General features: G+C 38.5%; 1 protein-coding gene across 9 annotated transcripts; it reads right to left on the bottom strand.

Annotated features, from left to right (window-relative positions):
• Window positions 1–15480: 15480 nt before the first annotated feature.
• rp1l1a (rp1 like 1a) lies at window positions 15481–65028 on the bottom strand. 9 transcript variants are annotated; one of them, XM_057829899.1, is made up of 10 exons: window positions 64911–65026; window positions 61190–61231; window positions 52459–52667; window positions 35993–36245; window positions 35048–35440; window positions 34511–34775; window positions 30686–34431; window positions 29719–30585; window positions 26373–27077; window positions 15482–16101 (listed from the first exon to the last, which is right to left on the bottom strand). In XM_057829899.1, exons 4-10 carry the CDS (start codon window positions 36224–36226, stop codon window positions 15889–15891), a joined length of 6423 nt encoding a protein of 2140 aa, XP_057685882.1. In that variant the 5' UTR covers window positions 36227–36245; window positions 52459–52667; window positions 61190–61231; window positions 64911–65026; the 3' UTR covers window positions 15482–15888. The 9 variants fall into 9 exon arrangements, with proteins under 9 accessions (XP_057685891.1, XP_057685890.1, XP_057685886.1 ...); XM_057829901.1 differs by having other exon boundaries at window positions 64915–64932; XM_057829908.1 differs by lacking the exon at window positions 52459–52667 and having other exon boundaries at window positions 15481–16101; window positions 64915–65011.
• Between the last annotated feature and the right edge of the window lie 62801 nt (window positions 65029–127829).

Below are 127829 nucleotides of genomic sequence, written 5' to 3'. Positions count from 1 at the left end.
TCTCTATATAGAAGTAAAACGGCGCCATTGTAGGCTGTTTGCGGCAATGCGTGAATGAGTCGTATTGCGAATGCGTTAATTGCAATATTTTCACATGATTAATTCAAAAAATTAATAACCGCCGGTTAAGGCGATAAATTTGACAGCCCTACATTTGACAAAACAAAATAAATGCATTCATTTGGGATGAAATGCATAACTGATGCTACAACAAACTAACGATATACTGGCAAGCAGGGTAACCAGTGGGCTGGCCACCACCTGGTGGCGCCACTGAACCCCGAATGATGTTGCCTTCAGGTGACGTGGGTACTTTGATGAATTATGACTCCACACTCTCTCCGCTTAGTTTTCTTGATAACTGTAGCTAAAGTAATGCTAAGGGCGGGAGGGAACTTTGTAAGTCATTCTAGACAACTCTTGGTCAGTTTTGATTAATAACAATTGAAGATTTGAAAGTGAAAAAAACATTTAAATGTGAAAAAAACATGTTGAAACTGAAAAAAATCGATCTAAAAGTGAAAAAAATGAAACTGGAAAAAAAGATCTGAAAGTGAAAAAAAAAAAATCGTTGAACCTGAAAATACCACATTTGTAATAAAAAAAAAAAAAAAAAAAAAACATTTTTTCTCGCTTTTGAAATATTCAAGAATGAAACTTAAACATTCAGTTAAAATAAATAAATAAATAAAAAATAATTGTTTCTTTTTTTCAGATTGCAAAACTTTTAGCCTTGATTTAACACCATGGCTCTTCCTCAGCATTATCTTGTCTTAACCAATACAGCCCCCTAGTGGTGGAACGGTATGACTGTAAATCAACATTATGAACACATCCTCCATTCTTTCGATAGAATGTGAACATTGCACATCCAATACAAAATTATTTACCACAAGTAGAAAACTTAGTACAGCCACATATAACTTTCAATACATATGACCATTTTTCAAAAATAAATATCACATTTCAAAGGTTCAGTCTGTCCGGTGGTTTGATTGTACGTGCTGATCTCCTTAGTACAAATGTTGCTGGTTCAACACTTTCAATTTCAGGTGAGTTTGGTTCAGGAACATTGTCCTCAAACTGTCCTTCTTGTGATGTTTTGTCTCTTTTGTGCGCACCCATATGGAAAGGACATACGTATATAAATTTCATAAAGTTCATATATTTTTTATATGTAACTTGTATGTAAAGTATATGACACTCAAACCACATATATGATCCTTAGTAAATTTGTACAATGTGAAACTTGTGTCATTTGGGAAGTAAACCCAAATGGAAAAGACAGATACAGCGCCCTCCATAATAATTGGCACCCCTGGTTAAGATGTGTTTTTTAGCTTCTAATAATCTTTTTTTTCTTAAATCAAATAATATGGGACCTTAATGGAAAAAAGAGAAAAATCCCACCTTCAATACAAGTGCATTTATTCAGTGGGGAAAAAAATCCCACATAAATAAAACATTATTTGACATCAAATAATGTGTGTCACAATTATTAGCACCCCTGGTGTTAATACTTTGTACGACCCCCTTTTGCCAACAAAACAAGGTCTGGGGACTGAGATGGCCATGGGAGGAGCTTGATTTTGTGTCTGGTGAACCATTTCTGTGTAGATTTGGCCATATGTTTAGGGTCATTGTCTTGCTGAAAGACCCAGTGACGACCCATCTTCAGCTTTCGGGCAACAGATTTTGATTTAAAATGTCCTGGTATTTCAAAGCATTCATGATGCCATGCACCCTAACAAGGTTCCCAGGGCCTTTGGAAGCGAAACCCCCCCACAGCATCACTGACCCACCTCCATACTTCACAGTGGGTATGAGGTGCTGTCTACACGCCAACAAGCTGTTTGGGAGGCATGCACGGAGAAAACCTTTCCTCACACACAATCATAAACGCAAACGTCTGGAGTTCGCCAAGTGGTATTGGGGCTTCAACTGGGACCGTGCGCTTTGGTCAGATGAGACCAAGATTGAGCTTTTGGGCAACAAACACTCTAAGTGGGTCTGGCGTGCCACGAAAGATCACCTCATTCCCATTGTGAAGTATGGGGGTGGGTCAGTGATGCTGTGGGGCTGTTTCGCTTCCAAAGGCCCTGGGAACCTTGTTAGGGTGCATGGCATCATGAATGCTTTGAAATACCAGGACATTTTAAATCAAAATCTGTTGCCCTCTGCCCGAAAGCTGAAGATGGGTCGTCACTGGGTCTTTCAGCAAGACAATGACCCTAAACATATGGCCAAATCTACACAGAAATGGTTCACCAGACACAAAATCAAGCTCCTCCCATGGCCATCTCAGTCCCCAGACCTTGTTTTGTTGGCAAAAGGGGGTTGTACAAAGTATTAACACCAGGGGTGCTAATAATTGTGACACACATTATTTGATGTCAAATAATTATTTCTTTATGTGAGATTTTTTCCCCACTGAATAAATGCACTTGTATTGAGGGTTGGATTTTTCTCTTTTTTTCCATTAAGGTCCCATATTATTTGAATTTGGAAAAAAAAAAAACATTAGAAGCTAAAAAACACATCTTAACCAGGGATGCCAATAATTATGGAGGGCACTGTATAAAATTCATAAAATTCATATACAGTGGGGAGAACAAGTATTTGATACACTGCCAATGATTGGCAATGTATGAAATACTTTTTCTCCCCACTGTATGTTTCATCTGGAACTTGTATGTAAAGCATGTGACACACAAACTACAGATCATACGATCCTTAGTAAATATGCACAATATGTAACTGAATATTTTAGGAACTTAAAAGAATATATGACAGGATTTGCACATACAATATTCTGTGTAGATGCTGTATGTGTAGAATAAAACGTATGCTTTAGAAAACTATCAGTTAAACTAAAATCTTGCAAGTATCATAGAAAATATAGGTGCAAAATCACATAAAGTGTATCACAAAAGTGAGTACACCCCCTCGCATTTCTGCAGAAATTTATGTCTTTTCATGGGACAGCACTGACAGTATGACACTTTGACACAATGAAAAGTAGTCTGTGTGCAGCTTATATACAGTGCCTTGCAAAAGTATTCGGCCCCCTTGAACCTTCCAGCCTTTCGCCACATTTCAGGCTTCAAACATAAAGACATGAAATTTTAATTTTTTGTCAAGAATCAACAACAAGTGGGACACAATCGTGAAGTGGAACAAAATTTATTGGATAATTTAAACTTTTTTAACAAATAAAAAACTGAAAAGTGGGGCATGCAATATTATTCGGCCCCCTTGCGTTAATACTTTGTAGCGCCACCTTTTGCTCCAATTACAGCTGCAAGTCGCTTGGGGTATGTTTCTATCAGTTTTGCACATCGAGAGACTGACATTCTTGCCCATTCTTCCTTGCAAAACAGCTCGAGCTCAGTGAGGTTGGATGGAGAGTGTTTGTGAACAGCAGTCTTCAGCTCTTTCCACAGATTCTCGATTGGATTCAGGTCTGGACTTTGACTTGGCCATTCGAACATCTGGATACATTTATTTTTGAACCATTCCATTGTAGATTTGGCTTTATGTTTTGGATCATTGTCCTGTTGGAAGATAAATCTCCGTCCCAGTCTCAGGTCTTGTGCAGATACCAACAGGTTTTCTTCCAGAATGTTCCTGTATTTGGCTGCATCCATCTTCCCGTCAATTTTAACCATCTTCCCTGTCCCTGCTGAAGAAAAGCAGGCCCAAACCATGATGCTGCCACCACCATGTTTGACAGTGGGGATGGTGTGTTCAGGGTGATGAGCTGTGTTGTTTTTACGCCAAACATATCGTTTTGCATTGTGGCCAAAAAGTTCAATTTTGGTTTCATCTGACCAGAGCACCTTCTTCCACATGTTTGGTGTGTCTCCCAGGCGGCTTGTGGCCAACTTTAAACGAGACTTTTTATGGATATCTTTGAGAAATGGCTTTCTTCTTGCCCCTCTTCCATAAAGGCCAGATTTGTGCAGTGTACGACTGATTGTTGTCCTATGGACAGACTCTCCCACCTCAGCTGTAGATCTCTGCAGTTCATCCAGAGAGATCATGGGCCTCTTGGCTGCATCTCTGATCAGTTTTCTCCTTGTTTGAGAAGAAAGTTTGGAAGGACGGCCGGGTCTTGGTAGATTTGCAGTGGTCTGATGCTCCTTCCATTTCAATATGATGGCTTGCACAGTGCTCCTTGAGATGTTTAAAGCTTGGGAAATCTTTTTGTATCCAAATCCGGCTTTAAACTTCTCCACAACAGTATCTCGGACCTGCCTGGTGTGTTCCTTGGTTTTCATAATGCTCTCTGCACTTTAAACAGAACCCTGAGACTATCACAGAGCAGGTGCATTTATACGGAGACTTGATTACACACAGGTGGATTCTATTTATCATCATCGGTCATTCAGGACAACATTGGATCATTCAGAGATCCTCACTGAACTTCTGGAGTGAGTTTGCTGCACTGAAAGTAAAGGGGCCGAATAATATTGCATGCCCCACTTTTCAGTTTTTTATTTGTTAAAAAAGTTTAAATTATCCAATAAATGTTGTTCCACTTCACGATTGTGTCCCACTTGTTGTTGATTCTTGACAAAAAAATTGAATTTCATATCTTTATGTTTGAAGCCTGAAATGTGGCGGAGGGTTGCAAGATTCAAGGGGGCCGAATACTTTTGCAAGGCACTGTAGCATGTGAGAATGCTCCTTTCTACGCATGCGTAGTTTGTGCAAATGCTGAAGCAGAGGGGCCTTAAACGCACCTTAAATTTAAGTATAAAAGGTATAAAAAATCATCTGTCCAAGTGTAGACGTAGCCAAAGTTATTTTCAGGGTAAGAAGTCTGATTCTAGCGATTTCAAACATTTTTGTAATGAATATTACCGTATTGGCCCAAATATAAGACGGTGTTTTTTGCATTGAAATAAGACTGAAAAAGTGGGGTTCGTCTTGTATTCGCGGTCTTGATGTTATACCCATTCACGACGCTAGATGGCGCCAGATATAATTGAAGCAATGTTCTGTCATGACAGATCTCAGCTACTCTCAAGTTTAACCAATTTGCATTATTTTATTGCAATGTTTTTCCTTATTCAGATTTGTTTCAAGACTACAGTTACAGTTAGACTTCACTTTGATGGTTAATGCAGTTATTGCAATTTTGTTGTTTTATCACAATAGATTGTTTTATTTACATTTCAGAAACCAGAAGCCATTCATTTACGAATGTGATTGCACTTTAGTTTACATATTTAAATGTTCAGATATTAAGATTTAAATGAGGCAAAATAACATGCTTTTTCTCTCAAATATATTGCTATAATCATTTGTTCCAGATGTACTGTAATTATTTTCTGTATAAAAATTAATTTGGTGTTCAAAAAGTCTTTTTTTAAACTTGAGTCTCGAAAAAGAGACTGTCGTCTTATAATCAGGGTTGTCTTATATTCGGGCCAATACGGTATTATTTATTTTTGCTACTTAAACCCAATATTGAGCAGTATGTTGTTGTTTTTTTAATGCTCCTTGATCCCTCAGACGTTGATGGTATGTAATGTTTCTCAAAAGTAAAAACATCCTCTTGTGAATTTCTTTTATTTGGATCAACACGATCATCATTGTTTTCATCACACTTTGTGACACAGCACAGCATCGCCCTCTTTTTTTGCAAGCTCAGATGCCACATCTCTGGAGATCCCAGTCACTGAAGCACGGCCCGTGTCCATGGATACGGTAAGGCATCTGTAACATGCACATCACGCTGCTGGTCTGCACGGCTGCTAACGCACATCCCATCTGAATGTACAGCATGTCAAATCCCACAGTTCATTGATCCCATATGTTCACCTGAAAGCTAGAATCATGCCACCGTGACACTAAAGCACTGAAATCTGGTTGAAAAATATTTGACGTACCGCAATATTTACATTAGTCTTAACATTGTATGAGAAAGGGAGTACCCTTCCCGAGCTTTGCAGTTTAGACGATAATATGATCCTGGCCTCAAGGTGATGACACTATTAATACATTATTAAGGCTTCTAAACATTTAGATACACAGCATAGACACACAAGCGTGACTTGACTTGAAAGCGAAAAACTACAGTTTGTTGTTTATGTCACCATTTCTTAACAAATAATCAGTTTACACTCATAAGATGAAGTGCTCCATATTTGTACATTTAAGCAGCTAGTAAGGTTAGTGCCAGCTTTCAAAATCAACAAAAGATATACAGTGTATCACAAAAGTGAGTACACCCCTCGCATTTCTGCAGATATTTAAGTATATCTTTTCATGGGACAACACTGACAAAATGTCACTTTAACACAATGAAACGTAGTCTGTGTGCAGCTTATATGTATAATAGAGTTCATTTATTTCCCCCTCAAAATAACTCAAAATATAGCCATAAATATCTAAACTCCTGGCAACAAAAGTGAGTACACCCCTTAGTGAAAGTTGTCAATATTAACATACAGTACAACATGTCAACTGTCAATATTTTGTGTGGCCACCACTATTATCCAGAACTGCCTTTACTCTCCTGGGCATGGAGTTGACCAGAGCTTCACAGGTTGCCCTGGAATGCTCTTCCAATCCTCCATGATGACGTTGCGGAGCTGCCGGATATTTGAGATTTTGCGCACCTCCACCTTCCGCTTGAGGGTCCCCCAAAGATGTTCTATTGGGTTCAAGTCTGGACACATGCTTGGCCAGTCCATCACCTTTACCCTCAGCCTCTTCAGTAAAGCAGTGGTCATCTTGGAGGTGTGTTTAGGATCATTGTCATGCTGGAACACTGCTCTGCGTCCCAGTTTCTGAAGGGAGGGGATCATGCTCTGCTGCAGTATTTCACAGTACATGTTTCCATCTCCAACACCTGCAGCACTCATGCAGCTCCAGACATTGACATTCCCACCACCATGCTTGACTGTAGGCATGACACACTTATCTTTGTACTCCTCACCTGGTCGCTACCACACATGCTTGAGACCATCGGAACCAAACAAATTAATCTTCGTCTCATTAGACCAAAGGACATGGTTCCAGGAATCCATGTGCTTTGTTGACATGTCTTCACCAAACTGTTTGCGGGCTTTCTTGTGTACCGTCTTCAGAAGAGGCTTCCTCCTGAGGTGACAGCCATGCACACCAATTTGATGTAGAGTGTGGCGTATGGTCTGAGCACTCACAGGCTGACCCCCCACCTCTTCAATCTCTGCAGCAATACTGACAGCACTCCTGCGACGATCTTTCAAAGAAAGAATTTGGATGTGATGCTCAGCACGTGTGCTCAACTTGTTTGGACGACCAACCCGAGGCCTGTTCTGAGTGGACCCTGCTCTTAGCCACTGTGCTGAAGCTCAGTTTTAGGGTGTTGGGAATCTTCTTGTAGCCTTGGCCATCTTCATGTAGCACAACAATACGTCTTTTAAGATCCTCAAAGAGTTCTTTGCCGTGTGGTGACATGTTGGAACTTTCAGTGATCAGTATGAGAGAGTGTGAGAGCTGCACTACAAATTTAAACACACCTGCTACTTATGCACCCCTGGACCTAGTAACACTAACGAGTCAGATGGCATTTTGGAGGGAAAATGACAAGCAGTACTCAATTTGGACATTTAGGGATGACGTTTCTAAGGGGTGTACTCACTTTGTTGCCAGGGGTTTAGATATTAATGGCTATATTTTCAGTTATTTTGAAAGGAAAATAAATTGACTCTATTATATAAGCTGCACACAGACTACTTTTCATTGTGTCACAGTGTCATTTTGTCAGTGTTGTCCCATGAAAAGATATACTTTATTGTCTGCAGAAATGCGAGGGTTGTACTCACTTTTGTGATACATGGTACTTCACATAATATACACAAAAAAATAATGAATAAGGAACTACAATTACATTGAGAGATTCTCAAGTAGTGTTGCTTTGATACTAATTTTTGGCTCCCGATACCAACTCCACAATGTGGTATCGGCCGATACTGTATTGATACAATGTAATTTTACATTTTTCGTATACATGAAATAATTTTTTTTCCTGCATACTCACTTGAATGTAAAGTAGATGCTATCATAGCTTGCTCAACACAACTAAGCTTAAATTGTCTGCCATTGAAGGCGCAAGATGTCCAATCAGGCAGTGAATAAACGTTCGTTCATTCGCTATCAACCCCCCACTTCAAATGGATTGGACGTCTATTACTGATAAACTAAATGGTGGGGGGGTACATCTTTTCCAGAACAGAACAAATTGTATCTATTTAGCTCATTGTCTGCCATTGATGGCGCTAGGTGTCCAATCCATTTAAAGTGAGAGGGTGGCAGCAAATGAACCGTCGTTCTTTTGCTGCCAACTCTCCCACTTCAAATGGCTTGGATATATACTAGTGATATACTCAGTGCAATTCACAACAGAACAATTACTGGTCGCCACACGATTGGATAGCTTTTGTCGTCTTGGGAAGGGCGATGAGCACATTTTTTCACACCGCCGTGTGGAGCTGTATGAATGTACATATTGTGTCAGATTATTTCCCAGCACTTGCCGACACCGATGAATTTTTTAGTGCTGTATCAGTACAACATAGTATGGCTATACATGATTGAATAGAAAAGTTTAAAAAATACAACATTCTTACTCAAGAAACAACCTCAAAATGTACAAATCTATCGCTATAATTGAAAAATGTGGGCTGGATTCAAGGGTGTAGGTTTGGGCTCAACATTGGTAGGGACGATATAACAACATAACATGCATGTACACTTTTTGCTTGGGACGGGACATTAATAAGACCAAACAGATTGGGTGAACGGGGGTCAGGGCTACATTTCTCACGAATATGAACCTAATTAATTGATAGGCTGACTGATCATTGCAAAATAAATTTGTATTGAGTTACACCAGTGCTTCTTAATTATTTTCTGTTACGCCCCTCATAGGAAGACACTATGCGCTGGTCCTCATGGGAAACGCAGTCTTAAAAAAACACTTTTGTCCACCAGCGTTCCTAAAATCGACCAAAACTGAAAAGTTACCAAGTGTTGCTTGAAGACCACATAAACAGAATAAAAATGAAAATTGGGTAGAAGGGGGTAAACCTCGGTTCACTACATTTCTCACAGTTTAAATAACGTTAACAGCAGAAAACACATACAAAAGTGGAGGACACTTCTCTCTAAGCAGCTTCCTACTTGAGTTTTGCAGGTTAGCAAATTCACACAGTGTAATGTTATGCAAACTCTGATGCAGGTTCTAGCAAAATTTCAGTAGCTAAATTAGTGGTGTGTTCCCCACCTCCATAACATTGATGTGTTTTTACAGTACTTATAGTGGCTGCTGCTGGCTGAAAAAAAAAAACGATTTGGATTTTCGTCAGGTCAGTGCATGTGTGTTATCAGCCAATCAAACGTGAGTTTGAGGGGGGAAAATGGACTAGCACACTCAGCAAGTGAAAAAGGGGTAAATATAAGTCTTAACATAATGAAAATAATTCACTTAATAATTGTAGGGTCAATTGTATCCTTACTACATATGGGAAGGCAATCTAAATTACCTATCTAACTGAACTCATTATAAAATGCTAATATGGTTGCTTAAAAATTGGTGGGGACAAGTTAAGCATCCTGAAAAGTTGGAAGTGTTATGTCCCTACTGTCCCGCTGCAAACCTACGCCCTTGGCTGGATTGTTGTTTCAAGTTTTATGTCAGACTCCAACAGCAGAGAAATAAAGTGCATCAGTGTTGTGGCTACCGTATTTTCCGGACTAAAAATCGATGAGAACAAAGAAACACAAAACAAAATGCCTAATTTCGTCACATCAGACTCCAGACCCGGGCGAAAGTCTTGTCGCTTATCCATTTTGTAGAAAACAATGCTAATAACCTGACTTTTAGTTATTCAATTGGTTTCAGAAATGGCTCATATGAAAGCTAAGACCATCCCAAATTATGTTGAATGTACAAAAACATTTTTGTTTCACTGGAAAAAGATTTATCATTTAATAAAGACAAAGGTCAAATTTTGGCAAAACAAAAGTTTTGTCGCCTACAGAAAGTAGTGTGAAAATTGAACAAAAAATGTACTTCAAATACAAATATATTTTACATAACATAAGCGAATTAAGTAGTGGTGCTGTGAGATCCAAATGTAATATTTTGTATGACTTCCATGGGCTTCGGCAAGGATTCATACAATTTATTGATGAAGTCATCAGGAACATCAAAGAAAGCAGTCTTGCATGCCTCCCAGAGTTCATCAACATTCTTGGGTTTCGTCTTCCATGCTTCTTCTTTCATCCTACCCCAGACATGCTCAATGATGTTCATGTCTAGCGACTGGGCTGGCCAATCTTCTTTGCCTTGAGGAACTTTGAGGTAGAGATTGAAGTATGCGATGGAGCACCATCCTGCTGCAGAATGTGTCCCTTTTAATGGTTAGGAATGTAAGAGGCAGCAAAGATTTGTTGATATTTCAGACTATTTATGTTGCCTTTCACCCTGCAGATCTCTCACACACCCCCATACTGGATGTAACCCCAGACCTTGATTTTGCCACCACCAAACTTCACTGTTTTCTGAGTGAATCTCGGATCCATGCAGGCTCCAGTAGGTCTCCTGCAATATTTGTGGCGACTGAAAAATCCACCTTTTGCCACATTTCCAGCGTCCATCCTTTTGACAGGCTGTGGGCCTTGGCAAATGCCACACGGTTTTTAATTGCCTTTTGTTTGATGCTGGTTTCTGGGCACTGATTCGATCATGGAGGCCATTTCTAGACAGAATTCGACAGACTGTTCTGGTTGACACGGGGACTTTAGGAGACCACGTCTCGTGGAGCTCTGCTGCAGTGGAAAAAGATCAAGCTCCTCCAGGACTGGCCAGCCCAGTCACCAGACATGAACATCATTGACTATGTCTGGGGTAGGATGAAAGAGGAAGCATGGAAGACAAAACCCAAGAATGATGATTAACTCTGGGAGGCATACAAGACTGCTTTCTTTGATGTTCCTGATGACGTCATCAATAAATTGTATGAATCCTTGCCGAACCGCATGGATGCAGTCCTTCAAGGCCATGGAAGTCATACAAAATATTAAATTTGGATCTCACAGCACCACTACCTCATTCGCTTATGTTATGTAACATATTTTTGTATTTGAATTACATTTTTTGTTCAATTTTCACACTACTTTCTGTAGGCGACAAAACATTTGTCTTGCCAAAATTTGACCTTTTTGTCTTCATTAAATGATAAATCTTTTTTCAGTGAAACAAATATATTTTTGTACATTCAACATCATTTGGGGGGTTCTTAGCTTTCATATGAGACATTTTTTAAACCAATTGAATCATTAAAAGTCATGTTATTAGTAAAGATGTGGTCCGATCACGTCATTTTCAGAGTATCGGAATCGGCAAAAAAATATCGAACATGCCTTTTTTTAATATATATGTATATTTTTTAACTAAATCTTTTTCTAATTGTATTTAACGTTACAGACAAAATGTCTCATTCATCCAGAGTCTTAAGTTTTGGCTTAAAGTAGGGCTATCAAATTTATCGTGTAAACGGCGGTAATTATTTAAAAAAAAATCAATCACGTTAAAATATTTAATGCAATTAACGCATGCGCTGCACAACCCACTCACACATTGTCATGTTCAATCTATAATGGCGCCGTTTTACCTATATATAGAGCTAACAGGCAGCGTAAAATGAGTAGAGAGAATTTTGGCAGTCTTTGGAGCCCCTTATTATTTGGCTAAAGCCTTAAAATCCCTCTCACCAATTAGAAATATCGTGGGAAGCAATGTGGGGAAAAATGGTAGTGATTGATCTTTTCCTTAACACCCTATGTTACTTCCCAACGCAGAGAAGATATATCAGTTGGTGCCACTACGCACAGTCATGGTTGCACTTCCCATCATGCATTTGGGCAGAACAGTTAAATGGCTACAGTATCATTTACTGAAAGTTCAACAAATACACTAGATGGCAATATTTAGTCACAATATACAAAGTCAAATTTATCCTTTAAGAATTACAAGTCTTTCTATCCGTGGATCCCTCTCACAGAAAGAATGTTAATAATGTAAATGCCATCTTGAGGATTTATTGTCATAATAAACAAGTACAGTACTTTTGTACTGTATGTTGAATGTATATATTCGTCCGAGTTTTATTCATTTTTTTCTTAATGCATTGCTAAAATGTATATGATCGGGAAAAATGATCAGGAATGATTGGAATTGAATCGGGAGCAAAAAAAAAAAGCAATCGGATCGGGAAATATCGGGATCGGCAGATACTCAAACTAAAACGATCGGGATCAGATCGGGAGCAAAAAAACATGATTGGAACAACCCTAGTTATTAGCAATTGTTTCTACAAAACGGATAAGAGACAAGACTTGTCATGGACTATAAGTAACAATTTTTCAGGAAAAAGTACTGCATGTCGTCCACCATTTGTTACCAAATAGCTCACACATGGTCAAAACTATTACTTTAGCAACAAAAGAGCAAACAGGTCAAAAGAACTGAATCGTGCTAACATAGGCTAACGTTTGCCTAGCAAGCTACAATGTTGCAGCACTTCAGGACAACAACGTCCATTTCATCCGCTTTATTCAAATTTCATAGCACGACCCATTAGATTCGCTTAGCTGTAGTTAGTAGCCGTCATTATTATAGATATTTGATGAAGTATACTTTAAATATAAATATCGGCTTTGCCGTGAGAGCGCTCCCATTTCTTGGCTTCTCAATCACCATCCAGCTAAGATTGCGCTCTGGTTGTGGGTCATGATTACTCCAAGATCAGCTGATATAAAATTTCAGAGGTTGGAAAGTTCAATTTTTTATCATTACTGTATATAAGTCGCACTTCAATATTATTGTGATTATTATGAGTCACAAGTAGAGGTGGGTAGAGTAGCCAAAACGTTTACTCAAGTAAGAGCAACATTACTTCAAAATAATATTACTCAAAGTAAAAGTAGTCATCCCAAAAATGTACTCAAGCTCAAGTTAAAGAGTATTTGGTGAAAGGAATACTCAAGTACTGAGTAACATTGTGAGTAACTCCTTTATTTTTTTATTTTTAAGCAATGTTAATTTTTTTCTCATCACAAATTTATATTAACTTATTTTTGTTATACGGTACAATAACCCATTACATAACCACATTAAGACAAATAAATACACCAAAAAACAAACAAACAGAATTTGAGCCAAAGAAAAAAATACAGAACTGCAGCATCATTCGTCCAAAGAGCATGAGTGCCCTCTAGCGGAGAAAATTGTTCCAATTTTAAAGAGTTAAATAGTGAGTAGTTCCTTCAGAGCTCCTATTATGAAATTAAAAGGACCATATCGGCGGTTTTCCATGGTGAACCGGTGCCACTTAAAAACTGGGAGAGAGGTTAAAATCCACACTTGCGAGTCATGTTGATGGCAGTGCTCTTTCAATTACTTAATTTTTTTACGGTGCTTTAAAGATGCCACGTGATTGAACAGGCCGGCGTGATCATATAATGGCGAGTTTGAGTCTGATTGTTATAATGGAATCATGTGATTATTCTTGTGACGTCTCATTCGTGAAACTGGATATGCTACTGTTGGCATCGGTGGCAAAAAAAAATAAAAAAAAGTCTAATATGTAAGATAAACAGGAAAAATGTAACTACTACAACCCCTAGCAAAAAGTACATTTTATCATGTAGAAAAAACTCAGATAAAAAGCTTGAAAAGATAATGAATTAGTTAAAAAGTGCAACTCTTTAGCATTCATAAACACTAAAAGAAATGAATAAAAAAACACTGTGGTGGTCAGTATATTTTTCTTTTATAGAGCAAGTGCAGGGAAATATATATGGAATCATGAGAAACAAACAAAGAAATAACGATCAAAACACATCTGTAGTATTTAGTAGCACCCCCTTTGGCTTTTATGACAGCTTGCACTCTCTGAAGCATGGACTTGATGAGTATTCTTCATCAATTTGGTGCCAACTCTCTTTGATTACAGTTGTCAGATAATCCTTGCAGGTCGGAGACTTGCTGTGGATCATTTTTTCAATTTCCACCACAGGTTTTCAATGGGGTTGAGATCTGGGCTATTTGCAGGCCATGACATTGACTGGATGAGTCTTTCTCCAAGGTATGCTTTAACAGTTTTAGCTCTGTGGCATGATGCATTGTCATTTTGGGAAATTACATTTTTTCAATTGAAGGGATAAGAAAGCGGTCTAAAATTTCAATGTAAACTTGTGCATTTATTGGAGATTTAACCACCACCATCTCCCCTGTGCATTTGCCTGACATGCAGCCCCATATAATCAAGGACTGAGAGAATTTTGATGTTTTCTTTAGGCAGTCATCTTTGTCAAGAGTCGAGAATCTGCATTGGACAAGGTGATGATGCTGGAACTTTTGTTTGGTGCTGTTCCAGTGAGATTTACAAAGATGACTGCCTGAAGAAAACATAGAAATTCTCTAAGTCCTAGATGATTTGGGGCTGCATGGCTGCATGTCATCATCACTTTGTCCAATGCAGATTCTTGACTCTTGACAAGGTGATGATGCTGGAACTTTTGTTTGGTGCGGTTCAAGTGAGATTTACAAAGATGACTGCCTGAAGAAAACATCAAAATTCTCTCAGTCCTTGATGATATGGGGCTGCATGTCATCATCACCTTGTCCAATGCAGATTCTTGAGTCTTGACAAGGTGATGATGCTGGAACTTTTGTTTGGTGCTGTTCCAGTGAGATTTACAAAGATGGATGCCTGAAGAAAACATCAAAATTCTCTCAGTCCTTGATGATATGGAGCTCCATGTCATCATCACCTTGTCCAATGCAGATTCTTGACTCTTGGCAAGGTGATGATGCTGGAACTTTTGTTTGGTGCTGTTCCAGTGAGGTTTACAAAGATGACTGCCTGAAGAAAACATCAACATTCTCTCAGCCCTTGATGATATGGGGCTACATGTCAGGCAAAGGCACTGGGGGGATGGCTATGGTTAAATCTTCAATAAATTCACAAGTTTACATCGAAATTGTAGACAGCTTTCTTATTCATTCAATTGAAAATTTGTTTGTCATTTTCCAAGATGAAAATGCATCATGCCACAGAGCTAAAAATGTTAAAGCATACCTTGGAGAAAGACTCATCCAGTCAATGTCAAATAGATGAGATCTCAACCCTATTGAAACCCTGTGGTGGAAATTGAAAAAAATGATTCACAGCAAGGCCCACCCTACAAGGATGATCTGGCAACTGCAATCAAAGAGAATTGGCAACAAATTAATGAAGAATACTCATCAAGTCCATGCCTCAGAGACTGCAAGTTGTCATAAAAGCCAGAGGTGGTGCAACTAAATACTAGAGATGTGTTTTGATTGTTATTTCTTTGTTAGTTTCTTATGATTCCATTCCATATATATTTCCCTGCACTTGCTCTATATAAGTAACCTTTACTTTTTTTTATTCATTTCTTTCAGTGTTTGAGGAGAGTTGCATTTTTGAACTAATTCATTTTTTCCCCCAAGCATTTTATCTGAGTTTTTTCAACATGATAAAATGTCTGAGTGAGTGCTCGTCCCGAGACTGGTGGATCCATACTTTTTGCTAGGGGTTGTACTTTAGCCCAAAGTAGCGGAGTATGAGTAGCTTTTCGTCATCACAGTTCTACTGAAGTAAAAAAGAATGGCTTTGTAAAACTACTCTTAGAAGTGCTTTTTCTCAAAAAGTCAAGTAAATGTAACGGAGTAAATGTAACATGTTACTACCCACCTCTGGTCAGTCCCAGACAGACTATGATAACAGTGCGACTTTCAGTCCAGAAAATACGGTAATAAATTTGTGAATGAGTAAATGTGCTAAGAGTCACTTTCAAAGTTCAGTCTTCCAAGGAGCCCTGCTGGGACTCCACTGAGCTCTTGGTGAACTGATGTAGCAGCACATTATCTGATACCATGCTCCTGTCCACCTCTGTTGTGTCTTCCTTGTTTCCTGACTCATTTGTGCCGGTGTCGCTTGGATGTTCACTGTCATTTTCAGCATCGGCCTCCTCATAATTCATCATGCAGACATCTCCGGTTGCACTGTGAGCCTGAAAGTTGCAGAACAAAAGTGGTCAGTTGACATGTTCAACCAGCAAGCATTCTAAACATTTATGTAAATGAGTATAGAGTTTGAGCATATTTCTGATGTTGGCTGAAAAACTCTACTTACTGTCTGTGTTAGTGCTGAGGCTAAAGCTAACCAGCATCTAATTAAATTAAAATTATGGTTTTCCCAATCATATGATTTTGAGCATCTGCCGATAAAGAGTTCCGATCCAATACCTCAGCAATGTAATGCTTTGTAGCCCTTAAATATATATAAATGAATTAGGGCTGTCAAATTTATCACGTTAACGGGCGGTAATTAATTTTTTAAATTAATAATAATTAATTTTTTAAATTAATTACGATAAAATTAGGGGTGTCAAACGATTAAAATTTTTAATCGAGTTAATTGCAAGTTAAAAATTAATTTATCGCAATTCAAACCATCTATAAAATATGCCATATTTTTCTGTAAATTATTGTTGGAATGGAAAGATGAGACAAGATGGATATATACATTCAACATAAGGTACATAAGTACTGTATTTGTTTATTATAGCAATAAATCAACAAGATGGCATTACCATTATTAACATTCTGTTAAAGCAATCCATGGATAGAAAGACTTGTAGTTCTTAAAAGATAAATATTAGTACAAGTTATAGAAATTTTATATTAAAACCCCTCTTAATGTTTTCGTTTTAATAAGATTTTTAAAATTATCAATCAAAAAATAAACTAGTAGCCCGCCATTGTTGATGCCAATAATTACTTACACAATGCTCATGGGTGCTGAAGCCTTTAAAATCAGTCGCACCCAAGCGGCAGCAGAAGGCGACAAAACTCCAAAAAACACAACAAGTACACATTTCACTGTGCTGTCATTTTAATGTTTGAGCGGGGCATGTGTGTTAATTGCGTCAAATATTTTAAGGTGATTAATTAAAAAAATTAATTACCGCCCGTTAACGCGATAATTTTGACAGCCCTAGTTAAAATATTTAACGCTTTTAATGCATGCGCGGAACGACCCACTCATGCATTGACGCGAACAGACTACAATGGCGTCGTTTTATGTATATTGAGAGCTAAGAAGCAGAGACAAGCGAGTGGAGTGAACATTCATTGGGGCTGCGGTACTTATTGTCATTAGCTTTGGCATCTTTTTCACAAAAATTATAACTATTGTGGCGAGCGACGTGGGGAAGACTGACTGGAGATTATTTTTTTCTTAACACCCTGTATTGAACACAACGCAAAGATATACCATTTGCAGCCACCACTGACAGTCACGGTTGCCCAACTTCCCATCATACATTTGGGCAGAACAGTTAAGTCGCTACAGTATCATTTACTGAAAGCACAACAAAAATAATATTCCTATCTCTCAAAAAAAAAATGTTCACAAAAAAGAAAAGCGCTCAATGCAAAGAGAACTGGCATTCCCAATCAAAATAGCTATGCAAAATAATACTCAGACTTTGGTCAAACTCTATTCAAACATTTCGTTTAGGTCAACAAATACACTAGATTGCGTATTTTAGTCACAAAAGACAAAGTATCAGAGGTCTCGTACGTTGTGAAGTCAACACTCAAATGTGGATCCCGTTCACAGAAAGAATGGTAATAATTGCTAATGCCATCTTGTGGATTTATTGTTATAATAAACAAATACAGTATGTACTTATGTACAGTATGTTGAATGTATATATCCGTCTTGTCTTAGCTTTCCATTCCAACAATAATTTACAGAAAAATATGGCATACTTTATAGATGGTTTGAATTGCAATTAATTATGATTAATTAATTTTTAAGCTGTGATTAACTCGATTAAAAATTTTAATCGTTTGAAAGCCCTAAAATGAATATTTTTATGAAACACGATTTTTTTTCAACCAATTCTGAATTCTCTGTAAAGGATGTGATCGGGCCCCATTTCCGATCACGTGGTGGAATAGGGGACAACCTTAATGAATACAGTGTATCACAAAAGTGAGTACACCCCTTGCATTTATGCAGATATTTAAGTATATCTTTTCATGGGACAACACTGGGAAAAAAATTAAACTTTGACACATTGAAAAGTAGTCTTTGTGCAGCTTATATAATAGTTAATAGAGTTAATTTATTTCCCCCCCAAAATAACTCAAAATATAGCCATTAATATCTAACAAAAGTGAGTACACCTCTTAGAAACTACATCCCTAAATGTCTAAATTGAGTACTGCTTGTCATTTTGCCTCCCAATTTCATGTGACTCGTTACAGGAGTGCCGTCAGCATTGCTGCAGAGATTGAAGAGGTGGGGGGTCAGCCTGTTAGTGCTCAGACCATACGACACACTCTACAGTCCTTGACAAAAGTCTTGTCGCTTATCCATTTTGTAGGAACAATTGCTAATAATAACCTAACTTTTAATTGTTCAATTGGTTTCAGAAATGGCTCATATGAAAGCTAAGACCCTCCCAAATGATGTTGAATGTACTAAAATATATTTGTTTCACTGAAAAAAGATCATTTAGTGAAGACATAAAGATCAAATTTTGGTAAGACAAAATTTTTGTCGCCTACAGAAAGTAGTGTGAAAATTGAACAAAAAATGTACTTCAAATACAAAAATATGTTACATAACATAAGTGAATTAAGTAGTGGTGCTGTGAGATCCAAATTTAATATTTTGTATGACTTCCATGGGCTTGAAGGACTGCATCCATGCGGTTCGGCAAGGATTCATACAATTTATCAATGAAGTCATCAGAAAATTCAAAGAGAGCAGTCTTGCACGCCTCCCAGAGTTCATCAACATTCTTGGTTTTCATCTTCCATGCTTCCTCTATCATCCTGTTCATTTCTGGTGACTGGGCTGGGCTGGCCAGTCCTGGAGGATCTTGATCTTCTTTGCCTTGAGGAACTTTGAGGTACAGATTGAAGTATGCGACGGAGCACCATCCTGCTGGAGAATTTGTCCCATTATATGGTTAGGAATGTAAGAGGCAGCTAAGATTTGTTGATATTTAAGACAATTTATGTTGCCTTCCACGCTGCAGATCTTTTGCACACCCCCATACTGGATGTAACTCCAGACCATGATTTTGCCACTACCAAACTTGACAGTTTTGTGGCAAAAGGTGGATTTTTCAGATGAATCTTGAATTACACCACAGTCGCCGCAAATATTGCAAGAGACCTACTGGAGCCTGCATGGATCCGAGATTCACTCAGAAAACAGTGAAGTTTGATGGTGGCAAAATCAAGGTCTAGTGTTACATCCAGTTTGGGGTGTGCGAGACATCTGCAGGGAGTAAGGTAACATAAATAGTCTGAAATATCAACAAATCTTAACTGCCTCTTACATTCCTAACCATAAAAAGGTACAAATTCTGCAGCAGGATGGCGCTCCATCGCACACTTGAATATCTACTAAAGATGGATCGATCGGCATCCCGATCGATCGGGTCCGATCACGTCATTTTCAAAGTATCGGAATCGGCAAAAAAATATCGGACATGCCTTTTTTTAATATATAAATATTTTTTGATTAAATCGTTTTCTAATTGTATTTAACATTACAAATTAACGCATGTGCTGCACGACCCACTAACGCATTGTCGCGCTTAATCTATAATGGCGCAGTTTGACCTATATATATAGAGCTAACAGGCAACGTAAAAAATTTTGGCAGTCTCTGGAGCCGCTTTTTAATTGACTAAAGCCTTAAAATCCCTCTCTCAACAATTAGAAATATCGTGGGAGGCAATGTAGGGAAGAACGGTAGTGGTTGATCTTTTCCTTAACACCCTATGTTACTTTCCAACGCTGAGAAGATATATCAATTGGTGCCACTTCGCACAGTCATAGTTGCAATTCCCATCATGTATTTGGGCAAAACAGTTAAATGGCTACAGTATCATTTACTGAAAGCTCAACAAATACACTAGATGGCAATATTTAGTCACAATATACAAAGTCACATTTATCGTTTAAGAATTGCAAGTCTTTCTATCCGTGGATCCCTCTCACAGAAAGAATGTTAATAATGTAAATGCCATCTTGAGGATTTATTTTCATAATAAACAAATACAATACTTATGTACTGTATGTTGAATGTATATATTTGTCCATGTTTTATTCATTTTTTTCTTAACGCATTGCCAAAATATACAGTATATGATGGGGGAAAATTATCGGGAATGATTGGAATTGAATCGGGAGCAAAAAAAAGCAATTGGATCGGGAAATATCGGGATTGGCAGATACTCAAACTAAAATAATCGGGATCGGATCGGGAGTAAAAAAACACGATCGGAACAACCCTAATATGTAACTCAAAGTTCCTCAAGGCAAAGAAGATCTAGATCTTCCAGGCATGAACAGGATGAAAGAGGAAGCATGGAAGACGAATCCCAAGATTGTTGATGAACTCGGGAGGCATGCAAGACTGCATTGTTTGATGTTCCTGATGACTTCATCAATAAATTGTATGAATCCTTGCCGAACCGCATGGAAGTCATACAAAATATTAAATTTGGATCTCACAGCACCACTACTTAATTCGCTTATGTTATGTAACACATTTTTGTATTTGAAGTACATTTTTTATGATCAATTTCCACACTACTTTCTGTAAGCGACAAAACTTTTGTCCTGCCAAAATTTGACCTTTATGTATTCATTAAATGATAAATCTTTTTTCAGTGAAACAAATATATTTTTGTACATTCAACATCGTTTGGGAGGGTCTTAGCTTTCATATGATCCATTTCTGAAACCAATTGAATAATTAAAAGTAGGTTATTAGCAATTGTTTCTACAAAATGGATAAGCAACAAGACTTTTGTCAGGGACTGTATGTTGGGAGCATTGCTTCGCGAAGCATCCCCTCAGTAAAGTTCAGCAATAAATCCAAAAATGAAATGTTAAAACTCCACCAGGCAAAGCGAAAGCAGTTACACGTGGATTTTTGCTATTAGCAGCAGTGCTCTGTCCTTAGAATAGCGGGCGCTCCCTGTAAACCTATTCGATACTGAACCCGCACCAGCATGTCAGGTAAGTTAATTACAGTAAGAGCTTGGTAAGTACAATTACATAATGCGCTGCTCAAACAACTTTGGTCCTCTGCAACTGGTCAGACATGTTTCTGAATGTTTTACAACATCTAAGACAATATGCTGCTTAAATTTCAAATTAGTTACTGTTTTTCCTTTTGACCTGTAATTTTACTTGCATTTACACAGCAAATTGACTTTAGTGTAGTGTTTTAATAGTCTTCTCAGTGTCAACAAGAAATGAGGAATTGCCAGTGGCTGATAAAGGAGCAAAAAAATTACTTACAGTGTATCACAAACGTGAGTACACCCCTCGCATTTCTGCAGATATTTAAGTATATCTTTTCATGGGACAACACTGACAAAATGACACTTCGACACAATGAAAAGTAGTCTGTGTTCATCATATTTAATAGAGTTCATTTATTTTCCCCCCAAAATAACTCAAAATATAGCCATTAATATCTAAACCCCTGGCAACAAAAGTGAGTACATCCCATAGAAACTACATCCCTAATTGTCCAAACTGAGTACTGCTTGTCATTTTCCCTCCAATATATCATGTGACTCGTTAGTGTTACTAGGTCCAGGTGTGCATAGGGAGCAGGTGTGTTCAAATTTGTAGTGCAGCTCTCACACGCTCTAATACTGGTCACTGAAAGTTCCAATATGGCACCACATGGCAAACAACTCTCTGAGGATCTTAAAAGATGTATTGTTGCGCTGCTTGAAGATAACCAACACCCTGAAACTGAGCTGCAGTACAGTGGCTAAGATCATCCATCGTTTTAAAAGAGCAGGGTCCACTCAGAACAGGCCTCGGGTTGGTCGTCCAAAGAAGCTGAGCGCACATGCTGAGCGTCACATCCAAATGTCTTCTTTGAAAGATCATCACAGGAGTGCTGTCAGCATTGCTGCAGAGACTGAAGAGGTAGGGGGTTCAGCCTGTTAATGCTCAGACCATACGTTGCACTCTACATCAAATTGGTGTGCATGGCTGTCACCCCAGTAGGAAGCCTCTTCTGAAGACGGTACACAAGAAAGCCCGCAAACAGTTTGCTGAAGAGATGTCAACAAAGCAGATAGATTTCTGGAACCATGTCCTATGGTCTGATGAGACAAAGATTAATTTGTTTGGTTCCGATGGTCTCAAGCATGTGTGGTGGCGACCAGGTGAGGAGTACAAAGATAAGTGTGTCATGCCTACAGTCAAGCATGGTGGTGGGAATATCATGGTCTGGGGCTGCATGAGTGCTGCAGGTCTTGGAGAGTTACATTCCATTGAGGGAAACATGAACTCCAACATGTACTGTGAAATACTGCAGCAGAGCATGATCCCATCCCTCCAGAAAATGGGTCACAGAGCAGTGTTCCAATATGACAATGACCCCAAACACACCTCCAAGATGACCACTGCTTTACTGAAGAGGCTGAGGGTAAAGGTGATGGACTGGCCAAGCATGTCTCCAGACTTGAACCCAATAGAACATCATTGGGAGATCCTCAAGCAGAAGGTGGAGGTGTGCAAAGTCTCAAATACTGTATCCGGCAGCTCCGCAATGTCGTCATGGAGGATTGGAAGAGCATTCCAGTGGCAACCTGTGAAGCTCTGGTCAACTCCATGTCCAGGAGAGTAAACGCAGTTCTGGATAATAGTGGTGGTCACACAAAATATAGACAACTTTCACTAAGGGGTGTACTCACTTTTGTTGCCAGGAGTTTAGATATTTATGGCTATATTTTGAGTTACTTTGAGGGGAAAATAAATGAACTCTATTATACATATAAGCTGCACACAGACTACGTTTCATTGTGTTAAAGTGACATTTTGTCGGTGTTGTCCCATGAAAAGATATACTTAAATATCTGCAGAAATGCAAGGGGTGTACTCACTTTTGCGATACACTGTACACAAAAATATTTAAATACAGTAACAATGTACATTTACTTCCTTACATTCCACCACTGGAAATTGCAAGAGTCGAGTCGATTTGTTCAGTCTGTCTAATTGGATAGTGAGATTACCTTCCTCTGCTCTCTTAGAATTAAGTGTTCGGACTGCACTTGGTCACATGCCTCTTTAAGGTCAACTTGAACCACCTTTGCTCAGAAACAGGTTTGGTTATGTTCACTTAACTGTCCCAGAGGCATATGTTGACTGAGGCATTTTGAGTCCGTTTGGTCCTAACTAGTTTAGCTTTACTATTCAAACAGCACAGTGTCCATGGCAGACATATGCCCTTTTTTCGGGGATGCTTTGCAAAGATAAACTCCCAAAAATATAATATTCGTATTTTGCTTCCCGTTCACTTTTTCAACTCGCTGCACTGTCCACGCACTTTTACAAATTCTACCATTCCAACTTGAAATGTCTCAAAAATTCAAACAATGCAAAATTGGTGTTATAACAAAACGATCGAGATAATATTTTGTCAACGAACAATTTTTAATGACGATGACAAGACAATAACTAAAATGCACCATAGTTTCCGTCATACGTTCACAATTCTGTGACATTTTTTTTGTACGTGTAGTTAGTCAGCCTGCATCGTAGCAGTGTTTGGGTTATGTCACTCATGCGACATGATTTCCGCTCCCACCCTGACCATCAACCGTGACTGAGAGAAAACTCATTCACTACCAAAGGCATCAAAACATTGATGCTGTTCAAGCCAGGCTGCGCTCCAGGCTTGCTTGTTTTCTAACACACGGTAAGATTTTTTTTCCATTTATCTTGGCTGAGAGAGAATATGCAATATTGCTTTAGCCTTTAACACTAGAACTACCAAAGGTGGATCAGTTGATACAAATTCCTTTTGTAACCAGAGAAGGGTCATCTGACCCTAATCAGCATATCTTTTGTGAGCATTGAGGTCCTCATTAGTCATTCACATTCACACACGCAAAACCACAGGGTTGGATTGCTCCAATTAGCAGCTTGAGTGTTTGCAGGACTGCCTTGGCTTTGACAGTGGACCGCTCAGGCAGGCAATTGGGCGGACAACCTTTTTACGCATTTCAAAAGCTGCAGTTTACCCACAGTACAAGGGACGGTGTAATAAATAACAAATCAAAACATTTTTATGTGGTGACATATGACACTTCGCCCTTTTCCCAGGGCTACGTGTTAGAGGTTGTTGCCGAAGCAATTTATCCTTCTGCGCCTTGTCAAGAAACTACGTACATCCCTAAATGTCCAAATTGAGTACTGCTTGTCATTTTCCCTCCAAAATGTCATGTGACTCGTTACAGGAGTGCTATCAGCATTGCTGCAGAGATTACAGAGGTGGGGTCAGCCTGTTAGTGCTCAGACCATATGCCGCACTCTACATCAAATTGGTGTGCATGGCTGTCACCCCAGGGGGAAGCCTCTTCTGAAGACGGTACACAAGAAATCCCGTCCGTCTCATCAGACCATAGGACATGGTTCCAGTAATCCATGTGCTTTGTTGACATGTCTTCGCAAACTGTTTGCGGGCTTTCTTGTGTACCGTCTTCAGAAGAGGCTTCCTTTAATGAGTCACCCGACATTCTGGAGGGAAAATGACAAGCAGTACTCAATTTGGAAATTTAGGGATGTGCATTTTTTCGTAGGGGTGTACTGACTTTTGTTGCCAGTGGTTTGGATATTAATGGTTATATTTTGAGTTATTATGAGGGAAAATAAATGAACTCTATTACCGTATTGGCCTGTATTGGGAAAAACACCTGTAATATTTTTATGACCTTGTAACCTTTTTTGTGACCCGAATTGTTCCATATATGTATAACTACATAACTGCGTCATAACTGCTTTTTAACTGCGCCATAACTGCCTTTGAGAAAAGTAACTAAATGTGTGCTCTAGGTGCACACATTCTTTTGGACTGATAATGCAACTTCTTATCAGGTTATGCTTGCCTCTCTGACGGGAGTTTTAGCTCATTGCTATGGTAACCAAGATATATGATGCTGCTCGGAAGTGCAACGAGTGAACCAATTATCTTTGGACACGAGACTAATCTCCTTAAGAGGTTGGCCAAAACATGTCAAATTTACCATGTTTGGGCAGGCAATGTGCCTCCTGAGGGCAGGGGTTGGCCCCCTCTGTGCTTACGTGGCATATGCCTATAAGAGCGGACTTTTTCCGGGCCACACCTAGGGTCGGTCAGAGGATTTCACGCGTAGTCGCTCGGCCGGAGTTCCTTGATCGCTCAAACCAGGAACGTTGTGTTGCCTTCCGTTCATTGTCGACAGGTAAGAGCTTGATTTCATTATCATAGAGGAACTCGTTGCGCTTTGGTGCGGGGATATTATTAGCTTCGACAACTAATTATCTAGCACCATTGTTATGTGTGTTGATGTGTTTTTAACTGCTTCGTAAGGGTTTTTGACAATTCAGACCTAGCGTTGTATTTATTCTGAGCTATGTTTGTTATTCTGAGTGATGCTTGATGTTGTTTTTGCTGTTTTTGCTTGCTTTTGTGGGATTGTAATCAATTAAACTCCATTTATTCATTTATTTGCAATTTCTAATTAATAAACATTGTCTATTAAGCAAAAGTGTGCCTGTTGCTTACTCACTGCGAACCTGGAAAATTTTGTAAAACATGGCCCAAATATAAGACTGTGTTTTTTGCATTGAAATAAGACTGAAAAAGTAGGGCTCATTTTATATTCGCGGTCTAGACAATATACCCATTCACGACGCTAGATGGCGCCAGATTATCATTGAAGCGATGTTCTGTCATGATAGATCTCAGCTACTCTCAAGTTTAACCAGTTTGCATTATTTTATTGCAATGTTTTTCCTTGTTCAGATTTGTTTCAAGACTACAGTTACAGTTAGACTTCTTTGATGGTTAATGCAATTATTGCAATTTTGTTGTTTTATCACAATAGATTGGTTTATTTACATTTCAAAAACCAGAAGCCATTCATTTACGAATGTGAGTGCACTTTACTTATTTAAATGTTCAGATATTAAGATTTGAATGAGGCAAAATAACATGCTTTTTTTCTCTCAAATATCTGCAGAATACGAGGGGTGTACACACTTTTGTGATACACTGTACATTACTGCTATTAATTGAGTGAGCGTTGATGATTATTTGTCGTATTTGTTTGTGAGTACGTTTTCAAGGTTTTTTTTCTAAAATAAAAAGAACTTTTACAATATTTGATGTCGTAAAATGCAGTGCGTTTACAGTTGTTTGTTCTTGCTATTTTGGTGTTCAGTGTGTCCTGACCTTTTGTGAGGCTCTGTCTTGCTGTAGCAACTTGTCTTTTTCGTGCGACTCTCGAGTTCCGCCATCCGCCTGCTCCTCATCTTCATCATCAGCGCCTCCTGAAATACTGGTGTGTCTGTTCTCCTCCAAAAGTGTTGTTCCTTCTTGATCTTGATTTGTCGTGTCCTCTGTGGCTTTACATTCTTCCTCACTTCCATCTGCTTCATCATTGCTTCTTTCTGCAGCCTCTCCTCCATTTTCCTTCTCGCGTTCAGCCTTCTCTTCATCATCATCTGCAGCAATGACCTCCTCCCCAGTTTCAGCTTCTTCTTTTGCGTCCTTCTCTTCACCTATAATTGGCTCTTTTAAAACCGTTTTGCTTTCCTCGCTTGATTCCTCCTCCTCTTCTTCTTCGTGCACAACCTCCAAGCTCCTCACTTCCTCTATGGCAACACTGTCATTGCACCTATCTGTAGGCTGTGACACAGCTGCAGTAACTTTTTCTGGAGTTTTCTTGAGTTGAAGTATCTTGAGGAGATCAAACTCCATCATGACTGGAGCTTCAACTGCCGCCGGGTTCATTTTGAGAGGCCGTGCTGCCATTTTCTTGCGTACGCAAGCATCGCAAGGGCAGTAATCGTCATCACTTCGTTGGTCGCTGAACTCGGGTGTCAGCTCACTGTCACTGAAGGACTCGGCAGTTTTGACTGACTGGTTCTTCATGATCTGACAAATGAAACGTGACGTTGTCAATGTATTCTGTAGCAAGTCATTTACTAAGTAGGATTACAAAGCTAATGAAAACAAGAAAACAACCTTTCGCATCAAAATGATATTGAGTTGTGATCAGTGGCGCCACCAGGGGGTGGCCACCCCTATAAATTGGTTGGCCACCCCACTGGCCACCCCGCTTGCCAGTATATCGTTAGATTGTTGTAGCATCAGTTATGCATTTCTTCCCAAATGAATGCATTTATTTTGTTTTGTTAAATGTAGGGCTGTCAAATTTATCACATTAGCGGGCGGTAATCACGTGAAAATATTTATCGCAATTAAAGGGTATTAAAACACTAAGGGGCTGTGAGATATCAATAGAACCGTTATGTGGCAAGATGACAAATATTAATAAAGTTAACCAAAAAATAAATCGCATTCATGAGCAATTATCGAAAATAGATCGAAAATTACGAACATTTCCAAAAGTATTCCGGAAACAGCCGAATGGGGCGGAGACGTCACAACAAGGAAACGAAAGGTCGAGGCAGGTGCCATCGTTGTTTATCGACGAGAGAGTTGCGTTCGTGTTTTATCAAAAAATCGCTAAAATGGTTCAAACCTGTCATGCTATGTGATCTACAAATAGCCATTTGTCGCAATGTAGTACCCATGAGTTTCCGAACGCGAGAAAAAGAGCTGGACTACGCAGACAATGAGTAAAGTTCGTCCGTGCTAAGAGGGCTAATTTCCAGACCCAGCCTCCGGCACGGTTTTGTGTGGTGCGCATTTTACACCTGAAAGCTATTCGAACTATGGACAAATGAAATCAGGTTTTGCTAAGAAATTGCTGATGAAAGCAGATGCGGTGCCCACCATACACGCGCAGCCACCTAAATGTCCCGCGATATCAAGAAAGAGGACAACTGGCTCTGATGAGACCACCCCAGGCTAGCCAAAGGAGCGGAGCAGCCAAGCTCAAAATGGCCAGAGTGAGTACTCTTTTATAATAAAAACATATCACGCATTGGATATAGGACTGGACACATGTATAAATTATCGCTCGTAAAATATGTAGAACAAATCCTCGAATCCCATTCATATTTGTGTATGTTTGCAGAGCGAAAACCTATGATAACACAATAAATGATAATTATTCTATACATTACATTATTTTGCGGTCACGGTGTATAAGGGTCAAAAAAAGAAATGCAAAACAAACCATTCGGTGTTTCCCACACGATGTTGCCGGTGTTTCATCAGTGTGATTGCTCCTCTCAACGTTCCTTTCATTAGGCTGCATTGGCTTTCGTTTGGGCTCAAAATGATAACCCAAAACACCAAAGAAAGGTTCATAACTCTCCTCGTCACCATTAGAAGAATGTTCGTTACGTCGGATTTGTCGCTGCAACTAGAAACAAAATTGTCCGCTATCATCGCCGCCATTCAGTACTAAGCACTGAGCCGGTTGTTTCCTTGTCGTGACGTCACGCACACAATAGCTTGACAATCGATCCAAATTCATATCATTTTCTTGATGTTGCGATGTGTGTAATTACACGAAGTGGCATGATATTAATCCAAAAGGCATGCGTTTATGGATAAATGATGGAATATTAGCATTTCCCCAGGTGTTGTCATACCCTTTAACGCATTCGCGGTACGACTCATTTACCCATTGCCGCAAGCAGCCTACAATGGCGCAGTTTTACTTATATGCGGAGATAAGAGGCAGAGTGGAGTAGATACAAGCATTCATTAGGGCCGTGCTTTAATTGGCAAAAGCTTTGTCATCTCTCCCACAGCAACTATAAATATTGTGGGAAGCGACGTGGGGAAGAATGACAGGAGTCGATCTTTTTCTTAACACCCTATAGTGTACCCAACTCAGAGAAGATATAGCATTTGCAGCCACCATATACAGTCATGGTCGCACCACTTACCATCATGCATTTGGGCAGAACAATTAAGTCGCTACAGTATCATTTACTGAAAGCTCAACAGATACACTAGATGGCAATATTTAGTCACAATATACAAACTCACATTTATCCTTTAAGAATTATAAGTCTTTCTATCCGTGGATCCTTTTACAGAAAGAATGTTAATAAAGTTAATGCCATCTTGTGGATTTACTGTTATAATAAACAAATAGAGTACTTATGTACAGTATGTTGAATGTATATATCCGTCTTGTCTTATCTTTCCATTCCAACAATAATTTACAGAAAAATATGGCATATTTTAGAGATGATTTGAATTGCGATTAATTACGATTAATTAATTTTTAAGCTGTGATTAACTCGATTAATTATTTTAATCATTTGACAGCCCTAGTTAAATGTACACCTTATGTCTAATGTATACATAACACAATAAAACAGAATTGGAACTCAAAATGTTGACTGGACAGTTATGGACTATGCACATTAAATCATAAGTAACATCAAATATTACACAATACACCAAAGTATATCAGTAGCCGTGTCCTTAAGTCTTTCTGATAGTTTTCCCCTGACCTTTTTACTGCAATAATATAATGAAAACCTGAAATTATGGCTTTTAGTTTTGGCCACCCCAAGATTTTAAGTGGCCCCATCTGGCCACCCCTATGAAACATTTCTGGAGGCACCACTGTTTGTGATGGATTTACCTTGAGCATCCGTCTGCGCTTTTCTGTCATGGTGGACTCTCTGGACAGATTAGTCCCCTTTGGAGGTCGTGGGGACCTGCCGTCTCGACCGGATCGACTCTGGATCTTACTCATTTCACGCTTAATGCTGCTCTGGATTCTGCTGTTCACCTCATCTTTCAGTTCTGCAACCATTGTGTCCAAAATGAGGCTGTCTTCAAGGTCCCAACGGACTTTAAACTCTGCCATGGCATCGATGTAGTGATTCATGAATTCCCTCTCCAGCTTCTTTAGAAGGTGCAAGACCCAAACTGGATCAGGATCTTGGGAAGGTTTATTTGACAATGATAATTGCAAAAGTCTTGGTGGTGGGGTTGCGCTGGAGGTGGAGCTTTTGTCAGATGACGAATGATTCACATCTTTTGGACTGTCTAAAAGTGGAGGGGCTTGACTTTGTTCCTCACTGTGCATTGTCTGTTCCTCTAAACCTACCTCAGTCTTAAATCCCAATGTTTGTGGTTTTATGGTCTCCTCTAAAACATTCTCTACAACATCGTCCTCATGTGAAGACTCTTTGGGGATTGCTTCATCTCCTCCTTGATTGTCATGCTCCTTCCCTGAGCCACCAGAGCCACTGCTCATGCCTACTCCTGACGAGGACCTTGGTGGGGTCCCTTGATCTTTGCCGGTGTCCTTGTTCTCAATGTCCAGAGGTTCTGCGAGCCAAAGGGATTGAAGAATGGCTATAATGTCCCCATACTGACGGTTTCTGTCCTCATGTTGTTTGCAGCTTTGACATCCCATGGGCTCAATGAGCTGAAGCTGGGCCAAACAGTCCAGGAGGCCCCTGGCTGATGTGCTTAGTCTGCGGCCATAAACTGGAGATACCTGTGGAGCACAAGTTCTGAGAATTTAGATTATTATCACACAAACAGAACCATTCACAACACACTCAAAACATTATTTAATAATATTTAGCTTACTCTACCTCTGGCAAGCTTCTACATCGTCCCAGAGAGGAACTGAGAAGAACCTTCATCACTGCAGCTGAGGAGCGCCAGTCCTTCGGTAATACCTTTCCACTTGTCAATGAAGAATTGACTTGAGGAGATGCTTCAGCTAAACCAACACCTATAGCAAGATCTGTACTTTTTCCTTCATTTATTGCTGCACATCCCTCTTTCTCGTCATCCTTAGCTTTCTGTATATTGTCTAACCTATCCTCAATGTGCTGCTCCTTTGATGCTGTTGGTTCGTCTACATCGTTAACCAACCCTTCCTCGCCATTCTCAATGAACTCATCAGGAGCGATCATGTTACTTTTAGCAGGAATGCTTCGCAACCAATCACTGACTACTTCATTAGGGGAAGCGTTGGGTAGACAGGCAGGGGTCACTTCTGTCCTTTCAGGCTGATCCTTTTGACTCCTCTTTATTTTGCTTTTCTCCACATGCTGTTTGTTGCTAGCTTTGTTTGCCTTGCTTGACTCCTGACAGGATTGATTTCCAGTCTTAGTGTCCTTGAGAAGGTCAGCAGCAGACATAGTACTTTCACCACATGTCGCTTTACTGCAAGGTTTAGAATGTCCTTGCCTTGAAGACTTCTCTTTGTTTGTAGAGCTGGATGTTTTCACAGATTGAATACTGCCACTATCAGTTGCTTTGGCAGGGCTTTCATTATTTGGCTTCAAACTATTGACTTTTGTATCATCAGCCAAGTAACAAGATGCCTTGATGTTTGCTTCAACATTGCTCGCATCGACATTTTGTTGCGCGAGTTTAGGATTTTTAACATTACCACATGCAGATGACAGTGAAGATGAGATTATGTCGCCATTCACAACTTTATTGTCGGTGCTTGAGGCTGGACCGGCACAAATATCGTCCTCAGGTGGATCCTCCCCATTAGAACTTGGTGCTTCAATAGTAGGGACTGTGGACTTATCAGACAACACTAACTGGACATGTGGAGTTGGTGTTCTCACTCTGTCTTTGTTGTGATTGTCAGTGTAAAATGACATGCAAGATGTGCCACTATCTGTGTCACACATTTCCTGGTCATCAAGCAACCCAAGTGACACGGAGCCAGATGAGTTTTTGCTGAGTTTATCGCTGCTTCTTGAATCGCCCACTTCATTTATTTCCATTTCGTTACCTTGTTCCTTTGCTTTGTTCTCTTCTCCAGTCCCCTTTTTGCTTCCCTCTACTGGTGTAGAAGCTATAACAGAACGTTTAAGGCTTCCAGATTTGGAAGACGTTACCGAATGAACTGAGAGTGCACTCTGGCCTCTTACCTCATCGGAATTGCAGGGTGATCCAACCCTAACTTTCTTCAGATGTGACTGGGATGAGCGTATTCTCTTAGGTGACAACATTTGACTATTAGAATGAGCAGATGTTTTCCTTTGGGTGTTTCTTTCTTCCAACGTTTCACCTACAATGGACACATTGGCCTTTTTCTGGGTTGATTCACTCAAATTATTAACTCCTTCTGGTGTTTTAATAGTGACCATATTTCCTTTCTGGGATGATGATTTTAGATTCTTGGTAGAAACTGACTTCTGAGAGCAAGATTTTGATTCCATAGATATGGTACTAGACACCTGCTCTTTATCTTCATTTAGCTCATTTCCATTCACCGCAATAGAGGAAACACTGCCTTCCTTTGGATCGGGAGAACCTGTGATGCAATTTGAGACAACGTCAGTTGGACAAGAGGTTGTTGATTTTGTAGACAAAACACTGATTGCCCTTTCTTCAGCTGCCTTACAGTTGTCATTGGCATCTTGATTTTGTGAGTTTTCCAGACACGTGCCTGTTTCGTCTTCATTTTCAATTGGTTCCACCCCCATTGGCTCATCTATTGCACTTTGACTGATAGTGGTCTTTGACTTTTCTGATATAATTGACTTTGATGATTTTGTTGAGAGGACACTAATAGGTCTCTGTTTCTTGCTAGACTTCATAGAAACAATAGAGTTTATAGAAAGACAACTTGGAGATCTACTGTTTGTGTCCTTCAGGAATATATTGTCAGCAGAACAGTTCGGTGGAGATGATTTTGCCGCAGTATTGTCACAGATTCCTCGATCTGTGATTTGAGACTTTTCAACTGCGCCACCGAAATCAGACTCAAGAGACTTGTTGGACTCAGCTGATGTTGTAGCACTGGAGCTTTTCTTAATCTTTTTTTCAGTTGTGGCACTAGTAGAGGCAGATTTTTGTGATATGTTGGACTTGGTGACTCTTTCTTGCTCCCCTTCTGTTGGCTCAGGACTGGGCGTTCTGGAAATGGCACTAGACATAGGGTTGGATCTATGTCCTGTGAGGTTGGTTCGGTTGGATTTTGTGGACAAAGCATCATCATTTGCAAAGTAATTGGCATTCTCCTGGTTTTCCAAATGTAAAGTTGGGCTTGAAACAGCTTGTGGAGTGTGGCATGATCTCTGTGAAGATCTACTACCGCAATTAGAGGTGATTATCGATTTGTAGCCTCCACAATTAGGACATACACTTGACATCCTAGATGGGGTGGAGGTGCCAGATGAGGCTTTGACAAAGCTCTTTACAGCTCCATTCGCATTTTTTTGTTTCAAAACATCAGTAGACCGACAGGAGGCCCTACTTACATTGGAGCTGAATGTGATAGTTTGATCTCTTGCAGCTGTTTCGCTTACTGTCTGACTTTCTATATTATCCCGGTCCTCCAGGTTATCGTGCTCAGTGAAGTGGCTGATTGACTGATTGTCGTTTGGTTGAGCATTCGAGGATGGCTTACTTCGATGGGAGCACTGTGAAGCGCTCGCTGGCAGGTCGTCGTCAACATCTTGGTCTTCTTTTAATGACTGCAGCACATGAGAAGAGCTGCTGATTCTGGACAGTGGGTGATTCACCTCCTCTTCCATTGCCTCATCCATGAGTGACCTTTCGCAAGGAGAGCTCACATTGGCATTCATCGTGACCACTTCACTGCGACTGGAGCACCTGCTCATCATGCACACTTCGACGTTACTGTCTTCATTCTGCCCCATATCTACTCTCTGCTCGACCTGTTCCATCACACATGTTTCCTCTTGGACAAGTTGACTCTGCTCTGAATCGGAACCTCTTCCACAGCTGGAGATTTTTGCACGGCACCGCATTACTCTCATGGAATTACATGATGAGGATGAGCAGGAGGAATGTGTGTGTCTTATTGTAGTGTGAGTGTGACTTGCTACATACTGGGGTGAGACAGGTGTCTGCTTTTGGCTGTGTATTGGGTTTTCCCAGAGGTTGTACTGCTGTCCTTGCATCTGGTAGCAGCAGGGGCACTGGCTTACATCCAATGCAGCATGGAGAGATTGATTGGCATCGTCCAAATAATCCCTCTCAAAGGTTGCACAATCGGAGCAGCTTTCAGATTGGCCATTTTGTAAGCAACTAACGTGGGCATGGCTTGGCGGGTAGCAGTCACTTGTCAGAGAGGGTGACTTTCCAATTTGCGTCGACCACTTTAATGTCTCATCATTGCAGAGGCGAAAACGCACTCTCATCTCCACGGAGAGACTGCCGTCCTTGTTGACCAGGACACGTTTTTCAATGTCATCGTTCATAATAGCTGGTCTGTGCTGTGAGTGTGGTCCTATACCATTGCCATAGGACTTCTCTGAGGACAAAGACAATCGAGTGGAGCGGGTCGATGAATCAGACCGTGGGTGGATGATGCTCTTTTTTGTTTCCAGACCAAAGTTAACTGAAAGCAGAGTCAAAAACCAAACAATTAAGAGACAAACTTTGTGTCTGCATGTACAGTAGGATAACTCATAGCCTACCACTTTTTTTGCTCTCCTGGCCCTCACTGCACTCACTGGCTCTGGACTGAGGTCCATGAGGGGATGATCTTGCTTCTTGAAAACTAGGGGATCGAGTCCCATTTCCAGGAGTCCTGGGATAAAGACCCGTGGACTTGTTGCCCAAACCAGGAAGTGTTCCCTCTGTGCCCTTTCTCAGGATCTTCAACAGCATGGGATTCAGGGCCTCTCTGCCGACACACACCAACACTCCAGGGCAGACCATCAGACTTTGAACGCTGTCAATCTAAACATACATTTACAGTGTTTAGTCTTCTCCATTAATGAACCGAGGCAAGTCAAAAGCTGAACTGTTAACACCATTGCTAAGAAGGTTATGTTTACAGTGGTTTACTTTGAGTATGCAAGGTTTTACAAAACACATTCATGTGAAGGTTTAGCATTAACTTCAATTACTTTTTCACTTTATGGTGCATGTTTCATGATAGAAAATCTGGATATCTATGAACCAATCACTGTGTGCTATTCAAGTGCTCTAATTAGAGATAAATTTCTCACCCTGCGTCCCTCTGTGGTATATATTTTTCGGACATGGAACTGCATCACTTCAGAAGCCTCCTCAAGAAAGGCCCTCATGCTTCTAATTGACCTCCTGCTCAGTCCTATATTTCTCCTCATCCCTGGCTCAGTGTTTTTAACCAGAAGAATCCGTCGATGCCTCTGAGCTAGATGGCCAGATGAGGGCGTGGAAAAGGTTTCTGCTTTTGGGGGGATGCGGCTGTGATGGTGCCAAATACTTTGGTGTTTACTGGCAAGTTCCATGTTGACTGGTTTAGGCTGGCGCCTGTCAGAGCACAGGTAACAGCCCCCGTCTTGGAGTTCCTCTAGATGTTTGATGATGCGTGTGCCACGGGGTGTGGTTACTGTCCGCACACCAAATGGAAGTGGCACCTACACAGAGATAAGATTCATGTATAAATTATTGTTGGACGATACAATTTTTTGGCTCCTGATACCGATTCAGAAACCTAGCTGTGGTTGATACATTTTTTTTTTTTTAATATACAATTTGAATTTTCGTTTAATACTAAATTTCTGCATACTCGCCCGAATGTTCAGCAATTGCTTTAATGTCTTGGTCAGACACTAATTGACACATTGGCTGCCATTGACAGTACTAGACATCCAATCCATTTGAAGTGGGGGGGCTAGGAGCAAATGAACACATTTTCATTTGCTGCAACCCTCCAACAATTGGATTGGCGTCTACTTGTGAAAAACGAGTTGGTGGGAGGGTGCATCTTGCCCAGAAGAAGAACAGATTTTGTTTTTTAACTAATTGACTGCCATATAAGGCGCTGGATGTCCATTCCATTTGAAGTGGGAAAGCTGAGCCACCTATTTCAAATGGATTGAAAATCTACTACTGGCAGGCTATAATAAGGACAGCGCAAAGGTAATTTCACAGTCTCTGTCTTGATATCTGACACCCGTTTTACTAACCTTTTGTGAAAGGTCATCCAGCAGGGCATCAAAGCATTTGAAGCTACGCTTATGGATGGCCATCCTGACACCCCTAAACTGATTGTCACCGCTTGTGTAGAAAGTGATTCTCTTGGCTGGCGTCGCAGTCTCCAAGTGGGCGAGGCGCAAATTGGAAGGTGGTCCAGGCCGGGGTGTCCAGGCATGATTAGATGGGCGCTGAGGGTCCCACCTCCCTTCTTGGACAGAATACATGCTGCACTTTCACATGCACCTACAAGTTTCAATAAAGAACAACATATAATCCACAAATACATTTTTAAATATTGTTCAGTCAATTGAAGTACAGTGGTACCTCGACATCCGATCGCTTCGACACACGATCTTTTCGACATCCGACGTAAAATTTGACTCAGCATTTGTTTCTACATCCGATGACATGCACGAAATATGACATTCTATGACAACGGTGCAGTTTCTTTTTTTTTTTTCTCGACAAAACGGACACACGGAAGATTTTCTCGTGAGAGCAATCAACATGTAGCCTGGTACACCAGACTCACCGCTGTTCCAGCTATTGAGTCTGGCCACCATTCCCGCGGATACAATTTCCAGGGCGGAGCAAGCCACAGCAAACAGACAGCGGAGTGGACCAATCAGCGACGGGCAGGGCAGACGTCACGTTATTAAAGCGACGAGGGCAGGACCAGGGACTTGCGCGCGGAAGTAAACGTACGAGGAGAGCGGAGTTTATTCAACATGGCTAGCGCGGGACAGACTTGTCAATGACTCGTGTCGATGTGTTTTTGGTAATTTAAAACTGATTTTACCTTGGATTGGAACATATTCTCGGCTCTCCTGTTCAGCTTTGTTGTGGAGACGACTTCCGACGCGCAAGAGTGACGTTGCTCGTTAAAAACACGTCACGCAAATAAACGAATTTGATTTGTCGATTGATTTTGTACCTGCTCGAAAAGGCTGTTAATGGGATGGTTCCCAGACTATTTCTCTCAGTGTTTGAAAAATACAGGGAGAAAAGTCTGGCAGAGCCAGGCAAATCAACATGGGTTCCATAAGTGGAGTTTAAGGGAGGGGGCCAGGCCCCTCCTGGTGGCCAAAAAGTGTCATTGCATGTAATTGACTTTCCGATATACTATTCTAAAATGAAGAATTTTCCGGTAAAATATTGTCTATATCAGTTGTAAAGCAATAAAACAAAAAATATATTGGGTCAAAATTTTCGAACAGATCATGTGACTATTGTGAAGATGTGAGCAAATCGTATCTGCATGTCCGATTAGTAACGTCTCCTCGTCACAGCACACGGAAGTCAGTGATACGCAGCGAACTCGAGACAGCTGATAAAAAGCCCGCCAGTGGACAGCTAATGTTGATGCCTCACTTCTGTTCTGTAACTAATGATCTGTCAGTAAAAAACGTTAACTCTTTCAGTAAGTTGTCTTATTCAAGAAAACCACAAATACAAAGTAACACAACTAGCACCTTTGACGGTAATTTGCTTTACTTAGCCAAAACCACCTGAGGAACGAAGAGGCAAGATGTTTTGCCAAATTTTGCAGCCTTATATTTTGCTCCCAAAGCTATCGTGGCGGAGAATGAGCCCTCTTTTACATTTAGTTGGACTCTCAATTGTATCCACAAGTGCTAAATAAACAAGTAACATCGTAAACATGCACGTTCAACACAAACATGGCGTAAATTAATGCTCAACTACACGACAAAGACGTAAACAGTGAGAAAGCGGTGTGCAGTTGTTCTGTGCAGCTAACATAGCAGGAATGTCTGAGGAGAACTTTTCTACATGTCCGTCGATGATCAAACATAAGTAAATATTTTTTTATTTAAAGAAATTTTGTAGTGTTTACTATATACCTTTATTTAAAGAAAGTTTGTAGTGTTTACTTTGTAACTGCTGCATTCATGGCCATTTTTAAAACAAAGTTGCAATTTCTGATGGGGTGAAAAATTTGACAGAACACCGGCGTGCGTACCATATTCAGTGGATGAAGATCTTGGCGATGTGGTATAGCTGTCCCAATCAGCCTGATTTAGAATTCCCCTCAAAAATGATGGGAAATAAAAAACGTTTATTTTCAACTTATTATTATAAAAATTCTTGTAAATTCATTTTAATGCTGCCACTGCGTTTCAGGGTCATCAACATGTTGTGCCCTCCTACTCCAAAAGTCAAACTCTGCCTATGGGGTTCCAATAATGTTACTGCAGGTGATGAAAAAAAGGAAAATGTGATGCTTATCATTGAAATAAGTTGGCAATAATAGAAAAATATAAGCGTCGTGTGCTCATCTGTGTACCGGCTCGACAATAATGGCTGTAGAATGTCTACTCTCGACGGTCCTCCTCTGACCTCCAGTCGTTATAAGTTAAGGTGACAATTATTATTGCGGTAACGTCGCCAAAAAAAAAATCGCCAGCTTCGTCAGGTTTCTAGTCATTTATTCCATCAACTTGTGCAACAGAACACGCCTACAGTCCCCCACTGTCATGGCCTCAGCCCCTGCTGCAGCATTGCCTAATTGCCTTCAATTATCCCCACTGGTCTCAATTCACCTGCTTTCAGCCCAGCCAATAGCACTGAATCATCCAGTAATCAACCTGTGCATTTAAAGCCCACTAACTCACTTCCACTCTGTCAGACCGTCTGCGAAGCCTGCATGTTACCTGCCTGCCTAGCTCTCTGAATCTGACTCTTGTTGCCAAATCTGAACCTGCCCGACTGCTGCCTTTTCTCCTGCCCTGGTAACTCGACCTGCCTTTTGCTTTTGGATACCTGACTTCTGCCTAGCCCTTGTCTGTACTGCTGCCATCGTTTCACCTGCCCTGCTGGTCCTGTCAATAAATTGTTGAAAACGTGATGCATTTGTGGTCCTCCTCTGTTAGGTCCGTGACAGTACGGTCTGACCAGCAACGATCCAATGCACAACACTCCCAGCATGGACGACAGCAACCCGACTACCCGACCGCCATGCAACGTCTGGAACACGCAGAAGGCGAGATGAATCGGATGGCGGGGGAAATTTCATCATTAATTCAGCTTGGTCATTAGTGGCAACAACAGATTCACCAGCAACATGAACTGCTACCCCAGGTCATACAGCAGCTCACCAACCTAGCCACGGCTCCTATTACAGCTCCTGATTCTTCCGCCACGCCAGCCCCACCCGTACCTGCGCCATTTCTTCAGAACCCCATAGCCTCCGAACCGCGGATTGGAAACCCAGAACGCTTTGATGGTGATCAAACCCAGGTACGGGCCTTCCTGACCAGCTGCCGGCTCCAATTTTCCCTCCAACCCAGGACCTTCGCCACTGAGGGGGCCAAAGTGGCCTATGCCATCACACACCTGACGGGGCGCGCTCTGCTTTCATACACGAAAGTACACGTCCAGGCCTGTCTGCGGTTCACTAGAGAGCATTTGGACGATCCAGAAGAGGACTGGGAGAATGTGTTTTGGCCTGGACGTGTACTTTCTTCAGCAGGGGGACACGTCTGGCAATGCAGGATTTGAGTCTCTGGCGGCGCATTGTGTTCCTGATAGTAGCCTTTGTTACTGTGGTCCCAGCTCTCTGTAGGTCATTCACTAGGTCCCCCCGTGTGGTTCTGGGATTTCTGCTGACCGTTCATGTTATCATTTTGACACCACGGGGTGAGGAGGGAGTTGAAAGTCCATGTTGCCCAACAACATCCCCAAAACATCACTGCTCTAGAGGATAGCTTCATGGAGGAATGGGCCAAAATACCAGCAACAGTGTGTAAAAAGCTTGTGAATAGTTACAGAAAACGTTTGGCCTCCGTTTTTGCCAACAAAGGGTACATAACCAAGTATTGAGATGAACTTTTGGTATTGACCAAATACTTATTTTCCACCATGATTTGCAAATAAATTCTTTAAAGATCAAACAATGTGATTTTTCTGTTTTTTTCCCCACATTCTGTCCCTCATGGTTGAGGTCTACCCATGTTGACAATTACAGGCCTCTCTAATATTTTCAAGTGGGAGAACTTGCACAATTAGTGGTTGACTTAATACTTATTTGCCCCACTGAATGAGCTTGGGCTAAGCTACTAATGGAGCATGTATTTCGTAAGTTAATTTTATTGCTAACACTGCGTTTTGGGGTCATCAACATGTTTTGCCCCCTTTTGCTAGCTTATGTCTAAGCTAGCAAGCTAATAATTTAGCTAATTCGTATTCTCATTTTGAAAGCATGTTTTATAAACAGGTCAAAATTTGTGACCGCGCTGCCCATTGTTCTGTTGTATTTCCTCATACCAAGTGCGAGTCAACCAGTCAAAAACCTGGTCTGAAAAGCCACTTTGCCCAGATTTAATCAGCATACAAAAATAGGGTTCTGCGTTTCTTTACCTTCGACGAACCCCTTACACTCACTCACTGAACCCCTGGGGTTTGATCAAACCCAGGATAAGAACCACTGTATTAAGATATTACTATTCCAATTTTACTCACAATTAACTTGTTTTGCTGTTTGTAATTGCTATTTGTAATCGTACCTGCAGTATTTATTAATGATTTAGCGAAGGTTTTTGGGCAGTGGGACAAATGAATGGAATTATAATGTATTCTTATGGGAAAATCCTGCTCGACATACGACCATTTTGACTTAAAAACTAGGTCCTGGAAAGAATTAACTTCGGATGTAGAGGTACCACTGTATATATACTGTGACGCTCCTGGGCGAGAAGACGCTTTGCCACCCCCCCCCCCCCCAAAAAAAAAAAAAAAAATCATGCACAAAAAACAAAAGCTTGACACACAAAATACCGTGCATGAAGTATACTTAGCACAACCCAAGATTCTACTTGTGACTAGTTGGCTCAGATGTGTTAGAGAGGACGGGAGATGAAATCAAATACAGTGGTACCACTACATACAAAGTTAATTCGCTCCAGGATCTTGTTTGTAAGTCGAAAATTTTGTATGTCGAGAAGGGTTTTTCCATATGAATATATTATAATTCCATTAATTTGTTCCAAAGACCGAAAACCTACACTAAATCATTGATAAATACTGCTGGTACTATTACAAATGGCAATTCCACATATCAAAACTGTTAGGTATTGTGTTGGTTCCCTAGTAGTGTGTCTCTGTAATTGCCCATTGATTTCACCTGTTGTATCTTCTCCTAGTGTATCCTCCAACCTGCATCCTTCAGTGTCAACCACCTGTTCCTTGTTGTCTCGTTACCCCTTGTCTGTGTGTGTATATAAGCTCCCAGTTTTTTTTCACTCCGTGTTGCCATTGTCGATGTCAAGTCCTGTCCAAGCCCTCGTGTATCAGTCCCTCCGATTAAGTTTTGTTTGAACATTGCCTTTTTGATCCCAAGTCCTTTTGGTTGTACTTTGTGTTTTTGTTAGTTATCATAAAACGCTTTTTGAGTGTACCGCCACCTGCCTTGCTGCATTTTTGTTTCCCTGCATTTGGGTCCACACCACCTGCCTGCCCGCGTTCTGTGACAAAAACAAATACATTATAAATAAAAATAAAAAATAATAATAATTGATGTAATGATGTAACGAATTGGGTTCTAATATGCCGGATGTTTTTTGCGTGCTGTACTTAAATGCACCACGTGGCTGATGTGACATAAGCCCCTTTCACAAACATATCCCGGTAAATTCCCGTGTAAGAAAACACAGGATTTACTCACGTCATTGCTTTCAAGCGTGTAGAGATCCTGGGAATGACGCCGGTTGGACACTTTCAGAGACTTGTCCCGCATTGCCCACTGGCGCTCTCTGTGCGGGGAGGGCTGCTGACGCGATTTTATAACCCGGACATGAAGTAATTTTTGGTCGGCATCGGCTGTCACAATGTTGCTCAAATCGTGTTTTTTTACAGAGCAGTTTGTGGGAGCACTCCCGACATCGTAACTGGCTATCCAAGAGAAGGGTGCCGAGATATTAACTTGCTGGGCGCCATTCTACACCTTTGCCGCCCTTGTTTTGAAATCCCCTACGTCCGGGTTCCTCAATTAGCGGACCGCGGTCCACGACCGGACCACGGACGAATGAAAAAACGGAAAAAAAATGATATATCATTTGTATGATTCGCCAATCTATCACTATGCACTACTATTCTATCGCTAAATTCTGATTCATTTTTAGTCAAATATCTTACATGTTCTCACTTCTGTTGTCATCTCTATTACAACGATGTGCTGAGAGAGCCTGCGTGGATGCGCTGATTGGCTGAGAGAGCCTGCATGCTACTAGCTAGCGTGGACAAATCGCAGCAGTGTCAGCAAACTCAAACACGAGTCGCACCCGACACTTTGCAATCTGTTTGTACACGCTGTCGTGTACTTTTTCATTCAAGAACGTGAGTCATACTGTGACCAAACGTGATTTATTTATATATTTCCCCGTGTTATACCTCGGCACTCTCGCTGCATGTGGGCAACGTTCAAGATCACAACATTAAGCACCAGTAGAAGACCGAATTTAACAAAAGAGAAGAAAAGTAGACAACGAAAATCGCCATTTCAATTAGGAATGGAATGACAAATATGCGTGCATTTTACCAACTGCAAGTACCAAACCTATGTGCTTAACACGCATAAAGACAGTTGCTCTGATAAAAAGTGAAAATGTGAAACGCCATTATGTTAAAGAGCACAGCTCTTTTGAAGATAAGTTTCCTCCTAAATCAGAATTGAGAAGGCAAAAAAATTAACAGGTTGAAGCAGTCATATCAAGACTAAAGCAAGGTTATTGTTAAATCTATGACACAACAAAAAATTGCAACGGAGTGCTCACTCAGAGTATCGTGGGTGTTGGTCAAACATAAGAAGCCATTCTCTGATGGAAAAATAATAAAAGAGTGTATGACTGAAGTGATGACAGCAATGTTCAAAGAGAAAGAAAACGAGGAAATGACAACAAAAATCAAATCTCACTCTCAGATTTATCAACTACAAGACGCACTGAAATACCGGCTGATGATGTGAGTAAACAGCTTTGTGACCCCCAAACGCCATTTTCTCATTGAGCAGTCTTTTACAGTTAAAGTTACTGTCAATAATTGTTATGTTAGCACCTTAATGACAGAGCTTTTCATTTATGTTCTGAACAAGTGAACATGTACTGTACTACTTGCACATCTTTTTTTTGTCCAGAAGTGTTTCACAGTTACAAAATGTACTGTCACTAGTTATTGTTTGCACCTTAATGACAGATCTAACATTGTACTTGCGTGTTTTTTTGTTGTAGTTGTATTTTTAAGTCGAAAAAATGTTTTGTTAATTTATTTTTATTTAATCAGAATGTACATTGTATATTTGTTTGGGCAAAAGAAAACCACCTTCGACCTGCCTTGTACTTCACCGACATTAATCAATGGACCCATGCTTGTCTGGAAAATATAATTGTGGAGCTTCAAGATTTGTATTCGATGACCCCCACCCTACGTTGTGCTGGTATTTGAGTGTACCCTAATTTTCGGACTATAAGCCACTACTTTTTTCTCTCATTTTGAATCCTGTGGCTTATAGTCCAGTGCGGCTTATTTGATGATTTATTTGGGTTAATAGGTAAAACTTTATTTGACAGCGGCATCATAAAACTATCATAAGAACATCATAATTATGACATGACACTATCATGGGCATTATTGAATGCTTATGACAGATATCAATATGTGTCATTTGGCATATTATGTCGCTAACTCCATTTATGTCCAGCTCAGATCTTTTTCGTCCATTCAAAAGTGAGATAATTTGCCTAATGACACTAACTGACATCGATTATAAGCATTCAATAATGCTTATGACAGTGTCAAGTAATAATTATGACAGTATTATGGCACCACTATCCAAGAAAATGTTACCAAATACAATAGCTAGCAATTAATGAAACAACTGGAACAGTAACTGAAGAAATAATTAGCACAGAACATGAATTTTGATTGTTATTTACATCTGTAGTACCGCAATGCATGCTAGGAGGAATGTTGGATGGCAACAGTGTTGACAGCAGGTGGCAGCAGAGGTTGACTGTCTCCCCCAAGGGAGCAGTGATAGCTAAATGAAGATTTTTGAAACAATAAGGCTTTGCAGCCAATTGGTTCAAAGCTTCATGGTGGTTCATTTGTTTTCATGACAGTTTTATAATGCCTTTGTCAAATTAAGTGTTACCAGTTAATATCTTTTGGTGTAAATATCCCATAATCCAATGGGGACAACTGCGGCTTATAGTCCAGTGCCGCTCATCTATGAACAAATGCTGTTTTCATGTCAAATTTGGTGGCTGGCAGCTTATACTCAGGTACGCCTTGTAGTCCAGAAATTACTGTATTTGTTTTGTTTTCTTATCGGCTCTCTGCCTACTGCTTAAGTTAGTATTATCGACCCCGTCAACCTACTGTCACAGACCCATTGTGTTATTCCCCATTCTCCACGATCGCGTGTATTTTTGCTTGTATTTGAAAAACCCTTGAACGCGTCCCTCCGTTGATTTCTGATTTGAGGTGCAGCCTTTCCTGGACATTATACTAAGACGCGACCCGTGAAATGTCTGCTTAATGTCTATGTCAGTCGACCGGGGAAATTGCTTTCACATATAAGGGCGGCCAGTTTAAATCCCGGGATTTTAACGTTGTTTCGGCGTATATGAAAGGGGCTAGAGAGAGAAAGGTGCGGTAGAGATTTTACTTTCTCTTTGAATGTTTTGTTGTTGGCGTCAACTCCGTTGGACAGTAGGACAATAATAATTGTCACGTTAACTTATAAAGACTGGTGAACAGAAGTCGGAGGAGGACTGTTGAGATATTCTACATAGACATACATACATAGACATAAACATTCTACGGCCGTATTTTCGAGCCAGTTCACCACGCTTTTTTCTTTCATTTCCATCTTATTTCAGTGGTAAGCGTCAGCTCTTTTTTCACCACCAGCATTAACCTTCTTGGAACCCGTGTTGATTTCTCTCACAAGAACATCCGCCGTGTGCCCGTCCTGTGGCAAAACAAAGAAACTGCGGCACTGTCATAAATCGTCGTATATCGAGCATGTCGTCGGATGCAGAAACAAATGGTGAGTCAAATCTTACGTCGGATCAGGTCCGGATCTAGGTTTACCCACCAGTGTGGGCACTAAGAAATCTTGAGGGGGCACCCCCAATGCAGACCTCTTTAACCTCTGTATTTCGCCAGGCTTGGGACCGGCGCAAGTAGGACACTGGCTTGTGTCCCACTGAGGCTGCATTAATTTTTTGGGGGTTTGTTTTTTTTTGCTGTTTTTTTTATTTTGTTTTTTTCATTAATCTATCTACTTATTCTAGCAGTCGGCGTGATGTCACGATGACGTCATCTCGCATAGCAACGTGTCGACATTTTGAGATTGGGGCACGCACAGGTAAACATCCGTGGACAAACGTTGTCTGAAATTCATATATTTCAGCTGTTTTGTGGCTTTTTTTCATAAAAACGTCTTGAACATGACTTATTATTATCACGAGTCACTGCCGACAGACGCGAGGAGGCAATACAACTTAAAATTAGCGTGTATTGGCCTGCAAATTTGCCCTTACAAAGTCGCAGCTGATAGCTGGATTGAATGCAGTGGAGTTCGGAAACATCTACAACTACCTCATAAAGTCACCCAGTAAGTTGACCTTTATCAATTACGTGGAATATGTACTGTGTGGAAGTGCGAAAACTGGTAGTAATATACGGAGTGATTATTTCTGCCGTAACCGGTAATTTGCTTCCAAGCGTTATTTTGCCGTGAACACGTCACGGCAAAAAACAGCACCTTTAATTCTCTTTACAAGGCATACTTATATCGTCATTAAAGCAGCACATGTATGAACTGAGAAATGCTGAACTGGAAATAAAAGCACGAGCAGCTTCCAAAACAAAAGTGCTGCTCTTAATAAAAAAGAAATTACTTAAACAGCTAAACTATGAAAATTAATAATTAATTTAATAGCAAATTTATTCATTAATATTCAAAAGAATTCTTAACAGAAAGAATACATATGGCGGAAAACACAGAGTAGGCTGAAAAAGCAGTTTCTGGCCTTGCAGCCCTCTTTGAAATAAATTGACAAAAGAACTGTTTTGTTTGATAGAACAATATGTCTATATGCTGCCATAGCAGATTCATGGCGCATTAAGTCCCCGAACTATTTTTAATTTGTCCATTTTACCTTGGAAACCCCCTTTTACGGACGTCGCGCAACCGCTTTTGTTAAACCTAGCCATAAAAAGAAGGTAAGTAATCGTATTTATTATTCGAAATGTCTGTCATTTTTAGCTTATAATCATCAATTGATGTTTAATATTTAGTTAAAAAAAAAAAAAAAAAAAAATATTCACTCGCAAATTTTAAACTTTTAAACAAATTACGTCACAATGAAAACATTAGCGTCTGTAAAAAAGTCACGGATATCTACCTCATTACTATGGCTTGTGTTTTTTTTTTCGTTACTGTCTCGTTTTCCCCAATAGTTTAGAGGATAAATAATCGATCCAAACAAAGAAAAAAAAAAAAAGTTTAAAAGGGTAAATATATGAAAATGAAAGTCTCGACCACGCCTTGATGTCTGCGATTTCTGCATTGCGACCCTTGTTATATTACCATGTTTCACCCATAAAATCCCCCCAAAACCCGGCTGTGGCCATTCACAGCTGTGTCTTCACATTTGGTAATATATGCTACACGGATTATTTTTGATGGAAAAGGGTTAAGTACGCGATAATATTTTTAATTATGCTCTTGCGTGTTCTCACCACCAGTTAGGGTTTTGCTGTTTAAAAAAACGTTTTTTTTTTTTTTTTTTTTTTTTTTTTTAAATGCCCTCCTGTTCAAAATTTTTCTTCCCCCATAAAATTTAGACTTTAAGCTTTCCAATGATGTATCACACATAGATATCGGACAATTTTGAAATTTGGCCAAATTGGGGGTCTCAGAGCGGAACTTCAAGTCACCTGAGTGTTTTCCGCAGTCCCTGACAAAAGTCAGCCAATGTACCATCATCAATGTGAACATTGCCGCAGACTGTGCAATCAGGAATTATTGGTCAATAAGCTCAAACAGTACTCAAATCATACCTTAAGTCTGAATCAAAACACAAACCAAGATAGCATAATGTAATGCAGTTCAACTATTTCAATACAAACAACAACCATATTTAACTCATTCATTGCCATCGACAGCGATAAACGTCAAATGTATTGAAATAAGGCTGATTGGCATTGAATAATCATGTTTTGATGCATTTGACATTTTTAGTAGATTGGACTATTGCAATGGTGTATCTAGGCCTGTCACGATAACAAATTTTAGTGTGCGATAATTTATTTCATAAAATATTGCGATATGCGATATTATTGCACCCCCCCAATTAAAAAAAAAAAAAAAAAAATTACAACAACACTGTGAGAATATAGTATATATTAATAGATCATGTACACCCATTTAAATGCAATAAATGTTTACTCTTAAATTCAAAAATACTTTTTTTGGAAAAGACAACAATATTAATACTGCACAGAAACACAGAAGAAATAAAATGTGTTTTTTAAGAAAAATAAAATTCCACTTAATAATTTAAGCATCTAGGCAAATGAAAACGTTTCCCCTCATAGCTTCTGCTATGGCGTTTCATATGTAATACAGTGGTACCTCTACATACGGAGTTAATTTGTTCCAGGAGCTTGTTTGTAAGTCGAAATGGTCGTATGTCAAGCAGGATTTTCCCATAAGAATACGTTATAATTCCAATAATTCGTTCCATAGCCCAAAAACCCACACTACATCCTAAATAAATACTGCTGTTACAATTGCAAATAGCAATTACAAAGAGCAAAACAAATAAAATATGAATAAAAATCAGAAAAATAATAATATAATAATAGCAATAATAACAATAATACAGTACCTGTAATTATGTAACGAATCGGCTTCTAATGTGGCGGACTTTTTTTTTTTAGTGTACATGAACGCACCGCGTAATGTGGCGGACTTTTTTTGGTGTACCTGAACGCACCGCGGGGCTGACGGTGAGCAGGAAAGCGCTATTTTACTTTCTGTTTCGATCCTGGCGTCAACAGCAGTGGACACTCGGCGAGTTGATGGAATAAATGATTTGAAACCTGATGAAGCTGGCAATTTCTTAGGCGATGTTACCACAATAAGAATTGTCACCTTAACTTATAAAGACTGGCGAACGGAGGGGGACCGCCGGCCGAGATCGGCATTCTACGACCCAGTTCATGGATGCACACTTATATTTTGCTATCATTAACGTCTTCGTTTCAATGGTAAGCGTCACCTTTTCTTTTCTTTTTTCTCCACCTGCACTAAACTTAAACTGCACTAAACTAAAAACAGAACTAAAATGCATTTTGCGTAGTTGGTAACAAGGAAGCCGAACTTTTAACAGCACGTCAGCCGCACGCGCGCACGCAGGTGCACGCGAGGCGATAAATCGCAGCGGAAAAATTATCGCCTTCATTTTTATTTACCGTGCGATAAATGGAATTATTGCATGTTGCAACAGGCTTATGTGTATCTACAAGTAAAAAAATGAAAACAATCAGGGAGCTGCAGCTAATCCAGAATGCTGCTGCCAGAGTCCTGACATATACAAGGAAACTGGACCGTATTACAATGGTCACAGAATCATGACGCTGGCTTCCTGTGAGTCAAAAGATAGAGTATAATATCTTACTGCTGGTCCACAAAACACTTACTGGCCTTGGACCAAAATACAAGCCTGATTTGTTTGACTACTGTAAATATATCTATTCATTCACTTGAATATATAATTTACAGTCTATCACAAAAGTGAGTAGACCCCTCGCATTTCTGCAGATATTTAAGTGTATCTTTTCATGGGACAACACTGACAAAATGACACTTTGACACAATGAAAAGTAGTCTGTGTGCAGCCTATATAATAGAGTTCATTTATTTTTCCCTCAAATAACTCAAAATATAGCCATTAATATCTAATCCCCTGGCAACAAAGTGAGTACACCCCTTAGAAACTACATCCCTAACTGTCCAAATTGTGTACTGCTTGTCATTTTCCCTCTGAAATGTCATGTGACTCGTTACATGAGTGCTGTCAGCATTGCTGCAGAGATTGAAGAGCTGGGGGGTCAGCCTGTTAGTGCTTAGACCATACGCCGTACCCTACATTAAATTGATGTGCATGGCTGTCACCCCAGGAGGAAGCCTCTTCTGAAGACGGTACACAAGAAAGCCCGCAAACAGTTTGCTGAAGACATGTCAACAAAGCACATGATTATTGGAACCATGTCCTATGGTCTGATGAGACGGGCGGGCTTTCTTGTGTACAAGCAGTACTCAATTTGGACATTTAGGGATGTACGTTTTTTCATAGGGGTATACTCACTTTTGTTGCCAGGGGTTTGGATATTAATGGCTATATTTTGAGTTATTTTGAGGGGAAAATAAATTAACTCTACTATATAAACGGCACACAGACTACTTTTCACTGTGTCAAAGTGTCATTTTGTCAGTGTTGTCCCATGAAGAGATCTACTTAAATATCTGCAGAAATACGAGGGGTGAACTCACTTTTGTGATACACTGTAGGTGATTATTGCATTATTTTTGTTCCTGAATTGTGTGTCGTCATCTCTTGTCCTTAAAAGAATAAAAGAACCTGTAAAAAAAAAAAAAAAAAAAAAAACTCCCCCCTTTGAATGGCGTCATGGACCAGGATTCCTGAAGGGGAGAGACGACACAGAATTTCGAGAATTCAACCCTCTCTGGGGTAGACGGTGTGGCGCCAATATAGGATAAGGTAAGATTTTTTGTTTTAATACGCTGCGGTAAACATCTACTTTGCACACCTGTTTGGTACCGACTCTAGGTATTCATGCACGATAGGATTCTTGCATCGCTAACAATTAAAAAAAAAAAAAACATGTTGTTAGTGTCTTGATTTTTTAATTCAACCAATGCACCAATGACATTTTAATTAATTTATTTATTTATTTATTTATTTTTTTAATGTATGTATATGGCAGAAAACACAGACAGGCTGAATAAGCAGTTTCTACCCCTCTTTAAAATAAACTGCTTTTTTTTTTTAGCCAAAAGAACTGTTGTGTTTGATAGAACAATATGTCTATACTAGGGCTGTCAAAATTATCGCGTTAACGGGCGTTAATTAATTTTTTAAAATTAATCACGTTAAAATATTTGACGCAATTAACGCATGCACTGAATGAGCCGCTCTCGCATTGCCTCAAACAGATTTTAATGAGGCCGTTTATGGACATTAAGAGTGAAGAGAATGCGCCGTTCCATACTAATGTTATTCCTTCTAATAGTGGGAGAATTAGTAGTTGTGAGACGTTTATGCTGTTGCTTTGTGCTCCACACATATTTTGGTAAGTTTGCTTTCTTTTAGTGGCAATTATGTGTCTCTTGTTGTATTTTGGGTAAGATATGCTCAGAGATATATCTGTTATAAAGGCGAGTGGAGACAGGCATTCTTTGGGCTGCGCCGTTTATTCGCATACGCTTCTGCAACTCCTTCACAACAAACAGAAGTATCATTTAGTGAAAGAACAACAAAAATAATATTGCTATCTCACAAAAAAAAAAACAGTGTTCACAGAAAGAAACAAAAGACTTCAGTCCGTAGTAATGAGGCCTTATTCTCACACAGCTAAACAACAATGCAAAGTGAACTGGCATTACTCATTTGGTCACTCAATTCTTATTTTTGTTATTTTTATTCTTCTTCTTATTATATTAACTCTACTTTTGATTGAAAATTGTACACATTTTATTAAAACGAAAATATGAAGAGGGGTTTTAATATAAAATTACTATAACTCTTAACTATAACATTTATCTTTTATGAACTACAAGTCTTACTGTCCGTGGATCACTTAAACAGAAAGAATGTTAATAATGCCATTTGTGGATTTATTGTTATAATAAACAAATACAGCACTTTTGTACAGTATGTTGTATGTATATATCCGTCTTGTGTCTTCCCTTTCCATTCCAACAATAATTTACAGAAAAATATGGCATACTTTAGAGATGGTTTGAAATGCGATTAATTGCGATTAATTACGATTAATTAATCTTTAAGCTGTAATTAACTTGATTAAAAATTTTAATCATTTGACACCCCTAGTCTATACGCTGCCATACCCGTTTCATGGCAAATTAAGCCCCCGAACTATTTTTAATTTGTCCGTTTTACCCTGGAGACTCGTTTGCAGACACCGTGCAACCGCAACCCAGCCATAAAAACAAAAGGTAATCATATTTATTATTGGAAATGTCGATCATTTTTAGTTTGGAATCATTAATTGATGTCTAATATTTAGTTTAAAAAAACAAAAAACAAAAAAAAACAATTTTCTAAAATTATTTGCTCGCATATTTAAAATTTTTAAACATATTACATCACAATGGAAAAAATAGTGTCTTTTAATAGTTCACGGATATCAACCTCATCACTATAGCATAATTGTATTATTTTTTGTTACCGCTGCATTTCATAAATAATTGATCCAAACAAAGGAAAATTGAATAAAAAAACGTTTAAAAGGGTAAATATTTGAAATAGTAAATCTCGACCACTCCCTGATGTATGCGATTTCTGCATTGTGACCCTTGCTATAATATATATACCCTGCAAACGATCGCCGTCAATAGCAGCCAATGGGTTAATTGCTTTAAAATGTTAAAGCTGATTGAACAGTAGGAAGGTTGTTGATGTATTTAGTTTTTGTGTTGTAACGTCTAAACAGGTTACTATGTGGTCAAAGTAAAAACAAGACAATGAGTTAAAAAAAGAATCATCTTACATATTATTTCTAAGTTTTCACCTAGTTTTTATATTAGTAACATTTGCTGGGTGAGATAAGAGGGCAAATCGCTTTGCCTGGCTGCAGACAACCTTAACGTGACGCTCAACTTCTTAATCCCTCCTATCAAACCTTGCACCTAAAACACCACCAGTCTGTCATTTTAAAAGGATACGCCAAATTACAAGTCCCCAGCTCTTGTTTTATATACCTGTTTAGTTTTACCCAGTAATACAAATAAATGAAGCAACTTAGGTACTGTAAATATGAATTGAATTCCCCCTAAAATGAGACGAGTAAAGGTAATGATTATGAGAACTTTTGCAAATATATTCATCCTATTTATTCCTTGTCCCCACAGCATTCATCTGAAGATGCAACCTGAACAAATATAGTCAGAGTTGTATATTAAAAACCTAATTTTAAGAAAAATATATGAAAAATGTCAAGGATGGCGTATTTAATATACTGTATATGTACCAGCCCATTATACCATAGTATGGACAGATGATGCATTTTACAAACATATTTAGTTTTTCTTAATTGGAAGTGCACTCCACACACATTTTGCTCAAATATCTCAATACTAATAGTTAAAAAAAATGGCACTCACATTTTTAGGAAACATGGTCCAGTTTGAAATTGCCATCGAGAAAATACTTAATCCAACCAAAAGTCTCAGCGGTTGACTCAGACAGCAAGTTTTACACGCTTATACTAAAGATACACTCCATGAGTCATGAGCTGAGATGCTTCTTCAGCTGCTCCATGAAAATGGCAGTCACTAATCAGGAACATGGAGGCGGAGACAAGAGGAGGACGCTAAGGATAGAAAGAAAAGCCTGCTTAAGAACCTGTATGGAGAGGGAGGAAGTAGGTTGCTATGGTGAGGCCAAGAAGGTGACGAAACAAGTAAAATGACGCTCTCATATGACATGATGTCATGCATAAACATTGCCAATTAAAACGCAGTTTCTTTCATTTTAGAGTAGAGAAATGAATACACCCGTTTTAAAAGTAGCTTAATATAGCCATAGTGACCAAAAGAACAATTTGACCAATTATTATGATAAATAACCTCAAATCCGTAGTTGTAATTTGTTAAGAAACTCTCATTTTTTTCTTCATGCACGTTGATCAATAATATTTGCGAGCAATGGTGTGCATTTGCCAGAAATGCATTTGCAGTGTTTGCTCATGTGATCTATGCATTTCCCTCTATTTATACAAGCAATAACATTTAAACTTTTTCGATACATTTCTGCTACTGTATTGCAGTCCCTGACATCCTACCCCAGACGTGCTCAATGATGTTCATGTCTGGTGATTGGGCTGGCAAGTCCTGGAGGATCTTGATCTTCTTTGCCTTGAGGATCTTTGAGGTAGAGATTGAAGTGTGCTGCAGAATTTGTCCCCTTTTATGGTTAGGAATGTATGAGGCAGCTAAGATTTGTTGATATTTCGTGGTGGTGTTATGGTGTTATACTTATATAGCGCTTTTCCACCTTTCAAGGCGCTCAAAGCGCTTTACACTATATTGCCATCTACCTACTGGTGACGCAGCACCAGGAGCAATGTGGGGTTCAGTATCTTGCTCAAGGATACTTAGGCAAGTTCATTAGGGCAGAGAATTGAACCCACAACCTCTGGGTTGGGGGACAACTACTCTACCACTGAGCCATGCCATCCCCCTCAGACTATTTATGTTGCCTTACACCCTGCGGATCTCTCGCACACCCCCAGACTGGATGTAATCCCTGACCATTATGTTGCCACCAACAAACTTCACTGTTTTCTGCGTGAATCTCGGATGCATGCGGGCTCCAGTAGGTGTCCTGCAATATTTGCGGCAACTGTGGTGTAATGCAATGGAAGATTCATCTGAAAAATCCCCCTTTTGCCATGTTTCTAGCATCGATCCTTTTGACAGGCTGTGGGCCTTGGCAAATGCCACCAATTAGTTGTCTGCACCCTGAAATATCAACAACTCTTAGCTGCCTCTTACATTCCTAACCATAAAAAGGGACAAATTCTGCAGCAGGATGGTGCTCCGTCGCATACCTCAATCTCTACCTCAAAATTCCTCACAGCAAAGATATGCTCTGGATTATTATTATTATTATATTATTATTATGCTCTGGAGCGATTTATGTGTGATTATTTGCGGTCGGATCGGGCCTGACTTCTCTCTCGCTAGCTTTTTAAAAAAAAAATTTTTTTTTAAATAAATAGACGAAAACGAAAATTTTGGGCTGCCAAAAACAACAATATGGTAAACAAATGAGTATCTTCACTCGTTGCCTGTCACTGACAACGATAAACGCCAAACTCATTCAGTCTTTTTGATTGGCTGTGAATACTCATTATTTAGTGCCATAAATGGCGCGAGACGTCCATATCATTGTGACTGGAGGGGGCGAATTTGACCCCACCCCCCAGTCAAAATGAATTTGTTTTTTTGTTTTTTTTTTTAAACCTGTCCTGTTCAGCTGCTTAGACACGAAGGATAGGACTCAGGGTGTCATTATCGTCTAAACAGTTTTAATGTATCACATGGGAGTTTGATATACTGCCATTGTGGTTGCTCATTATGTTTTATTCCAAGGGCGTAGGTTTGTATAGGGACGGTAGGAACACTACACTACCAACTTTTCAGGATGGGATTTCAGAGAAATTGTCCCCGCCAACTTTTAAGCAACCTTATTTGCATTATATAATGACTTCAGTTACTGTATATAGGTAATTTAGATTGTCCTCCCATATGGCAGAAAACACAGACAATGCTGAAAAAACGGTTTCTTCTCTTGCATATTTAAAACAAACTGCTGTATTATAAGCCAAAAGAATTGTTACGTTTGATAGAACAAGATGTCTATATGCTGCCATAGCAGATTCATGGTGCATTAAGTCCCCGAACTATTTTTAATTTGTCCGTTGTTCCCTGGAAACCCTCGTTTACAGACGTCGCGCAGCCGCTTTTGTTTCAACCTAGCCATTAAAAGAAGGTAAGTAATCGTATTCACTATTCGAAATGTCTGTCATTTTTAGCTTAAAATCATTAATTGATGTCTAATATTTAGTTTAAAAACAAAAAACGACTTAAAAAAATTATCCACTCGCATATTTTAAACTTTTAAACAAATAACGTCAAAATGAAACAATTATTGTATTTTTTTCGTTACTGTCCCATTTTCCCCAATATTTTAGATGATAAATAATCGACCCAAACAAAGAAAAATTGAAAAAAAAAAAAAAACGTTTAAAAGGGTAAAGATATGAAAATGAAAATCTTGACCACTCCTGGATGTCTGCGATTTCTGAATCGCGACCCTTGTTATATTACCATGTTTCACCCATAAAATCACCCCAAAATCTGGCTCTGGCCAGTCACAGCTGTGTCATGACACTCGGTGACACAAGCTACATGGAGTTTTTGGATTGAAAAGAGGTAAGTACGCGATAATATCTCGTTAAAATCATGGTGTCTTTAATTATGCTCTCGCGTGCGCTAACCTCCAGTTAGGGTTTGCTGTTTAAATTTTCTTTTTTTTTTTTTTAAATGCCCTTGCAATGCAAAATGTTCTTCCCCCCAGAAAAATTGAGATTTTAAAGGCCAAATGTGAAGTAAGGCTGGCCAACCATGTTTTTGAATAATATCAATGGCTAAACAATTATAAGCATATTTTCGTTATCTTTTTTAACGCAACCCTTCCAGATTCTTTGTTTAACCCATAGCAACGCCCTTGACAACGAAAATGCTTTTCTTCGACAATCTTCGGAAATCTTCGAAATTGACGTCACACCGAGAACTGCGAGGGAAGTCCGCCATACACACAGTATTGTTGCATTGCTTCTTAGGTTTGCATAGGGACGGTAGGGACACAACACTACCAACTTTTCAGGATGGGATTTCAGAGAAATTGTCCCCGGCAACTTTTAAGCAACCTTATTTGCATTATAGACCCTACCCACGTGATGTCACAACTCCTTCCTCCTGACTGGTGCCGCCCAATTGTCCGTCAACACATCATGTTTCCCTGTTACGGCTACGTACATTCCTCCTATTTACGACGTGTTTTTCTGCTCGTTAACATTAATAATCAAAATGGTAAAGGCGTGTGTGGCGGTCGGTTGCAATAACAGAGAAGATAGACGGAGAGACTTGAAGTTCTACCGGATTCCGAGAGACCCGGAGAGAAGAGAGCGAGATGGGCTGCTGCAATTCGACGAGAAAACTGGGCTCCAAACGATTACCACAGATTATGTAGTAGTCATTTTATATCTGGTAAGATGCATTTAATATATATTTAGAGGGTTTTGGGCCGACAACCACAATTAAGATCATTGCTAGGCTAATCGCCGACAACATACACGTATGTATGTAGTGAGAGTGCTATCGCTAAACCATATAAACATTAAAAGCCCTAACTCCATTGACAAACGACATGAAATACATTAGACTTGACAGTGGATGTTAGCAATAACAAAAGATTTTGAATTGAAAATTTCGTAACTCACCTTTCCAAGCACAAGATAGATTCCTGCCGAATTTTCGTGGACGAGGACCTGTTTCACCCAACCAGCAACGAAGTATTTATAAGCCTCCAAGCTCTTAAAGTTTTTCAAACTTTCCTGAGAATAGGCTGATTTTGTGTGGACAAGATAGTTGTACATATCAGGGTAGCTAGCAGATGTCAGGCAAATACGGCGGAGACAGCGGGTCGAAAAACATCGATTAAGGCATCAAATATGGATCTGGCGAATGGATAAACTGAAGCTTTTCCACATAACGCCTTTTATGCAACGCATCAAGTGAGTTTACGGCATCCGAAAGCACCATGAAATGCATTATAAATTGCTCGATCAATTGAGACCATTGATAATACAGACACAAAATGACGGACAAGGGGGCGGAACCATACAGCGAGCACGTGATTTTGTGACGTCGGTGGGTAGGGTCTATATAATGACTTCAGTTATATAGGTCATTTAGATCAGGGGTCCCCAACGACCGGTACCGGTCCGTGGCGCATTTGGTACCGGGCCGCGCAGAAATAATAAATAATTTATTAACGACTGCATTCTGGCCGATTGACTTTGGCCTGTGCCGCTTAACACATGGATATCCCCGTGTACTCTTGACTACAGGATAGGAGGTCGTCATAGAAATGCATATATTGGACTCTTAGCAGTACATCTTGTTTTGTATATCTACAGTGGGGAGAACAAGTATTTGAGACACTGCCGATTTTGCTGGTTTTCCCACTTGCAAACCATGTAGAGGTTCTTTAATTTGTATCATAAGTTCTCTTCAACTGTGAAGGACGGAATCTAATACAAAAATCCAGAAAATCACATTGTATAATTTTTAAATAATAAATTTGTATTTAACTGCATGATATAAGTATTTGATACATTACCAACTAGTAAATATGTCGGTTCTTAGTTCTTTTTTAAGAACCCCTCCTGTTCTCCACTCATTACTGGAAGTAATTGCACCTGTTTGAACTTGTTACCTGTATAAAAGACACCTGTTCACATGCTCAAACAAACAAACTCCAACCTCTCCACAATGGCCAAGACCAAAGAGCTGTGTAAGGACATCAGGGATAAAATAATAGACCTGCACAAGGCTGGGATGGGCTACAGGAAAATAAGCAAGCAGCTTGGTGAGAAGGTAACAACTGTTGGACTGATTATTAGAAAATGGAAGAAGTTCAAGCTGACGGCCAATCTGCTTCGTTCTGGGGCTCTGTGCAAGATCTCACCTCGTGGGGCATCACTGATCATGAGGAAGGTGAGGGATAAGCCCAGAACTACACGGCAGGACCTGGTCAGTGACCTGAAGAGAGCTGGAACCACAGTCTCAAAGAAAACCATCGGAAACACATTACGCCGTCATGGATTCAAATCCTACAGCGCACGCAAGGTCCCGCTGCTGAAGCCAGTGCATGTCCAGACACGTCTGAAGTTTGCCACTGACCATCTGGATGATCCAGAGGAGCAATGGGAGAAGGTCATGTGGTCGGATGAGACCAAAATGGAACTTTTTGGTCTAAACTCGGCTCGTCGTGTTTGGAGGAAAAAGAAGGATGAGTACAACCCCAAGAACACCATCCCAACTGTGAAACATGGAGGAGGAAACATCATTTTTTGGGGCTGCTTCTCTGCCAGGGGTACAGGACGACTGCACCGTGTTGAGGGGAGGATGGATGGGGCTATGTATCGCCAGATCTTGGCTGACAACCTCTTTCCTTCAGTGAGAGCCCTGAAGATGGGTCATGGCTGGGTCTTCCAGCATGACAACGACCCAAAGCACACAGCCAAGGCAACTAAAGAGTGGCTCCGTAAGAAGCATCTTAAGGTCCTGGAGTGGCCTAGCCAGTCACCAGATCTGAACCCGATAGAAAATCTTTGGAGGGAGCTGAAAGTCCGTGTTGCCCGGCAGCAGCCCCGAAACCTGAAGGCTCTGGAGAAGATCTGCATGGAGGAGTGGGCCAAAGTCCCTGCTGCAGTGTGTGCAAACCTTGTCAAGGACTACAGGAAACGTTTGGTATCTGTAATAGCAAACAAAGTTTTCTGTACTAAATATTAAGTTCGATTTTTGTGATGTATCAAATACTTACTACTTTCATGCAATTAAAATGCAAATTTATTATTTAAAAATCATACAACGTGATTTTCTGTTTTTTTGTATTAGATTCCGTCCCTCACAGTTGAAGAGAACTCATGATACAAATTACAGACCTCTACATGCTTTGGAAGTGGGAAAACCAGCAAAATCGGCAGTGTATCAAATACTTGTTCTCCCCACTGTATGTGCGCTTGGCCTCGATGTCAACGTATGACGTAGGTTGTCGCCCATCACATTTGTTCCAGGAAACAATTAGCCACACTAGAATGACTGAAAAACAGACGTCTTTGGACAGCTTTTTTACGGGGAAAAGGGAACCTGACGAGCCAGAAGATGAGCCTACAATCTCGAAGAAAACAAAATCTACACTACTTCCTAATCACTAAAGACCCACGAACTTCGAAGGAGTGGCTTCGTGACCCGTATGTGAATAAACCGAGTGATTCGAACATGTCTGTGCAACAGGAATATTAGCTTGTAGAGGTCGCAAGGCACCGTGACCTTAAACGTACGTTTGAGACAACAACTCTACAGAGGTTCTGGATTAAAGTCATTTCGGAATATCCTGACATCGCTACAAGAGCATTGAAAACCTTGCTACAATTTGCAACATCATATCTTTGGAAAGCGGGCCTCTCTCACTCACCCATCTCGGGACCATCTCGTCGCAACGAAACAAGCTCAGGCCTCCCACTGATTCAGCGGGTGAGTTGTATTTTCCCTGCACTTAACACGACGGGGCTAAAAACAAATGTTATTTTATATTTGCTGTATTTTTCTGCCGCACATTGCCGGTGTTCTGACAAATTTGGCATGCGCGTAACGTTAAAAATGACCGCGAATGCAGCGATTCCATAGTACACACTACAAACTTTCTTTTAAGACAAGAATATTAACTTCCGTTTGCCATGATAGCAACTCACAACAACTGCACGCAACTCTCTCATGTAACAACTTCCCCGTGTCGTTAAGCATTAATTTACGCCATTTTCGTGTTGCACATGTATGTTTATGATGTAAATAGTTGTATAACATTGAGAGTCCAACTGAATATAAAAGAGGGCTTTTTTCACTGCCACAAAAGCTTTGAGAGCAAAATTTTATAAGGGTACAAAATTTTACAGAACACCGGTCCCCGAAAAAAGACCCAAATCACACCGGTCCGTGGTGCAAAAAAGGTTGGGGACCCCTAAATTTAGATTGTCTTCCCATATGGCTGAAAACACAGACAAGGCTGAAAAAACAGTTTCTGCTCTTGCACCCCTCAGTAAAACAAACTGCTGCATTATAAGCCAAAAGAACTGTTATTTTTGATAGAACAAGATGTCTATATGCTGCCATAGCAGATTCATGGCGCATTAAGTCCCCAAACTATTTTTAATTTGTCCGTTGTACCCGGAGAACCCCGTTTACAGACGTCGCGCAACCGCTTTTGTTTCAACCTAGCCATTAAAAGAAGGTAAGTAATCGTATTCGTTATTCGAAATGTCTGTCATTTTTAGCTTTAAATCATTAATTGATGTTTAATATTTAGTTTAAAACAAAAAACGACTTAAAAAAATTATTCACTCGCATATTTTAAACTTTTAAACAAATTACGTCACAATGAAAAAAATCATTGTATTTTTTTTCGTTACTGTTCCATTTTCCCCAATATTTTAGATGATAAATAATCGACCCAAATGAAGAAAAATTGAAAAAAAACCCCACAAAAAACGTTTAAAAGGGTAAATATATGAAAATGAAAATCTCGACCACTCCTTGATGTCTGGGATTTCTGCATCGCGACCCTTGTTGTATTACCATGTTTCACCCATAAAATCCCCCCAAAATCCAGCTGTGGCCATTCACAGCTGTGTCTTGACACTCATTGACACATGCTACATGGAGTTTTTGGATCGAAAAGAGGTAAGTAAGCGATAATATCTCGTTAAAATCATGGCATCTTTAATTATGCTCTCGGGTGCGCTAACCTCCAGTTAGGGTTTTGCTGTTTAAATGTTTTTTTTTCTTTTAAATGCCCTTGCAATGCAAAATGTTCTTCCCCCAGAAAATTGAGATTTTAAGCAATACAACATGCCACCTCCTCCGCCCCCTTCGAAGATGAGGGACATTAGAAGTTTTTTTCCACCAGCAGCTGCTGAAATGTGAATTTCTCGAACTCCAAGAGGAAGTATCCGCCTGTATGTTTTCTACTGTTAATGTTAATCATACTGTAAGAAATGTAGTGAACTAAGGATTACCCCCTTAATTGATGATTAACAAGTTTGTATTTCTTGTGTATGTTAATTTAAATTTGCTACTAAAATCCAGACATTTTTCAAAATGTTTCGTAGTGTTAGATAACAAGGGTTTGTCTCGAACGGTGTATCACATGAAACAATACATATGAAAGTTAGTATAAGTCAATACAGATTTATTTTGCATGGATTCTTTAGCCAATCAATCAATTATGTTCATATTGGTGAGAAATGTACCCCTGACCCCCGTTAACCCAGTCTGTTTGGTTATAAATATCCCGTCCCCAACTAAAAGTGTACACGCAGGTTATGCTGTTATATCGTCCCTACCAATGTTGAGACCAAGCCTACGCCCTTGTTTTATATATTAGGTGAAGGTAGGGAACGGGAAAGGGTTATGGGGGGACAGAAAGAAAGGAGGCAGACAGAAGAGGGGAAGAACAAATAACAAGAAATACATTTTTACACACCCGGACCACCAGCCGGTCTCTGCAGCAATGCTGACAGCACTCCTGTAACGAGTCACATGACATTTGGAGGGAAAATGACAAGCAGTACTGAATTTGGACATTTAGGAATGTACGTAGTTTCTAGAGGTGTACTCACTTTTGTTGCCAGGGGTTTAGATATTAATGGCTATATTTTGAGTTATTTTGAGGGGAAAATAAATGAACTCTGTTATATAAGCTGCACACGGACTACTTATCATTGTGTCAGTAGCCACGTTTACATGCTGACTTTTATTCATACCGATTCAAATCATTCCGAATGGAAATTTCAGATCAGCTGTTTACATGTCACTTCATCTATTCCGATCCAGCGTTTACATGTGACTGCCTTTATTCCGAAAGGACGTTTGACAACTGCCGTCTGACATGCGCAGATTAATCAAAACAAAGCGTCACGTTGCAAAACATGGAGATCGATCATCGGAATGCTGCTGTTTTAACTTTAACCCACTTGTTGTGTTTGTGGGGTCGTATCCGCGTCTGCTGTTTTGCTCTTTTGCCTTGTAGTAGCCGGTTTTCCACCGGTTTCTAATCTGGTCAATGCTCCGGTCTATTCTGGCTTCGTGTAACCTCTCGTGAACTTTTTTAAATAGTTCACTGTTCCTCGTTTTACGCCCGTCTAAGCGAGCAATTATATTCAATTCTTTTAAAGTTTGAATTAAATATAATCTTTCTGCCGGACTCCGATTAGGTGCGCTGTGCTTGGAAGCCATGTTGCAAGTGACGTTACTCACGTCACAAAGTGACGTCACCACGTCAGTACGGAGCATGTGCAGAAAGAACGCAACCAGACACCATTCCGCTTCCCTGTTTACATGATATAATTTTACTTCTAATCGGTTTGGGAAAAGGAATATTCCACCCCTGTGAATCGGAATGAAATTCCATTCGGTTTGGGCCTGTTCATTCCGAATGAGGTGTTTATATGGAACACATTTATTCGGTTTGAACAAATATTCCGATTGTAATTGGAATATTTGGGTCCATGTAAATGTGGCAAGTGTTAAAGATGTCCCGATTGATCGGCATCCTGATCGATCGGGTCCAATCACGTCATTTTCAAAGTATCGGAATCGGCAAAGATATATCGGACATGCCTTTTTTTTAAATATATGTATATTTTTTAATTAAATCGTTTTCTAATTGTATTTAACGTTACAGACAAAATGTCTTACATTCATCCACAGTCTTTAGTTTTGGCTTAAAGTAGGGCTATCAAATTTATCGCGTAAACGGCGGTAATTAATTTTTTAAAAATGAGTCACGTTAAAATATTTAATCCAAATAACGCATGCACTGCATGACCCACTCACGCATTGTCGCGATCAATTTATAATGGCACCGTTTTACCTATATATAGACCCTACTCACGTGACGTCACAGCCACACCCCCGCGCCATGTTGTCCATATACTCGTCATGTTAATGCATTAGCGCTTCGTAAATCCCTCCTACTATGGCGTGTTTTTCTGCTCGTTAACATTAATAATCAAAATGGTGAAGTCGTGTGTGGCGGTCGGTTGCAAAAACAGAGAAGATAGACGGAGAGACTTGAGTTTTACAGTATTCCGAGAGACCCGAAGAGGAGACCGAGATTGACTGCTGCAATTCGACGAGAAAACTGGGCTCCAAACGACTACCACAGATTATGTAGTAGTCATTTTATATCTGCTAAGATGCATTTAATATATATTTAGAGGGTTTTGGGCTGACAACCACAATTAAGATCATTGCTAGGCTAATCGCCGACAACATACACTCAGACGTTGTGAATGAACTACCTAAAAATATATAATTATAAGGGGATAATCAGACAGTTGTCATACAATTAATTTACAATTTCACTATTGAGGCCAAAAGCCAAAAAATAAATTCAACTAGGGACAATCTGGAGTAGTGCTATCGCACTTCATATTTATTACATATTATATATGTATGTAGTGAGAGTGCTATCACTAAACCATATAAACATTAAAAGCCCTAGCTCCATTGACAAATGACATGAAATACATTAGACTTGACAGTGGATGTTAGCAAGAACAAAAGATTTTGAATTGAAAATTTCGTAACTCACCTTCCGAGCACAAGATTCCTGCCGAATTTTCGTGTACGAGGACCTGTTTCACCCAACCAGCAACGTAGCATTTATAAGCCTCCAAGCTCTTAAAGTTTTTTCTTAGTCTTTCGTGAGACTAGGCTGATTTTGTGTGGACAAGATAGTTGTAAATGTCAGGATAGCAGATGTTAGGCAAATACGGCGAAGCCAGCGGGTCGAAAAACATCGATTTAGGCATCAAATACGGATCTGGCGAATGGATAAACTGAAGCTTTTCCACGTAACGCCTTTTATGCAACGCATCCAATGAGTTTACAGCGTCAGATAACACCGGGGCTTCCATGAATTGCTCTATAACTTGCTCGACTAATTGAAAACAATGAGAATAGGTCTAAAAAATAGGTACAATATGGCGGCCGGAAACAGCGACACGCCCATTTTGTGACGTAGGTGAGTAGGGTCTATAGAGCTAACAGGCAGCGTAAAATGAGTAGAGAGAATTTTGGCAGTCTTTGGAACCTCTTATTAATTGGCTAAAGCCTTAAAACCCCTCTCTCAACAATTAGAAATATCATGGGAAGCAATGCGGGGAAGAACGGTAGTGGTTGATCTTTTCCTTAACACTCTATGTTACTTCCTAACGCAGAGAAGATATATCAAATGGTGCCACTACGCACAGTCATGGGTACATTTCCCATCATGCATTTGGGATGGCCACAGTATCATTTACTGAAAGCTCAACAAATACACTAGATGGCAATATTCAGTCACAATACACAAAGTTACAAGTCTTTCTATCCGTGGATCCCTCTCACAGAAAGAATGTTAATAATGTAAATGCCATCTTGAGGATTTATTGTCATAATAAACAAATACAGTACTTATGTACTGTATGTTGAATGTATATAATCGTCCGAGTTTTATTCATTTTTTTCTTAATGCATTGCCAAAATGTATATGATCGGGAAAAATTATCGGGAATGATTGGAATTTGATCGGGAGCAAAAAAAAAAAAAGCAATCGGGAAATATTGGGATCGACAGATACTCCAACTAAAACGATCGGGATCGGATCGGGAGCACAAAAATACAATCGGAACAACCCTAGTCAGTGTCATTTTGTCAGTGCTGTCCCATGAAAAGATATACTTAAATTTCTGCAGAAATGTGAGGGGTGTACTCACTTTTGTGATACACTGTAGCTTAACTGTTTCGCTGCCATTGGATTCATTTGAACGTTTCCAGGCCCTCCCAGTTAAAATGAATTGGCTGAATGGATAGGGGTTTTCAATATGAAATATCCTCTTTTACCAGCTTTCTCTGAGCCAGAGCAATTCAACTAAAGATAACTTTGGAATAGGCACAATGCCTAAACGGGTTAATTACAGCGTGTAACTTCATTAAACTTGTTTGCTTTACCGTTCAAATGACTTATTAGTAAATAATGTTGGTTTTGTCAGAGAAATACTAGCAAAAAATAATTAGGTCAAGGCAATCATGGTCTTGACGCAAATGAGATTAAATGCCCTGCTTGTCCTTCCGTCAGCTTATTAGAAGTGCTCCCCAATTGTCAAATGTAAAACCTTCATGCTTCCACTAAAATAGAACACAAATAAGGTAATTCTTACCCACATGTAGTGAAACATCCAATAGCGATCACGAAGAAAAGATGATACGAGCTTCGGACCTTTTTACATTCGCTCTGGTTTCTAGGGATCGCTTCAAGAGGTTCACATGAGATTTGTCAAGCCTTACAGTGAATAGACAGGAAGCTCAGCAATCCAGCCCTCCAAAATAAAGCTGTAGACGGATCATTTACACTCAAAAGAAGTCACAGTGAAATCGGGCCTCACAGTTCAGACATTTAAATAACGTTAAAGAGCTAACTATAATTGACGGATTATTTTGCTATTTTGTTATATAACCTTCATTCAAATAAAGAAAGCAATTCTTTATCGGAAGAGGAATGCGGATGATTAAAGTGGACAAGATTTATGGAGTTGAAAGAGGATTACAATTGTTGCACCATCTGTGACCCTCAGACAATTGCAGTCTGCTGGTGTCTTAGTGTCAATTCTAAACTGTGAAGTTGTTCATTTGTTGTCACGGGGCAGTCTCATTATCTTTATGTTTTTGATGCAATAGACTTAATATGTTGGATGCTGTTGGATTGCGTTTTTCGCCATCATTGACTAACAGTATAGATGATTTATTATTGTTCGCTTTATAACCAGAAATTCTGTCAAAAGGTTTGATCAGTTACAACTACGGTTGTTCCGATCATTTTTTTTTGCTCCCGATCCGATCGTTTTAGTTTGAGTATCCGATCATGGTTTTTTGCTCCCGATCCGATCGTTTTAGTTTGAGTATCTGCCGATCCCGATATTTCCCGATCCGATTGCTTTTTTTTGCTCCCAATTCAATTCCAATCATTCCCCATAATTTTCCCCGATCATATACATTTTGGCAATGCATTAAGAAAAAAATGAATGAAACTCGGACGAATATATACATTCAACATACAGTACAGAAGTACTGTATTTGTTTATTATGACAATAAATCCTCAAGATGGCATTTACATTATTAACATTCTTTCTGTGAGAGGGATCCACGGATAGAAAGACTTGTAATTCTTGAAGGATAAATGTGACTTTGTATATTGTGACTAAATATTGCCATCTAGTGTATTTGTTGAGCTTTCAGTAAATGATACTGTAGCCATTTAACTGTTCTGCCCAAATGCTTGATGGAAGTGCAACCATGACTGTGCGTCGTGGCACCAATTCATATATCTTTTCTGCGTTGGGAAGTAACATAAGGTGTTAAGGAAAAGATCAACCTCTACCGTTCTTCCCCACATTGCTTCTCACGATATTTCTAATTGTTGAGAGGGGGATTTTAAGGCTATGGCCAATTATTAAGAGGCTCCAACGACAGCCAAAATTCTCTCTACTCATTTTACGCTGCCTGTTAGCTCTAAATATAGGTCAAACGGCGCCATTATAGCTTGAACGCGACAATGCGTGAGTGGGTCGTGCAGCGCATTAAATATTTTAATGTGATTAAATTAACAAAAATTAATTACCGCCGTTTACGCAATAAATTTGATAGCCCTACTTTAAGCCAAAACTAAAGACTCTAGATGAATGTCAAAGATATTTTGTCTTTAACATTAAATAAAATTAAGAAACAATTTAATTTATATACATATATATATATATATATATATATATATATATATATATATATATATATATATATATATATATATATATATATATATATATATATATATATTAAAAAAAGGCATGTCCAATATTTTTTTGCCGATTCCGATACTTTGAAAAGGACATCTTTAATTTTAATGTTACTTAAAGATTAGTTACTCTGTTGTGCCCAAGTCAGACACCTAGCATCTTTTCTTGGATGCCAGTTCATCAATGTCAGGGTTCAGGGTTTGAGCTGAGGAAACCTTCATTATCGAACAAAGGTCAGTCAGACGTCTCCTGTGAGATGTTTTTGTCATCTTCATTGAGGAGAAAAGTTGCTCTTTTCATTTCCTTTACCTTCTGGCTCCTTTCAGGCATGTCCATGTCCTTATATTTGTCCTGGTGTTTTGTTTCCTCGTGTTGTCTAATATTGAACTCCTTAGTTACAATAAATCAACAAGATGGCATTAACATTATTAACATTCTGTTAAAGCGATCCATGGATAGAAAGACTTGTAATTTTTAAAAGATAAATGTTAGTACAAGTTATAGAAATGTTATATTAGAACCCCTCTTAATGTTTTCGTTTTAATAAAATTTGTAACATTTTCAATCAAAAAATAAACTAGTAGCTCGCCATTGTTGATGTCAATAATTACACAATGCTCATGGTGCTGAAACCCATAAAATCAGTTGCACCCAAGCGCCAGCGGAGGGCGACAAAACACCAAAAAACACAAGTAACAAGGGGACATGACACTGTGCTATCATTTTAATCTGTTTGAGCGGGGCATGTGCGTTAAATGCATCAAATATTTTAACGTGATTGATTTAAAAAATTAATTACCGCCTGTTAACGCGATCATTTTGACAGCCCTAATAGTAACAGCAGTATTTATTAAGGATTTTGTTAAAAAAAAAAAAAAAAAAAGCACTGAGCTGGTGTGACTAGAAGAATGGATACAACTCCAGATTGTCCTTTTAGAACAATAATGACGCCCGCCCCGATTTAATTAGACCAAAACTTTCCTCTTCATGAACTCGTTGCCTTTTTATTTTCTTTCAGTGAGAACTTAGCTTTCTTTAGGTAGCCAAAATATGCCTGATATGCCTAATATGCCAAAAACAAAAAATTGCAAATCGCCACAACGGGGATCCAAAACACGTAACATGCAATCAACCTGGCATTCTTAACAGATATAATGTAGGTTTTTGGGCTGTGGAATGAATTAATGGAATTATAATGTATTCTTACGGGAAAATCCTGCTCGACATACGAACATTTCGACTTACAAACAAGGTCTTGGAACGAATTAACTTCGTATGTAGAGGTGTCATTGCTGATTTCAATTATTATTAGTAGTAGTAGTTTTTGTTTTATTCTTATTTTTGTTTTATTTCTATTTATTTATTTTTATTCTATTTGTGATTAAATGCGATCTTTTGTCTTGATTTTTACGTTGTATTGATTTTAATGTGATTTTTATGATCTTCATGTGATGTAAAGCACTTTGAATTGCCTTGTGTTGAATTGTGCTATATAAATAAATTTGCCTTGCCTTGCCTTGCCTACCACTGTATAGGAAAGTCAATTACATGCAATGACACTTTTTGGCCACCGGGGGGGGCTGTGCCCCCTAAAATCCGTTTATGCTACACTAGTAACGTGGAAGCAGCACAGGGGTGAAAGTGGCTAGAATTTCTTGCCAGAACTCCCCGACGCGAAGGTCGCCACAGAGCCAGAAATTTTATTGATATATTTCTTTCTTTTTTTTTTTTTTTTTAATTGGGGGGGGGGGGGGGGGGGGGGTCAGACCTCTTAAACTACTGAAATGCAAAGAAAACTCTTTTAGCACAGTTATTTCTATAACGCATACAAAAACTGATTTTCATTCAAAATTGTATTTTTTCAATGATTTGCCAAATAAAAGTTACCAAAAACGGCAATAGCCCCAACTTCCATCTCCTAATTTTTATTTTCCCTCATTTCCTCATATATTAAATGCTAAATCTCAATTTTACTACTTAAGAACATACGATATATATTAAAATTGAATGGATTTTTAAAAATAATAATAAAGATATAAGTAACATACATTCAGAAAAATAAGTACAAATGACTTATATTATGCAGAGTAAAATGGAATATATTTTGAAGGTCGCGCAAACATTGACTTTTTTTTTAATCATAAGAAAATGGATAAGTAGCCCAACACAAATGAACAAATATAAGTCCAAAGTGCACATTGACAGCTAAGATGTTCTGAACCTCCCCATCAGAGTAAATAAAACTAAATATGATAATAAGCCTCCTCAACTCTTTCGTTGCTCTTCAAGATTTGATCCATTTTATGTTGCATTGCCCTTTATTTGTCGCATCAATTCAACAAGCATTTTTTTTTGTGCTCCAGAAAACATGTACATTTGCACCAATCAGAGCTAACCATCTCTGCTGATCACATGTCAGGATGTCAGCCAATGCCGGCCCTGATCTTATGCCAGAACTGCGTTATGGCCCTGAATCTGCGTTCCTGACCGTTCTGGCCCACTTTCACCCCTGAAGCAGCACCGTGTGGACACAATAAATAACAATATTTGCTCTGCACAAGACATTCCCAATGCTTTACATAAAACATTTGGTTGCATGTATAACAAAGAAAAACACGATGGCATCCTTAAATATAGCACATTTATATTCCACAAATGGCAGACCTACAACTACATTAAGTCCACTGATTGAAAAACAAATGAAACCTGGTCGTTGTAATCTATTCAAAATCACTCTCATCCAGGTTGGTGACAATATGTTCCCGCTAAACTAATGAATGATCAAATGTCCCTGCTTTAATTAAGATGGAATTTCCATGTCAATCCAAGTGATGATGAATCTGAGGCAACGGGGATTAATCTGTGTATTGCATGACTAAATCAATGTCACACATCTAAAATGAATGGAGTTAAAAAAAAAAAATATATATATATATATATATATATATATATATATATATATATATATATATACAACTAATACTTGTTCTGTTAATCATCCATTAGATTTTGGTTGTAGGCGTACATACAAAGATTTTACATCATGGCTGTTTTTTTTTTTTTTAATTAACTGCAATTACATAAAATGTATTTCATGTGCATAGACTATAAATAGCCATGAGAATACTCCGCGTGTGTCTACTTTATCCACTAGATGGCAGAAGAAGCAAAGAAAAAGGAAAGAAAAAACAGCCTGACAGCAATGTATTACACAATTACATGTATGGATTTGTTTGGCTCACCATTATTTTTAAACTAATCGGCTTCCATTGAATAGAGTAAATGTGTATTTAGTAAAATTTAAAAAGTAACATATTGAAATTCCAATAAACTACTCTTTTTCTCATTTATATAAAGCTGCGAGTCTGTGCAAAAAAATAAATAATTGCCTGACATTCCATTCACTATTGTTACCACGTTCTCGTTGTAGACACACACATTTGGACGCGAACCAATTTTTACAGCAGAAATGCAAGCAGAATTGGCTTCAATAGATGATGCATGTCCTATTGTCTTTTGGTTAAATTACCCTCTGTTGTTTTTGCCATTTTGGATCTCTGCCAGATCCCTCAATATGTGGCGCACGCAAGGCTCGTTTTCCGGTATTGTGTCTGAATTTATCCGCCGTATAATAAAAAGGTAATGAATTGGGAGCCTTGCATTGTTGTTTCCACCATATATAAAATATATGCTGTATAATCGGGTTGTCAAAAAGTATCCATATATTGATAGTGAATTATTTTATCCAGATACAATATTCAATTTGCGAAGGTGTTGATACTCGGTTATTTAGTTGTTTTTGCACAAACACAGGTTACCAGAATTTTTTTTTTGTCTTGGGGCAAATCAAGGGCGTATTTTAGTCTCAACATTGGTAGGGACGATATAACAGCATAACCTGCATGTACACTTTTTGCTGGGGACGGGACATTAATAAGACCAAACAGATGGGATGAATGGGGGTCAGGGCTATTTTTCTCACAAATATAAATTAATTGATTGGCTAAATAATCATTGCAAAATGCATCTGTATTGACTTATACCAAGGGCGTAGGTTTGCATAGGGACGGTAGGGACATAACACTACCAATTTTTCAGGATACTCAAATTGTCCCCACCAACTTTTAAGCAACCTTATTTGCACTATATAAAGAGTTCAGTTACATAGGTAATTTGGACTCTCTAATGAAAGAATAGACCCTACCATTATTAAATGAATTATTTTCATTATATTCAGACTTACATTTTTCACTTTTCACTCGCTGAATGTGAATGTAGTTGTAGTTTAAAGCGGAAAAGTGAGCTAAGGTGGACCAACCATGTTTTTGAATAATATCAATGGCAAAACAATTATAAGCATAATTTCATTTTTTGTTTTTTTAACGCAACCCTTGAAGATTCTTTGTTAACCGATAGCAACGCCCTTGACAACGAAAATGCTTTTCTTCGGCAATCTTCGGAAATCTGCGGAAATTACGTCACACCGGGAAGTGCGAGGGAAGTCCGCCATAGAACAGTATCGTTTGTTGCATTGCTTCTCGGTAAGATGCCACGGCGGTGTGTGGCAATGTTTTGTTCTCACTCAAAGGAAAAGTTGTATGAGTGGCCAAAGGATAGCAGGGCACGTAAATGGACATCTTTCGTTCGCACGAAGCGAATGAATTTCACGCCATCATCGAGTAGTGTTCTCTGCTGCAAACACTTCGAAGATGCCTGCTTCCTTAACCGGTCTGCTTATGATCAAGGATTTGCCAAAATGTAAGTGTGATTTTTGGATAGATGACTGATGACTTTGTCAAAGCAGAGCTGCCAACTGTTGTGGAATGAACAGTATAAGCTAGCGATGTTAGCCGAAAGTTAACTCGTGGCAATCCCCGATCATAGTTGTTGTTGTGTTCGCTAGGTTAAGCGTGTTTAAATTAGGGCTGCAGCTATCGAATATTTTAGTAATCGAGTAATCGACTGAAAATTCTATCGATTAATCGAGTAATCGGATAAAACAAATATATTTTCAGGTGAAGAGCAATTATAGATATACATGAGAAAACAAGACATTTTATCATTTTGTCAATCAATGTCTTTATTTTTGATGTATATTGTTGAAAACAGCCAACAATTGCATCTCAGATGTAACTCGAATGAAAAAAAATGACTAATTCACTGCGTTCACTCAAAAAACCTTTAGATCTTATTTAAAAAAAAATATACATATATATATATATATATATATATATAATATATATATAAACACACCTAAAAATGCCTTTACGCTTGATAACACACATCACTTAAAAGTTAGGATTTTTTCCCACGTTTTTCAATTGAATTTCTGTTTGTGTCAAGCCATTTTTAAGTTCTAGTTAAGTTTTAAGTTAGTCTAACCTGTAAGTCCTGATAGGATTTTGAGTTTTTGCACTGTTCAAAATAAATGTATGATACAGGCTGTATTGGAGCACATTAGGGACTAGTGCTACTTGGTGTTTTATTTATGACTACTGAGCTAAAATTGATAGTTAACATTATTGAGTTTTTATTTGACACCCTCATCACTCCACAACGTTATGTTATGTTAAAGCCTGTATGTAAGACACGTTAGCCACGCATGGAAAGTGGTCTTAATTAATTTAAACCTAGCCCTCCGCAGGGCTAACGTAAGGTGAGCTAGTAGTGACAGTAACGTTAATCTTATATATTAGCGCTTAGCGCTCTTTATTAGCGCTTAGCGCTCTACTGCTTTAAGATGGTGGCTGTTTGCTAATGCTGCCCAGACGCGGCCTAGTCTGTCAATGTGCATCTAGTTCAACATACATGTGATCTCTATGAGACTCATTGAACGCTACCTGCAGCTAACGTAGCATGTGCGGGCTAGTATTTAGCAACGTCGGCGTCGTTTGTAGCGGTTGTCGGCTGCAGTAAGTTTTTTTTTGCTTCTTCCTCTACGCACGTGACATCAGCGCGTTGTCCCGCATTAAAAGTAGTCCGAGCAAAACGTGATGCTTAGAGCTGTCAAAATAAACGATTACTCGAGGTGAATAAAATTACTCGGATCAGTTTTTAAACTCGAGTTACTCGAGTTGCTCGAGTATTCGTGTCAGCTCTAGTTTAAATTGTGAGTCATCTACGATCTTGTCCGAAAGGGTTAATCCACTGTCAATCGGGAAAGGGGTGTGGATGAGCATATAAGCGGGTCGGCGTCACGGTAATTCACGGTCACGTTGCTGTAAGAGACACACATCGTCGGTGAGTTTGTGCACATTTATTTGTATTTGTATTATGCATTTCCACCATCATGATTCAAGCATTGCATTGCATTTGCATTTATGGACCCCAGGAAGAATAGTCTCTATTTTGGTAGAGACTAATGGGGATCCTAAAATAAATAGATAAATAAATGTATTTAATTTATTTCACAGTGATCGCTTGATAGCCTTCTAGTTTGTGTTTTACGAGAGCCACTGACAGGTGACAACAACATGCGTGTTGCTTTTAATGTCTGGCAGCGAATCAGCGAGCGCGCAGGTCACGCAGTGAATCATGGGAAATGTAGTCTCGGGACAACACTGAAGTGGTGCTTTGTAATCTGTTTGCTTGTGTGAAAAAACTACATTTCCTCACGCCATCAGACGCCACTTCCTGCAGAGCCCCGAGCTGTGTTGTACTGTTAGCTCCATGTGTTAATAAAGAAACAAAGTTGTCAGCACGTCGTGTGTTCGATACAGTTGTAAACAAAAAGCTCATAACAAGACACTATGCACGATCCGTTTAAGAGACGCTGGAGTAGTAGGAGGCGAGGAGAAGATCAGCGAGAAGCAAAACGACGCGATCAACTGTGGCGGCAGTCCACTATTATTTTGTTTTCTTATTGTTGCCACAATAAAGTGGAGAAAGCCATCAACGACTCATCTCCTTCTTTCCCCCCAACGTTTTTATATTATTATTTTATATGCACGAGAGCTGCTGGATCTGCCAAAATGAACATAAAGTCTGATTATTATTTTTTTAACAATGTCATCAGATAGACAAAAACATAAAATTATGTGCAAATGCCTGTATCTTCAGATCATGAAAATAATAACAGCCTATATCTTACCATCCTATATATATCTTACCTTATCTTGTCTCCATTCCATGTCAGGTAGTCTAGGCACATTGTTTGCATCCTGATTAGCGTCTGGCTAATACATGTTAGGTCCAACATAAAATTCCAACCTCCTCTTCTTCCTCCAACTCTTCAAAAACTTGAATCTCCTCCCTTGCCCTCAATCTATCGCTTATATCGCTGTTTGAATCATTGCTTGAAGGGCTTTGTATGGCGGCCGTATGTATGGAACTGCCATCCCTGTTCCCGATGTGACGTATCACTTCCAGGTTCGTCCCCTTTCAGGCTCGAACTTCGGAAACGTGATTATTTTGTCAAATATACAACATATAAATGATTTTTTTCATGCTTTATTTGTTGGACAATGTTTAATTAGGGCCCGAGCACTAGGCGTGCGAAGGCCCTATTGTTTTGCAAAGGATTATTATTATTTTTTTTTTTCAGGGCAAATGAAAACGGCCAATTTGGAGGCCTGAACATGCGCGAAAAGTCACCAAAATTTGCACATACGTGCGGAAAATTGTAAATTTCGATAATTTAACAACGTTGCAAAAAAATGTAACAAAATGGCTCAGTGGCGCCCCCTTTAAAATTGGCCTATAACATTAGGGTTTGTCAGCGTAGAGCAATGAAATTTGGGGAGTCTATACCTTGTCTAAAACCGCTTCAAAAAAGCATAGGCACCCATATTCCAAACCCAACAGGAAATCGGTTATTTTGGATCGAATATGAAATTTTTATCGATTTACAAGGTGCACATTTGAGACCTTTTCGCCGAGGGAGTTAGTTGGATCATCTTCAAAATTGGTGAGACTGTTCAGGAGACATATGAGATCTTAAGTTTCTAAAATGGTGTGTTTTCATTCACGGGTCTGACCTGGGCGTGGTGCCAAAGTCGGCCATTTTTTCGGCAAAACACCGAATTCAGTAAATGGCTAATAATTACTTGACACAACTTTCAATCTTTTTCATATCTGCCATGTATATGCGGTATCCCAACCTGAACACGACTGCATTGAAATATTACCCATTAGGCCTAGCGCCCCCTAGTGAGAACAGGAAATGCCTTTTTTTACGAGACAGGTTCCTCCTCCAAGGGAAAAAAATCTGTTGACCTCAAACCTGCATCAGGGGAGCCTTAAGACCTGTGTTCAGGTGCCTGATGAAAAATATTGAGGTTTCGTTGAAGCGGAGGGGTCCAAACATGAAAGTGAAAATGATCGTCAACAATTTGTCTCGCAAAATACTTTGAACAGTCATAACTCAGCAGATATACAACATATCTGCGCCAAACTTCCCATGCTTGTTGAGAGTCATACCCTGAAGGGTCCTGTAGGGGTCATTTGCATCAACTCTACAGTGCCAACTAGTGGCGACAGAAAGGAGTTTTAAAAAAGGCCTTTCTTATTGGGTTTTTTCAACGTAGAGCAATGAAATTTGGGGAGTAGATACCTTATGCCTAACTGCTCAAAAAAGCCTCTTGCACCCATATTCCAAATCCAACAGAAAATCGGGTATTTTGGATCGAATGTGAAATTTCTGTCCATTTCTAGTACAGTTTACATTTGGAGGCCTGGACATGCACGAAAACTCACCAAATTTTGCACATACATGTGGCTTTGTGTGGATTTCGATAGTCTTGCAACGTTACAAAAAAATGTAACAAAATGGCTCAGTGGCGCCCCCTTGAATTTTTCAAAAAGGCGTTTCCTATTAGGTTTTTTTAACGTAGAGCAATGAAATTTGGGGAGTCGATACCTTGTGCAAAACTGCTCCAAAAAGTCTCTTGCACCCATATTCCAAACCCAACAGGAAATCGGGTATTTTGGATCGAATGTGAAATTTTTATCAATTAACAGGGTGCACATTTGAGACCTTGTCACAGAGGGAATCAGTTGGATCATCTTCAAAATTGGTTAGACAATTCAGGAGACATATGAAATCTAAACTTTTCAAAATGGTGCGTTTTCATTCATGGGTCTGACCTGGGCGTGGTGCCAAAGTCGGCCATTTTTTCGGCAAAATGACAAATTCAGTAAAGGACTAATAGCTCCTTCAATCTTTTTCATATCTGGCATGTATATGCGGCATCCCACCCTTAACACGAGTGCATTGAAATATTACTCATTAGGCCTAGCGCCCCCTAGTGGGAACAGGAAATGCCTTTTTTACGAAACAGGCTCCTCCTCCAAGGAAAAAAAATCTATTCACCTCAAACCTGCATCAGGGGAGCCTTAAGACATGTGTTCAGGTGCCTGATGAAAAATAGTGAGGTTTGGTTGAAGCAGAAGGGTCCAACAGGAGAAGTAAAAATGACTGGAGCCATTTCGTCTCACCACAAGTTTTGAACAGTCATAACTTCTACAACATATCTGCGCCAAACATATCGTGCTTGTTGAGTCATAGTCTGAAGGGTCCTGTAGGGGTCATTTGCATCAACCCTACAGCGCCAACTAGTGGCAATGGAAAGTCACTCATTTTTTAAAATATATGTCCAGTTCTTTTCAGGTTGGTCATTGTAGTTTCAAGACCTTTTAAAATACTTATTTTACGGCCCATGTCCACATGTCTCTGTCTGTTGCTGTGATGACCCTTTATTCGCTCCTTTTTTGTAGTCCTCTGTCCAATAGGGTTTTTTATCTCTTAGGTGTGTGAATATAAAGAGGCAACTTTCGCGCATGTTAGGTTCTAATGAGATGATTAGAGAGGACGATCTGCCACCACCCTGACCTGCACACTGTCCGAGTTGCATGACGTCCGAGTTGCGCTAGATTGCGAGGGCCCGTTCAGTCCTGCTTGCAGGCCTAGTTACTTTAATTGTGACCCTATTTGGCATGTTAGGAAATTATTTCACATTTGTGCTTTAAGCCCCCCCATCCCGCCACAAAGACACACACACACATACTCACACAGCCCCAACAGATTCATTTCGACAACATGCCGGCCCCTCCGCCCCCTTCGTTTTTTTCGGCCAGCAGCAGCCACTGTAAGTCATGTAAGACGACGTCAATGTTGTGGAAGTGGGGGAAACACCACTAATTTTGCTACTGAAAGTCCGACTTGCATCAGAGTTGGCATAACATTAAACTTGCTAACCTGCAAAACTACTGCGGTCAGGCCAGCCTCCACAAGGAACAACGAAGTCAAGCTAGCCGTCCCTTATTTGGATCAATGTTTGCATTATATGCATGATGGTAATATCATCCCTACTAATGTTGAGACGAAACCTGCGTCCTAGACTTATACTGACTTTCATATGTATTGGTTCAGGTGATACACTGTTCCATTCAAACCTTTGTTTTCAAAAACTACTAAAGAAACAGTTTGAAAACTTCCAGAATAAATGTCTGGATTCAATTAGCAAATTTATATTTCAATATTTGAACATAACTCAAATTATATTAAAATACACAATAAATACAAACTTGTTAATAATCTCTTAACTATCCAGGAATGCAAAAATAAACATGTCTTAAGACCAATACTATATATATATATATATATATATACATATATAATTGTCCGACGTGCATGTGTGAAAGCTTAAAATCTCAAATTTTGGGGGAAGAAAAGTTTTGGACAGGAGGGCATTTTAAAAAAAAAAAAGTTTTTTAAACAGCAAAACCCTATCTGGAGGTGAGAGCACGCGAGAGCAGAATTTAAGACGCCATGATTTTAACGAGATATTATCGCCTACTTACCTTGTTTCGATCCAAAAACTTCATGTCGCATGTATCACTGAGTGTCAAGACACAGCTGTGAATGGCCACAGCTGGATTTTTTTCGGGATTTTATGGGTGAAACATGGTAATATATCATGGGTCGTGATGCAGAAATCGCAGACATCAAGGAGTGGTCAAGATTTTCTTTTCCATATATTTATCCTTTTAAACGTGTTTTTTTTCCCATTTTTTCTTTGTTTGGATCTATTATTTATCATCTAAAATATCGGGCAAAATGCGACAGTAACAAAAAAAAAAAAAAAACATTTTAGCGATAGTTATGAGGTAGATATCCATGGCTTTTTTACAGACGCCATTTTTTTTCGTTGTGACATAATTTGTTTCAAAGTTTAAAACATGCGAGTGAATAATTTTTTAAAGTTTTTTTTTTAAACAAAATATTATACATCAATAATGATTCTAAGCTAAAAATGACAGACATTTAGAATAACAAATATAATTACTTACCTTGTTTTCATGGCTGGGTTGAAACAAAAACGGTTGCGCGACGTCTGTAAACGGGGGGTTTCAGGGTAAAATGGGCAAATTAAAAATAGTTCGGGGGCTTAATGCGCCATGGATCTGCTATGGCAGCATATAGACATATTGTTCTATCAAACACAACAGTTGTTTTGGCTTAAAATACAGCAGTTTCTTTTAAAGAGGAGTGCAAGAGCAGAAACTGCTTTTTCAGTCTTGTCTGTGTTTTCCACCATATACATTACAAATAACACAAAAAACCTCTTAGTCACAGATGAACAAAAATAAATAAAAATTCAGCCTTCCTTCAGGTAAGACACTACTGCTTTTGTCCATAAGCACTGCCAAACTCAACAATAAAATGAAAGCTCCTTCGGGCTGCTTTAAAACCACATGAATAAAATAAAAATGAACATTGGGGAGAAAGGGATAAACCTCGGTTCCCTGCATTTCCTACAATTTAACTAATGTTACGAGTAGAAAATACCGTATTGGCCCGAATATAAGACGTTTTTTGCATTGAAATAAGACTGAAAAAGTGGGGGTCGTCTTATATTCACGGTCTAGACGTTATATCCATTCACGACGCAAGATGGCGCCAGGTATCATTGAAGCGATGTTCTGTCATGACAGATCTCAGCTACTCTCAAGTTCAACCAGTTTGCATTATTTTATTGCAATGTCTTTCCTTATTCAGATTTGTTTCAACACTACAGTTACAGTTAGACTTGACTTTGATAATTGATGCAGTTATTGCAATTTTGTTGTTTTATCACAATAGATTGGTTTATTTATATTTCAAAAACCAGAAGCCATTCATTTACGAATGTGATTGCACTTTAGTTTACATATTTAAATGTTCAACCATCAAAGTGAAGTCTAACTGTAACTGTAGTCTTGAAACAAATCTGAATAAGGAAAAACATAACAATAAAATAATGCAAACTGGTTAAACTTGAGAGTAGCTGAGATCTGTCATGACAGAACATCGCTTCAATGATATCTGGCACCATCTAGTGTCGTGAATAGGTATAATGTCTAGACCGCGAATATAAGACAACCCCCACTTTTTCAGTCTTATTTCAATGCAAAAAACACCGTCTTATATTCAGGCCAATACGGTATACAGTATATAATTACTTACCTTCTTTTTATGGCTGGGTTGAAACAAAAGCGGTTGCGCAGTGTCTGTAAACGGGGGTCTCCAGGGTAAAACGGACACATTAAAAATAGACATATTGTTCTAAAACAACAACAGTTCTTTTAGATTAAAATACAGACATTTATTTTAAAGATGGATGCAAGAGCAGAAACTGCTTTTTCAGCACTGTCCGTTTTCTGCGATATATATATTTTTCATACCAAATTTATTTTTAAAAATCTGAATAAGGAAAAACATAGCAATAAAAGAATGCAAACTGGTTAAACTTGAGAGTAGCTGAGATCTGTCATGACAGAACATCGCTTCAATGATATCTGGCGCCATCTAGCGTCTTGAATGGGTATAACGTCTAGACCGCGAATATAAGACGACCCCCACTTTTTCAGTCTTATTTCAATGCAAAAAACACCGTCTTATATTCGGGCCAGTACGGTATGTGGATATTGTTGAATAGAAAAGTTTTTTTTTGTTCATTCAAATTTTAAATGTAAGGCAAAACTAAAAAAAAATGGAGCTGTTTTTCCTTTTAATTTCCTTTAGCAACTCTATCAGCTCTCTCAGCGGTACCCTTCAGTGTGACAGTTTGAAAATGAGTGAAATAAAGCCTTCTGCGAGATTGTACATCTCTATTCGTTTTAAAACTTAATTATTTTCCGTCTTATCCAATTTGCGATGTGTGGTACACGTTCAAATGTGAGGACTCCACGGGACGTAAAAGGCCAAAAAAGATTCACCCCTCGCTTGCGCCGTCCCTGCATTTAGTTGCTGTCCCTCCGAATTTGCCGTCACGACTCCTTGTCATTTATCATCATTAGGGAATTGAGGCTAAATGTAGTGTGCGAGAGGTTAATTAGACACAACAGAAGAGGTCAAAGGTGTATGTGTTGCCCACATGTGATCATGGGCAGGTTGGACCTTTTGGAAATAAGGGGGAGGGCAACATGAAATGAGGACCCTCCAGAGATGATTTATCCGTGGCCTGTGATACGCAGACAAATAGTGGTGATAGGTGAAGGCCGTTGGTGTGGAGGCCGTTCAGAGAGATGAATCGCTTGTGTGAAGTGCAGGCCTAAATAGGATGCCAGGCCATATTCACTTATCAGGGAGTTTCTAGAATCCGCTCTTGACATCCAGCAGGGACCCCGCTTCCCTTCCTTGTTTTGTCCGTGCTTCTCTCTTTCACCTTATCTACCTCTCCTCTTTTCTACGCTCTCCCCCATCCCGTTGGCCTTCAACCGGCACCTCCCCCACCCCGCCCGAGCTACCTCCTCCTTCTGCAGTGCCCTCAGCAATATCTCCCCAGCCGTATTACACCGTTCGTGATAAGAGCGCAGAAGGGCCCAAGTGACAGGAACACCAAATTAATTTACAAGCAATGATGCCATTCCCGGGCTGATGGAACAGTCTTTCTACAATATCAAGGGATGGCTTCTAGGCTCCTCCGGGTGGACCGTGCTATCTTTGTAATTATAGGGAGGAACCTTGAGCCTGTCGTCTCTTCCCTTGGTCTCTTTTTTCCCCCCTTGCGATAACTACAGAAGAAGATACTCTGGAGATGAATTCAAGTAACACATAGTAGACAATCAAAAAATTAGTGAAATACAATAAGTTGGCCTTCAAATTGGGGCAAATAAAAAATGTTTTTTTTTTGCTTTTGAAAATGAGTAAAGCTTGTTTAAGAAAAGATTGTTTACTTTTTCATATATATATATATATTAGGGCTGTCAAACGATTAAATTTTTTAATCGAGTTCATTACAGCTTAAAAACTGATTAATCATAATTAATTGCAATTCAAACCATCTATAAAATATGCCGTATTTTTCCGTAAATTATATTTGGAATGGAAAGATAAGACACAAGACGGATATATACATTCAACATACGGTACATAAGTACTGTATTTGTTTATTATAACAATAAATAAACAAGATGGCATTAACATTATTAACATTCTCTTAAAGCGATCCATGGATGGAAAGACTTGTAGTTCTTAAAAGATAAATGTTAGTACAAGTGACAGAAATTTTATATTAAAACCCTTCTTAATGTTTTCGTTTTATTAAAAATCACAAAATAAACTAGGAGCTCGCCATTGTTGATGCAATAATTACACCATGCTCACTCATTGTGCTGAAACGCATAAAATCATTTGAACCCAAGCACCAGCAGATGGCGCCAAACACCCGAAAACAAGTAACAAGCGGACATTACACTGCTGTCATTTTAATCTGTTTGAGCGGGGCATATGCGTTAACTGCGTCAAATATTTTAACGTGATTAAACGTATTAAAAAAAGTAATTACCGCCCGTTAACCCGATAATTTTGACAGCCCTAATATAATATATATATATATATATTTATATATATATATACATACATACATACATACATGTGTGTATATATATATATATATATATATATATATATACATATACACACACACATATATATATATAAATATATATATATATATATATATATATATATATATATATATATATATATACACACATGTATGTATGTATGTATGTATATGTGTGTGTATATATATATATATATATATATATATATATATACTGTATATATATATATGTATATATATATATGTATATATACATAAATACATAGACTTCATAACCTATTGACATGACAAGGGAAACAGAGCCGATCCGTAGGGGGCCTATTGTCAAAAACTTTCAATTCAAATATTTTTAAAAACAAAGCTGCTACGACCTAAAACCAAAACAGGCCATATACAGTATGAGTCTCCATGAACAGTGGCATCAAAAAAATGAATGTCGTATAAGTATAATAAAACTTAAAATGGCGATAAAATTCTCAGATTTTACACTAGATGCACAAAAATCACCAAATGCAGAGATAATCACCTATATTTTCAGGATCAATAGCAATATTTAACATATCATATACGTTTTTGCCCAAAATACCAATTTATTTTTCTTTTATTTACTGCATGTTTTCAACTGCTGAGAAATCACTAAATTTTCACATCAGAAATGTAATACTTGAGGAAAGCATGCAGAATCAATTATAATATATAAACAGATTTTTAATAAATTCTATATGGTGGAAAACACAGACAAGACTGTAAAAGCAGTTTCTGCTCTTGCACTCCTCTTTAAAATAAACTGCTGTATTTTAAGCCAAAAGAAATGTTGTGTTTGATAGAACAATATGTCTATATGCTGCCGTAGCAGATTCATGGGGCATTAAGCCCCCGAACTGTTTTAATTTGCCCGTTTTACCCTGGAAACCTCCTTTTACAGACGTCGCGCAACTGTTTTTGTTTCAACCCAGCCATGAAAACAAGGTAAGTAATTGTATTTATTATTCAAAATGTCTGTCATTTTTAGCTTAGAATCATTAATTGATGTCTAATATTTTGTCAAAAAAAAAAAGAAAAAAATTATTCACTCACATATTTTAAACTTTTAAACAAATTACGTCAAAATGAAAAAATTATTGTATTTTTTTCGTTACTGTCCTTTTTTCCCCAATATTTAAGATGATAAATAATCGACCCAAACAAAGAAAAATTGGAAAAAAAAAAAAAAAAACATTAAGATGGGTAATTATATGAAAATGAAAATATCGACCACTCCTTGATGTCTGCGATTTCTGCATCGCAACCCTTGTTATATTACCATGTTTCGGCCATAAAATCCCCCCAAAATCCAGCTGTCACAATGAAAAAAATGCCGTCTGCAAAAAAGTCACGGATATCTACCTCATAACTGTCGCTTCATTGTATTTTTTTTTGTTACTGTCGCATTTTCTCCGAGATGTTAGATGATAAATAATCGATCCAAACAAAGAAAAATTGAAAAAAAAAAAACATTTAAAAGGGTAAATATATAAAAAGAAAATCTCGACCCCTCCTTGATGTCTGCGATTTCTGCATCACGACCCTTGTTATATTACCAAGTTTCGCCCATAAAATCCCCCAAAAATTCAGCTGTGGCCATTCACAGCTGGGTTTTGACACTCAGTGATACATGCTACATGGAGTTTTTGGATCAAAACAAGGTAAATACGCAATAATATCTCGTTAAAGTCATGGCGTCTTTAATTCTGCTCTTTCATGCTCTCACCTCCAGTTAGGGCAGTACTTCTCAAATAGTGGGGCGCGCCCCCCCAAGGGGGCGAAGAGCGATGCCAGGGGTGGCGTATGTGACCTCGGGGAACATGCTTTTTTTTCTTTTTTTTGCCGTACTAGAATAAAGTGTACTTACGCATCCACTCAGTCATCCGCACAGTATTTTTGAAGTAAGCAAGAGCACAAAGATGAGAGATATGAAGAGCTGTGCGCCGTTTTCGAAAGCCGTTTTCCGGCTGGACTCGCGCAGCGATCCACTGTCTTCTCCGGTTCTCACGTGTCCGCCCGAGAAGTGCAATTTTCGGCTTGGGATCGTCACGACGACCGCCCTCACCTACGGTTCTGCCTTGGCCGCCAAGAATGCACTTTTTTCGGGCCGTTTGCCTTTTGGCTTTGACATTTAATAAAGTGGTAGGTGAGGAAAGACCACTGTTTACTGTGTCTAAAAATGATTATAGCGGACAGCCGGAAGCCAAATCACTTAAAGATATTAGACCCCTGTCTCATTGATAAGCCGCTTGGTTGTTTTTCAGCGAAAACATGCTGAATATTGCCAATAATCGTCCCGCTTTGTCAGTGTTATATAAGTAAACCAGTGAGCACTATTAGCATGCTCAGTGCAAAATAACCCCACACCTTTACAAACTGGAGGTGATACTGTGAGCAGCGAACAGCAAAAATAAAAACTGTCCTTTTGTCCAAAGACACTGTTTTTTTTTTCTTTCTTCTATTCAGTTTTGTTTTTTCGGTCAAATTTTTTGGCATATTGTCCTCATGAGTTAATGTTTCCAATCAATTTGAATTTGTTATTATTTAATGGTTTTATTTTTCAGTATCAAATGTTAAAAATGTACCTTGAGTGTATTTTTACAGTTTGGATGTGACAAATTGATGCGCGTTAAGTCTTTTCTGTTACAAACAAAACAATGTTGATAAAGTTATACTTTATAAGTGGATCTCTGTTATTTTCTGTAACAGAAAAAAAGGACACAATGTGAGGCAGAGGCGTACTTATAATAGTAATATTATAGACAAATGATACTATTTACAGTGGCGGCAGAGTTTGGGGGGGCGTGAAACATTTACGTCTTCCTTGGGGGGGGGGGGGGGGGGGGGGGGGGCGTAACAGAAAATAATTGAGAAGCACTAAGTTAGGGTTTCGCTGTTCCAAAAAAATTTTTTTTTCTCCTGTTCAAAATTTTTCTTCCCCCAGAAAATTGAGATTTTATGCTTTCCAATGATGTATCACACATGCCGGTCCTAATTGGGGGTGTTCGGAGTGTTTCCCCCCATATACAGTGTATGTGTAAATTTCACCTCTTTTATCAACTTGCATAAATGTTCGTGTTCTATGTTGCAGGCTGACAAGATGGCAGAATATTAAGTACTGAACCAACATGTTCTGGACGTAAACCAAAACAAATATAACAAAACTTACCAAACAATCCAATGATGCTAAAATGGGAAAATATAAAAACATTTACAGTAAATGTTGTTTTTCCTTATTTAATAAAACTTTTGAATGTCCGAAGCCTGTAGGTTTTAGGTTCTATGCGTTCCTAATATCTAAGATATTAGCTTCCCTTAACTCATTCACTCCCAGGCATTTTCACCGGAGCAAGGACCTTCGCTCCCGGCCGTTTTACTGGATTTTGACTGATTTTGCAAGGCCCACATAAAATTCTGTTCTATTGCTATATAAAGATGGAACCCACCAAAAGAAAGATTAGACTCTCTTCTTTCGGCAGGAAAAAAGTAAGTTCATATCTTTTTCCATTCTTTAGAAATCAGCATTAGAAAATAGCTTACCGTATTTTTCGGACTATAAGTCGCGTTTTTTTTTCATATTTTGGCTGGGGGTGCGACTTATACTCAGGAGCGACTTATGTGTGGAATTATTAACACATTATGATATAATTTCACGTTATTTTGGTGTTTTGCAGTGACACTGATGGTTTTGTAAAGTTGTTAGCATGTTCTTATGCTATAGTTACCTGAATAACTCTTTATAGCTATAGCCACGTTCGCGTTCTGCCTTTGGCAGTGTATGTTCAATTGTATTATTGACTTTTTTATCTTGAAATGGATGCATTTAGTTTGTGGCGCTTTCACGCCCACGTGAGGGCGCACTCGCACTTGTTTACGTGACACGCCAGAAGAAGACGGACAGCTACGTAGCTCTGAGTGGGCGAGTTAGCTAGAGAGAATAGACGGATGCGAACCTACTTTCATTGTTTATGCTTTTAAATCATCTCTACAGAGGCAACGCCTGCGTGTATCATCTTTTCTGTTGTTGTTGTGTGTTTTCCACCCGCGATCGGACACTTAGAGCCAGTTGTGTGGTTGTTTGAACGATGTGCTAATGATAGCGAACGCATGCTAACCTGTTACTTATTACTAATTGTACCTAATTATCATTTATTTACGTTGATGCGAACCTGTTTTCTATCAAGGACCAAATTGATTCAGCAAATTATACGGACGTCCAGCATTGTCTTTTGGGAGTTCGCTGTATAGCCAGGACAGGCCGTAGCGTAGGACAGTATATTCATATTTCGTTGTTCATACACTGTACACTGTACATTTATTTAGCATGTTGTTTTCTATTGTATTTTTATATTAAATTGCCTTTCAAGATGACATGTCTGTTCTATGTGTTGGATTTTATCAAGTAAATTTCCCCCAAAAATTCGACTTATACTCCGGTGCGACTTGTATATGTTTTTTTTCTCTTCGTTGGGCATTTTATGGCTGGATCGACTTATACTCAGGAGCGACTTGTAGTCCGAAAAATACGGTAGTTTGAGCCATTTTCCAATTTCAGCTAGAAAAACAGAAATTGAGCTTTTTGTGAAAGCAAACATTTCAAACATAACTTTGACTTTAACACAGCTATTTTTTGCTTTAGTTACATCCCAAACATCTGAATAATGTTTTCCTTTTACAAAATAACATAAATAACAAGACGAAATCAGCTTTTGATAGCAGAATAACAATTTATTTTCACTAGGTCTGTCAACAATAATGCGTTAACGACCATGTTTAATCTGGAAATATTAACGCATTGAAAAAAAAAATAACGCAATATACTGCTCACACTAAGTTTGGCCACAACTGCCTCTCGTAGTCCAACACGCTGATGTTTACGTTCTCCGCGCGGCAATGCAGGACAAAATGTCAGCCACGATGAGTGAGTTTGATGACCAAATTCCATTTTAAAAAGCTGCCTAATGGAAACCTGGATAAAACCAAAGTTGTGTGCACATACTGCTGTGATGAACTGTCCTTCGATCGAAGCTCAACCAGCCTAAAGTACCACTTTCGGGCAAAGCATATCTTCGCTAGTGTTAGCAATGACGCCAACACTGCAGGAACAAGCCGCAGTCATCAAGCTACACTGGCAGAGTGCGAACTCAGACTTGCCAACAAAAAGAAACCAAGTAGGTTGACTACTGCTATCGCTGCATGGGTAGCCACAGAATGTAGAGTGTAGACCCATCAACATAGTCGAAGACGAGGGCCTTGACAGTCCAATGACAACAAACAACAACAACCAACGACAAACCACTAGACAGGTACAAGGCAGTGCCAGCATGGACTCATGTCCATTACAGTGGTGGTCTGCGCACAATAATGCTCACAGTAAGCTGACCCACCTTGCAAAAAAAGTATCTGGTCACACCTGCCACAACCGTTCCTTGCGAGAGACTGTTTTCTTTGACGGTACATTGTTCAAAAGAAAAGGTCTGCTCTGTTATCTGAAAATGTCAACAAGCTCGTTTGCCTGTGAAGTTGGTTAAAAAAAAATAAGAGTATGGCTAACTTAAGCAGTGTTTCTAAACACCTTTACACACAGTTTAGTGTAATGTTTTTCAGTTGAGTGTGTGAAAATAGTTTTTTTTTTATATCTCACACAGCTTTCAGGCCATTTAGTGTAAAACTGCAAATGCTGCATTTATTTGTGTGAAATGTTGAATTTAACAGACAAGTTGTTTACACATTTTTTGAAACACTAGCTATTGTTACTATATTGTGCTTGTCTGCTCTTTAAATTGGCAGTCAATTTTGGGTAATATGCCAAACGGTACTTGAGCCACATTGTTAGTCTGAGGCACTTTAATCTGTTAAAACTCTTTGCTGTATAATACAGACAATTTATTTTATTTTTTATTTTATACGAGCTGAGTTGTTAAATAAAATTTTAAAACTCTATTTGGTTAATTATTAATTCATTCACACATCATACATTTCATCTTAAAACAAATTTTAAGTCAATTACAGTATTTTCCTAGATGTTTTTTTCCCGAAGAGCAACTTTATTTATCCCGAGGAAAATGTGATTAATCAAGATTAATTATACAATTGACATATGATTAACTACATTAAATTTTTTAATCGTTTGACAGCACTAATTTACACATAACTGAAAGATGATGTTGCTGTCGCTGTGACAGCTGGGTAAACTTTTCCCTCATCGCTACCTGTCTCATACAGATGGATTTTTTTTTTGAGTCTCCGCAGGGTCTACTTGGCGAGCATCACGGACTCAACGACATCGTCCGCTGCACTGGTGGTCTCGGTCGTTCTGCTCGGTCGTCCAGTGCCGTGTCATCCCGGTTGTTCTGCTCGATTGTCCGCCACCTGGCATCCTGGACGTCCATTCGGTCATCTTCCGCCGGCGGCCCGGCCGTTCTTTGCCGTTGAATCGGGTTTCAGGTCTTACCAAATGCGCTACTGCCCTCCAGTGGCCAGTTTTATTGCTTTAAAATGGATTTTCAGCTTTGTGCTTTGGAGCTCAGTTTAATCAGAACCCAGAGATGTCTCTTTTGAAAAAAAAAAAAACGTAAAAGACGTAAAAATACGTCTTTAGGACACTGAAACAATCAGAAATAGAACGTATTTATACTAGGAGTGTCAAACGATTAACATTTTTAATCGAGTTAATTACAGCTAAAAAATTAATTAATCATAATTAATCGCAATTAATCGCAATTCAAACAATCTATAAAATATGCCATATTTTTCTGTAAATTATTGTTGGAATGGAAAGACAAAATGGATAAATACATTCAACATACGGTACATACTGTAAGTACTGTATTTGTTTATTATAAAAATAAATCAACAAGATGGCATTACCATTATTAACATTCTGTTAAAGCGATCCATGAATAGAAAGACTTGTAATTCTTAAAAGATAAATGTTAGTACAAGTTATAGAATTTTTTTTTTTTTCCCACAATATTTTTATTGATTTTCAAACTAATAATTCACACCATCAAAACAATACCATAAAGAGACCACACCGAGAACACACCCCAAAAAACAGAAAAAAATAAAAACAAAAAACAAACAAACAAAAAAAAAGTTGTTCCTCTCCTATAATTAAGCTCCAGCTGCACCCCATTTATCCTCCATAAACACAAAATCACAGTCCCTAATATGATATTGTAAGCCTCAAGACAATTTCATCTTTTGGACATACTTCATAAAAGGTGTCCACAAGTCCTCAAAAAGCTGTTGTTTTCCCTTCAATATGTATGTCATGCGTTCTAGAGGTATAACTGACAACATCTGATTGATCCATTGTTTGGCAGAAGGTCCACGATCCGATTTCCATACTAATGCAATGCATTTCTTTGCCATTATTAAACCAAAATTGATAAGTGTCCGTTCATGTTTGTTGTAATTGTGTTCTTCTGGGAACAATCCCAACAGAAAAAACTTTGGTCCAAATGGAATGTCTTTTAAAATCATTCCCTCCAACATACTTCTAACTTCATCCCAAAATTTCTTAACTTTTCCACATTGCCATACACAGTGATACAGGGTACCTTTTTCTCCTGTACATTTAAAGCAGGTATCAGGAATATTTTTATTATATATGTTAAGTTCTGCTGGTGTTATGTATGTTCTCATTATCCACTTGTATTGAATAAGTCTCAACCGTGCGTTCATGCATATGGTTTGAGCATTTACACACAGCTTAGCCCATTCCCTTTCTGTTATGCCCTTATCCAAGTTATGAATCCATGCCCTGATTTTGTCCTTTGAATTTTCAGGAGAATTACACATTAGAATTTTGTACAAACTCTAGATAGCCCCTCTCCTAAGAATGTCTTTAGTCATCAAATCCTCCAAAAAAGTGAGAGGAGGTTTAAGGAGATCAAGACTGTGATTTGTTTGAATAAAACTCCTAAGTTGCAAATACTTAAAAAAATGCTTTCCGTCAAGTCCGAATTTCAGTCTTAATTGCTCAAAGGACATCATAACGTTTGTGTCAGAAATATAGAAATCATTAATCGTTTTAAGTCCCTTTGAGTGCCACAACTTAAATATAGCGTCCGCCCTCCCTGGAACGAACAAATTATTTCCCCAGACTGGACTAAAACGGGATAGAGTATTTGGTTCTCCTAAATATTCTTTTATTTGATGCCATATTGCTATCATATTTTTCAAAATTGGGTTTATGGTGTGCTTGATCAACCTTTTTTTCAAATCAGAATATAAATATAAAAAGACCGGCAGTTATAGAAATTTTACATGAAAACCCCTCTTCATGTTTTTGTTTTAATTAAATTTGTAAAATTTTCAATCAAAAAAATAAACTAGTAGCCCGCCATTGTTGATGTCAATAATTACTTACACAATGCTCATGGGTGCTGAAGCCTATAAAATCAGTTGCACCCAAGCGCCAGCAGAGGGCGGCAAAACTCTGAAAAACACAACAAGTACACCTTTCACTGTGCTGTCATTTTAATCTGTTTGAGCGGGGCATTTGCGCGTTAATTGCGTCAAATATTTTAACGGGATTAATAAAAACAAATGCATTACCGCTCGTTAACGCGATAATTTTGACAGCCCTAATTTATACGTTTCGGGGGCAAATGAGTTAACTTGTTGCATCATAGTTGCTGTCACTACTGTCAATATATTAATCAATCAATCACTTCCCATCTTAACCACAGTTGACTTTACTCCTCAATCTTTGTTTCTAACATCTGTCATCATCCACATTTGAAAAAAATAGAGGACCTGTTCTGACAATGTAAGCAATAGAAAGTAAAGATCGGTTTTCATTTGAAGAAGTCTACTACTTGAATGCTTCCATGGTAGTTGTACTTTCTCATACCCCACCAATATTGTTTTTCTAATGAATTCTTTGGTACAAAAAAAAATAATAGTGAAGAGAAATTGTTCAAGTTTACTTTCTTTAGAATTTGATGTCATCCAATGCGAAAAAAAAAAAATGTCTACATGTTCCCCCATCATCAAACAAGAGTGCCTGGATTGCCCATCCATTTTACCAACCAGCTCTTTACTTGTCTGTCTCCTGCTGCTTGTATTTCAACACTCATTGCATGATTCGCCACAACTCTGTGGTCTAATAGGCTTAGTGTGCCATCAAATCCAAGTGGATTAAGGGAATCAGTTTTCCAGGCTGCATTCACAAGCTGCGTGTTCTGCCAACACTTGATGATGAACAGACCTTCTGGCCGTTGCAACCAATCCGCCGTCCCCTGACACTCCCGGCAAAATGAAGAAGTAATGCAGGAGGTCTGCATCCAAATTGGCGCTCGGCTTGCTCCCACACAGTCTGGAGCATCGCCCTTCTCGCTTTGGCAAACGTAGACGAGCAACCGAGTCTTAAAAATTCAATGTTCCTACTTTTCACACATGATGAGTCGTGATTGGATTACAGCGGCAGAGGAATATTTCGTTGTTTTTTGGGACAATCGGAACGTATAGCTGTACGATGATAGATGAACCAGATCTGCTTTAAAAATTGTTTTTACACTGAGAAAATTGTAACTTTGGCAGATTACCACTTACAACACTAAAACTAGGGAAACTATTAACAACTTTCCTACTGCTGCAACTGCTTTTAATGTTACTTAAAGTGGCTATTACAGCAAAAAGCAGTTTTTGACATAATATAAAACACTTACTCACTTCCTCGTCCGCCCTGTGGTTGTCGGACTTGTTTTGCCCATTCTGCGCGGTGAACAGGATCTTTTTGAAACTGCACGCTTCTCCCTGGTGCAGCAACAAAAGCCTGCAGTACATTGGGCTGGCATAATGCGAATAATAAACGGATTAATCCGCAAAATCAGCTGAATCCGCAGTCCTTCAACATATGGCAGAAAACACAGACAAGGCTGAAAAAGCAATTTTCTGCTCTTGCACCCCTCTTTAAAATAACCTGCTGTATTTTGAGCCAAAAGAACTGTTGTGTTTTGATAAAACAATATGTCTATATGCTGCCATAGCAGATTCATGGCGCATTAAGCCCCGAACTATTTTTATTTGTCCGTTTTACCCTGGAAACCCCCATTTACAGATGTGGTGCAACCGCTTTTGTTTCAACCTAGCCATAAATAGAAGGTAAGTAATCGTATTTATTCTTCGAAATTTCTTTCATTTTGACCTTAGAATCATTCATTGATGTTTAACCTTTAGTTTAAAGACAAAAAGCGACTTTAAAAAATTATTCACTCGCATATTTTAAACTTTTAAAAAATTACGTCACAATGAAAAAATTAAAAAATTAGCGTCAATAAAAAAGTCACAGATATCTACCTCATAACTATCGCTTAATTGTATCTTTTTCGTTACTGTCACATTTCCCCCAATATTTTAAATGATAAATAATCGATCCAAACAAAGAAAAATTGAAAATAAAATGTTTAAAAGGGTAAATATATGAAAAAGAAAATCTCGACCACTCCTTGATGTTGGTGATTTCTGCATCGCGAACCTTGTTATATTACCATGTTTCACCCATAAAATCCCCCCAAAATCCGGCTGTGGCCAGTCACGAAAAGAGGTATGTACGCGATAATATCTCATTAAAATCATGGCGTCTTTAATTCTGCTCTCGTGTGCTCTCGCCTCCATTTAGGGTTTTGCTGTTTAAACTTTTTTTTTTTTTTAAATGCCCTCCTGTTCAAAATTTTCCTTACCCAAGAAAATTGAAATTTTAAGCTTTTCATGATGTATCACACATGCTTATAGGATAATTTTGAAATCTGGCCAAATTGGGGCTCTCAGAGCGGAACTTCAAGTCACCTGAGTGTTTTCCGCCATATATATGGCCAAATATCAATGGCCATATACGTATATGGGTAACATTCAAAATTGTCGGACATGAATGTGTCATACATCATTGGAAAGCTTAAAATCTCAATTTTCTGGGGGAAGAAAAATTTTGAACTGGAGGGCATTTTTTTAAGAAAAACGTTTTTTAAACAGCAAAACCCTATCTGGAGGTGAGGGCACGCGACAGCAGAATTACAGACGCCATGACTTCAACGAGATATTATCGCTTTCTTACCTTGTTGCTATCCAAAAACTCCATGTAGCACGTATCACTCTGTGTCAAGACACAGCTGTGCATCGCTTGCTGTTGAGTTTTGGGCATTTATAGGTCACTTCCTGTACATTTTGTGTCACTTTCTATGGGTTTCGAGTAAAGATGCACCGATACCAGTATCGGCAGGGGGGCCGATCCGGCCCGAAATGGTGGTATCGGTTGGTATACCAACAAAGAGGGTGCCGATACCATTTACAGGTCCAGTATTATAACGTTTGACCGCAGCCTTTATTCTCCTGAAGCTCACGACACTCTCTGTTGTGTGACAAGTGATCACTTTGCATGCCACGCAGCTATTTCTATTGGCCTGCTCCAGATCAATAAGGGCGGGCCAATAGCCACTCTTAACTAATGCCGGGGCAGCTTTTTCTTATGTAGGGAAAACAAATGAGAGGAAAATGTCGGCGGTCTGAAAATATTTCATCTTATAATCTATATATATATATATATGCATATATATATATGGCGGAAAACACTCAAGTGACTTGAAGTTCCGCTCTGAGAACCCCAGTTTGGCTAAATTTCAAAATTGTCCTAAATGCATGTGTGATACATCATTGGAAAGCTTAAAATCTCCATTTTCTGGGGGAAGACAAATTTTGAACAGGAGGGTATTAAAAAAAAAAAAAAAAAAAAAAAACCTAACTGGAGGTGAGAGCATGAGAGAGCATAATTAAAGACACCATGATTTTAACGAGATCGCGTACTTATTTTGTTTCAATCCAAAAACTCTATGTAGAATGTATCATCGAGTGTCAAGACAAAGGATTTTATGTCAAGGAGTGTTCGAGATTTTTATTTTTATACATTTACCCTTTAAATTTTTTTTTTTTCTCATTTTTTCTTTGTTTGGATGGATTATCATCTAAATTATTGGGGAAAATTCGACAATAACGAAAAAAATACAATTAAGCGATAGTTATGAGGTAGATATCTGTGATTTTTTTTTACAGACGCCAAATTTTTCACTGTGACGTAATATGTTTAAAAGTTTAAAATATGCGAGTGAATAATTTTTTAAAGTTGTTTTTTAAATTTTTTTTTTTAAACTAAATATTAGACATCAATTAATTTTTATAAACTAAAAATGACAGACATTTTGAATAATAAATAAGATTACTTACCTTCTTTTTATGGCTAGGTTGAAACAAAGTGGTTGCCCGACGTCAATGTTGTGGAAGTGGGGGAAACACCACTAATTTTGCTACTGAAAGTCCGACTTGCATCAGAGTTAGCATAACATTAAACTTGCTAACCTGCAAAACTACTGCGGTCAGGCCAGCCCTCACAAGGAACAACGAAGTCAAGCTAGCCGTCCCTTATTTGGATCAATATTTCCATTATATGCATGATGGTAATATCGTCCCTACTAATGTTGAGACCAAACCTGCGTCCTAGACTTATACTAACTTTCATATGTATTGGTTCAGGTGATACACTGTTCCATTCAAACTTTTGTTTTCAAAAACTACTAAAGAAACAGTTTGAAAACTTCCAGAATAAATGTCTGGATTCAATTAGCAAATTTATATTTCAATATTTGCACATAACTCAAATTATATTAAAATACACAATAAATACAAACTTATTAATAATATCTGAACTATCCAGGAATGCAAAAAATAAACATTTGTCTTAAGACCACTCAACATTGTTGAGAAATTAATATACCTTATATATAATACATAAATATATGGCGGAAAACACTCTGGTGACTTGACTTTTCGCTCTGAGAGCCCCAATTTGGCCAAATTTCAAAATTGTCCTATATGCATGTGTGATAAATCATTGGAAAGCTTAAAATCTCAAATTTTGGGGGGGAAGAAAAGTTTTGGACAGGAGGGCATTTAAAAAAAAAAAAGTTTTTTAAACAGCAAAACCCTATCTGGAGGTGAAAGCATGCGAGAGCAGAATTACAGACGCCATGACTTTTAGAAGATATTATTGCATTCTTACCTTGTTTCGAGCCAAAAACTCCATGTTGCATATGTCACTGAGTGTCAAGATACAGCTGTGAATGGCCACAGCTGGGTTTTTTTCGGGATTTTATGGGTGAAACATGGTAATATAACATGGGTCGCGATGCAGAAATCGCAGACATCAAGGAGTGGTCGAGATTTTCTTTTCCATATATTTATCCTTTTAAACGGTTTATTTTTTCAAATTTTCTTTGTTTGGATCTTTTATTTATCATCTAAAATATCGTGCAAAATGCGACAGTAACAAAAAAAAATAAATAAAATTTAGCGATAGTTACCGTATATGGTAGATATCCATGACTCTTTTACAGACGCCATTTTTTTCATTGTGACGTAATTTGTTTAAAAGTTTAAAATATGCGAGTGAATAATTTTTTAAAGTGTTTTATTTTTTTAAACAAAATATTAGACATCAATTAATGATTCTCAGCTAAAAATGACAGACATTTAGAATAATAAATATAATTACTTACCTTGTTTTCATGGCTGGGTTGAAACAAAAACGGTTGCGCGATGTCTGTAAACGGGGGTTTCCAGGGTAAAACAGACAAATTAAAAATAGTTCGGGGGCTTAATTCGCCATGAATCTGCTATGGCAGCATATAAACATATTGTTCTATCAAACACAACAGTTGTTTTGGCTTAAAATACAGCAGTTTATTTTAAAGAGGAGTGCAAGAGCAGAAACTGCTTTTTCAGTCTTGTCTGTGTTTTCCGCCATATATATATGTATATACAGTATATGTGTATAGAGACTATTTAGCATCGCAAATTCGAATTATTGATATAGATTGGACTTCGAGTGCCGTCAATGGTAATGAAAGATGAACAAACAGAGCCAATCCTCCCAGTTTAAATTAATTGGACGTCTATCGCCATCAACGGAAGTAGGTTAATCAGTGACAATGTTAATTGAATGAAAACTATCTACTGTATATTTTAGGTTAAATGAGCCATCGGAAAATAATTACTAACTTATTGATTTTTTAAGTATCAGGGGAACTGTGAACCTTTGGCTAATATACAACCCTGCTCCATGTGAATGGCACTGAAACATGATCATTGAATGCTAGCTGTCCCAGTTCAAATGCATTTGACTTCTATTGCTGTGAATGGCGTTGAATGTGTGTACAATACTACTATTTATCAGTTGCCAATCAAACGGCGGCGACGCGATGATGAGACAAAGAGAAATACTGTAGTCTGCAATCTTTGTGCTGGAAGGACTGACAGAAATATTACAATCACATGGGAACAAGTCTTCTTCCAAAGAGGAGGAAAGGAAAGGTTCTCATAGTTGTGAGTCGTGGTGATTTGTGGTCTGTGAAATGGGTCATTTGTTAAAGCCGACATTCGGGGGGCAGCTGCTCGTACTTTCAAAGTTGTGATGCCACTTCACACGAAACGTGGTCAATCCTAGTATACATGTTGCTGTTGAGTTCTCAGTGATAGGTGCTTGTGCTTGATGAATGGGGCATCAGTTAACACAAATTTAAAGGCCTGATTTGTGCTTTAAGGCGTCTGTGTTTTTAAGCCTTTCACGCATGAATTACATTTGTTTTTTAAACCTTACAGGAAACTCGCTGCAATTGCTAGAAGTCCAATCCATTTTGACTGGGAGGGGCGAATGTGGCTTGACTAGTTCTAGCTTAGCGGCGGAATCAATGTTAGTGTCCCTTCAGCTTCTAAAGCTACGTCTGTTATGTACTTTTTGTTATGTACTTCCTCAATCTAAGTACATTTAAGGCCGAGACTTGAGTGGAACAACACTTCTTTATTTAGGCAAGGCAAGGCAAATTTATTTATATAGCGCAATTCAACACAAGGCAATTCAAAGTGCTTTACATCACATGAAGATCATAAAAAATCACATTTAAATCAATACAACGTAAAAACCAAGACAATCAAAATCAGAAATAAAATTATACATAAAAATCGCATTTAATCACAAATAGAATAAAAATAAATAAATAAAAATAAAACAAAAACTACTACTACTAATAATAATTGAAATCAGCAATGGAGATAAGCACAAGTTAGTTCTGTTGTACATAGATCCTCATTTATTTATTTATTTTTCATATCGTTTGTGGCTCGGCTCAGGTATTTTAATTTTTTAAAATTTATTTTTCATATCGTTTGTGGCTCGGCTCAGGTATTTTAATTTTTTATGTTCCTTGTCCGAATACTCGATTATTCGAACAAAATAGTTAATCGATTAATCGACTACAGTCCAAAACATGAACACTGATGTGTAATTTTGATTGTTTTGCTTGAAACAAAACTGATTTTGTCAAATGTGTACATAATAGTGGGTTAAAAATGTATCGAAGTCCCTTGAATTGAATCAAATCGTGGCAGACTTTGTAATTTCGGCAAATACCAAACAGTTGGCCAAAGAATCAAAATATTGTCATGAAATGAATAAAAGCCATGTTGACATATGGCCACAAAATCAAAGACAATTTTTTTTTATTTTTAAGGCTGCTGAATTAAACGGTATGGCGCGTCTGTATGGGCGCCGTGTGCTAGCAATAAACCGAGCTAAACAAGCCTTTGATTGTTGAATACAGTACCTGACAAAGGTCTTGTCGCTTGCATACACATGAACCTGAAGTGTCCCTCTAATATATTTGTAATCAATATTTTCTTACAAGAAATGGATCATTTTAATCCCAACCGGTTTTGGAATAACATTTCGATGCCAAACAAAACTGTTGAAAAGTGTTCTGATGTTTACAGCTCGGTAAAGCCCATTCAGTCAATTTTTGCAAAGACATAAGTCTTGTCGCCTTGTCAAATGATGCACAGAATCCCAGATTAGAGCTTCACCTGTTACCAATAATGGATCAATTAACTCTCAGATGTGTATAAAAAGAACCCAGTGCACCTGACCTCTGACAAGATGCCTAAGATTCCTCCTGAGACCAAAGTGTTAATTATCAAGAGCCTGAAGACCAGATCCTCTGCAGATGTGGCAGACAACTTCAATGTGTCTCAGCGTCAGGTACAGAGGATAAAAAAAATAAGATTTTTCAGACAAATCTTCCATTCATTTACACCACAGTCGCCGCAAATATTGCAGGAGACCTACTGGAGCCCGCATGGATCAGAGATTCACTCAGAAAACAGTAAAGTTTGGTGGTGGCAATATCATGGTCTGGGGTTACATCCAGTATAGGGGTGTGCGAGAGATCTGCAGGGTGGAAGGCAACATACTGTGAATAGTCTGAAATATCAACAAATCTTAGCTGCCTCATATATTCCTAACGATAAAAAGGGACAACTTCTGCAGAAGGATGGTGCTCCATTGCATACTTGAATCTCTACCTCAAAGCTCCTGAAGGCAAAGAAGATCAAGATCCTCCAGGACTGGCCATCCCAGTCACCAGAAATGAACATCAGTGAGCATGTCTGGGGTAGGATGAAAGAGGAAGCATGGAAGACGAAACCCAAGAATGGTGATGAACTCTGGGAAGCATGCAAGACTGCTTTCTTTGATGTTCCTGATGACTTCATCAATAAGTTGTATGAATCCTTGCCGAACCGCATAGATGCAGTCCTTGAAGCCCATGGAAGTCATACAAAATATGAAATTTGGATCTCACAGCACCACTACTTAATTCGCTAATGTTATTAACATATTTTTGTATTTGAAGTACATTTTTTGTTCAATTTTCACTCTACTTTCTGTAGGCGGCAAAACTTTTGTCTTGTCAAAATTTGACCTTTATGTCTTCATTAAACGATAAATCTTTTTTCAGTCAAACAAATATATTTTTGCACATTTAACATCATTTGGGAGGGTCTTAGCTTTCATATGAGCCATGTCTGAAACCAAGTGAATAATTAAAAGTCAGTTATTAGCAATTGTTTCAACAAAATGGATAAGCGACAAGACTTTTGTCAGGGACTGTATGTTGCAGAAAATCCGAAAAGTGAAGCCTTGTTTTGCAGGACTATTGAAGCCCAAATGTCCTCCAATTCTGGAATGAACCATAAATATAAGATGTTAAGTTGACTGGCTTGGCCCCGCGGTATGCTAACCTCAAGCTTCCCTGTGATGACACTGCGAGATTACAGCATGAAGAAGAATAGCTTGAGGTTTGGCCACCGAGCAAACACTACTTAGTAACAGTTGCAGGAGAAAATCAGTGCACTGACATCGTGGCAACAGCCAGATTGTGCTCATGTATGGTTGCTGCTCCTCACACGGCGACACAAGTGGACTGTAAATCCAAAACTGAAAACTCCATTAGGCCAAGTCAGTCATGCATCCGCGTGCTTCTAGGCCAGACAGCTCTGTAAGTCGTCTTTTTCCCGCTAGTTTGACTGAAGAAAACAATATGGGTTGTGTCTGGGTACTGAGCACACTCTCCCTTGTGTTGCACTCATGTTGGCTTTTGGCTAAGTGAGACCAAATGTTCTGATCGAGGTTGAAATAGTGACAAGTGCACCTGTCAGACATGCTAAAGCTTGTTTCCTTCCTTGTGCCTTGAAATGACTAGATCTCGTTTAAAATCAGAAAATTCACTTACATTTTTTAAAGGCTGGAATCAAATGCATATTGCAAATCTGCAGTCGAGTTCTGTGACAAAGTATTTGTTTCATGTGCTGAAGACTGACGGGATGGGCTCCATCTGTCTCAGAGTGACTATAAAGTCAATGGACTGAGAGTGTGTGTGTGTTGGCCAGTAAAGGCTGACTGAGGCAAAGCAGGTGCGAGACACTTGTCTGAGGAATGTGGAGGGCCAGATCTCAGACCTCCCAGCAGGCCTGAGCTGCATTTCTGTGTGTGCGTTACATATGGAAGATGCATGGGTGGTGGTCAACACCTGCTCTCAGCTTAATTTCAGTGTTTCTCAGGAACCAAACTTTAACAGTGCACTGTGCAGGGGTTTTATCCCAATTGCGGTGTGGTGGGTAACATTCCAACAGAGGGGGGAAAAATGACTCCATCCAATGTGATTTTCTTTGGATAAATTTCTCATAATAACACCAATAATACTTTTTACTTTGCTTGACATAACATCTCTCCCTTGGTAGTATTTACAGTGGGGCAAATAAGTATTTAGTCAACCACCAATTGTGCATGTTCTCCTACTTGAAAAGATTAGAGAGGCATGTAATTGTCAACATGGGTAATCCTCAGCAATGAGAGACAGACTGTGGGGGAAAAAAAACAAGAAATCACATTGTTTGATTGTTAAATAATTTATTTCCAAATTAGAGTGGAAAATAAGTATTTGGTCACCGACAAACAACCAAGATTTCTGGCTGTCAAAGAGGTCTAACTTCTAACGAGGTCTAACGAGGCTCCACTCGTTACCTGTATTAATGGCACCTGTTTTAACTCATTATCAGTATTAAAGACACCTGTCCACAACTTCAGTCAGTCACACTCCAAACTCCACTATGGCCAAGACCAAAGAGCTGTAGAAGGACACCAGAGACAAAATTGCAGACCTGCACCAGGCTGGGAAGACTGAATCTGCAATAGGTAAAACGCTTTGTGTGAAGAAATCAATTGTGGGAGCAATTATTAGAAAATGGAAGACATACAAGACCACTGATAATCTTCCTCGATCTGGGGCTCCATGCAAGATCTCACCCCGTGGCTTCAAAATGATAACAAGAACAGTGAGCAAAAATCCCAGAACCACATGGGGGGGCCTAGTGAATGACCTACGGAGAGCTGGGACCACAGTAACAAAGGCTACTATCAGTAACACAATGCGCCACCAGGGACTCAAACCCTGCACTGCCAGACGTGTCCCCCTGCTGAAGCCAGTACACGTCCAGGCCCGTCTGCGGTTCGCTTGAGAGCATTTGAATGATCCAGAAGAGGACTTGGAGAATGTGTTATGGTCAGATGAAATCAAAATAGAACTTTTTGGTAGAAACACAGGTTCTCGTGTTTGGAGGAGAAGGAATACTGAATTGCATCCAAAGAACACCATAACCACTGTGAAGCATTGGGGTGGAAACATCATGCTTTGGGGCTGTTTTTTCTGCAAAGGGACCAGGATGACTGATCTGTGTAAAGGAAAAAATGAATGGGGCTGTGTATCGAGAGATTTTGAGTGAAAATCTCCTTCCATCAGCAAAGGCATTGAAAATGAGACGTGGCTGGGTCTTTCAGCATGACAATGTTCCCAAACACACAGCCTGGGCAACAAAGGAGTGGCTTCGTGAGAAGCATTTCAAGGTCCTGGAGTGACCTAGCCAGTTTCCAGATCTCAACTCAATAGAAAATCTGTGGAGGGAGTTAAAAGTCCGTGTTGCCCAACGACAGCCCCAAAACATCTCTGTTCTAGAGGAGATCTGCATGGAGGAATGGGCCAAAATAGGCAAGGCAAGGCAAGGCAAATTTATTTATATAGCACAATTCAACACAAGGCAATTGAAAGTGCTTTACATCACATGAGGATCATAAAAATCACATTTAAATCAATACAACGTAAAAACCAAGACAATCAAAATCGGAAATAAAATAATACATAAAAATCGCATTTAATCACAAATAGAATAAAAATAAACAAATAAAAATAAAACAAAAAATACTACTACTAATTATAATTGAAATCAGCAATGGAGATAAGCACAAGAGGAATAGAAAGCAAGTAGATTGAAATATATAGACAGTTATGGATATGCAGTGCTAAACAAAAGCGTTTTTAGCCCTGATTTAAAAGAGCTAACAGTTTGAGCATACTTCAGATGTTCAGGTAACTTATTCCAGAGGTGAGGAGCATAATAACTAAATGCTGCCTCACCCTGCTTGGTTCTTGTTCTTGGAACATGCAGGAGACCGGTTCCAGATGACCTTAGGGGTCTAGATGTCTCATAGGAATATAACAAATCAAGCATGTATTTTGGTCCAAGGCCATTAAGTGTTTTGTAGTATTTTATAGTCTATCCTTTGACTCACTGGAAGCCAGTGTTGCGATGTTGTCTTGAAGAGAACGTATACGGCGATCCGTTTCGTATAAATGTTGACCGTGTGGCAAGCTAGGACAGGAGTCTGAAGAAGAGTGTCGAACCACTGAGCCAAGCCACGTTGTTTTATTTACATTGAAACTCACAAAGTAACAACGTACGTCTTGCACGCAAAATCCCGGGACATTTGTTTACTTCCGGCTGTTCCCTTAACTAAACTCTTCCCCCCGAGAACTACACAACTTGCCAACATTAGTTCCGCTGGTGAATTCTGTTAAAACTCGCTACAACTCCTTACTTTGTGAAAATTATTATCGTATACTGTGAGCAACTTTACCGCAGAAAATTAATATTATATTTTTAAAAAATATATATTTGACAAAAGGATTAAAAAACACGGGTGCGCCTTATATTCGGGAAATTACGTTAGGGTACCATATTGGCCCGAATATAAGACGGCCCTGATTATAAGACGACCCCCTCTTTTTCAAGACTCAAGTTTGAAAAAAGACTTTTTGAACACCAAATTCATTTTTATACAGAAAATAATTACAGTACAAATGATTATAACAACATGTTTGAAAGAAAAAGTATGTTATTTTGCCTCATTCAAATCTTAATATCTGGACATTTAAATGTGTAAACTAAAGTGCAATCACATTCGTAAATGAATGGCTTCTGGTTTTTCAAACGTAAATAAACCAATCTATTGTGATAAAAGAACAAAATTGCAATAACTGCATTAACCATCAAAGTGAGGTCTAACTGTAACTGTCGTCTTGAAACAAATCTGAATAAGAAAAAACAATACAGTAAAATAATGCAAACTGGTTAAACTTGAGAGTAGCTGAGATCTGTCATGACAGAACATCGCTTCAATGATATCTGGCGCCATCTAGCATCGTGAATGGGTATAATGTCTAGACCGCGAATATAAGACAACCCCCACTTTTTCAGTCTTATTTCAATGCAAAAAACACCGTCTTATATTTGGGCCAAGACGGTCTATCTTTCTGCAGATATTTAAGAATATCTTTTCATGGGACAACACTAAAAAAATGACACTTTGACACAATGAAAAGTAGTCTGCGTGCAGCTTATATAATAGAGTTATTTTTTTTCCACTCAAAATAACTCAAAATGTAGCCATTAATATTTAAACCCCCAGCAACAAAAGTGAGTACACCACTTAGAAAGTATGTACATCCCTAAACATCCAAATTGAGTACTGCTTGTCATTTTCCCTCCAAAATGTCATGTGACTCGTTACAGGAGTGCTCTCAACATTGCTGCAGAGATTGAGGAGGTGGGAGGTTCAGCTTGTTAGTGCTCAGACCATACGCCACACTCTACATCAAATTGGTGTGCATGGCTGTCACCCCAGGAAGAAGCCTCTTCTGAAGACAGTACACACGAAAGCCCGCCTGTCTCATCAGACCATAAGACATGGTTCCAGTAATCCATATGCTTTGTTGACATGTCTTCAGCAAACTGTTTGCGGGCTTTCCAGCAGCTATAGGTAATTCCAGTACAGTTAAAGGTAAAATACTATTTACTTCTTAAGGGAGTCAATTGCTTATGGATTTTTTCCTATTCATGACAGACCACAGTTCTACTGCCCAAAAGTGGGAGTTCACAGTATTTGCACTTCCACAAGCTTTACTGGACTGGCACTGTGTGCTTGATCCCTGGGCGATTTGTCCACAGTGCTCACGAGCTGTGGGCAGTCAGATAAAAACACATTGCAGATCCTGAAATGTTAATCTTAACTCACTGAAATGGAAATGTGCATTTAGACCACTTAGTGTGTCATTTGCATTTAATCTCATGTTGTCTCTGAATATGAACAGTATGTTAATTCACCAGATTTCCAAACTGATTTGGATGCCTTGTAATTAGACAATGCAGTAATGTGGAACCAATTGAGGGGGAGAGTGATGAGTTATCCATATTATGCCTGTAAGTCTGCTAATTTAGCTATCGAACGAGTCTATCTTTATGCATATATGAACATTTAGCCAGAACGCTGAGGAAATGGCACACTTTGTTGAGATTTTCAATGCTGTCTAAAAATGGTGAGACTCAGCAGGTATGTTTAGAAGGTTGCTTAAAGTGGCTAAATATCAGTTGTGTGTCTTTATTCATTACATTTAGACAATCTAAGTATCAATATTGATAAAAAAAAAATATTGTCACTTTTATGGCCATTTAAATGTTTTTAAAGGGATCCTCTATTTTTAAGACAAGTAATTCTTAAAACATAAATGTTAGTATTTGTTTTAATAATTTGATATTAAAACCCCTCTTAATGTTTTTGTTTTAATAAAGTTTGTAAAATTATTTTAAGTGATAGGTCGCCATTCTTGTTACGTCGCAGTGCGTGACGTCACTGGCCCCGAATGCCGAAATTCCAGCTTGTCACTTGTTAGCTTTCCCAACATGTCGTCAGTTCTACCCTTCCTATTTGAACCAGATCTGAAAAGTGAAGAGCAGGACAGCACTGTCGGTCTTTCACAAGACGAGCTTCATGGAAAAATGCGTGCAGCAAATACCTGATAAGACAAAAGTTGGGCAAAACTGGTGATGCGAGAGAGTCCTGTTGGGAACTCCGGTTGGGAGCGAGAGTGCATGCTGTGGGTTTCAGGAACTCCGGTTTTATTAGCAGATATTCAAGGTAAGCATGTTGCATTTTCAAACGTTTTCCCAATATAATTATGTAGATTGTTAGCATCCAGAGCTGTCGTGTGCTTTACATAACAGTACAGGCCAAAGAGCACACCTTGTGTAATCCAGGTCTTGTACATTGTAACGCGTGGTAGCTAGGATACGTGTATAAAAGTACCAGAAAGGGGAGAAGCTTCCACTTATGCACATTTATTCACAAAAAATAATATTTCCACCTTGACCACTCTTCACTCGGGAGCTCAGCAGCACGCAAACACGCGTTCCCTGACGAACTCCAACATTGTTGTAAGGTCCACGTCAGTGTCACTGTCGTCACTATAGCGTGCCATAGTGCTTTAATTATTTAGTATGATTTGGGGAAAACTCCCACGAAGAATAGACAACAAAAAAGATCGCAATACTAATCCAAATCCGCGTTTTTTACTCACTCGAAGATCCAGGAATTAGACCGATCCCATGGCAATATCGCAGCTGCGATTAGGCCGTCGATTCCACAAAATAGACTGATCCGAAAAGCCGCTGTGGGACCGACGAATAAAAATAAATGGACAGATCCAAAACCATTATTGCAGACGCGATGGGACCCTTACTTGACTGAGGATCCAGGAAAAATGTTCGGGCGCCAGTTGTAACGCGTAGTGGGTAGGATACATGCATACCGGGACCAAAAAGGGGGAGAAGCTTCCACTTATGCACATTTATTCACTAAAAATAATAATTCCACCTTGACCACTCACTTCACTCCCCTTTTTTCCATTTGACTGGAAATTGCATCCAAAAGCAGCACATCGTGGCATTTTACTTCGCGAGTTTAGGCAGCAATAAGCAATTGTTGAACACATTCGGAAAGATGCCAATGACGTCATCACTGCGAGCCCGCAAACCATGGCGCCAACTAACGGTCAAAATATGGACTAAATATTATAAAATATTGCCATTGATTTAACATTTTATGTGTTTCTAACAACATATTTTAGTACAAGAAAACAATTGTGGTTTATTAGAGCATACATGTATTTAAATCAGAGGGTCACTTTAAAACTCCTCTTACACGTATATCATTTTTTTCCCTCATTGTATCAAACTGAATTGCAATTAATCGCAGTCTTTTTTAAACTCAAGAAAAATACAGAAGCACTATATTGTACAGCAAAATAATAAAATGGTTCAAATGATTGTTAAAAATATTTTTTTGTTTTTTTGGAGAACTGGTATGTCATTTGTCTCTGTTCCAGGCCAACGGTTTTGAGGAAATGTGTAGTGTAGCTAGAGAGAATGGATGCAAGATAAGACTGAAGGCTTCAGCTGTACACAAAATAAGAACTGCAACTTGAAAAATTAGCTAGCGTCTTCCTCCTCCATCAGACCTGGCATAGGAAATTGCAGCCTATGCTTTGCTTATGGTAGGGAGGGGTCGGCAACCCGTGTTTTGAGAGCCGCACGCGGCTCTTTAGCGCTGCCCTAGTGGTTCCCTGGAGCATTTCCGAAAATGTTTGAAAATGGAAAAAGATGGTTAAGGGAAATACGTTTTTTGTTTTGATTAGTTTCTGTAGGGGGAAAAAAATTCTTAACATTTTCCAATTCTGTAAAAATGTGTAGAATAAATATTACATTTCAACATTCTGTCAACAAAGATTTGCGTCATAACCTTTGACACACGTTTCTATCAGCAGGGTGAGATGCCAAGCAGGTGGCTATTGTAAACAAACCAGCACAGTTTTAACATTCTCTATTTTTTGTCCTCTTGCCGCAGTCAACAAGATGATCAGGGACCACAGCAACCTATTCACCGATAACCTTTGCAGTGTCTGTCTGTGTTTTTTAAATCATTTTTTCTTTCCAGTTTTAAATTTTTTCTTTTTTTATATTATTATTGTTCTATTATTTTAGGAATAATAATGCCTGTTGAGTAACCTCTGAGAATTTGAACAGCTAAAACCTACTTTTCTGTCCTGGCGGATGAGGTACTATTTAAATATGTTAAAGTGATCAGTGGTATGTGCAGACAATTTGGGGGGGCAGGTGCTCAGAGGGAAAAAAAGGGAACCTTTTGCAGTGTATGTCACAAAAAAGTTTCTTCAACCCAAAAAATCGACTTCAATTAAAAAAAAAAAATTAAAAAAAAAACATTCAAAGAAAAATAGCTTTAAAATGCTTTTTATTTTTATTTTTTGAATTTTAAGATTTATTTTTGCATTCAAACAATTTTTTTTTTTTTTTTTTAAACTAATGTGACTTTTTTTTAATTGAAAATATATTAGAGATGTCCGATCACGTCCTTTTCAAAGTATCGGAATCGGCAAAAAAATATCGGCCATGCCTTTTTTTAATACATATATTTTTTAATTAAATCGTTTTCTAATTGTATTTAACGTTACAAACATAATATGTTACACTCATCCAGAGTCTTTAGTTTAGGCTTAAGGTAGGGTTATCAAATTTATCCCGATAACGGCGGTAATTATTTTTTAAAATGCATCACGTTAAAATATTTAACGCAATTTAAGCATGCGCTGCATGACCCACTCGCGCTTTGTCGCGCTCAATCCGTGATGGCGCCGTTTTACCTATATAGAGAGATAAAGGGCAGCGTAAAATGAGTAGAGTGAATTTTGGCAGCCTTTGGAGCCTTTTTTGAATTGGCTAAAGCCTTATAATCCCTCTTTCACTCCCTCCTTATGTTATTTCCCAACGCAGAGAAGATATATCAATTGGTTGCACTACGCACAGTCATGGTTCCACTTCCCATCATGCATTGGGGCATGGCTACAGTATCATTTACTGAAAGCTCAACAAATACACTAGATGGCAATATTTAGTCACAATATACAAAGTCGCAAGTCTTTCTATCCGTGGATCCCTCTCACAGAAAGAATGTAAATGCCATCTTGAGGATTTATTGTCATAATAAACAAATACAGTACTTATGTACTGTATGTTGAATGTATATATTCATCCGAGTTTTATTCATTTTTTTCTTAATGCATTGCCAAAATATATATGATCGGGAAAAATTATCAGGAATGATTGGAATTGAATCGGGAGCAAAAAAAAAAAAAAAGCAAGCGGATTGGGAAATATCAGGATCGGCAGATACTCAAACTAAAACGATCGGGATCGGATCGGGAGCAAAAAAACATGATCGGAACAACCCTAAAATATATATTTTGATTGAAGTAACTTTTTTATGGGGATCGAATAATGAAGACACAAATCTACCGCCATATTGCTCCGCCCAGGGGATACAATTTTTGCCTGGGGTAACTACATTGGCACGACACTGGCGGGCGTACCATATTCAATGGATGGTGATTTTGGCGAAAAGTATAGCTGTCCTAAGCAGCCTGATTTAGAATTCCCCTCAAGAATGATGGGAAACAAAAAATGCTCATTTTCAACTTATGATGATGAATATTCTTGTATGTTGGTTTTATTGCTGACACTAAGTTTTGGGGTCATCGACATGTTGTGCCCCCTCTGCCCCAAAAGTCAAACTCCGCCTATGTTCATAATGTAAACTGTAAATACTGAAACACCTTATAACATAATGCTGCTGGACAGAAAACTAAAAGAGACACTATTCCATGTCCACAATATTGAAATCATATCATCACCCTCCTGACTCCAGAGTGATTATGTCTATTCCTGCTACTTCCAGCACTGAATGTTGCTGCAAACTGAATATTCACTTTGAGGAGAACTAAGGTGAGAGGTTTGCCAGTTCATTTATTTATAAACCTCTCTTCTTAATTCTTCCTCTCCCTTGCACTACTTCTTCTTTGCGCCCTCATTTTTCCAAGTGTCAGGATGACTGATGGTGACCAGTAGAAGCGAGTGTCCGGCATTATCACTCCAACAAATGGCTGCGGCCTACTCGGGCTAGGCCTTGGACCAGACAGAAATCAATATTTCACCATTTAAAATCTATCAAAAGCGGATTTCTGAGCACGTATCCCCTTCAACCCTCCCCACCCACCGCTCTCACACCTCTTCTGCCACGCCGCAAACACTGAATCAGACACTTTGTAGTTACAACTAGTAATCAATAAGCCAGCACCTTCACAGATCTTAACCACGGTCGCCTCGGAGTGGTGATGGATGGCGAGGAAGGCCACGATTCATTTTGTCAGGCCATTACGCCGGCAAATTCTGTCCACTTCATCCTGCGAGCGATCATTTTTCACACTTCATAAGAGGCAGAAATGGGTTGCGATGGTGGTGAGAGAGGGGAGGAGGAGGAGGAGGAGAAGAGGACTAAGAGAGGGAGGCCACAGAGAAAGAGAAAGGAGGGATGATTCATGGGAAAAGAAGGAAAGGAAAATAGAGAAGCAGACTGAGAGAATTCTAGAATAAGAAACAAAGAACAATCTAGTCTTTTTACTCACCAACAGTCAACAGTTCTTAACAACACGATCGCCTAAAACACAGGCGGCAAACTGGCAGCTCGGGGTCCAGATCTGGGCCGCCACATCATTTTGGGTGGCACGAAAAAGTCAATCATGTGCATCGGTTTCATGTTTTTCGCTAAAATTAAAAAAAAAAAAAAAAAAAGTTTATAATAACTATCCATTATAACTAGTTAATACACAATTACTAAAATGTTAATGCATAATTTATTATTGACTTGTTAAGTGTTTGTTAACAGTTACATTGGGGCAAATGAGTATTTAGTCAACCATTAATTGTGCCAGTTCTCCCACTTCAAAATATTACAGAGGCCTGTAATCGTCAACATGGGTAAACCTCAACCATGAAAGACGGAATGTGGAAAAACAAAACAGAAAATTGTTGCACATTGTTTGATTTTTAAAGAATTTACAGTGCCTTGCAAAAGTATTCGGCCCCCTTAAACCTTGCAACCTTTCGCCACATTTCAGGCTTCAAACATAAAAATATAAAATTTTAATTTTTTGTCAAGAATCAACATCAAGTGGGACATAATCGTGAAGTAGAACAAAATTTATTGGATAATTTAAACTTTTTTAACAAATAAAAAACTGAAAAGTGGGGCGTGCAATATTATTCGTCCCCCTTGTGTTAATACTTTGTAGCGCCACCTTTTGCTCCAATTACAGCTGCAAGTCGCTTGGGGTATGTTTCTATCAGTTTTGCACATCGAGAGACTGATATTTTTGCTCATTCTTCCTTGCAAAACAGCTCGAGCTCAGTGAGGTTGGATGGAGAGTGTTTGTGAACAGCAGTCTTCAGCTCTTTCCACAGATTCTCGATTGGATTCAGGTCTGGACTTTGACTTGGCCATTCTAACACCTGGATACGTTTATTTTTTAACCATTCCATTGTAGATTTGGCTTTATGTTTTGGATCATTGTCCTGTTGGAAGATAAATCTCCATCCCAGTCTCAGGTCTTGTGCAGATACCAACAGGTTTTCTTCCAGAATGTTCCTGTATTTGGCTGCATCCATCTTCCCGTCAATTTTAACCATCTTCCCTGTCCCTGCTGACGAAAAGCAGGCCCAAACCATGATGCTGCCACCACCATGTTTGACAGTGGGGATGGTGTGTTCAGGGTGATGAGATGTGTTGCTTTTACGCCAAACATATCGTTTTGCATTGTGGCCAAAAAGTTCAATTTTGGTTTCATCTGACCAGAGCACCTTCTTCCACATGTTTGGTGTCTCTTCCAGGTGGCTTGTGGCAAACTTTAAACGAGACTTTTTATGGATATCTTTGAGAAATGGCTTTCTTCTTGCCACTCTTCCATAAAGGCCAGATTTGTGCAGTGTACGACTGATTGTTGTTCTATGGACAGACTCTCCCACCTCAGCTGTAGATTTCTGCAGTTCATCCAGAGTGATCATGGGCCTCTTGGCTGCATCTCTGATCAGTTTTCTCCTTGTTTGAGAAGAAAGTTTGGAAGGACGGCCGGGTCTTGGTAGATTTGCAGTGCTCTGATGCTCCTTCCATTTCAATTAGGCTCGAGCGTTTACGTCACAGCAGCAGGGGATCGTGCGAGATTTGCGACAACACAGCCATTGCGGAAGCACGTCTGCGTCACGGGACATTTAAACTTAACGGCAAATACAATTCAACTACGAGTGCCAAAGATGGAAAAATGTAGGGAAAACTTGCCAGTTTGAAACAGAGACAAACTTGTTACCACGGCGAAGGACAGATATGTGAGCAATTTTAAGGATGTGAACAATGTTGACCCTCACGAGCAAGCCGAACACAAATGGAATAAAGATGTCGACAAGCTTCCACCACTACGCGAAATGGACATCATGCTGTATTTAGTGTTTGGTATATGTTACAACACTCATCAGCAATTCCGAAACTACAAATCGCTACAAAGCTACGAACAGTTTTGCTGCGGATGGATGCAGGATCTTCACTTTATGACCATAGCAAACGGCAACACCATCTTTCTAGCAAAGGTAGGCAATGTGTGTTTACATTAGTCTGTGACCACGGATGTACAAATCTTTTGCTGCATAAAATGTAGCCTGTGTACAAATTCTTTGCCACTCACTCACGTCAAAATATTACAGCTTTTTCATTTAGCAACGACAGGAATTATGTCTTATGAAGACAATGCACATGTATGCATGCTAGTTGTTTAGCTGTAGCAATAGCTAACAACAGGCCGACTTAGGGCGTACAGTTACTGAAATTTGCGTAAACAAACGAAATTAACTTACCGGAGTGGAAGTGCATAGAGCAAACTCAGTGTGTAACTGGAGAATCAAACGTTATGCCCTTCCTTCTGATCGAGGCCACCCATGCCATTCTTCGACGTTTGGTAAGTTCAGATATGAGCTTTACCTCGCCTTTTCTCCATGTAGGGATCCGGAAGAAACTCAATGGTGTTCCGTCGAGCTGTACATTCTCCTTTCTATTCGATCGGTTGTTGCAATTCTTTACCGCACAATAATTTCCAACCATTTTTAAAGAGTGACCTGTGTTGAAATGCCTCAGTTTATGTTTCTCGCTTCCACAATGGCGAGAGTGGCGGAAACCTCGCGAGTGCCACGTCATACGCTCGAGCCTAATATGATGGCTTGCACAGTGCTCCTTGAGATGTTTAAAGCTTGGGAAATCTTTTTGTATCCAAATCCGGCTTTAAACTTCTCCACAACAGTATCTCGGACCTGCCTGGTGTGTTCCTTGGTTTTCATAATGCTCTCTGCACTTTAAACAGAACCCTGAGACTATCACAGAGCAGGTGCATTTATACGGAGACTTGATTACACACAGGTGGATTCTATTTATCATCATCGGTCATTTAGGACAACTTTGGATCATTCAGAGATCCTCACTGAACTTCTGGAGTGAGTTTGCTGCACTGAAAGTAAAGGGGCCGAATAATATTGCACGCCCCACTTTTCAGTTTTTTATTTGTTAAAAAAGTTTAAATTATCCAATAAATGTTGTTCCACTTCACGATTGTGTCCCACTTGTTGTCGATTCTTGACAAAAAAATTAAATTTCATATCTTTATGTTTGAAGCCTGAAATGTGGCGAAAGGTTGCAAGATTCAAGGGGGCCGAATACTTTTGCAAGGCACTGTATGATATCTATTATCTCCAGTAAAACAACGTTGACGTAGTTTGTTGCGGCTGTCAGCAGCAGTCAGGTATTCTTGTGTTTTTTATCCAGCGGCATGAGTTGAGCTAAAGCCGTGAGTTGAGCATTGGCATTACCTGGGTCTAAAACAAGTTATGTTTACTTTCGGGATGCAATGCGGTCAGTTTCTCATTGCGTCCCGAAGACTGCGCTGTGTATTAGTTCCGCTTTACTTGACATATTTCAATAATCGGGATTTGGATGTTTGTGAATCGTTCTCGAATCTTCAGCGGCCGAATCGCGTGTTGGATGGTGAGTCTTTATTTACGTGAGATAATGGCTCGTCATCCAGAATGAATTCTTCGGCAATGACTCTTGTTATTCCCTGGGCTTTGGGACTGTCGAGTGCCAGTTTGTCACGCATAGCAAAAGTTTCTGCCAGTGTTAGTTGCGTAGGACCTTTCTTTTTGTCTTCGGTTTTCTTAACATACTCCTCATATTGTTTGTGGTGGTATTTCGCTAAATGCTTGATTAGGTTGGGTGCATTAAAACTTCTTACAGCTTTGCCACCACGCTTGACTTTATTGTGGCATATGTTGCACTCTGCCTCTTCGTCTTTGTCGTCCTTTAAGGTGAAATGATCCCACACAGCTGACATTTTTACCGATAAAGTCTCTCGGTAAATTGGGAGACGGTAATGTAAATGTAGTGTGTTGAAGGTGTGCCGTAAAATGCGGACCGGATTTTAGGGAAACCGAAGCAAAAACCGGAATCGATTATGTGAATCGGTGCGCTGTAAAACCTGGACCGGACTTGAAAAAAAAAAAAACTGGATCGGAATTTTTCCCGTGTTCTGATCTAATACCGATGCACATTTTTTTGCCCATATCGGCGTCCGGTCCGATCCAAATATCGGATCGGGACATCTCTAGTCTTGTATGTCTTCCATTTTCTAATAATTGCTCCCTCGGTTGATTTCTTTCCACAGCGTTTTACCGATTGCAGATTCAGTCTTCCCAGCCTGGTGCAGGTCTACAATTTTGTCTCTGGTGTCCTTCGACAGCTCTTTGGTCTTGGCCATAGTGGAGTTTGGAGTGTGACTGACTAATATTGTGGACATGTGTCTCTTTTACCGATAATAAGTTAAAACAGGTGTCATTAATACAGGTAACGAGTGGAGCCTCGTTAGACCTCGTTAGAAGAAGTAAGACCTCTTTGACAGCCACAAATCTTGCTTGTTTGTCGGTGACCAAGTATTAATTTTCCACTCTAATTTAGAAATAAATTCTTTAAAAATCAAACAATGTGATTTTCTTTTTTTTTTTTTTTTCACATTCTGTCTTTCATGGTTGAGGTTTACCCATGTTGACAATTGCTGGCCTCTCTAATCTTTTCAAGTAGGAAAATTGGACAATTGGTGGTTGACTAAATATTTATTTGCCCCACTTAGCGATCAAAAGCTCTATTTGTCTTGTTGTATGTTATTTTGTAAAACGAAAACATTATTCAAATGTTTGGGGTGTCACAAAAGCGAAAAATAGCTGTGTTAAAGTCAAACTTATGTTTGAAATGTATGCTTTTACAAAAAGCTCATTTTCTATGTTTTTTCATCAGAAATAGGAAGGTTGTTCAAACGAAGCTATTTTCTAATGCTGATTTCTAAAGAATGGAAAAAGATATGAACTTTTTGTCTGCTGAAAGAAGAGAGTCTAATCTTTTTTTTGGTGGGTTCCATGTTTATATAGCAATTGAACAGAATATTCTGTGGGCCTTGCAAAATCAGTCAAAATCCAGTAAAACAGCCGGGAGCGAAGGGCCTTGCTCCTGTGAAAATGGCTGGGAGTGAATGAGTTAAATATTGGTGGGGAAAATTTGAGCATGCTAAAAACTTAGGTAGTGTTATGTCCATACCACCCTTATGCCAACCTACGCCCTTGCTTGCAGGGTCCTTTTTTTCATACGAAATAGAAGAGGTGATTCAATTTTGGTGTAATGAGGTCAAAGGTCACAGGACCAACATGACTTTGTATGTTTCTCTTCAAGATAACTATGAAACGGTTCGCTGCCAGCCCCTCCCAATCGAAATGGATTAGACGTCTAGTGCCTTAAATGGCAGCCAAATGAGTTGAATATTCCTATGGATCATAATGACCGAAACCTAACTACGACGTGGTCCGTCACAAAGATGGGTTTGATTCAAACAAAGGTAAAAAGATGGCGCGCCAGTGTGTGTCAATGCGTGGACGTGTGCAACTGAGTCAGTCAGGGGGGAAATTGATTTTTTTTTCTCTCTTTCTCCTCCTCACTGAGAGCATCCTATCCCCATAAAACACACAAGAGCAAAGTAACCATGAACAACTCAAACGTATTGTGTTCACAACAACAAACTGGTAAATTAGTTGAGCTACAGCGCTTCCGCTCGGTGAAATATGCTTCATTTGGAATTCTTTGTGTCTAATAGGGGAGCCGCAGAAATTGTCTTTAGCGTCAGTGCTCTCCCTCCTCCGGGCTGCTCCTACCTTCCTTTATTCTCACGTCTTGGCACGGCTCCCGATCACACCACAGTGCTCTTGTTGGAAAACAAGCCACAGCTTCTGTGTCCCTCGGTCACGGTCTCAGCCCATATGTTGGCCTTCACCTGCTGATCGACGAGGATTATGAACCACACCGCCTTATTAAAACCGGATTTGTTGACCCTCCCGCTTGCGTGCCGCGACAAACAAAAACAGTCTGACCGGTCCCTTGACTGACAAGGCGAGCAATTTGCTGAAGACTCACACCGCCGTCGCTTTGAATGAGTGGAACACAGTTTCTGAATGCCCATCGCATTAATATATACCTTTCATTCATTTTGCCCAACAGCTTTTGGCCACTTTCCAGCATGCACTTAAAATTTAATTGTTGCATTTTTTTGACATGCTTTCATTTGAGGAGAAAATGCCTATAAATTAATCACTAAGCTATGTACGTTGACAATTTTTTGGGGGAAAAAAGTAGTTTTATTTGAAGGTTATTCCAGAATTAAATATCATTTGGGACGTAATATAATGTTATTTTCTTCTTATCTTCTTCTTCTACTATCATGTTTTGTGATCCATGAAAAATATTTGGTAACACTTAACCCTTAACCCTTTATTGCCAAATGTATCACATTTGATACACCTAAAAATGTCATGATTTTGAGACTAATTCAGAATTTTGACATTTCTTTTTGAAAAAAAAAAAAAAATGATGGATGAAAGTCTAGTTTAGCAAAGTTTAGCAAGGGTTATAGATATTAGAGCGCTTATTACACATATTCATTTTGACTTTTCTTTTTACAAATTTGAAAAAAAGGTTTCTTTAAGACCTTATTTTTCAAGTTTTGAGATTCTCTGACATTTGCTTCATATTGCTGGCATTAAAGGGTTAATTAACATTAGATAATGCATTTTTAGAAAATAACTCATGTTTAAGTAACATGACAATATTTCATATAATCCCTTATTTAACATTTATTAATATATTAATTAACATGAGTTAATGCTTAAAGTTAATGCATTAGTTAATGCATTTAAGCCAATAACTAATGTTTAAGTAACATTACAATAATTCATATATTCCCTTATTTAACATTTAGTAATATATTAATTCACATTAGTTAATGCAGAACCAGACAGTAACTAATAGCTTGGTAAAATTAAAAATACATATAGGCCTATATAGGATTAGGGTTTCGGGTTAGGGTTTGTTAACTTAAGCATTTTTAATTTCTTCGTTAAGGGACACATGTGCTACGCTTTACAATAAGTGTCCCATAATTAACATTACATAATGCATTTTTAGACAATAACTCATGTTTAAGTAACATGAAAATAATTTATTTAATCCCTTATCCAACATTTATTCATATACTGTATTAATTAACACGAGTTAATGCATTAAAGTTAATGCATTAGTTAATGCATTTTAAGACGATAACTAAAGTTTAAGTAACATTACAATAATTCATATATTCTCTTATTTAACATTTAGTAATATATTAATTCACATTAGTTAATGCATAACCAGACAGTAACTAATAATTTGGTATAATTAAAAAAAAAAAAAAAGGCCTATATAGGATTAGGGTTTCGTGTTAGGGTTTGTTAACTTAAGCATTTTTAATTTATTTTTTAAGGGACACATGTGCTACACTATACAATAAGGGTCCAAAAAACATTCAGTAATGGTTAATTAAGGTTAGGTAAACCCTAACCCTATACAGGCCTATATATATATATTTTTTTATTTTACCAAACCATTAGTTACTGTCTGGTTATGCATTAACTAATGCATTAACTAATGCTTTAACTCATGCTAATTATGCTTTAACTCATGTTAATTAATATATGAATAAATGTTATAAAAGCAATTATATTAATTATTGAAATGTTACTTAAACCTTAGTTATTGTCTAAAAATGTTAATGTTAATTAAGGGACCCTTTTTTAAAGTGTTACCAAATATTTATTGAAGTGTACCAACAGTAGTAGTCATAGTATTTGTTGAAACAAATTTTTACACACTTATTAAAGACAGAAATAAAATAAATGTCAAATTACATTTTTCAGTTCTATTTGAGACTAAATGTAGTCATGGGGGGGGTGTGGTAAAAGAAAAAAAATACATTTTTGGTGGGACTCCAGACTTAATTCCTATTTTAAAAATAATATTTTTTAATTGTTCTTTTTTCACAAATTCTATTTCGTTTTAGAACAAGTCGGTTGATTCATAAATGGAAAACTTTAGTATTTTTGGCATGTTGTTTTATTTCAAATCCAATTTTAGAATGACCCATAAACCAACAACTATCAAATAACACTCCTTATAAGAAATCATCTATTAATTGTATCATTCACTATTGTTCTAATCTTCGGTAAATGCTAAGCAATGTATTCTGGTGTATTTGTTGAATTTCTTCCCCTGCACCTTTGAGTCCAGCCCCCGAACACTGATGTCTTGTCTTTTCTCCTCTCCTCTTCAGTGGAGGTTCCAGCATAATATGTTATGGCACGTCTCACTGCCCCCTGTGTTTTGACTGCCTTTTTTCCTTCCGAACACCATATCGCTCCTACATTTTCATCCTTTTGTGTTGGTTTGCTTTTCTTGTATCGGTTTCTCTGAACCTCTTCTTCGAATTATTATTTTAATTTGTGATCATTCTACATGTGCAAAGGTTTGTTAATACCACCTCAAAGTTATTTTTAATTATACGCTGCATTTTCTATATTAGTCATTTTTGACAAGTTATGCATATTGCTAGGAAATAAACAGGAACCTACACAATGTAAATTGCCACCACAAATCATCATTAGGCTTGCTCTTTCTATTATAATTTCCTGTGCACGCTGCAGACTGCCGGTGTTCTGTCAATTTGGTCGAATTGATATCCATAGCGCTGCTGAGCATGCGCATGGCAACCACACTACCCCAGGGTTATCACAGGTCAAATGTCCGTCATTGCTGTTGTTGCTTCGAGTAATATTTTTTTAAAGTATATGGCGGAAAACACTCAGGTGACTTGAAGTTCCACTCTAAGACCCCCAATTTGGCCAAATTTCAAAATTGTCAGATATGCATGTCTGATACATCATTGGAAAGCTTAAAATCTCAATTTTCTGTGGGAAGAAAATTTTTGAACAGGAGGGCATTTTGAAAAAAAAAATTAAACAGCGAAACCCTATTTGGAGGTATTTTTGTATTTGTATATTATTAGGATCCCCGTTAGCTGATGAATACATCCACTACTCTTCCTGGGGTCCACAAAAAACATAAAACAAACAAGACATCAACATACAAATCAACGTAGGAAATAGATAAAAGAATGAAAAGAATAAGTTCTTATCTTGGGAATTCACACACTAAAAAAGGCATAATTCAACATACTGACAGAAAAAAGAAGAGACAGTAAGGAGGTAAATAGACAATAAGCAATATATAAGTAGACAACAACCAAGAGAATTCCATTACAATTTCCATAAAAAAATTAAATACAGTTGACCCCATAATACTTGCGTTTTGAAATTAACTTTGCTTTGAGTTTTTAAAAATTTGGTTTGGAAGGGAATTCCATTCCACCATTGCTCTGCATAATACTGTACGTTGTTTTGAGTTCGTTTTCATGAAGGGTAATGTGTAGTTGCCACTAGTAGCATGTCTGGTGGGGTATGCATGCAAAGTTGAGCTAAGAGTATAATGCTTAAACAAACTGTCTGGTTTGTGCAATGTCTGAATGTTTTTCAGAAAGCATATCACTCAAAAAAAAAAAGGACTCCGGTAGGTTGTAAAGTTTATTAAAGGACAATGTGCATTTTCAGCAAGAACACATCATGTTTCCAAGGTGAGCATGATTAAATCATGCAGTCCATACATAAACACGAACAATGAATGAGTAGCTATATTAGATCATGTTGATGCAACATAATGTTAACGTGCCTTTCCAACCAATTGCAATAGTCTCGTCATTTCTCGCGAGATTTAAAAGTAGGGTTGCCAACTCCCTGAAAAAATGAGTGACACCTCATTGGTAGAGCCGGCCACCATTTAATTATTATTTTGTTTGTGAAAAGGTTTTTTTTTTTTTTTTTTTTTTATTGGATGGGCCTTTGCAAGGCACAGGCCCAGCATGTAAAATTCCTCAACTTTATTTTTATTTATTTCTTTCATAATCTTATAATCTACATTTTTTCGGCACACTGGAGACTCCAAAACATTTGACCGACCGGCACCGTTTGAATATCAAAATGACCGGAATTCCATTCATTTGTAATGGCAAACATTTTCCCTTCATTTTCAATGACAGGAAAACATAGGTGGTTGTGATTTTTGACCACTTACCATTACAGCCCATTGACATTGACGTGACGCCTAAGTAAGTCAATACCACTGACATCTATGTACGTCCATGCCATTGACTATCATGAATGTCACTACTATTGATGCCAATGTACTGGATTCCATTGAAGCATATATAAATTGTTGCCATTGACGGCCATTTACGTTAAATTTAGGCCTGTCAAACGATTAAAATTTTTAATCGAGTTAATCACAGCTTAGAAAATAATTCATCGTAATTAATCGCATCTCAAGCCATCTCTAAAATATGCCATATTTTTTCTGTAAATTATTGTTGGAATGGAAAGATAAAACAAGACGGATATACACATTCAACATACTGTACATAAGTACTGTATTTGTTTATTATAACAATAAATCCACAAGACGGCATTAACATTATTAAGATTCTTTCTGTGAAAGGGATCCACTGATAGATTCTTAAAGGATAAATGTGAGTTTGTAAATTGTGACTAAATATTGCCATCTAGTGTATTTGTCGAGCTTTCAGTAAATGATAATGTAGTGACAAAACTGTTCTGCCCAAATGCATGATGGGAAGTGGGTAACCATGACTGTGTGTGGTGGATGCAAATACTATATCTTCTCTGTGTTGTGTACAATGCAGAGTGTTAAGAAAAAGATCAACTCCTGTTATTCTTCCAACGTTGCTTGCCTCAATAGTTATAATTTTTGTGGAAGAGATGTCAAAGCTTTAGGCCAGGGGTGTCCAAACTTTTTGCAAAGGGGGCCAGATTTGGTGAGGTAAAAATGTGGGGGGCCGACCTTGGCTGATGTCCTGTACGTAGAACAATATAAATAAGCAAATTTTAGCAAGCCATTTTGTGTGTCACATTTGCTTTATTATTTTTTTTTTAATTGATAATTTCAACAATCTCGCAACTAGCCTTTGTAGCGTTCTCTTTCAATTCTCGGGCTCTTGCGAAATACTGCTGCTGTGAATTAAACTAGACTCAAGTTGCTTCAATTTCTCGCTATGTATCTACCCGGTAATCTTGTCGTACTTGTCAGCGTGTCTTGTTTGGTAATATCGCCTCACATTGAGCTCTTTAAAAACAGCGACTGTCTCTTTGCAAATGAGGCAGACACAGTTGTTGCATATTTTACTAAAGAAATAGTCCAATTTTGAAGCGTCAGCCATCGCAGTCAACTTTTTTTTGTTAATTGTTGCCATTTTTTGAAAATTAGGAGTAAAGTGTCACATGGGTTAATGTTGCTTAGAGTGCTGCTGCCTTTTAGTGGGTAAATGAGGAGCAGCATTTAGTGTGTAAGCTACTTCATATGCTGGTAGCTGTACTGCTGACCAAATTATTAAGTCTGTGTGTGGGCCAGACGTTATTGATTTTATGACAGAGGCTGGGGGCCTGATGAAATTTGAACACGGGCCGCATTTGGCCCCCAGGCTGGACTTTGGACATGTCTGCTTTAGGCAATTAAAAGCACGGTCCAAATGAATGCCTGTATCCACTCCACTCACTTGTCACTGCCGCTTAGCTCTGTATATACGTAGAACGGCGCCATTGTAATCTGTTTGCGGCAATGCGTGAGTGGGTCGTTCCGTGCATGCGTTGAATACTTTAACGTGATCAATTAAAAAAATTAATTACCACCTGTTAACGCGATAAATTTGACAGCCCTAGTTGTGCCTTATGTTGACTCAACATGAGTGCTTTATGTTTAAAGAACACAATTGCTAAATACTGAAGGAAAGCAATTTAATCAGGTGCAAATTATGTATTTCTTTAATGCCAATTCAACATGTATTTTGGGGTGAACATGAGTGCCTTATGTTGGTTCAACAAGAGTGTGTTATGTTCACGCAACATGAGTGTCTAATATTGGCTAGACATGTGTGGTTTATGTTAAAGGGACACAATTGCTAAATGCTGAAGGAAAGCAATATTATCAGGTGCAAATTCTTTCCATAATTTTTCAATGTCAGTTCAACACCCCATTTTTTTGAGTGAAGCGATACTCGAAGCCTTGAATAAACTTTAAACCAGCAGAGTTGGTCGTGCATTGTGTCTGTTTTGGCTCTCTGGCTGCATTTACAGTGCCTTGCAAAAGTATTCGGCCCCCTTGAACCTTGCAACCTTTCGCCACATTTCAGGCTTCAAACATAAAGATATAAAATTTTAATTTTTTTTCAAGAATCAACAACAAGTGGGACACAATCGTGAAGTGGAACAAAATTTATTGGATAATTTATACTTTTTTAACAAATAAAAAACTGAAAAGTGGGGCGTGCAATATTATTCGGCCCCCTTGCGTTAATACTTTGTAGCGCCACCTTTTGCTCCAATTACAGCTGCAAGTCGCTTGGGGTATGTTTCTATCAGTTTTGCACATTGAGAGACTGACATTTTTGCCCATTATTCCTTGCAAAACAGCTCGAGCTCAGTGAGGTTGGATGGAGAGTGTTTGTGAACAGCAGTCTTCAGCTCTTTCCACAGATTCTCGATTGGATTCAGGTCTGGACTTTGACTTGGCCATTCTAACACCTGGATACGTTTATTTTTGAACCATTCCATTGTAGATTTGGCTTTATGTTTGGCAGAATGTTCCTGTATTTGGCTGCATCCATCTTCCCGTCAATTTTAACCATCTTCCCTGTCCCTGCTGACGAAAAGCAGGCCCAAACCATGATGCTGCCACCACCATGTTTGACAGTGGGGATGATGTGTTCAGGGTGATGAGCTTTGTTGCTTTTACGCCAAACATATCGTTTTGCATTGTGGCCAAAAAGTTCAATTTTGGTTTCATCTGACCAGAGCACCTTCTTCCACATGTTTGGTGTGTCTCCCAGGTGGCTTGTGGCAAACTTTAAACGAGACTTTTTATGGATATCTTTGAGAAATGCCACTCTTCCATAAAGGCCAGATTTGTGCAGTGTACGACTGATTGTTGTCCTATGGACAGACTCTCCCACCTCAGCTGTAGATCTCTGCAGTTCATCCAGAGTGATCATGGGCCTCTTGGCTGCATCTCTGATCAGTTTTCTCCTTGTTTGAGAAGAAAGTTTGGAAGGACGACCGGGTCTTGGTAGATTTGCAGTGCTCTGATGCTCCTTCCATTTCAATATGATGGCTTGCACAGTGCTCCTTGAGATGTTTAAAGCTTGGGAAATCTTTTTGTATCCAAATCCGGCTTTAAACTTCTCCACAACAGTATCTCGGACCTGCCTGGTGTGTTCCTTGGTTTTCATAATGCTCTCTGCACTTTAAACAGAACCCTGAGACTATCACAGAGCAGGTGCATTTATACGGAGACTTGATTACACACAGGTGAATTCTATTTATCATCATCGGTCATTTAGGACAACATTGGATCATTCAGAGATCCTCACTGAACTTCTGGAGTGAGTTTGCTGCACTGAAAGTAAAGGGGCCGAATAATATTGCACGCCCCACTTTTCAGTTTTTTATTTGTTAAAAAAGTTTAAATTATCCAATAAATGTTGTTCCACTTCACGATTGTGTCCCACTTGTTGTTGATTCTTGACAAAAAAATTAAATTTCATATCTTTGTTTGAAGCCTGAAATGTGGCGAAAGGTTGCAAGATTCAAGGGGGCCGAATACTTTTGCAAGGCACTGTATGTATATATGTATGTATATATATATATATATATATATATATATGCTGATCTTTTCTTCAAATTGAGACATTATCCCCCTACTCTCAGCACTTCTCATTTTGTACAACTCTTTATTTTAACACCATTTGCAATACTGTAATATCATATAGTGCAATACATTTCCAAGTTATTTTAATAAACTCGAATTACTCCAGAAAAAAGAAGTTATACACGCCCCAAAAGTCTGAGTTTAACGCTCCTACTAAAACTATTTTTCACCACTAGCACCTTTTGAGGCTTAAAGAGCACAACTAATTCCAAAATGCTTGTGTAATGTTCAGATTATGCATGAACTAAACCATAAATTAGGTGACCTCGTTCCAATCTATACTCCTCAACACAACTATAGTACCAGGGGAAAAAAATATCCAATCACTGGGGGGAAAAAAGGAGCCGTGGTGTACAAGCTTTAGCATTGTGTGTAGAGGACCACAGATTTGAAGCGAACTTGATAAAACGCTCAAAATGTTACATTACATCTCCATCCTCAAGAAGGAACTCAAACCTCAACTCCTAGCAATGTATGTCAAATATGCTGATTCTTTGGATATCGCTAGTTTTGTACCATACAGTACATCAATTCTAATGTAACATGAGTGTTGAATTGTGTTTCTGTATGCTGTCCATATTCATAAAGATATCGGACCAATATTCATACCTGTCAAGTTGTACAGTTTCGGCGTAATTTGTTCAAGTGAGCACTGATTTTTAAATGCGGACGCCGTACGTTCAAAAATCTGTACGTTTTTCATGCATTACGTTTTTTTTTTCTCCGTTGGGATTTTGTCACCGTTTCGGCAACGAGACAATGTGCGTTACTATGCGTTACTACGTTGGTTGAATGACGTGAGAAAAGTCAGAGACACTGAGAGCGAAGTGTTTGTTGTGACGCTGTTTCAAATGCGATGCTAGGCAAGGTGGCTCCAATATTTCCCGACTGCAGCCGACAGCCTACAATCGACGCCTAGATATCTCATGCATATAGAACTACATGTGAAATGACAGACTCGTTGGCGTTAGTAATCAGCCGCCATTTTAGAGCAGTACACTTCTCAGAAAGGCTCTGTTGTAGTGAATCTTCCTAGCGAACCTAAGTAACTTTTTATCTAAAATACTCCTAAATCGGGAAAATCTTCACTTGAATCTATCTTTAAATGATGAAACCGTTTTACAACTTTTACGTCGAAATGAAATCATAAATAAATGACTTCCAAGCATAGCAAAGGTTACTTTTTTTTTTTTTTTTCTTGGGAAAAAAAAGAAGAAGAAAAAAACATGAACGGTAACACCAGTTACTTTGCCAAGTAACTAATTACTACAGCTGTCAAACGATTAAAATTTTTAATCGAGTTAATCACAGCTTGAAAATTCATTAATCGTAATTCAAACCATCTATGAAATATGCCATATTTTTCTGTAAATTAATATTGGAATGGAAAGATAAGACACAAGACGGATATATACAGTACATTCAACTAGGCATGTGTCGGTTACCGGTTTCACGGTTTACCGTGGTGCGAAAACGTCGCGGTTTCAAAACCACTAAAATTTTCCGTCAGACCGTAGTACGGTATTGCTATTTTTCTTGTGTCAAAAATGCAGCCAGAAGCGGCTTGGCGCAGCAGCGCTCACCCCCTCCCGTTTGTTGCTGTGTGTGAAAGTGACACTATCGGCTAGCCAGCCAGCTAACCCAAAAATAAATACTCCATATATAAGGCGTACTGTTCTTCAATTTATTGAGCTCTCAAATCGTGGTAAGTGTAATATACAAAATGAATACGTTTAACATGTTGTACAATTAGATTTTTCCATGTGAGTAGCTTCAACAGATTAGCACCATGGAAAAGTTCGCCAAAAACAAAACACACATTTTCCTTTCAAATTCAATATAAAAACTAACTAAAAGCTTACAAAGATGATTGTTAGCCTAGGCTTACCTGGGAGAGCAACTTCGTTGAGTGTGACAGCCACAGAGTGAGAAAACAAGCTTGAGTCGCTTGAAAGAAGGGGGAAAAGTGATAGCGTCAAAGATCGCTAATTGCGAAAGATGATCTTGCCCTAAGCACAAATCCACGTTCACTGGATCAAGGGGAGGTCTCACTCCCAATGTTTTTTTAATTTTATTTTTTAGATGAAACCTTTCCACAACAATATTGACATTTTAACTAACTTATACATTTTTAAGTAATTTATGAATTCTTTATGTTCTTTTTAACACAAAGGTATGACATCATGTAGACTAGAGTTGACACAGTGGCTGAAAATGGCGAAACTTCACATAAGCTTTACCACCCTCAAAAAAAAAGTCATGCAGTATAAATTTCTAAAAAAAAATTATTCAAAAGTGTTTTTACTTTTTTTATAGAAATCATTTTGTTCTTGTTCTAATCTTGAGCAACTTGAGCTGTGGCTGTGAATATAGTCTATAAGTTATATTTAGTTTAATTTTATTTAAAATATTTTTTTATTGATTATTTATTTTAACAATATATTCATGTTCCAATTTGCAACTATGGTCTGAAAAAAAAAATCCTGTTCAATGGAAAAAAGTTTTTTTTTTTTTTAACCCATCTCAAAATTTTTTTGAGCTATAATTGCAATACCATGATACCGTGAAACCGCGGTATTTTTGCTCACGGTTATCGTACCATCAAAATATCATACCGGCACATGCCTACATTCAACATACTGTACATAAGTACTGTATTTGTTTATTATAACAATTAATCAACAAGATGGCATTAACATTATTAACATTCTGTTAAAGCGATCCTTGGATAGAAAGACTTGTAGTTCTTAAAAGATAAATGTTAGTATAAGTTATAGAAATTTTATATTAAAACCCCTCTTAATGTTTTCGTTTTAATAAAGTTTATAAAATTTTCAATCAAAAAATAAACTAGTAGCTCGCCATTGTTGATGTCAATAATAATTATGGTGCTGAAACTCATAAAATCAGTCGCACAAAAGCGCCAGCAGAGGGCGGCAAAACACCAAAAAACACAAGTTACAAGTGGAAATGACACTTTGCTGTCATTTTAACCTGCTTGAGCGGGGCATGTGCGTTAAATGCGTCAAATATTCTAACATGATAAATTAAAAAAATTAATTAACGTCCGTTAACGCGATAATTTTGACAGCCCTACTAATTACATTCAGGTAACTAAGTTACTAACTCAATTACTCTTTGGGAGAAGTAATTTGTAACTAATTAATTACTTTTTAAAAGTAAGATTAACAACACTGGTCATAAAGATGAAATCTGCAGAATGAAAAGTGACGAAAGCGGAGATTTTATTCTGCCAATTTGTTGCCGAACACAATTTGCCTACAACTATTGCTGATCACTTCTCAGAATTAGCAAAAGAAATGTTCCCTGACTCAAAGATTGTATCGGTGAGTTAATTTTATCAATTGACAGTTTTAATTTATAATTGGACACACTAACCAACTACCTTCAAGTCAAACTGAATTGCGAGCTGAAGTGCAGCCATCAAAAGACATGATAGAAATAGCCAAAAATGCTATATACAATTATAACAAAAGTCACTTTTAATTTTAGTAATAATGATGTAGCTGTAGATATTGATTTTTCTTTGATTGCTCCAGGTTATATATGACAATATTACCAATAAAATCATATTGTTTGAAAAATTGAGTTTTATACTTGTTTCGTATTGCACGCTATATACAACGTTGTAAGATTAGTCACCAATTTGTAAGGGCATACGTCACTATTTGTAAGATTGCCAACGGCCTCGGGTTGACAGGTATGTCTTATATTCGTGGAGAATTGGGCCCCTTACTAAAAGGTTTAAATAGCTTCCTTGGAGTGTCCCTTTTGCGCATCTAATTGTATAAATATATGCTGAATCTATTTGTACAGTATATACCATTTATAGTATGCTTTAATGCAATGTGAATAAATTAATCTAGAGAAAACTATACTAAAAAAAAAAAAAAAAAAAAAAAAAAAAAAAAATGTAAGGTAGTCGTCGTTGTTGAGTTAAACTGCTGTCAACATTCAGGGAGCCCCGGCCTTGCATCATGTTTCCTTTCAACTGCCAGCCGCTGGCCTTACGTCATAAATCGCCAACAGGGGGCGCAAAGCTACTGTTTTTATTGTTTTATACCGCCCAACCAGATAGAAGGCCTCAAACTAACGCTAGAAGGGTTTTATTTTCATTTTGTGCTTTATGTCCCCAACCAAAAAAATATTTAAATATGTTTATTACACTGGTAAATTAAAAAAAATGAAAGGGTTTGCATTGATGCAAACATCTGTTCTTAGATCATTATAGATTGATGATTGGATGGATGATTGTTTGTTTGTTTGTTTGTTTGTTTTTTGCAATTGAGATTTATTTATGTATTAATTTTGTGCAATGCAAAATTATTGCAAAGCGATATTTTAATAAAGTGGGTGTTGCTTAAAAAAATCGCCCAAAAGCAACAATATCTAGCAAAATTGTGTCATGTTGTAGACAACACAGGAGACCAACAATCCTGACTATGTGACATGTGTTGTACTGTAAAGCACTTGTGCTAAAGTGCTCCAATATGTGAAAATAAGTCAACTTAGATAAGCTGATGTTTACTACGATTCAGAAAAACGCATATAACTGTGGAATGGAAATATGGGGACAATATACAAATAAATAAAGGAAGAATCTGTATATAATACTACTTATATAAGAATATTAGAAATTTTGATTGCAATAAATCTAAAGCATGCAGAAAATAAACTATATCATAAACTGAATAAAATAAACAGATTTCAAATCAGTGACAAAAAATTGCAGAGAATAAATTTAAATGAATAAATACATAAAAACACTCTTATGCAACATAGAATGGGGGAAATGGTCAGTTTTGTTAATAATTTGTATTTATGAATAATGAAAGGGTCATAAATTGACATTTCTAAAATAAAACAAAAAAATAAAACAATAAAACAATATTTGTCTGTCTCATAATTAATAATAATAAATTGGACATCTATTGTTGTCAATGGCAAGCAAAGAGCGACGTAATAGCAAATATTCTTTATTTAAATTTTCTATTTTTTCTCTTTTTATTTTACTTTTTTTTTTACTTAAAAAAACAAAAAAGGAAAAAAGTGTCCTTCCTATTTATTTATTTGTTGTTGTTATTTATTGTATATTTGTGTAGTACGTAACTGAGAATGTGATGTCCATGTAAAATGAACACTAGAGCTTTAGGAAAAAAAAAAAAATGGCAAAGAGTCATTTGCCCTGTAAAGGTTAAAAATGTTTTTTTTTAAAAATAAAAAAATAAAAAAGATATACATCATGGCATTCATTGTTCGCCTAATGAGTCAGTGCTACTACGTAATTACACAACTGTGGTGCATTTGTGTTTGCAGTGTGTAAGGACTGATTTAATAAATGAGAAATCAGAGCAGGTTAAGTAGCTCAGAGGCGGGGACAAAAGCCAATTTCCTATCAGCTTGTTGCCTTTTGTGCCAAAGCACATTGGAGGATTGAACCTGTCAATCAAGAGTAAAAGGCATGTTGCCATCTCTGCAGAAAACAAAACCCCCCCAAAAAAACCCATCTCAGATTTAGTACACTGAAAATAAAATTGTGATGTTTGCATAAAACGTTACCTTTTGAATGGACTTTTAAGCATTTTCTGTTCACTTTCACAGGCAAATTCATAGTGTTGAAGATA

Source organism: Corythoichthys intestinalis, chromosome 2, assembly GCF_030265065.1.
Source record: "Corythoichthys intestinalis isolate RoL2023-P3 chromosome 2, ASM3026506v1, whole genome shotgun sequence".
Lineage (NCBI taxonomy): Eukaryota > Metazoa > Chordata > Actinopteri > Syngnathiformes > Syngnathidae > Corythoichthys > Corythoichthys intestinalis.
The sequence above is the reverse complement of the archived record's forward strand: the minus strand, read 5'-3'. Positions and strand labels throughout refer to the sequence as shown.

Coding starts and splice junctions, on each gene's coding strand:
- rp1l1a (XM_057829903.1), bottom strand. CDS start 36,226: ATGTATTCTGTCCAAGAAGGGAGGTGGGACCCTCAGCGCCCATCTAAT. Junction 34,776..35,047: donor ATACCACAGAGGGACGCAGG/GTGAGAAATTTA, acceptor ATGTATGTTTAG/ATTGACAGCGTTCAAAGTCT. Junction 27,078..29,718: donor AGCGCAGACGGATGCTCAAG/GTAAATCCATCA, acceptor TTCATTTGTCAG/ATCATGAAGAACCAGTCAGT.